Source organism: Nansenia antarctica (assembly GCF_963989245.1).
Source record: "Nansenia antarctica genome assembly, chromosome: 4".
NCBI lineage: Eukaryota > Metazoa > Chordata > Actinopteri > Argentiniformes > Microstomatidae > Nansenia > Nansenia antarctica.
In genome coordinates, this window is record NC_137689.1 from 54,376,788 (window position 1) to 54,520,966 (window position 144,179).

At 45.4% G+C, this 144,179-nt stretch overlaps 7 protein-coding genes across 9 annotated transcripts; 4 read left to right on the forward strand and 3 right to left on the reverse strand.

Annotated features, from left to right (window-relative positions):
* Window positions 1-64,647: 64,647 nt before the first annotated feature.
* On the forward strand, window positions 64,648-82,144 carry pisd (phosphatidylserine decarboxylase; the record flags this gene model as incomplete). Its single annotated transcript, XM_080527975.1, has 7 exons — window positions 64,648-64,847; window positions 72,499-72,664; window positions 75,373-75,609; window positions 75,792-75,930; window positions 77,760-77,909; window positions 78,195-78,355; window positions 80,017-82,144. 7 exons carry the CDS (start codon window positions 64,648-64,650, stop codon window positions 80,239-80,241), a joined length of 1,278 nt encoding a protein of 425 aa, XP_080384101.1. The 3' UTR covers window positions 80,242-82,144.
* A 12,362-nt stretch (window positions 82,145-94,506) lies between these two features.
* rnf224 (ring finger protein 224) lies at window positions 94,507-95,346 on the forward strand (the record flags this gene model as incomplete). The annotated part of the gene is made up of 2 exons (XM_080529457.1): window positions 94,507-94,755; window positions 95,047-95,346. 2 exons carry the CDS (start codon window positions 94,507-94,509, stop codon window positions 95,344-95,346), a joined length of 549 nt encoding a protein of 182 aa, XP_080385583.1.
* Window positions 95,347-95,906: 560 nt separating this feature from the next.
* On the reverse strand, window positions 95,907-102,742 carry prpf4 (pre-mRNA splicing tri-snRNP complex factor PRPF4). The gene is made up of 14 exons (XM_080528484.1): window positions 102,663-102,742; window positions 101,929-102,103; window positions 101,456-101,642; window positions 100,956-101,043; window positions 100,763-100,842; window positions 100,544-100,637; window positions 100,341-100,435; window positions 99,740-99,798; window positions 99,477-99,600; window positions 98,610-98,699; window positions 98,186-98,308; window positions 97,185-97,292; window positions 96,940-97,058; window positions 95,907-96,568 (listed from the first exon to the last, which is right to left on the reverse strand). The coding sequence occupies exons 2-14, from the start codon at window positions 102,089-102,091 to the stop codon at window positions 96,375-96,377; spliced, it is 1,524 nt and encodes a 507-aa protein (XP_080384610.1). The 5' UTR covers window positions 102,092-102,103; window positions 102,663-102,742; the 3' UTR covers window positions 95,907-96,374.
* Window positions 102,743-102,845: 103 nt separating this feature from the next.
* Window positions 102,846-104,265, forward strand: cdc26 (cell division cycle 26 homolog). Its single transcript, XM_080528426.1, has 3 exons — window positions 102,846-102,911; window positions 103,228-103,371; window positions 103,570-104,265. The coding sequence occupies exons 2-3, from the start codon at window positions 103,291-103,293 to the stop codon at window positions 103,753-103,755; spliced, it is 267 nt and encodes an 88-aa protein (XP_080384552.1). The 5' UTR covers window positions 102,846-102,911; window positions 103,228-103,290; the 3' UTR covers window positions 103,756-104,265.
* A 24-nt stretch (window positions 104,266-104,289) lies between these two features.
* On the reverse strand, window positions 104,290-113,128 carry slc31a1 (solute carrier family 31 member 1). 3 transcript variants are annotated; one of them, XM_080528428.1, is made up of 5 exons: window positions 112,992-113,128; window positions 107,535-107,657; window positions 107,227-107,299; window positions 106,919-107,087; window positions 104,290-106,568 (listed from the first exon to the last, which is right to left on the reverse strand). In XM_080528428.1, exons 2-5 carry the CDS (start codon window positions 107,640-107,642, stop codon window positions 106,367-106,369), a joined length of 552 nt encoding a protein of 183 aa, XP_080384554.1. In that variant the 5' UTR covers window positions 107,643-107,657; window positions 112,992-113,128; the 3' UTR covers window positions 104,290-106,366. The 3 variants fall into 3 exon arrangements, with proteins under 3 accessions (XP_080384554.1, XP_080384553.1, XP_080384555.1); XM_080528427.1 differs by lacking the exon at window positions 112,992-113,128 and adding an exon at window positions 110,014-110,192; XM_080528429.1 differs by lacking the exon at window positions 112,992-113,128 and adding an exon at window positions 109,235-109,318.
* A 606-nt stretch (window positions 113,129-113,734) lies between these two features.
* On the reverse strand, window positions 113,735-115,802 carry atp6v1g1 (ATPase H+ transporting V1 subunit G1). Its single transcript, XM_080528529.1, has 3 exons — window positions 115,647-115,802; window positions 114,719-114,819; window positions 113,735-114,495 (listed from the first exon to the last, which is right to left on the reverse strand). The coding sequence occupies exons 1-3, from the start codon at window positions 115,726-115,728 to the stop codon at window positions 114,322-114,324; spliced, it is 357 nt and encodes a 118-aa protein (XP_080384655.1). The 5' UTR covers window positions 115,729-115,802; the 3' UTR covers window positions 113,735-114,321.
* A 1,841-nt stretch (window positions 115,803-117,643) lies between these two features.
* Window positions 117,644-121,794, forward strand: LOC308156098 (neuroepithelial cell-transforming gene 1 protein-like; the record flags this gene model as incomplete). The annotated part of the gene is made up of 5 exons (XM_080529458.1): window positions 117,644-117,665; window positions 118,157-119,564; window positions 119,793-120,099; window positions 121,410-121,505; window positions 121,765-121,794. 5 exons carry the CDS (start codon window positions 117,644-117,646, stop codon window positions 121,792-121,794), a joined length of 1,863 nt encoding a protein of 620 aa, XP_080385584.1.
* Between the last annotated feature and the right edge of the window lie 22,385 nt (window positions 121,795-144,179).

Below are 144,179 nucleotides of genomic sequence, written 5' to 3' on the forward strand. Positions count from 1 at the left end.
GGGGCTTGGAAGCGGCAGGCTTGGGCTGCAGAGCTGCCTGCTTGAGCTTCTCCAGCCTCTGCTTCTCCTCCATGGTGAACTGCTTCACCCGTCTCTCCAGCAGCCCGTCCAGCTTGGAGGCCTTGACTTTCTTCTTGTAGGCCGTGCGCAGCTGGAAGCCCTCGCTGACATTCACCACGTCGTAGTTGAAGGGTCGGACAGGGGGCTTGGTTTCAGACTCCTCCTCCTTTTTGGGCTCGTCTTCTTCCATAGGCTTCTCCTTCACAGCAGGTTTCGTCGGCGATGAGGGGCCTCTGCTGTTCACTTCACCTGAGAGATGGAGAGAACTCCGTTAACGATCAGCCGACATGACATGACAAAGTTAATGTTTGGCAATGAAAGAGAATAAAAGGACAGTTACGACTTCTGTGTTTAACCTCTTCCGGCATCGCTGCTCTGCAGAGTCTTCCACCTACTCTGAGGACTCCATCCTGAAGTATGGGTTTGAGCTTGCAGAGATGACTAGTAGTCTTCACGCCATCGCGTTTCTGAAGCGCGGTGATCTCTTCTGAGAATTTACGCCGCTGACTGAAGCGAATGATCTCAAGCTCTGCTTCCTTTAGGTTCTCCACAGTGAGGTTGGTCTTCGCAAGGCCTGCCTTGAAGATCATCATCTGCTTCTGAGCCTCAGACTGTGTGAGAGAAGTGCGCATCTCCTTCCTCTTGCGACACAGACACAGCAGAGTGTTTCTCAGCTTGAGGATCCAACCTACCGCCTTCCTGAGGCACATCCAGGAAGAGAAGTACTCGAGGAACTGCTGCACTGTATCCAACTGCTCTTCAGCTGTAGTGGCGCTGACCACGGTGTTCCTTACCTCTGGGTCCTCCGTGGTTAGGTCCCCAGGGTTGTCTGGATTCTTTGGCCACTCCTCCAAAGGTTTGGTGAGAAAGTCCGGCCCCTGTAGCAGGTGGTTGTTCAATGTGGTGCCCTGGAACGACGCTCCACAATCGAACACCACTCGGATCTTCTTCTTCTTAGCATGGTACACACCATGGTGTGGCAAGTACCAAACCTTCCCGTCGCTGCGGCTGAGCTCGTCCTTGGGAACCTTTACTGCGTAGCCTTTGGTTATCCAATCATCCACGAACACCGTGTAATCAGCTCGAAACTCAGGATTCCTCATGAACCTCCTCTTCAAGTTGAGAGCTCGCTGTTCAGCTACTCTTCTGTTGTTTGGCATCTTGACTGTGCTCTTTAGTGGTAGACCAATGCTGTAGTGTCCCTCTGTGAGCCTAGCAGACTGCGAGACCATCTCCAGAAACTGGATGTTATCCCTCGTTATCTCCAGTTTGTCGTCTTGACCCTCTGGAAAGTCATTCTTGAACTGTTGACTCCAAAGCTCATCCAGCGTTGCCACTGATAAGTGGTTGGATGTGACCTGTATGAGTCCACTTGTGGTTCCGTGGCCATGGTCTTCCCGGAGGGGACCGTTGACAATCCAGCCCAGTCGTGTTTTCACAGCGTACGGCCCTTCATCTTGGCTGGATATAACCTGCCATGGTTCCATAGCCTTGGGTACGTTAGTCCCAATGAGAAGGCCTATCTCCGCTTGAATCTCCGGGATCCGTACTTGACTGAGATGGGGCCACTTATCCACCTCCTCTTGTAGTGGGATGTTCTGTTTACGTGCTGGGATAGCCTTCTGAGAGAAGATGTTGGGCAGCTCCAGGAAGTCATTACTATCCAAGCTACAGATCTCTAAGCCGGATACCACTTGGCTGCTTATGATCCTCTCTCCCCCCATGGTCTTCAGCAGGATGTTTGTGTTCCTGCCTGTGAGGTTAAGTGCCGACATTAACTTCTCAGTGCAGAATGTGGCATTGCTGCCTGGGTCGAGGAAAGCGTAGGTAGCCAACACCTTGTTGCCCTTCTTAGCTTTGATCTGGACCGGAACAATCGCCAAGATGGTCTCAGTGTTGCCGGCCCCAGTGGCTCTGCAGGTTCTCGTCTCTGCTTTGATGCATCCGCTGACCACCGAATGATCTTCGCCCCCATCCGATGGCTCGCTCTTGTGTACATCATCCGGTGACTCGCCCTCGTGCTTAGCTTCAATAGATGTAGCCTTGTTCTTCATATGCAAAACCGTAGGGTGTGTCAGCTGGCAGTCTTGGCAGCTTAGCCTTTCCTTGCAGTCCCTGCTCATATGTCCTTGTTTAAGACAGCCGAAGCACAGACCCTTATTCTTAAGAAAGGCTATCTTCTCCTTGTGAAGAGACCTCCTCATCTTCTTGCAGTGCTCCATGGCGTGCTGTTCTCCTTGACAGAAGATACAAGGTTTCGAAAAAGCACAGAGTATGTCCCTCTTGGCCCTTGTCTCTGTTGAGTTCCCTACCACTGTAGCAGCAGTGGTAAAGCTTCCTCGACCGCCACTCTTTCTGGTCGACCTCTCATCATTGTGAGCTCTAGCTTGGCTCCTGACTTCATCTGCTATGTTCCCGAACAGGGGATCCAAGGCTTCTTCAGCTTGCTTGTTTACAAAACCTGCGAGGTCATGAAACTTAGCTCTACGCTGCTCCTTATCCATGATACCATAGGCTTTGCCTCTCCACCGTTCCCTCAGCTTGTACGGAAGCTTGGCAATGATAGCACGCATGTTGGTTGCGCTGTCGAGCTCCTCCATGTACTCCCCGTCTGCCATAGCATTGAGGCATCCAGTGAGATAGAGGCCAAAGGAGCGAAGCGCCTCTCCATCGTCAGACTTAATAGTGGGCCAGTTCAGTGCCTTGTCGACGTATGCCACCGAGATCTGGTATCCGTTTCCAAAATGTTCTTTCAAGAGCCTCTTCGCCTCACGATAGCCACGTTCTGGTTCCATGTGAAGACAACTTTGTATCAGCTCTCTGGGTTGTCCATCCGTGTACTGCTCCATGAAGTACAGCCGGTCTCTATCACTATCTGTCTTGTCCTCCACTCCATGTTCGAAGGCCCTGATGAATAGCTTGTATTCCATAGGGTCTCCTCTGAATATCTGAATCTTCCGAGGAGGCAGAGTAGTGAGGTTTTGTTGTTTCACTAGGAACTCCATGATGGCCTTTGTGGACCCGATAGTCTCTTGTTCTATCTGCTTAGCTCTAACAGGTGCACTGTGGTTGCTAATGCTAGCATGTTCCGTCTTTGGTAATACAGCATGGGAAAGAGTAGGCATAGCCTGCTTGAAGACTTTGAAGGGCTCAGCTGCCTCGATGTAAGAATTCATTCCATCCGCACTAGGGGCACTATATAGCATCTGAGGCTGCTAAGGCAGTCTGTAACTCAAATTCTTCTCTCTGTGTCTTTAGCTGTATCATTAGCTTAGCTTCCTGCTCCTCATACACTTGTTTTTGTTTCAGAGCAGATGCTTGGACTTGCAGGACAGCTCTCTCTAATTTAGCTTTCAGGCGAGCTGTTGATGCAAATGACGATGCTTTAGAATGCACTGAGGATGACGCTCTAGACCCTTGCTTTCGTGAGACCACAACAGATACACTATCTGAAGGCTCCACCTCTTCATTTTGCTTCTTAGCCTCAGCAATACGCAGATGAACCTCTTTCATCCATGCTAAATATTGACTGACAAGTTTATTGCATGGCAATAAATCAGTAAAAACATAAATAAATAATAATAATACTAGAATGACCCCCATCTGATCCAGGATGCTAAAGGCATTTTGTCCATGTAGTGAAAAAGGTTCAGGGCGCAGATATATAATATATACTGTATATATATAATATGTCACGTAGCTGCTTTGATTTCTGGATGGTTGTTTTTTAGGGGTTTGATAGTTCTGGGTTAGGGTTAGGTTATGGGCTGTTATTTTGTTTTATGTTGTTTAAACTTCAGGCAGGCATATAGAGTGGAACAATAAAATAAAAACATTAGGTAAATAACAGCAGCCTGAAGTGTCAGTGTGGTGGTCTAGAGCACGGTGGTGGGGCAGGGCTTGGCTGGAGACAGCTCCAGGCTGGTCTCCCGACCACAGCAAGACGGCACGCCGCCCGGGCACGTCTCCTACACAGGAGTGGGCATCCCCTGGGCACGGACCTGCTGCACACACTGCCAGGCGGAGCGGGACATGATGTAGTGGATGTCGGGTTTCTGGAAGCCGTTGAAGGTGGAGGAGGCAGCGACGGTGTACGCCCCCATGTTCTCAAACAGCATCCAGTCTCCAGGAGGCATGTCAGGCAGGTCACACTGCTCCACGATGCGGTCCAGCCCGTCGCAGGTCGGCCCCCAGATGCTTTAGGGGTACATGCGCTCGTCTGGCTTCGGCTTCTTGTGCAGCGTGGGCAGGCAGACTACGTGGTCGTACAGGATGCAGTTGAAGGAACCGTACACGCCGTTGTTCACGTAGTACATCATCGTGCGGTCGCTGCTCCCCTCGTCTTCCTCGTCTGACAGCTCGTTCATGATGACTTTCTTAGCGATGATGTTCACCGCCACCGCTAGCTTGTGGAGAAGATCCATGCTTCACAACTGTAGTGCTTTTCACCTGTCAGCAACCAAAAGAAAATCTTTAAATAATATATTCTTAAATAAAGATACGTTTTTGATACACAATTCATCCTACTGCCTGTCTGCCTGCAATGTGTGCGACTAGAGCTTCACGGATCCTATCTGCAGTGGTAAGTGCAGGGAGGATCCCCTCTGCAGGGTCTTCTTCCTCAGGCTGGGTGTGTCGTCATCTGCAGGCTGCTCGGGTGGGTTGTCCTCTCCTGGGAGCGTTGGTGTGTAGTCGAGCTTCTGTATCTCACAAAAGTTGTGCAAAACAATGCAGGCTGCTACTATGTATTTCACATGTTCTGTTTGTGAGTCATTCCTCTTCATAATGGAACGCCACCGTCCTTTTAAGCGCCCAAAAGCATGCTCAACATGAATGCGAGCACTGCTCAAGCATTCGTTGAACTGTTTTTGAGGTCCCCTTGCTGTGCCGTCTGGGTATGGCTTCATGATGTTTGTTGTGAGGCTGTAGGCGGAGTCAGCAAGAATTAGCACTGGTATGTCAACACCTTGTATGTTCTTGGTAAAGGGGGGGAAGAATGTGCCATTAAAAAGTTTTTGGCAAAGACGAGAGTTTTCAAAAACAAAAGAATCATGGCTCTTTCCTGGCCAGCCAACGTCAAAGTCCATGAACTTGTACTCATGGTCAACCAGCCCCTGCAATTGGACACTGTACCAGCCTTTTCTGTTGTGGTAGTCGGTATGGTAGGCAGATGGTGCTACAATCGGTATGTGTGTACCATCCAGGGCTCCAGCGCACATTGGGAATCCAGTTTTCCTCTCAAATCCTCCAGTGATGGCTTTCACTTCAGGTACAGTTGTAGGTCTTCTAACATACACTCTCTTCAATTTGCAGAGTGCCTGACACTTTTTCCAATTCCAAACAGGTTGCCCAGGTCGTGGAATTCAACATTGCTTGCAAGCTTGTACAGAGTGACCGCCACTCTTTTTTCCAGGGAGACTGGGCCTTTCATCACCGTGGTTTTGGGGTTGACATACTGGCGAAGCTGGTCACAGAGGTTGAGGAATGTTGTTTGTGGCATTCGGAAGTTACGGTACCACTCAGTGTCATCAAAGTTTTGCAGGACGTCACATTCCCAAAACAGACTTCTCCGCTCCCTTGGTGCACTGGGGGTGGGACACCAACTGCTCACTGTAATATAGAAGGCAGAGAAAGGTGAATTTAGCTTTATTCCAATGTGGGTGCATTGAGCAAAACATTAATAATACAGGGGGGTAAGATCAAGGATGTTTTAAATGTAGGGTAAGATGTGTTGGGTTGGGTTAAGACTAGCCCAAGCCGTGACTGGTTTATTACATATAAGCCCAGAGTCACGGCTGGGCTGTCCGAACTGTCCCACAGTTGCAGTGCTACTGATGGGGGTACCCATGGATAACGTTCATATTTGAGATACGACGTAAGGAAACGGGTAAGGATTCCCCTCCCCTCCGATTTGAGCAACATGTGACTATTTCAGTAGCACTGCAGTAGAGAACAGTGGGGCTGTGTTGGCTAACATTATTTGGCTAGCTAGCTATTATTAGCAGTTCATCAACGAGCTTACCGGCAACCGTCATAAGTGTGGCCCATCTCTGCAGCTTGCAAGACCTGGCTCTTCTGATCGATTTGATCACTCTTCTTCTTCTTATTGGTCGCCATGAGGGGATGACAGGCGTAGATAGTGAAGATTCAAGGGAGTCATTAATAATGTCCCAAACCACATCCATTGTTTGTGGTCAAAACCGGAAATGCTAGTGTTAATATCGCGTTCGAAATCATGCAATACTGACATGTCGATCCGGACGGTAATACAATTACCTGAGGACCTCAGGGTTTGCTGAAACACAGTAGGTAATTCCAGCCGGAATAATTACTGGGGTCCCTGGAGTAAATCACTGACATGGTTGGTCCGGACGGGATAAAAATTACCGAATTACCCCAGGTAAAACATATATTACCGAGGTCCTCAGGTAATTTATATGCCGTCCGGACTGGGCTTTACAGGCACCTTCCTGCCACATTTCCCACGGATTTCAAGGCGCTCAAAGTGTGCGCAGAGCTTTTTCTCCACCTCTGTCAGGGCCTCTGCAACGTCTTCATTAAGAGGAGCATTGTCCCTGGAGACAAATGTTGCCACAGACATCTTTGAGACCTCGCCTTCTCTTCTCCGGTTAAAAAGAATGATCTGTGCAAGTGTAACTTTTGCCAGATTGCTCCAATCTTTTGACGTTTTCTTGGCAGACAGTCGGTTGTAGCACTGCTGCTGCTCTTCATCCATAAACATGAGCTGAGGCACATTCCATTACTTCTGCTCTCGTGTTCGGTATGCAGCAGCAGCAATCATTTCATTCCAGCGTAGGCGATAGATGCTTCTGAAGTCTCGGACAAGCTTACATTTTTGTTCATTCTGGGCAATAAGAGCTTCACCCTCAAGGATGTCTGCAACTTTCTGGATGTCTTGTCCAAGCTTTGTGGCTAGATTGGGTTTTTCATACGTGTTTGTCTCGTCATCATAGCCAGCCACTTCTTTGACAGCGGTTATGACGTGGTGGAAGCTTTGTGGGTGGATATAATCCTCCATCTTTTTGAGAGGGGTCATCTCTCTACCTTTAATCAAAAGTCTCCCCAGCTCTCGCATAGTTTGACGAATGTTCTCGTGTTGTGAGCGGTTCTCTCCTTTCTTGTTACACATTTTTTCACCAACAGCCATGATATATTTGTCTTCTTTTACTGCATGGGCTACATCATCTTGAGTCATCTTGTTCACAAGTTTCCATACCTTATCGCTCACTCCTTTCGGCACTGGTTGAGCATTTGCACATAGTGCCTGTATTCTGTTTTTCCCAGGCATCAGTTTGCAAACTTTTTGTGCCAGTGTGCACCGTGCTGCATGCTTCCAAAGGGATTTGCGCTTGAAGAGCCTGTGGCATGCAAAGCAATGCTGATAGTCCTGGGGTTTGTCCTTGTCATTGCTTGCCTGTTTACAGGGTATCAGAACTCCCTTCCCTTCTTTAAGTGCTTGAATGTTGTGTGCGCGGTCCCCTTTCTTACGCAGGAGATCAAGCTGGAGTCTACGAGCTTTGGAATTCTTTGCAGATTTAAGTGCATTGGCCACTTCCGCTTCATCACTATGCTTTCGTTCTAAATGGCGTGCAATGAGGTGACTCACAGAACAGGCAGAAGTGCTTTTTTAGGTGATACCTTTTGGGACCATCATTTTCTGACAGATTCTTTATAACCAAGGAATCACTGCTTGTGTTCGACTCTGAATGTTTTGGGGTACTTATGCACCGCTTATTAGTTTTCTTGTATTGTTTCTTTCTCTTAATATCAGGTGATTTATCAAAACTGTCTTCCATGCTTGTACTTTTGGATCTACTGTACGTCTTCATGCTTCGCTTCTTTTTGGATCCTGATAGTCCATCTGAACTGTCTTCCGAGTAATTTGTGCAAGTATCGTTCAAGTGCCTCTTTTTCTTCAATCCTGATCCACCTGAACTGTTATCTTTCGCTTGACGGTATATCTGAACAGTCATCCTCTGATTCCTCTGATGATCCAGGGACATATTCATCCTCAGTGATTTCAATGCTGGTCATTGAGTCATCAGTCTTGTATCCCATCATTTCTTTGGTCAACTAGGGAGAAGGAACAGTTTGGTTAACTTGAGGGCTGATTAAATTATGTATTTGGACAAAACTAGCATTTTGCTTATTTTGACTTAAACCTAACATACAATGATTGATTATGGCCTGGCCTCTGGCATGACACCTGACAATTGATGCCTGACTTATGACACCTGACTTGTGATACCTGTCATCTGATGGCTGATACAAAAGACAGATTTTTGGTGGTATAGGCTAACATGCTGAATAGAGGCCTCATAGCTTCAATAACAGGATCAACACTGATTATATTTCCACTATTTGTAGGGCCAAGAGGGGCCTTCAGATATATTTTCTCCCTCCCCAAGGAAAACTGTTGATCAAAATAGCTAAATCATGTCGTTATTATATTATTGTGTGTCCATGTGGGTCAAATTTTTTTATAGCCTATAACGTCAGTGGTTAACACATTGAGTGCCAAGGACGTCTGTGGACGTCCTAAAAAAAAGTAACGAGGAGTGCCAAGGACGTCTGTGGACGTCCCAATATCATAATTCATATTATTCCATAATTCTGCTGTTTAAGGTCGTACCCAGCCAGTGAACATGAATCCCTTCAAGGGATCACACGGCGCCACCTTAAAAATCTACACGGCAGCTGGTTCGCTACATAACTTTTTCACAGGCGATCACGCTGATTAAAAAAAACAGAGACGTTTCGATCAATGGTATATTCCAGTCAGGTAGGGTAGGGGAGGGGAGGGGAGGTGCGGTTCACGCGATCTTCCCAATTCACCCTAAAAACACCTGACGAGAGAGAGAGAGACGGAGACGGAGACACAGAGACAGACGGAGAGATCGAGATCGCTAGCTAGTTAGAAGTGAAAATGCCAAGAGCGAAATCGCGGAGGTTGAAGCAGCTTACGCCGGGTGCACACAGGGCCGTTGCGTTGCGTTGCGTCGCGTCGTTCTGGCGCAACCTGGTGGGATGGACTTGACGTACGTCAACGTGCGAAGCAGACGCAAGCAACGCATTCTTGTCTTTGCGGGAAAAGTTGAACAATGGAGGAGAAACGTATTATTGCCGTCTCTGGCCAACCGGCTATTGTTACCCCTTTTGAATGCTTCGGAATCCTGTGTATGTATTACCGCTCCACGTATCTGATACCCGGAACGTTATTGAGCCTTGTACCTAGTGTGCTTTGTTCTACCTTCATTTTCATAGATAGTAGTTGCATACGTTCTGAGCCCTACTGCTCTCCTTTCTGTTTGTCCCGTTTGAAAGTATTGTGTTTGAACCTGCGCACTAATTATCTCAGTAAAGAGAATGTTTATTTTATTCAATCTCCGTCTCGTTGATTACATACACCGCACCTGGACCCGACACTGTTGTACATACAGAACTTTTATAGAAACGTAACACAAAAGCATATACTTTTTCTAGAATCCATCATATCTCTAACAAAGCTAGCTAGCTAATGTTATGTACTTATAACGTTATGTACTTATAACGTTATGTACTTATAACGTTATGTACTTATTCCAGTTGTGCTTGGCTGTATGTGAATGGGAAATTGTCCGAAAACGATCAATGATTTTAGACGATCGGACGCCAGCTGTCAAAACCAGGCTTCTGACTATTTGGTAGGGCTTGCTTACTAGCTAGCTAACGTTCACTAATTGAAAAATATAGACAGACTTGACTGGTGGATAGTTCAAATCACTGTGGGTAGTCCGGTTAGAACTATGATGTCCTGATATGCATGGAGATAATAACCAGACCAGGTTACTATTAAAGGCTTTAATGAAAACCGTGAACTTGTGGTTTGCAGGTGTGGCGTGAGAACCACAGAGGAGAGGAACAGGGGCCGCTTCTTGATCTGCCGTCTGAACCCGAAGATGGCGTTCTGCTGGAAGCCCTCGCGTATGTTCAGGATGTACTGGTTCTGAAGGGTAAACAGAATACAACTGTAAGAACAGTATACAGATAATACTAAACATATATCTATACACATGCCACCTGCTATATCTACCCTATAACACATATATATATATATATATATATATATATATACATATATACAGGGCTGGACTTAGGGGGGTGGGGGCCCCTGGGCTTGAGTCATTGTTCGGGCCCCTACCTACACTAAAAATGATAAGCTACAACTACACCAACCAGAACCTATGACCGAAACACACGTATCCCAATGGAGTATGTTATTGGCATAAAGCACATGAAGAAAAAGCAAGTGTTAGGCCTGAACCAAGCGGTCAAATGTGGCAGAACCCCAGAACAGACGGACACCGAGACAAGGGTGACAATAATAACATTTTTATTTAATAAAGACAGACAAAATAACAAACCTACACTAACAGGGCCTACGTGGGGGGAGTGTGTGGGTGCCTGAGACGAAATGTAAGTGAGGTGTGTATTGGACAGCTACAGTATGTGTCTGGGCGCGAGTGTCTAGCGTGCAAAAACTAATGTGGTGTAGATATGTAAATGCGGAGGCTGTTGTTCAATGTGCGTGTACTGACCAGTCCAGAACTACGAGGGGGTAATCCAGGGAGAGGGGTCCGGGAGGACTAGCAAGGGGGTGAAGTCTGTCCGTGATGAAAGGGGGAGAATCCAGAGGGTGGCATGTTGAGTGAGAACGGAGGGAGGTTGGGAAGGCTGTCCGGAGACGTTAACATAGCCTTCCTATGGCTATCACAGCTCTCGTGTTCGGCTAATCGTTCGGCGGCATGTTTCCAGTCGCTATAGCCCGTTTCAAAAAAAGACTGACAGTTTCCCTCACTGAACAGGCGGCAAGCAAAGCAAAAGACAGAACCGGTGGAGGGAGAATATAAAAGCCATTCTCTTGGCAAGCACTCACCGTTGAAGAGTTTGCGTTTGAAATAGGATTTGGAGAAAAATCTCTTTTGGTGTTTGTAATGGCGTTCAGATGCTTTATTATCCACGTCCTTATTTTGACATGACTCCGGCCCCTTCTTAGCCCAGTATGCTCGGACTCTGTCGTCAACTTTGCCCCAGCGAGCAGCATCGGTGTTGTAAGGATCCTCGATGGCTGTAGCCAGCAGTGCTGTTTCTCCTGCTATGCTAGCTGCTGCGGATGCCTCGCGCTCTGCTTCAGACTGTGGGAAACATGAGGGCATGGCGGCCTCCTCCCGCCGGTTGTCCTCTTCGGCTAGGTTCACCACCTGTGCTGGAGATGGTGTGGTAGACGCTGAAGCATCTACGACTGGTTTGAAAAACCCAGTAAGTTTCTGAGTTTTTCTCAGTGTCTCCCTTTCGCGTTCCACTTTTTAATTTTTAATTTTTCTTTTTTCTTTTTTGCGCTCCACTCTCGTAATTCCTCCTGTCCGCCATGATCATGACATTGACAATCGCTCCACCAAAGATGATGCCCTGGGCCCTGCCCTGCGCGTGACGCGTCGATGTAAACCTCTCCATTGGTCATCAGAGCGTCCAGTAGGAATAGTGATAGGGGCTGTATTTCCATGCCCGCGGGGGAGGGGGGGGGGGCTGTATTTCCGTGCCCTGCACTGCGACAAAACAATTTTTTCCAATTTGAACGTAATTTATGAATTCAAAATCAAAGAGCAAATATTTATTCATACATTTGGATTTATTTTGGGGCCCCATGTAGCCCGGGGCCCCTGGGCTCAAGCCCAGGGTAGCCCATGCATAAGTCCGGCCCTGCATATATATATACATACACACAGATACATATCAAATATACACCTAGCGTGCGTACAGCATATAGACAGTAGTGCGCATGTGCCAATCCTAACATCACGCAATCTTACCAATCCGACAAACATTCGACATCTAATACACATCCATATACCCTTAATTACCATAACACAATTCTAATTATCTTAACTATAATATTTACTCTACTCACTTTATCATGGACGCACAACTCACAATTCGTAACAATCTTAACTGAACAATCTTAACTGAACTAACTTTCTCCGTCGTAATTCTCCCTCAACCTGCCAGTACTCCTCTCTCACTCGTCATTCCTAGAGCCCGCCTCTGCTGGCCAGTGATTGGCCGCTTTGACCACTCAGTCCTCCAAATCCTTTTTAACACTAATGTTCAGCTATGGTTCTATGTCTAAATAAAATTAACAAATGCCAGGTTTGTAGTTAAGGTAGTTAACGTTCATGGTTAAAACTAGCTACCGTTACGTTAGCTTTGCTAGTTAGCTGAGGCGAGAGCTCCGGGCTTGAACTACTTCCGGTTGTTTTGACTGATCCAACGCGACGCAAAAGCTGAAATATTTTGACTGATTGCCGCACCCTGAAGCTTCGTGCACACCAGGTCATTGCGTTGCACGGAAGTCATTCATCTCAATGGGGCAGTTGCGTTGATCCGTTGCGTTGCTCTGCATTGCGTTTCTTGTCCGTCAGGGTGCGGTAATCAGTCAAAATATTTCAGCTTTTGCGTTGCGTTGGGTCCGTCAAAACAACCGGAAGTAGTTTCTTGACCAGCGCTTTCGCCTTTAGATGTAAAATCCGCCATTGGCGAAAATCTTTAATTTGGCTCTACAAGTGTTAATATGTCATTTTATGAAGTTTTTATATGTTTTCAGGCGAGAAAGTAACCATATATATTCGCAAAATGTATCCGGTTTATCAAAATAACCAGTTTATATATCTAATCTGACGTTTTTCCCCCCACTTCTGTGGGAAACTTCGCTAGCCTAGCTAAAGGCTATCATGTATCCTGGGCTTATAAGAGATGATGTTACCCACGTAGGAGCTCATTTTCTATCTAGTCTCCAGACTGGGTACTGAATAACCAGTCACTATTCACCTTATACAACTACTACTACTACTACAAGTGTAGTCTACTACTGTTCATGTTAAATCCGTGTGGAGCTAATGCTATCATAGCGTCTCCACAGGCTAGCAAAGATGGCGCCGTTAGCATCACAGACACTATGATAACATCCTCCGTAGTATCTAGTCTATCTCAGTCACAGACATGTTCAACAACAACACGTTTTACAACAAGGAAGGGATACAACTAATAAACATGTTAACTCACTATTCACCTTACATATGTATCAACATGTAGCTGTATCAGCATGTAGCTGTATCAAACTTTTGGTTGGCCAGAGACGGCAAGAATCAATTGCCCCTCCATTGTTAAAACTTTTTGTTCAAACTTCCCCCGCTGTGCACACATGTTGCGTCTGCATCGCATGCGACATGCGTCAAGCCCATCCCACCAGGTTGCGTCAGAACGGTGGGTCACGGTTCGCGGTGTGCACGAAGCTTCACGGACAAGAAACGCAATGCAGAGCAACGCAACGGATCAACGCAACGGCCCCATTGAGATGAATGACTTCCGGTGCAACGCAACGCAACGCATTGGCCCTGTGTGCAAGCGGCGTTAGGCTGGATGAGAGCTTTGCTTTGACTCCAACCAGAGTCAGGAGACAGGACTCGGCGATCGACAGCCAGTGCCCGAGCCAGGCGAGAGAGAGATTGTGTCTGTGTGTGTGCGTGCGCGGGAATGTGTGTGTGCGTGCGCGGGTTCTGTCACTGTTCTGCTTGACAAGGTCACTGTTCACAAAAAGCTTGTTTTCTCAGTTTTTTTTTATCAGAAACTGGCATTTTGGGTGAAACCCACCTATGTTCAACTGCCGAGTATGAAAAAAGTAAACGAGCAATAAACAAACTTTTTTTCCCTGATGAAAGTAGAGAGTCTATTCTTCTGGTGGTGTCGGTTTTTACCTGGTCATACAACAAAATATTCTGTGGGTCTTGAAATATCAGTCAAAATGCTCTAAAACGGCTGGCACTGGGCACTAACCCTCTTGAGAAAACGTCTGGCACTCAATGTGTTAACATCGACCTAAAGTAGCCTACAGTAGTAGCAGTAGTAGGCATGCCAGGCGACCTAACTACAAAAACCTTTGGACTTAAGACGTTCTCTGCGTCTAATAGCAGGGCAGTAGGCCCAATGGTGGCCCTGTGTGTATGTGTGAGTGCACGTGTGTGTACCACACGTTCATTCAAGCTGAATGACACCTGCTAAACAATCATGTCTATCCACAATAAAAGCTCATTTGACGTGTTTTAGTCATCAGTTAAAGTTATTTAGTTGGTTTTGGACCTCACGGGACATTCAGAACCGGCCCGCGGGCCACATGACGTTACAGTGCCGAAGGTGACTAAATCCTTAAAATGGATAAATTATGATGCTTCATTTTGTAGCCAATCAAGTAACATCGTACAGTGAAAGGTGTCTTAATCCGCTAGAAATTGATAAATTACGATGCTTCATTTTGTAGCCAATCAAAGTAACATTACAGTGTCAAAGGTGACTTTATCCGCTAGAAATACATCAATTATTATGCTTCATTTTGTAGCCAATCAAAGTAACATAATAATAATAATAATAATAATAATAATAATAATATCTTAGATTTATATAGCGCCTTTCTCAAACCCAAGGACGCTTAAACCCAAGGATGCTTATACAGTGTCAAAAGTGACTTTATCCGCTAGAAATGCATAAATGATTATGCTTCATTTTGTAGCCAATCAAAGTATTGTGTAGGTAAACTAAACTTAGGTGGTTTTTTGGCAGTTGAGCAGTTGAACAGTTCTTAGAGGTAGCTATATAATTAAGCAATGATGAGGTTGGGGGGTGGGATAGGGTGGGGTGGGAGGGGTTGGGTGTTATAAACAGTTCGTTTAGGACTCTCTGTCGGTCCCACGAGAACTTACTCCCTGTTCTCAGACTCGTTATCAATGTTATGACTATGTTAACAATATATCAATTGTACTATGTGAGAGTTTTGTGTCAGTCATTGGAAGCTTCCCAAGTGGTGACATGAGCTCCCCTGGAAACATAGTTTGTGAAATTTTGGGGGAGCTCTAAAATATTCTAAATTGCGATGGATTTATTCCAAGTTGTGACGGATTTTACCTTGTGTAATATGATTTGTAGAGGCATACAATCTATTTTGATGTTGGTATTAGGTATATAAATTATATATAATAGCCTTTATAGCCTACATATAGGCCTTTATTGGCTACAACTATGCGACAGTAACTTGCAGCGGGGTGCACTGACGCTGAACCCCTCATAGTGATAAGTAGGTGGACAACGCGTGGTGCTGAAATAGCCGACATGCGGTGTGTGGTTTGAAAAAAGTAACGCCAGCTCAGTAAATAATTCAAACTTAATGTTTACTTATAGGCTATGTGAATGTGACTGCACCACACATGTGAACAGTAACAAAGCAAATGCAGTTTAATTTTATGAAAAACATTGACAACTAAATCGGTGCAAAAAAAAAAGAGCTGAATCTGCTTAGCCTATGCTCCTGAAAAACATTTAATGACAGAGCAAACACGCTACATTACTAGGGATAATAATTACAATGAGCCATTCATTAAAAATAGAAAAAATAATATTAGGCTATTAAATCTCACTTAATGAGAAAACTGGCATCTCCCATCGGTCACTATTTGTTGGCTATCTGGTGATATGGACGTCTTTGAGTGTCTAGAAAAGCGCTATAAGTCTAATGTATTATTATTTATTATTATTATTATGGACGTCACTTTAATCCGGCAGTTCTCAAGGTTTTTATACACCAATCGATTCCTCTAGCGCGTCTTTATCACATTCATTGACGAAAAGGACGACTCGCATGTATAGGTGGAAGGGAACATTCATTGTGAGCACGGAAAATGCGAGTCTCTCACAACGGCTTTGCATTGATGAAACCAGGTAGGATGAACGCATAGTTCGCTGTCCATTCCTCTTTAAATGCCCTGTTTTCACCGTCAACTTTCCTCTTTAGACCTTTGGAGAGTGACATGATGTTTCTCTTGCTAGCTAGCAGGTTAAATGTTTAGCCAACTTCACCCGGCACCAAACAACCAATCCAATAATAATGTGACCTTGTAAGTCTGGGAGGAGGGGGGGATCATTATCAGAATAAAACTATGTTAAATAATTATTAGAATAAGTTAGGCTGCGCTACATCGTCAGTCCACACATGTATTATTCAAAACTATGGAAAAGGGTGAAACTACGTTGTTGAGAATCACAACACAAACTCGCTAGTCAAGCCAAAATACAGCAGCGAAATGGATTGGACTGCTACCTAGTTAACTAGAACACTACTTTACATTGTTACCTAGTTAACTAGAACACTACTTTACATTGTTACCTAGTTAACTACAACACTACTTTACATTGTTAGCAGGCTCACAAAACAAGCCGTGTTAGTTGACTAGCGATGTGTCATTGATTTTCGACAACGCGGAAATGTATTCACATTTTTCGAAAGAAAAGTCAAAGCATTAGAACGTAGAACGGAAAATCGCACGCGCGCTTTGCGCACGGAAAGCCACCGGCCCCGATTTGGCCTGATTTTTTTTTTCCGTCAGGAGATTATTATTTTTTCTTTAATCCCTGGGCTCCCCCGCACACCGTGATTTAATTCGCACACTGCAATAAATACTATACCTAGATTTAAAGCAAGTTCCTATCTTGAGTCTCATTAATTAATCCACGACAGTAGGAGGGAGGGAGAGATACAGTATGTCTATCAGGCAGGGGAAGATGGAGCAGAGTGCATGGAGGAGGTACAGAGTGAGGAAAAAAAGAGGGGGAGGGAGTGAGGGAGAGAGAAAGAAAGACACAGGGAGGGAGGGAGGGAGAAAGATGCAGTGTTTAAACTCACCCCGTCCCAGAGAGGATCAGTGTTTAAACTCACCCGTTCTTATACATGAAGAGCAGCACCCTGACCCCGGCCGGAGCGCAGGTGACCTCCCGCTCTCCGTTGATCTCCCTGAGCTGACCGAACCTCTGCCCGCTCCGTCTGGCCCCTCTGGGCCTCCGTACCCCTGGGCTGACCCCCGCCTGGGACCTGACCCCCCCCCGTGATGCAAAAGGCCGGGAATGTTACGTGTGGAAAAAAAAGCTTCTATGTCAATAATGTCATGTATAACCTGATACCAGGATCACACACACACACACGTTATTCACACACACACACGTACGCACGGACACACACACACACAATTAGTACAGATGAATCTTTGTCATTCTTTGAAAAACACGTACAACAAACGATTACCACACACACACACACACACACACACACACACACATACAGACACACATACAGACACACACACACACATACACACACACACACACACACACACACACATACAGACACACACAAACATACAGACACATTTTAAATGCTTTATTTATGTCCACATACAAAGTACAATTCTAAAGGACATAAATACTAACAGTGCATTTTGACATCCTGGAAACAATTTGTTACAATAATGCTGAGCCAACAACCAGTTCTGCCACACACAGGATGTTATTCGCACAAGACCAGTGGGTTGATCAATACTATAAGACAGACAGTATCCCGCTCATGGGTACAGGAAGCACCGCCTTCTCCATATTGAGCGGCTACCAATAACAGCGGATATTGAGCAATATTTTGCTAACTATTTGGCTCTTCTCTTAGGAAGACCAGCCATATGAAGGCCTCTAACAGCAGACTTATGAACATGGCCCAGGCTGCCAAATATAAAAACTAAAAGTTGACATCTGTAGCCCAGTTGTGATATGGCCTGCTCCAGCTGTTGGTATTTTAAGATTTTGGTTAAAAAGGCTTCCTCTAGGCTATGGTCAAAGGTGCAGCCAACTTCTAAAATAAGCACCTCTCTGTGGTTTTCGTTGACAATTACAACATCAGGGGTGTTTGCTGAAATATTGGAGAACACTCCTACTGACTCTTCGTCGCTACACAAACTGAACATGTGGGGCTTTACAGTGGAGTGCTTGTACAGCGTTGCGGCAGGCCTGAATATGGAAAAGACACCCTCTGAAATCAGATCCACAATTCGATCATGCCTACATATGTAGAGCCCTTTATACGCATGACAACCATTTAAGATGTGGGGCATGGTTTCAGTTATCTGCTGGTGACTGTGATGTATGCAGTGTGGGCTATGACTGTCAGGAAGCCAGATGGAAAGGTTTAGCTTTGTTGGTAAAACCTGCAGCCTAGCTTTTAGAGTGAAGGTGACAATACACTCGTCAAGAGTTACGCTTTTGAACACTGCGTGAGAGACGGAGTGATCAGCAGCAGGGAGACATGCCAGCTTCCCTTGCAATTTCAGTTCAGTCCAATGCTGTCGTTGTCTTTGTCGTAGCGCCATCATAAGGTGTCCCCGGGTATTGACTCGTGGGAGAAGATGATCTGTCCCACAGATGTTAATGGTTGCCCTCACTGAGATGCTGGGGTCAGTGATGATCTCCTCAGAGACAGCCACCGCCACTGAGTTTGACCCCACCCACTCCAGGGCCACGTTGTTCCAGCCGCAGAGATCGTTGAGGTCAGGCCAGTCAGACCACACTCCGAATCCAGGGGAGTGAGTGTCCAACTTTCCACTGGCTTTCCTCTTAAATCCCAGGAAACTAGACTCTGATGGACGCGCCATGGGGACCTTGCGTCTCCGTAAGTCCAAGAACAGTGAGGCTCTAGCCATCTCCCTCACACACTGGTCGTCACTGTTCAGCATGTTCAGGAGATGGCTGAGTCTGGTGGCAAAATAAGTCCACTCAAAGTTAGGAACTCCGAGTCCGCCCTCCTGTTTGCTGTGGAATATGATGTCACGTGTGGTATGAGTGTTCAGTCCAGTCCATTTTCTAAACAAAAGTACGGTCTTATCGTTCATTTCACGTAGAGACTTGCGTGGAATGTGTACACATACAGACACACACACACGCACATACAGACAGACACACACACACACACACACACATACAGACACATTGTAAAGTGAGCATTAAGCTTTACAACCCCCTCCGTACCTGTACCGGTCCCGGAAGCCTCTATCTTCCTCGTCTTCCTCATCCTCCTCCCTAACCTAAAGTCATTGAAATAAAATAAACCCAATTACTGATCAACTGATCAAAGAATATTTCAAACAGTAGACAACATTACACAATAATACATCTAAATAAAAATGATAGAAGATGATATTTATAGCAACACTTGTGATCATCATTTACTACTGTCTTTGTCCTTTCACTGCTGGCAACTACAACCGAAGTTCCCTTCAGAAAAATAAAAAGTTATTCTGGGCCCGGATTCACAAAGCGTCCTTAAGAAAAAAGTTGTTCTTAATACTATACATTTATGCAATGATGAAATAATAACCTTCAGAATGGATATGTCAACCATCGTTCAAACCCCCAACAGCTTGGCCAACTGCAAGTTAAAACAAAGAATATCGCACGTGGCTGTATTACATATAATTGAAACTTGCTTATGAGCTAGCTTCCACAACACGGCAATAAACTCAGCTTGGTGGTGGATTAAACCTGTTCTTCAAATCTATAAGCTATATACTATTGGTTAAAATAGTTAGTTATAGTCGTGCATTTTATGATTTTGCTCAATAAAATAAGCACGTGCGGTTAGCCTGCTTAGCTAATGACTTCACGAGAAACGCAGTCTGGTAATAAACTAATATGGTAAACGGAGATTTTCTTGGCTAATTATAATTTCAGCTAGCAGATATTCGCTTGCACATGCCTCTTTGAATCGTGATAGCTAGCAATTTCACTAGTGTTGTACCTTCTTAAAGTTCGCTGAGCAAGAAGTCCAACGCACCTAACGCAGACCTGGCAAGTGTCTGCAGAGTGCTTGGTCAATGCTAACCCGTCGCCACTGCTTCCCTGTCGACACTTGTATGAATTTCCTACCTGTTTTAGTTGAAGTGTAAGTATAAGTGTATAAGGATTAGTTTTATACTTTACTTATACTTATATTTTGTGTGTGTTTGTCGTCCAGGTAGAATCAACCAACAGAATTAGCTAACCGTCATCCACATCAGCAACGTGGTTAGATGAAGATGAAAACCTTTATTGTCCCCAATGGGGAAATTTTGTTGTCAAACAGCTTAGTTAGGGCAGACAGAAAACATTCAATAAAAAAATAGATAAAACAGTGCAGGCTCAATAAGTAAAAAGTTCCAAGTTCCAAAGTTCCAGCTCCAGGTCTCCCCCACCCTGCAGGGCCTGGTTGTAGAGTCGGAGTGCAGCTGGAACAAAGGACTGTCCAAATCTTTTTGTACTTTGACGGGGGAGAACAAATCTGTGGCTGAACTTGCTCCTCATCCCCGCCAGCTCGCAGTACATCGGGTGGGAGGGATTGGCCAGCATGGCCGCCAGTTTTTTCCCCATCCTCTGTTCTGCCACCACCTCTAGGCTGTCCAGCCCGGTCCCCACCACAGAGCTGGCCTTCTTCACCAGTTTGTTTAGCTTCGCAGCATCCCTGGCACAGATGTTTCCACCCCAGCAGGCCACGGCGAAGAACAGAACGCTGGCAACCACCGACTGATAAAACATTCGCAGCAGCTTGTTGCAGACACCGAAAGACCTCAGCCTTCTCAGGAAAAACAGTCTGCTCTGCCCTTTCCTGAGAAGAGCCTCGGTGTTGTCAGTCCAGTCCAGTTTGTTATTAATTTGTACTCCCAGGTACCTGTAGGAGTCCACCCTCTCGACTTCCACCCCCTTGATGGTGATGGGGGCTGGGGTCCTTCTCTTCCTCCTAAAATCCACCACCAACTCCTTTGTTTTGCTGGTGTTAAGCAAAAGGTAGTTGGTGTCGCACCACTGCACAAAGCTCTCCACCAGGGCCCTGTACTCCTCATCCCTGTCATCTGTGATGTAACCGCCGATAGAGGAGTCATCAGAAAACTTCTGCAGGTGGCACTGGTCGGAGCTAAACTGGAAGTCGGAGGTATAGAGGGTGAAGAGAAAGGGTGACAGAACAGTTCCCTGGGGGGCACCGGTGTTGCACACCACCACCTCAGACTGACAGCCCTGCAGTCTCACATACTGACGTCTGTCTGTGAGGTAGTTGTGGATCCAAGCCGTCAGGGAGTCCTCCACACACATCACTGCTAGTTTGTCAGCCAGCAGTGATGGCTTGATAGTGTTAAATGCGCTGGAGAAGTCGAAGAACATGGTCCTCACCATGCTCTGTGGCCTCTCCAGGTGTGTGTAGGCCCTGTGCAGCATGTAAATGATGGCATCCTCCACCCCAATGCTCTCCTGGTATGCAAACTGCCGGGGGTCCAGGAAGTCCTTCACCTGGGGCTTAAGGTGTTGCAGCACTAGCCTCTCCAGGATCTTCATGACCTGTGGTGTCAGGGCGACAGGTCTGTAGTCGTTTGGGGTGCTGGGCCGTCCCTTCTTTGGCACTGGGACGATGCAAGAGGTCTTCCAGAGCTGTGGCACCCTCCTCAGTCTTAGAGATAGACTGAAGAGATGTTGGAATGTGTCCGCCAGCTCTCCAGCACACACACCTTCAGAACCCTGGGGTTGATGTTGTCTGGACCTCTGGACTTGTTCACATTCACCCTGGAGAGCTGCCTTCTCACCTGTTCAGATGTTATAAAGCTGTGAGTACAGGTGTCTCCAGGTGTGAAGCATGCTCCCTGGCTCCTGGTGTTGGTAAGGGGAGGCAATTGCTGCTGGGGTGTGAGGGGGTCAGGGGGAGTGGGGGCTACTGTTGCCAGGGGTGCGGTACATTGGAGAGGGGAGGAGAGGGTCGGGGGCTGTGGGGGGTGACAGGGGGATGGTTGGTCAAACCTGTTAAAGAAGCAGTTCAGGTCATCCGCCTGCTCTTGGGTCCCCTCCACCACAGTATGTGGCTGCTTGTGGCCCGTGATCTTCTTGAAACCCTTCCACACCTCCTTGGAGCTGTGGGCCACTAGCCCGCCCTCCAATTTCCTCCTGTATTCCTCTTTGGCTGCTCTCAGCTCCTTCTTCACCTCCTTCTGAGCGGCCCTGGCTCCCTCAGTGTCCCCTGCCTTAAACAGCCTCCTCTTCCTTTTCAGAAGGTTCTTGATGTTCCCATTTATCCACGGCTTGTTGTTAGGAAAGCACCGTACCTTTTTAATGGGGACGATGCTCTCCTCGCAGAACTTGATATAGTCTGTGACACAGTCTAGCAGACCATCTATGTCTATGTATACCACAACAAAATGTGGAAAAAGTGAAGAGGTCTGAATACAATGCCGAAGGCACTGTATGTACTGAAACAGTATGTGAAATATATATATATATATCCAGCTACATTTCTGATTCAGTAGCCGTTTCTATCTCCAGCACCTCTCTGTTCTTACTTAAAACCTTTCTCAGCCCTCTTGCCGTTTATTCAGTCTTCTGTTCTGTTCTGTTCTTTTCTTGTCCTCCTGCAGACTGATATGTCTCGACAACAACCTGACTATATTTCTGGGCCCCTGCTGTGGTGAGTTTCACTTACAAGAAGCCAGGCGGTGAAGACTTCAAGTTTTGTAATACTACTCTGTAGACTCCCTTTAGTGACACTCATACAGATAGGCCTACGCGTTGAAGAATACTGTCGATTTCCAGACTTTCATATTATTACTGCCAATACACAAAATGTGTGGTGCATTGTCACACTCTTTATCAACCCCTGAGCCATAGCCCTAAGCACCTAATAACACATTATCAAGTGTAGTGAAGTCTTATTCGTCCCTCTCTTCTCTCTGTAATGAAGTCTAATCACATATTTCCTCTGTTCTTTCGGTAGTGAAGTCTTATAACTACATATTACCCCTGTTCTCTGTGCAATGAAGCCTTATAACTAGGAGTTATAACTGGAGTTAGACCAGGTGTGGGCCTATGACATCAGCTCTGTCCGTAAGCCTTGTCCAATGGCATCTCGATAGTGGTATGGAATGTTTTGCCGTACCTTTACAGCAAATGTGAACACACACATGAATTGCAAGAATGCTGCATTCCAAATGTATTTCCTATTTTATTTTCCTCATGTGATGGTCTATTTAATATGTACTGTATACATGATCAGGAGCTATGGTGCAACCATCTCATAGCTCTGGAGCTTAGCTATCTACCATGATATCGAGGGTACAACATGTTTTCATGTCTCATTTTTTCAAGTGGAAATAACGTCCTGCCCTTCTCCTAGCTGGCTTTTGTTCTCACTCAGGAGATGTAGCTAGCCAAGTTTCATAGGCTACTTTGCTAACAAGAAATCGGGGACTTCACTTCCATCCACATTTCTGTAAAAGGAACGAAGGTTGATACAATTGTGGATGTTCATCAGAGAACATGACAGAATGTACTCAAAGTAAATTAGAAAGTCATATAAAACTTGTATATGCTTGTTTACATGATAGCTTTATTGAACCGTAAGTCTTACAGATATGCAGCTATGAGCTCAGATAAGAAAAAAAAAGATATATCATTTTTGCAGTAGTTGCACTAAAACAGGAACACACCATGAATTGCGAGCAGTAAATGACACTGTCATTGTGAAAGGCTGCAATAAAGCAAAAAACACCACATCATTTCAATGAAAAGCTTTTTTTAAGATGGAGCTCATCTTACAGACCCTCAGTGTTAGCGTAAATAGGGTCCTCTTCTGGCCTGTCATACTCCATATAGTCTCCTTCACTGTCTGCGCTTTGGCTCCTGGAACGCACCTCCACACTGTCCAGTCGCAGATTCTCATATTCATCCTCATAGTCCACGTGGGACACTGGTGAGCCGTGATGGCTTGGTGGTGGTTGGTGGTGGTGGTTCTCCTCCATGTCTCCGGAGAGCTTCTCCTGGTGTTTCATCCTCTTGGCTGGCCTAGGCGGGGCCAGGGACGAGGCCAGGAGAGCCAGCTTCCTGGGTCTGTAATGCTGACGATTCATTCACACCCAGCATTTGAAAGAGGTTTACCCCAATCTCTGGACAGCTCTTCGTATTGCGTTAACCCTACCAGTAACTGTAGACAGACGCCCAGGGAGAGGAGGTGGCCAGGAGGAGCACCGTGTATAAGACAGCCACAGAGGAGGAGGAGGATGACGAGGGGGTGGACGTCATCGAGGAAGACCTCTTCCACCAGCAGGGAGACCCACGTGTCGGCAAGAGAGGCTGCGCCATAATTATTATTATAATTTTTTATGTAAAACCATAAAACAAAACAAAAACAACTTGAATGAATTTTAGCATTTCATTTAGGATGCCAGACACCACAGGCCTTCTTAGTTTCGAGTGAATTTATTTTGTCCTGTACTTCCTTTAGTGTAATTGGAGAGTCTAGCGGGTTTTGGTAGTCTTTTATGGCTGACTCTAAACTTTGTAGTTTATCTTGTATGTGTCTTTGCTGTTTATTTTTCTCTATTGGACCAAAGAGATTGGAGAAGTGATTTACCCATATATCTCCATTTTGGATAGGTAGATCCTCATGTTTTTGTTTATTTAGAGTGTTCCATTTTTCCCAGAATTTGTTTGTTTTTATGGATTCCTCTATAGAGTGTAGCTGGTTTCTAACATGATGGTCCCTTTTTTTCTTTAATGTATTTTTATAGAGTTTTAATGTTTCACCATAGTGAAGACGTGTGCTCTGGTTGTCTGGGTCTCTATGTTTCTGGTTTGATAGGTTCCTTAGTTCCTTTCTGAGGTTTTGACACTCGTAGTCGAACCATTTGTCATTGTTGTTATTTCTGGGTTTTTTTCTATTTGAGGCCTTTAGGTCAGATAAGGAGGCTGAAAGGTCAAATATATTATTAAGGTTTTCTACTGCCTTGTTTACACCTTCACTGTTGTATTGAAAGGTTTTTTTCAGGAACTGGTCTAATAGTGATTGAACTTGTTGTTGTCTAATAGCGTTTTGATATGTTTCAACACTACCTTCTTTCCATTTGTAGTATTTTTTAATAGTGTGTAGTTTGGTATGTTTTACTACTTCATGATTGGGTGTTGAACTGTTCAGGTAGACTGTGGTTTTGCTGTGGTCTGACAGGGGTATTAATGGGCTGATTGTGAACGCTCTAGGCTAGTGAGGTAGTTAAGAGATGTTTTTTTTTTGTTTTGTCAAACCAGTCTCCTGCCAGTGCAGAGAGGAGCTTTTCAAAGTTAAAACTAATTAAAACATACTTACGATCCACAATGTCCCAGGAGCGTCTCACTGGCCTTGCGATTCTCAGTGTGAATCATAAAATAAGTGAGAGAATCTCATGCAATGATGTAATCAATGATTTTGCTGCTATGAAGGCACGTAGAGTCCAGATCTAATATATAGGCTACTGTGAGTTATATATAGGCTACTGTGAGAAATATACTGTGATTCATATTGAGAAATATACTGTGAACTACTGTGGGCTATACTGCCAAATCAGGTGGCTGGTGAGTTTTATAATTTTGTTATTTATCTATTTTCTATCTATTTTTATGTCTTTTTTTTGGAAAGTGTGAATTTTATGTTTATATTTAAAGAATATTTAAGAATATTATCAGCGGTGGCTGGTGAGTTTTTTTATTTTGTTATTTATCTATTTTCTATCTATTTTTATCTCTTTTCTTTTTTGAAAGTGTGAATTTGATGTTTATATTTAAAGAATATTTAATAAATCCATATTTTTGTTGCAATTCTACCTGGACTGGATATACGATTTTGTTGGTTTGAATATTTGGATGTGCGTCAAAACCCCTGTCTTGCCTGGACGGTGGTTACTAAATAGTTTGAAGCCACTACAGGCCAAATTGAGATATCTGCCTAACTACTCTCCTAACACTGCTGATTCACTGTGCATTATTGCCATCAGCCTATCAGAATGCGTGTTACATTCCAAAATCACTATCTGCCCAAGCCATCTCTTTGACATAGGCATTGTTGACACTACCTACTAGGATGGCCCAGTGACCAGGTGATTTTTTTTACTACGAGGGGGGGGGGCATTTTCAAGATCTCGCCTGGGGCCCAATAGACCAGTGATTTTCAACCAGTGTGCCGTGAGAGATCATCAGGTGTGCCGTGGGAAATTATCTAATATCACCTAATTAACCATTGTCGGGTGTCTGTGCTGTAATAAAGTGTGGCAGATAATGTAATACTCTTCTATTTCAGTGGGTGGCAGCAGAGGGCTCTGAGTTAGTGCTGCGCGACAGTGGCGCAGGATTCAATTTCATAGTAAATGAAAGTTTCACTTTCCGACGTAAACACCAATCATTGGCCTTTATGTAATAATGTTTCAAACTAACGGGTTGAGTGATTGGCTGAACGCAACGTGAAAGAGTTGCGTTAAGCACGTTTATTACAGAGAAAAAAAAACGGCGCCAAGTGAGAGTGATGGAGACGTTTTTGAGAAGGGAAAATGCAAATGCCGAACAGGGCCCTGGACAAAATTCTGACCCAGATGAAGGCTCTAGTATGAGTGGTCGACAAAAGAAAAAAGAAAAGACGGTGAGCTCGAGGCAATACAGCGAAAGCTATCTTTCATTTGGATTTACTTTCACCGGGGATGCAACAGCACCGACTCCGCTGTGCTTGGTGTGTGGTGAGAAGCTGTCCAATAGCGCCATGGTGCCAAGCAAGCTTAAACGCCATCTCCAAACGAAACACCCTTCCGTTCAAAACAATCCGATGGACTATTTTCAGGGGCGGCGCTAGGGGGTGGCTACTGGGGCTCAAGCCCCGGATGTTTTCTGAAAAGCCCCGAATGTTTTACTTAAAAAAAAAAAAAAAAAAAAAACTCTCGTGAGTAACGTGCAGTACCGGAGTCCAACAGAGAGGCAGCAGCTGCGCGACATTAGCCTGCATACTGCGTAGCCTACCCTGCCCTGAAGAAGAAGTGATCTCAATCAGTGCCTGACTTGCAAAATTGTAAGGATGGATATCCGAAAGTTGTTTTCAACAAAACAAGCGCCAAGAACTGTTGCAGCAGCCGTATCAGCAGCTGACAACAATGACATCACCAGCAGTGATGACATAGATGATGTTTCAGGTTTGTGAATCTTATTAGAAAGGTGACTGACTCACTGACACTACTTTTCCGGTTTGCTAATGCTAGCTGGCTATCATAACATAAGGTTTTGTTATAATGAAAATGAAACATAGCAAGGTACTGTTACGGTACATGGTAAGAAATCAAACAAAGGATAATACTTATACAAATAAAGTGAATAACAGGCTGATAGTCTTTGATATCTGCACTCTGGTTGACTGAGTAACAAGTGAAAAAGAATGATGTAACGTTAATGTTACAGCTAGTAAACATGGAGTAATCTGAATCTGACTCAAATCTATCCTAAGATGTAACGCTAACTAACTAAGTTTGTTTAATGTCCCAGGGGGGATTTGATTTCACAGTACTATACACAGGCCAACAATACATGTAATATATCGTCATATAACACAGGACAAGACTCTAAATACAATATAAGTGGTGAGCACGCCAGACGCCTTCTCCCACCTCTACACGTGTGCCCTGGGCTACAAGTGCTACGCCTCCCTGAAGGACCACGTCAAGCTGCGCCACGAGAAGAACGACTTCACCTTCAGCTGCTCCCAGTGCAGCTACAGCTTCGCCTACCGCACGCAGCTGGAGAAGCACATGAGCCAGCACAAGACTGGCCGGGAACAGCCGTGCATCGTGGCCCAGGCGAGCCACCCAATAGCATTGGATCCAAGGCCGGCCCTCGACAAGGATCCAAGTAGCAGAGGATGGTCCACAGTATCGAACGCTTTAGAAAGGTCAATGAACAAGGACTCACAGGACATTTTTCTACCAAGCGCCTCCTTGATGTCATCAAAGACCTTAATTAAGCGTGGCAGAAATAGTACTGTGCCCAGAGCGAAATCCTGACTGCATCTCATTGAGAATGTTATGAGAGTCTAGATGTAATTTAACTTGGGCAGCAGTCAAGGATTCCAGGATCTTCGAGAGTACAGACAGATTAGATATAGGTCTGTAGTTGTCAAGATCTGTTTGTGAACCAGATTTGAAGAGCGGTGTGACAAAGGCTTCTTTCCAGATTGATGGAACTTGATTAAGATCCAGGGAAAGGTTAAAGATGTAGGTAACAGCCTTTGCGATGATAGAGGCACCTGCCCTTAGTAGAAGAGGATCCAATCCATCAGGCCCAGGGGCCTTTTTAGGGTCAATAGATGAGAGCGCTTTAAGGACATCCGAGAATTGGAAGGGTGTGAAGTTGAATAAGGGAACAGTGAAAGGGGGCAAATCCGCTGGGTTTAGACCCTCAGAGGAGTCAGCAGAGGGTACTGAGGATTGCTGGTCAAATATATGACCTGCCCTTTAAAAGTGACTGTTGAAGGCATTTAGTAAATCTTGTTTATCTGTAATAGGGATATCACCAACAATCAATTGTTCAGGGAAGTCCGAGACCTTTTGGTTATGTAAGACCTTGATGGTTTTCCAGAATTTAGAATGATCAGAAGCACAGTCATTTGTCAGGGTACGGTAATATGTTGATTTAGCCGTCCGGATAGCAGAGGTGCACCGGTTCCTCAAGAATCTAAAAGACTGCCATTCCAGATAATGGCATTCCATAATGGCATTCCATAATGGGGTTAAAGGAGCGAAATGTCAATGACTGGTGGTCCCCAGCTGATGACCCAGTTAGGCCCACATAGGTGTTCAGTGAGGTGTCACAGCACACCTGTTCTAAAGGCACTGTTGGAGGTGCGTCAGGCAGCAATGCCCAGCAGGAGTACCATCACCTGTATCATGATTTGTTCAACCTGGAAGCATCCAGTGACTACTGTGAAAGGGCAGTTGGCATCCAGGGAAGACTGGAAGACAGCCAGGAGAGACTGGATGACCGCAGGAAAGTCTGCACCGGGAGTGGACGGCTAGTTACCTCACCCACTTGTCCCATAAAGGGACACCCTAAAACTGACTACGAAGACAAATAAGAAAAAACAACCCGATGGCCCTCAGAGAGGCGGGATGGAAGAAGGGCCAATTCAAACGGATTTCTCGGTAACGACTGGAACGGACATAGACAAAGATTCTTGGATTATGAGAAGATGCAGGTGTGGGTGGGAAAAGGTGACCACCTTCCGAGGTCTATGGATCCACCAGGGAAGGAAAAAGTGTGAAGAGGGAGGCCATCAGCAGCAACATTGCACTGCAACCGCAGGTCAGACAAGAGGAACCCAAAGCCAGGTGGCAAACCACAGTGCTGAGGGATCCAACGCTGCTGAGGAAAGGCAGGCGGAGGACACAGGAGGGCCCTCGGTGGACACCAATGCCTCTGAGGGGGGCACCGCTGAAGACACACACAGAACACAAAGCAACCCCAACAGCCAGGGGCAAAGCCGGAGAACAGAGAGGAGAGAACCTGGAAGGAGGCAGCTGGTCAAATGGCCAAAGGCAAACGAGGTTGCAGTCTGGCAGAAGCTGGACAAGGACCTCAGTCTCATCCTGGATCATTCACTGCGTGGCCAGGTGGAAACCAAGCTGAACTGCATTGGAGACATCATGTATGATGAATGCAGAGGCAGATTTGGAGTGATGGCTGAAAAGCGGAGATCAGGCCCAATGCAGAAGGGGAGAAGGGAGAGAGAGATTGAGCAGTTGGTGAAGAGGCGGCGTCAACTCCGAAAGCAGTGGAGGAAGGCCAGTAGAGAGGAGAAGGAGGGCCTGAAGCCACTGTGGGAGGAGGTGAAGGTAAACCTTGCCAGCCTGCGAAGGGCGGAGCGCATTCGCAAACGCAGAAGGCGGAAGGAGAAAGAGAGGAGTAACTTCTTCAAAAATCCCTTCAAGCATGCGAGACAGCTGCTAGAGGACAAGAGAAGCGGGAAGCTGGAGATTACTAGACCAGAGCTAGAGAATCACATCAGGGAACAATACAGTGACCCAGCAAAGTCAACTCCGCTGGGATCCCCTGGATATGTTCCCCGCCCAGCTCCCCCAGCTTTCCTGTTTAATGCTGCTCTCCCCAAACTCAGTGAAGTAGCAGACGTGGTCCGGAAGGCGAGAGCAGCCTCAGCCCCAGGCCCCAACGGGATACCATACAAGCTGTACAAGTACTGCCCAGGAGTCCTGAGACACCTGTGGAACCTGTTGAGAGTGGCTTGGAAGAACCAAGTCATCCCTTCAGAGTGGCAAAGAGCTGTCACAGTTTTCATCCCGAAGGAGCAGAACTCCACTACCATCAGCCAGTTTAGGAGTATCGCTCTCCTCAATGTTGAAGGGAAGATCTTCTTTTCCATCTTGGCTAAGAGATTGACCAGCTACCTCACAAGTAACGGGTACATCGACACCAGCTGCCAGAAGGCGGGTGTGCCAGGCTTCCCAGGGTGTGTGGAACACTCTGCAGTAATATGGGAGCAGATCCAAAGGGCGAAAAGAGAGAGAGGTGACCTGCATGTCGTGTGGCTGGACCTCGCCAACGCATACGGGTCTGTCCCCCACCAACTCATCGAGTTTGCCTTGGATTTCTTCTACATCCCAGTCTGCATTAAAGCCCTGGTAGCCAAGTACTTTGAAGACCTCCAGATGTGCTGCACCCATCAGGACTTCACAACAGGCTGGCAACAGTTGGAAGTAGGCATTGCCATGGGATGCTCAATCTCTCCCATCATGTTTGTTGCAGCCTTCGAGATCATCCTCATAGGGGCCAGGAAGATGGTCGGAGGAGTGAAACTGCCCTCAGGTGAAAGGCTACCAGCGGTGAGAGGCTATATGGACGACATCACCACCATTCTCCAGACAGCAGCGTGTACAACAAGACTGCTGAAGAGGATAGATGAGCTTGTGAGCTGGGTGAGGATGAAGATCAAACCCCCCAAATCACGCAGTCTGTCTATCAGGAAAGGAGTCAGAAGCGACAACACCATCTTTGTAGCAGGTGGTGAGGACATCCCATTGCTGGCAAATCAACCCGTCCGCAGCCTGGGTCGAACCTACACAGCAGAGCTTTCTGACAGGCAGATGGGGGAGACGGTGAGGAAGCAGCTCGCAGATGGCCTGGCCAGGATCAACCAGAGCCAGCTCCCCGGAAAGTACAAAGTATGGTGTTACCAGTTCATACTGTACCAAAGGGTGATGTGGCCTCTGAAGATGAGAGAAATCCCCTCCTCAGTGGTAAGCAAGATGGATGGGCTGGCAAACTCGTTCATCAGGAAGTGGCTGGGACTGCCAAGATGCCTCTCAGACGTGGGCCTCTTTGGTAGGAACACGCTTCAACTGCCACTGCGATCCATCAGCTCTGGATACAAGCAAGAGAAGGCCCGGTTGGTGCTAGAGCTGAGGGAATCCACTGACCAGCTGGTGAGAGCAGCGGGCACCCAGATAAGAACTGGAAGGAAGTGGAAAGCCCAAGAGGAGGTTGATTTGGCAATCGGCCAGCTGAAGCACCGCGAGGTGGTCGGCAGAGTCCAGGAGGGTAGAGCAGGCCTTGGAAGGGGCGAGACTCCCTTGTTCTGGTCAAAGGCTTCCAAAGAAGATCGAAGAGCCATGGTGGTGGCAGAAGTGGCAAGAACTGAGCAGGAACGCCTTAACATAAAGGCGGTGTCCCAGGGCCAGCAAGGACGCTGGACATCATGGGAAGGTCTCACAAACAGGCCCATGTCATGGTCTGACCTGTGGAAGATCCCCCAAGCTAGGCTCAGCTTCCTGATCAGAGCAACATATGACACCTTGCCTTGTCCCCGAAACCTCCACCAATGGTTTTCTGCCGAAGAGACCTGCCCCCTTTGCAACACCATCAATGCGAGCCTCCAGCACATCCTGACAGGCTGCAAGACAGTGCTGTCCCAAGGCCGCTACACATGGCGACACGACCTGGTGCTGAAAAAGCTGGCAGAGGTGGCAGAGTCATGCAGACAGGAGGCAAACAGCAGACCTTCCGCTCCAGACAGACATCCCATCCAGTTTGCAAGGGCTGGAGAGAGAGTCAAACCCTCCCTTCAGAGAGATACGGCAAGACTCCTCGCACCGGGTAGTGAGTGGACAATGAGGGTCGACCTGGGGAGACAGCTCCAGTTCCCCAGGGAGATCGTGGAAACATCGCTCCGACCAGACCTGGTCATGTGGTCAGAGGCTTGCAAGACAGTCCTTCTGGTCGAACTCACTGTCCCTTGGGAGGGTGGTTTGGAGGCAGCCAACGAGCGGAAGCGAGCCAAGTATGCAGATCTGGCGGCGGAGTGCAGGGAGGCTGGCTGGAAAGCCGTTACGTGCAGGGGTGCACATAACTGTTGCGCCAGTGCGCATGCGTCGCCAAAATGCATGCTGCGCGGCAGATCAGCGGCATGAACGCGCTCTTGCGCACCAACAGCTGGAAGCGCTGGGAGAGGAATTTACTTCCTCAAAATACAACTGCTGACTGCTGCATCACTGCAAGCCCCACTAAGTAACTATCTGCCGTCCCCTCAGCCGAAGGCCCGACGAGTAATCCATCACAACAGTCGACCGACGACGACCACGGCGACTCCCCTCACGAAAACATTCGGAAAGTATCGTAACTCGTACTTTCATTCCGCGTATCGCGTATCGCACGGTTATCTCGCCGCCACGTGAAAATTCAGTCCCGAACGACTCGTGGCTAAAAGGAAAAACAACACCAAGGGACTTCACGTTTCTTTTCTCTGAAGCTTTCAAACGTTCAGACGTTTGTTTTACAGCTTCATTATCGCACATAGACCCCTGACCCAGGGAATATGGTTGGGAATTATATTAGAAAGAAGAAAAAAAAGACTTTCTTGCACAATCAAAATAATAAGCTATTTAAAGTGATAGCCTACAACATTGAACATTGAAATTGAGGACAGTATTAACAGCAGTCAAGAGAGCAGTGATGATGATGATTAAGCTTGTAGCATAAATAAATGCTTAGGCTGTAACTTTTTGTTGAAAAGTTGATTTCAGTGTTTACAGAACAGAGCAGTGCTTAAAGAGATGTCAGTTTATTTCAGTGGGTTTAAAGAACAGACATTCAGTTAGTGCTTAAAGAGATGTCAGTTGATTTCATTGTGTTTAAAGAACAGACATTCAGTTAGTGCTTAAAGAGATGTCAGTTGATTTCATTGTGTTTAAAGGAGTCTGACAGACTTTCATGCTTAAAGAGCAGTCATTTGATTTTGCATTTGTTTCTTTTGTTTTGCACACAATCATTTATTCGTTCATCTTTATTTATGAATAAATGTCGTTTTGCTTATATAAGTTATCCATGTATCCCTTTTTTTATCCATCCTGTGGGACGGGTCGTGACTCGCGAGGGGTAGTTTCTCCATGGCATACTCCACAGCCCTCAAAAGAAATGCCAGTGCTGCCTGTTGGAACCTCTCCACTTGCTGCGGTGTAATGTCTCCTGCATCAAGGAGCCTGTTGAGCGTAGCTCGAGTAGTAAAGCCGATATTCAGCTTTTCTCCTGCCAGAGACACAATAACAATACAACTATCAATGACTTTAGAACAGGTAAGTTTAAAATAAAAAATATTTTTGTTTGTTTACAAGAGTTCGTTTACAGAGTTCATTTACAATCATCAAAGTATCTCCCATCACATCAGTCCCATTCCTCTGTCTCCTCTGACCTGGCAACCTTTTTGGAAGGGGGCTGACCCTTCGCTGCCCACATTGAAAGCAGGTCTGCCTGCTTACTGCTCCCTGCTTTCTGCTTCGATGACATCTTTAAACAGACAAAATGCAATGATGATTCAAAATCAGAAGTGCTGATTTGAGGTAGTTTTTACAACTAAACATGACATAAAAAGCACAAGAAAATCCGTCTGGTCTGAAACATCGCCCCCCCCCCCACCACCACCAGGGCCAACTACGTACTTCGCTAAATATCCTTTTACGAGCTCACTGCTCACAGTTTTAGTTTTACAATTACGAGCTCACAGTATCAATTACCTCGCAAGCAGTTAAGTGATTCAATTTAGTTTATATTTTAATCAAGAACCTGGATTCTAATTCAAATGAGGTGAGATTTACCTACCGTTTTGGCTGTCCGCTTCATGCTGCAGCTCGCGTGAACACAGATGCAACGCTCGTCTACCGCTCCGACTGCGCAAGCAAGCATAATAACGCGAGTGCAGAAAGAGGACGTCACGAAACTCATGTCCAGTAGCTTTCTTTCAAGGAATTTCAAAAATAAAAGTCCCGTAAAACAAATAGTTATTTCTCGCCGTGAGAAATAGAGTTGCTGCGTGAGAGCGTGAGAACTGGTTGAAATGCGTGAGTCTCACGGTGATTGCGTGAGACTTGGCAGCCCTGCTTTCAAGGAATTTCAAAAATAAAAGTCCCGTAAAACAAATTGTTATTTCTCGCCGTGAAAAATAGAGTTGCGGCGTGAGAGCGTGAGTCTCACGGTGATTGCGTGAGACTTGGCAGCCCTGGTGGTTCCTTTATCCATATTAACTTTTTTTTTTTTTCAGATTTTATCCCTTTTTCACCCAATTTGGTATCCAATTGAACCCAACCTAGCATCCAATTATCCCCTGCCTATTGCGTAGGATCCGCCGCACGACCCCGTGGCCGGCAGCCCCAGAGGAGACCGCCAGGCAGACTAGCTGATGGCGTCTAATGCAACCTTTTTCACTGTGCCCAAGGAACACGAAAGAAATGGTCAAAAGAAGAGGTGTGTGCAGTGGAGAATTCCCTGATGACCTTCATCCGCATAGGGAAAACACCCGGAAAGCACGACTGCGAGAACTGCATCGCTGCTTCTCCAAGAGCTCTCATGAACAGAGACTGGAAAGCAGTAAAGTTTTATGTTCGCAACCGGATAACAGCAGATCAAAGAAATTAAGTTTAGGTGGAAGCTGCAGTATTGAAGTTCTGAAGTCCTGTTTCTCTTTTTTGTTAGTTTCCCTTTTCTCATGTATAGCTTGTTTGCAATCACGTGGTTCAATGACGTCACAAATCCACGCGCTTCTCAGATGGAGGACAGGAAGTGACAATTTACATTGTAATCATTTTGGACACTCTGGACATTGGTGCCCTAATGGAACCTTTGTCAATGCCTATTGACAAAGGACACTCTTGGAGTTAGCCTATGTGATGCAGGCAGCAGGTAGGACAAGCTTTTTTTAGCTGCCACCATCAGCATTTGTCTTGGATCTACCCCTCGGCCTCTTCCCAGCTGGACATGGCTGCGTGCGTGGACTAGTACATTATAGTACAGCCTAGTACAGCATGGTAGAGCTTAGTCCAGCCTAGTACACCTTAGTCCAGACTATAACAGCCTAGTACATTATAGTACAGCCTATTACAGAAGGGTAGAGCTTAGTACAGTTTAGTCCAGACTATAACAGCCTAGTACATTATAGTACAGGCCAATGCAATTTTCTAGTTATAGTTGTATTTAGTAGTATTGGTAGTGCTAACAGTTATTGTAGTTATATATTACAATAGTTAGTAGTTCATAGTACTTGCAGTAGTTGGTACAACCATGGAGTTGGGGGCTGTTTGGATGCTAAAGGTGCTATAGGCTCAGATTATTTTGGGCATAATTTTGGATTTGTCATTATATCCCGACAGTAATCGACAGTAATCAATAAAATAAGACATTTGACACATGGATGAACAATATGCGCGATCTGTGGAAGGGGCAGGAGCGAAAATATCAAGGAAGTCCAGGCAAAGAAACCCGGAGCCTATAGCACCTTTAAGTCACTAACACTCTGGTGACAGAGAGAGGGAAAGAGAGAGAATTTGCCATCAATCCACACACAATACCCCAGAATCACAACATGACATCAACAAATCTACAAAATTTTACTAAACTTAATGCTTTGTAGTAAACGCAAATAAACACATTTCCAGCAACTTTCTTTGCTGTATGTATAAGTATTACATAAAGTAAAAATGTTATTACAATATCAGTCAGGTTATTTTATTACATTATTGGTCAATTATTACATTATTGGGTTTTATTACATTTTCCATGGAGTTAAGTGGACATTTTATTACATTATCAGGCGTTATTACATTATCAGGAAATTATTACATTATAGGGTGCTACAAGGCTCAAGTTCAAGCGGCCATCTTCCACGGCGTCGTCACGTTTTTATAACTACCCGGCCACTGTGAACATGGCCTTAGCAGCTTACACCACGACGTTATCTTTGATAAATGTGGACGTTCAAAACGTTTCTCACATTTTTTTCAATTTCAATTGTTTAAGCAATTTTTTGTAGGCTGGATAATTATTATTCCATATTTATTAGACAGGCTGATACAGATACATAAAATTGCAAAGAAGAACTACAAAAGTGCAAGATGTAGAGTATTCATGCATCAGGGGGAAAATAAAGGTCCAACACATGAACAGACACATACAGATTCATTTCGTCTACCTCAGGGAGCCTAGTGACATCACACCTGATTGAACTGATTTTCCAAACCTTGAATAGCTTTAGTCAGGTGTGTTACTGCTGAGCTGAGGCAAAAGGTCGGCAGTACCACTGAGGCTAAATGTCAGCGGGTTAGCGCAGTAGCAGGAAACGGGCCAGTGGTGCTGTCATGCCAAAACCTGCCGCTGCCAAAAGCTGCCGGGGGTGCGGCCTAACGCGTCACGACCAGCTGGCGACTGTGACGCGTCAGTCTAGTGTTTTTGAAACCTCCGAGGCGAGAAAGTAACCATATATATTCACAAAATGTATCCGGTTTATCAAAATAACCCTTATATCTATCTGATCTGACGGTTTTTTTTCACAACGTTATTACTAGTCACTTTAAGGCCCAGGAGGGAGTTAGCGATTAGCGATGTTTAGCTTAGCTTAGTTTAACAGAAGTATCTTCACTTTTAACATGACTTCCCGTGGTCGTAGAGGGCTGGTCGACGGCTTAAAATGACCGTGTAGACCTGTAGACCTTATCTACAGGTCTACATATTATATTATATGTAGTATATATCATTGATGCTTAAGTCAGAAGGCGCATTAACATTTTTTGTCATTTATTCTTTTAAAATATAAAGCAGTTGCAGAGTTCCACCCCCATTGTCCTTAAAACACTGAAACTCTCCCCTCCCAGATCACCAAGTTCCAGCGTAATGTAGGCTTCACACAATCCAATTTGTCATAATCCAATTTGTCATGGTTCCATACATAGAATTAGAATGATGAGGTCCTCAATGAGATCGCATTCTAATTATATGGTTCAATACACGTCAGATAATGATGATCTGCCATCATCACCTTGTCCACAAAGAAGTTGCCCCAAACTGTTCTAGGGTCAGCTTAACACTAGAACAGCCGTGAGGTGTTAAACAGCACCAGTGAGTACAAAAAAAATTCTACCTTTGCACTCGATCACATTTCAGGACCCTCCTTTCATGACTTTTCCTAGATATGTGCGTTCTACCACCCAGCATTTTTACATTTTCAAAATCGAGTTAGTATAAAGCGTTTTAGCAGTATTTCTGTGTGTGTCTGTGTATTTGTGGCTGCCATCTTTTTCTCCAAGCCTGCAATTCTCTTTTATATCAGCAGAGGTAGCAAGGGGGCACACACTGTGCTCAAATTCAGGCTTCAGTGCTGAATGAGACACAGTGCATAAGACTGATATTTGTGTTTATATATAGGCTACAATAACAATCAAAATAAGATATGTATATGTGCAGACAGTTATGAAAATGATAAACTGTACAGTATGTCTCCCAATCAATGTTCGTTCAGACAATACAACCAAAGGCGTAAAAATACTGATGTTCTCATAATGTAATTATAGATATAGCTAAATTAGACTGTAGACTGCTATGGAGGTATATTGAAACCAATATATAGATTATATATATAGATTATATATACAACCTGATTGGATTAAATAAGATTCTGTTGTGATTGTGTTGACATTGTTGTGATTGCAAAAGAAATCTTGGTTATGTAATGTGTAAAGAACATGATGACACGAATGCCTATGATGATGATATGCAAAAGGGACAATCTGTCTATGAATCTTGAACAATCACCGGTTGAATATGCTAATATAGGAACAGTGCCTAAAACCCCACTTCAAAAGGTTGTTATTCAAAGGCAGCATCCAAAGCCTACTAACACATTGCACAGTAAAAGAGAACATGATCAAATGTCAACAATGAATAATCAGTCAACAATGGATAATCTTATCAATCAAGACACCATGTCCACATGTTTGCCACAAATCGGAATTATCTTGCCGTGAAATGTGTACATCAAATAACATGATGTCGGCGATCTACTAGAACTGCGGGACGACTGCAATGTAGGCTACCATATATATCTGCCATATCATACCGTTTTATATTGAAAAATATGATGGTAAATAAATACATGTGGGACCGATGTATGATATGGCAGAGGTGTGGTGTGTATCAGTCTGTCTCGTTCCAGCGAGTCAACTCGTGTTGACTCAATAAGACATGCGCTTGATGGGGGGAGTGTTGATGGCTCTCGATCGTTTCCGATCAATGAACAAAGACATCTGGTTTCCCCCGCTCCACCACGTTTCAACGGTGTGTTTCTGTAACCATTTTCTCCTCCTTGTTGCATAAAATAAATTTAGACCACTATATAAATATAGACCACTATTTATAAATAATAATCCACAGATCTCTTTTGACATCACAACAATGTCAACACAATCACAACAGAATCTTATTTTATCCAACCAGGTTTTATATTTTGATTATGACATCATGTCTTTCAACATTGTCACACTTTTCATTACACACATTAGCGGCAACAAAAATGATGTGCTGGGCGTGCGAGGGAGCGTGCTTATTCTGGCAGATTGTGAAATATTAAAACCAATAACATTCTGAATGATTTATCATTCTGTACTCTTTCTCTCCTTTCTTTCATGTATTTTCTTTTCTTTTTCTCAATTAGTAGTCTCCTAATCTCGCTACAGTTTGAGCGAGACTGTAACTGTCATTGTTTGAATGAATGAATGAATGGTCTTTATTTGTCATTGATATAGTACAGGTACCAAACAACGAAATTTGGGAGGGGGGGCTCCCCTGGTGCTAGGAAACTAGGTGCTAGGAACTGGTGCTATAACTGTGTTCATGTTATAATGTTTAGTGAACGAACAATTGTTAGGTGTTTGCCACAAATCGGAATTATCTTGCCGTGAAATGTGTACATCAAATAACATGATGTCGGCGATCTACTAGAACTGCGGGACGACTGCAATGTAGGCTACCATATATATAGATAGATAGATAGATAGACTTTATTTGTCATTGTTACAGTACAGGTACCAAACAACGAAATTTAGGAGGGGAGGCTCCCCTGGTGTTTAAGAAAGGAAAAAGAAACACATTTTGGAAAAAGCATAGATGCATAAAATCACAAGAAGATAAGGAGCTGGTTTACATCAATAGAGGCTATGTACACAATCCACTGTACTATACTGCACAGATAGTCAACTAGGGTTGTCATATTGCACAAGAAAGTATTTTTTTTCACATTTTTTTAAAGTGTCACAGTTTGCAGGCTTGAAAATGTACATGTTTGTGCCTCAGCACTAGCTGCCATTACAATCCGTCCGGACTTGTCCTGGGCCCAGAACTTAGGCCTTTTCTGTGTTCAGGGCCTTGACGGCCCTGTGGTAGAAGCTGTCCTTCAGTCTGTTTGTCCTAGCGGCCGGGGTCCTGTACCTCCTGTTCGAGGGCAGCTTGACAAAGTGTTCGTGCCCAGGGTGGGTCGGGTCCTTGGAGATCTTGGAGGCCCTCCTGAGACAGCGTGTTTCGTACAGCTCCTTCAGAGAGGGGAGGGTGGCGCCGGTGATCCCCTGTGCTGTTCTCACGACTCTCTGTAGATCGTTTCTCTCCGCTGCCGTGCAGCTGTGGTACCAGTTGGAGATGCCGAAGGTGAGGATGCTCTCCACTGCGCCGTGGTAGAAGGCCACCAGCATCTCCTGCTTGCTGTGTTGTTTCTTGAGGCATCTCAGGGTGTATAGCCGCTGTTGTGCCCTCTTGATGGTGCCTTTAGTGTTGTCCTTCCAGGCCAGGTCATCCCGTATGATGTGTCCCAGGAAACGGAGGTTTGAGACCATCTCTACGCTCTCTCCGTCGATGAGCAGGGGCAGGATCTCGGACTTTTTCCTCCTGTAGTCTACGATGAGTTCCTGGGTCTTTGACTTGTTTAGCACCAGGTTGTTTACCTTGCACAGCTTGCTCAATTGCTCTACCTCATCCCTGTACGCCGCCTCGTCCCCCCCCGAGATACATCCCACCACGGTGGTGTCGTCTGCAAACTTTACGATGTAGTTGCTGGGGTGGATGGGGGTGAAGTCGTGGGTGTAGAGGTTGTAGAGGATGGGGCTTAGCACGCAGCCCTGGGGTGACCCAGTGCTGAGGCTGAGGGCTGTGGAGGTGTGGGGGCCCACCCGCACCCTCTGGGGGCGGTTGGTCAGGAAGTCCTTGATCCACGCACATATAGAGTGTGATAGACCCAGGTCTAGTAGTTTGGTCACTAGCCTGTCTGGAAGGATGGTGTTAAAGGCGGAGCTGAAGTCCACGAAGAGCAGTCTCGCGTAGCTGTTTCCCCTCTCCAGGTGGGATAGAGTGGCGTGGAGAGTCGTCGCTATGGCGTCCTCTGTGGACCTGTGGGCTCTGTAGGCGAACTGGTATGGATCCAGGTTGGGCGGGAGGCGTGTGAGTATGTGGGCCCGGACTAGTTTCTCGAAGCACTTCATGATGATTGGTGTGAGTGCCACCGGGCGGTAGTCGTTTAGGCAGCTCACCGTGCTTTTCTTCGGGACTGGGATGATAGTTGAGGTTTTCAGGCAGGGTGGGACGGTGGCCTGGGACAGGGACTGGTTAAAGATGTTGGTGAAAACCCCGGCCAGCTGGTCGGCGCAGTCTCTCAGCACCCGTCCCAGGACGCCATCCGGCCCCGAGGCTTTCCTGGGGTCCACCGCCTTCAGTACGCGTCTCACCTCGTGCTCTGTGAGGGTGAGGCTGCTGAGAGCTGGAGAGAGTGGTGTCTGTGTTGTGGTTACCTCCGTTCGCCCCTCGTCGAACCGGGCGTAGAAGGTGTTCAGCTTTCCCGCCAGCAGGGGGTCGTCCTCTGCGGCTGTGAGCCTGTTGGCTCTGAAGTTTGTCATCTGCTGAACCCCCTGCCACATCCGCCTGGAGTCGTTGCTCAGGAGGCATTCCTCAATCTTCTCTCTGTGCTCTGCCTTGGCCGCTTTGATGCCGCGCTTTAGGTTGGCCCTGGTGGAGCTGTACAGCGGTGTGCGCTTCCCTGCGAAGAAGGCGTTGTCCCTCTCATTTAACAGTTTTTGGACCTTCCCAGTCATCCATGGCTTCGTGTTGGGGTAGACCCGGACCCGTTTGTCCACGGTGACTGAGTTGGTGCAGTTCACTATGTGGTTCAGAACCGACGACGTGTACTGTTCCAGGTCCTCATGCTCATATTCCTGCCATAGGGTGTCATTTAGGCAGATCTGCAGTGGAGCGGACCCTTCTGGCCAGGTTCTGACAGTCTTAGTGGTGGTGGGAGCACTTTTCCCCATTGTGGTGTATGCAGGAATCAGGAGGATTGACACATGGTCAGACATGCCTAGATGAGCTAGCGGACTAGCCTTGTAAGCACGTTTGATGTTGGTGTATACCTTATCCAGTGTTTTTTCTCCTCTCGTTGCACATTTTATATGCTGGTAGAACTTGGGTAGTACTGCCTTCAGGTCGACATGATTAAAGTCCCCCGCTATGATGTGGATAGCCTGTGGATCAGTACTTTGTTGGCTACTAATGACGTCGTATAGTCGCGCCAATGCTACTTTGCTGTCTGAGCTAGGTGCAATATACACACATGTAATTAGCACCGCGTTAAACTCCCTAGGCAGGTATGTGGGTCGGCATTTAACAGTCAAGTATTCTAGGTCTGGTGAGCAGTGGCTACTTACAGTTTTCGTGTTTAAGCACCAGCTATCCTTCGTCGATATTATGATCCCACCTCCTCTTGACTTACCGCTAAGCTCCGTGCGGTCAGCGCGATGAAGCGTTCGGCCCTCTAAGCTAACGTTAGCGTCCACAATGTTGTCGTTTAGCCAGGTTTCGGTCAGAATAATCACACAGCTATCCCCTACGATGCTGTTTTTTGCCACCTGTAGTCTCAGTTCATCCATCTTATTTGTCAGGGATCTGACATTTGAGAGGAAAATGCTTGGAATAGCTGGCTTGTTTGGGCTTCTCCTTAGCCTTTCTAGCAGGCCTCCCCTCCGGCCTCGCTTTTTCCTACGATCCCGCCGCCGGCGTCTCCGCCTCAGGGAGGGGACTGTGAACCAGGGCTCTCCCGGTAGCCTGGCTATGTCCGTGTCAATGTTGTAGTGCTCCAGGAAATCCGCCCTAACTATCCTGTCGTTTTGCGTGCCGACTTCTAATAAGTCGAGCCTGCTGTAGGTACTATATACATAACTGTTCCCTATAAGTACTAAAAAAAGAGTGAACATATAAAGGTAATTAAAAACACAAAGAAACACCAGTGTGGTCGCCCCCCTAGCCTCAGCGTCTAAGCGCGCGGCCATCTTGGGTATCCAAGATGCCATATCATACCGTTTTATATTGAAAAATATGATGGTAAATAAATACATGTGGGACCGATGTATGATATGGCAGAGGTGTGGTGTGTATCAGTCTGTCTCGTTCCAGCGAGTCAACTCGTGTTGACTCAATAAGACATGCGCTTGATGGGGGGAGTGTTGATGGCTCTCGATCGTTTCCGATCAATGAACAAAGACATCTGGTTTCCCCCGCTCCACCACGTTTCAACGGTGTGTTTCTGTAACCATTTTCTCCTCCTTGTTGCATAAAACAAATTTAGACCACTATATAAATATAGACCACTATTTATAAATAATAATCCACAGATCTCTTTTGACATCACAACAATGTCAACACAATCACAACAGAATCTTATTTTATCCAACCAGGTTTTATATTTTGATTATGACATCATGTCTTTCAACATTGTCACACTTTTCATTACACACATTAGCGGCATCAAAAATGATGTGCTGGGCGTGCGAGGGAGCGTGCTTATTCTGGCAGATTGTGAAATATTAAAACCAATAACATTCTGAATGATTTATCATTCTGTACTCTTTCTCTCCTTTCTTTCATGTATTTTCTTTTCTTTTTCTCAATTAGTAGTCTCCTAATCTCGCTACAGTTTGAGCGAGACTGTAACTGTCATTGTTTGAATGAATGAATGAATGGTCTTTATTTGTCATTGATATAGTACAGGTACCAAACAACGAAATTTGGGAGGGGGGGCTCCCCTGGTGCTAGGAAACTAGGTGCTAGGAACTGGTGCTATAACTGTGTTCATGTTATAATGTTTAGTGAACGAACAATTGTTAGGTGTTTGCCACAAATCGGAATTATCTTGCCGTGAAATGTGTACATCAAATAACATGATGTCGGCGATCTACTAGAACTGCGGGACGACTGCAATGTAGGCTACCATATATATCTGCCATATCATACCGTTTTATATTGAAAAATATGATGGTAAATAAATACATGTGGGACCGATGTATGATATGGCAGAGGTGTGGTGTGTATCAGTCTGTCTCGTTCCAGCGAGTCAACTCGTGTTGACTCAATAAGACATGCGCTTGATGGGGGGAGTGTTGATGGCTCTCGATCGTTTCCGATCAATGAACAAAGACATCTGGTTTCCCCCGCTCCACCACGTTTCAACGGTGTGTTTCTGTAACCATTTTCTCCTCCTTGTTGCATAAAACAAATTTAGACCACTATATAAATATAGACCACTATTTATAAATAATAATCCACAGATAGGCACAGTCACAGTGCTACATGAAAATATCTAGCCACAGACCACATATCATAGCTCCGCCCTATATGTATTTATCATAATATTTCTCAATATAAAACGGAGGTACTACGATATATGGCAGATATATGTATGGTATATTATGGCAGTTTCTGGCGCCTGTCCCGTTCTGTTGTTCAAAGAATATAATATAAAACGCATCACATGTTTGTCATTGTGTGAAAATGTTTCTGTAGCGAAGAGCCTTGGTTCAATCTGGAGCTGATCAACTCCGGACGGCAATAGCACGTTGTGGGTGCAATTGTGCAAGAATAACACTATTTACAGCGCTGTCATTTATTGCTATATTTATTACTGTTATATATAAATGTGAACATTACAGATACCTGGTCAACACAGCTTGGGATTCCAAGGAAATTACTTGGAACTATGTGTGAAAGGGACAACATTGCAATATATATTACAGTTATTTTTAAATAATGATAATCAACTTTCATTCGTTAGTAATGAAAACTCCCGCAGTCTCGATCAATCTCCTAGATCAATCTCCTCTCCACTTACATTACATACATGCATACGTTATTATATATGCTCTGTCTGTCCCCACTTATCTGGAACTGCATTTTTTTCTCTTCTTGGGTGACATCGCCATCCAGCGGTTTTTGTAGGCCAGTACACACTCCCCCATTGTGAAGAGTGGTCGTGTGATTCCACACCTCGTCGCGCTTTAGTAGGTAAAAAAACGGCGCGCCCCTAGTGTTAAGCTACCTTCATCCTGATGTGATTATTTAACAGTTGAAAAACACAACTGACCCTAGATCAGTGCTAAGGGAGGACTTCTTCTTCTTCTTCTGAATCAACCACTACAGTAGCTGAGTATAATCTGCAGTTGTATTGGCAGCCTTGAGGGCCAGAGCACAGTTGGCACAGCCACAGGTCGCAATCAACTCTGGAGGTGTTAGCTCAAACGGACAAATAGCAAAACTGGAAATGGCAAGGCAGGAAGTAGCAGGAGCCCAGCGGTTCGTGACAGTTCTGTTCTCCCTCCCATAGTGCACTTGGGCCTTCCCCATTCTGATTGTCAGCGCTCTGAGCACATGGCTTTGAAGGTTACTCTTTCACCTTTCCTCAAACCTTCGGTCATTCTTTTAATAGTGAATGCTTTTTTTTTCTCTTCTTCTTTTAATTTCTAAAGTGCTGGCATTACGTCCAAAGTCACATAAACAAAAAATTTAGTGCAGTTATTATCCAAGTCTGCATTGGGTTCACACATGCACATACATTAAAATAGTCAGTCTTCTCATATCTCACACAACCAGACTGTGCTATTACATTTGCTTTAAGCAGGGTGGGTTTATGCAAACTGTCAATAGAAAGAGAGGGCCAAGGTATCACTGTATCATTGGTACACAAAATGTATACTCTTCGTAGGATTATACAATGACTGCTTGGTTATTGAGTATCATAGCAAAGAGCTTGATATACTGTACATACTGTAAAATGCATGGTGTGTCAAGACTTCAATGCGTTAGAGTAAACTAATGGGTGTCTTAGTTTTCAGCATGCATTATATTACAGACATTGAACAAAAGCCCATTGTTATTGAGATTGACCCTAGGAAGAAACAACTTATAAATCCATATGAAAGGACCAGTAGTTCTACCCTCCTCTTACAGGATCAACAGCCATAACACCAGAATTGTTGCGAGGAATAGAGCTCTGTAGAAGTAGAGTGTAAAAGAAGTTGGGCAATAAAATGGTTGACAAAGCAGTTGGTTATGGGGAAAATGTAACAAGTTATTTTGTACAGTGCATTGCCAAAATAGAGGACTTGAGTCCACTCAACACAATCCCATTTTGTTGAAACAGTTGAAAAAGTGTATGTTTAGTTAGAGGAAATTGCAATTTGATAAATTAGTGCTGATATCTGGGAGTCAAAAGAGGCCAAAAGAGGCAATTTGAATAAAAGGTACAATAACGTAAACATTGTAATTTAGTACATTATTACATACATATTACGGGGCAATCTTTTTCAGCCACCACATAGAGCTTTCTCTCTTTGGGTTAGCCATAGACATTCTCTGAGAATCAACTCAGCTTCTAGTGCAACATCATTTTGATTCAAAGAGTCAAGAAAATAGTTTGTGAGGGTTGTTGTTTTGTTGTTGTTGTTGTTGTGTATTGGGAGAACAAGATGCAGTAAGGCAGGCAGGAAGCAAATACAGATACAAACAGATTGAAGGATTAAACAAGGCAAATAAACAAAAAAATATTAACAAAAACATGGTTCCTATGGGTGAGAGTGAACTCCACTACTGTACTGTTCCAAGACTCGTCTGAAGTGTTTCCAGTCAGTTACTTTATGTGGTCAGTCTTAACTGGCACAAACTGGTTGAATGTGTCACAAACTAACGAATACATTGATCTACATAGTATTCCAAATTAAAAAGTGACCCTTTAGTCAACCAATATGTGACTCAAGTAATAGACCACTATTGACAAGCAGTGGAGTAGACTTGGTAGTTATAATAGTTTATTCTATGTGATAATAATGTGCCACTATTTAGCTGTTTGTCAGAATCTCTAGCCTATACAAGCATGTCCATGCAAAAAAGTCACAGTATTTGTTCTCAAGTTGACACAGATTTTGTTGCAGACGGCAAATCGATTACTTCAACAGGCCTTAAGTCCAGATTCTCATTATTATTATTTGCTTAAAAGAACATATACAGTACAGTACATACAGTACAGAGGTGATATTCAAAGAAAACGCAAGTTAGCTCCCACATCCTAACCCTGCCTGCCAATGTATTCTGCCAAAAGCGTCTTTAAACATCATTCACCTTAGCATTCAGTACATAAAACTTGACTTGGCTCCATTCTAAAACGATTACTCTAAAGCTAGTCTCATAATGTTGCTGTCCCATCTCAAAGCAAACAGATGGTGTTTAAGCCCAACACTTTCCCCCTGCAGTCTCGATTAAGGCACTGATCCCCACCCTACTTTATCACAACAGGACACATAACAACACTTCCCATCATACACTATCAACCCTAATGACTGTATTTCACTGAAAGGCCTTTTTACTCCCCCATGGAGACACAGCGGTGCTTGTCCGTTCAAACAGACCAAAGAGGAGGGTAGACTATTACCCTGATGGAAGGTTTTCTAACTGTCTGTCTACTGGCGGGAGCTATTTACTTTAAGGTGTGTGGAAAAGAGAACATGGGAGAATTGGTTTGTTTGAATAATAGTTTTTTTGTTATCTCTATGATTTTGGTACCAACTGTCTCATTGAAGAAAAAAGCTGTTAAGTAAAAGATAAGTACATAGTGTATTGAGAACAGGGAAGCTACTTGGTTTCTTGTTGGGATATGGATAGAATAAGATCAGAAAGTGCACACAATATACCCAGGACCACTGACGTGGCTAGTTTGTCAATATATATATACGGGGATTCTCAGACGAAGTAGTCCATCATCACATTAGAAGACCATTTCCTTAACTACTCAAATCACAGCAGCTCCAGTACTATAGCAATCAGAGGGAAAGAGAGTGAGACCCCACCACTGACTTTCAAACAAGATCTCTGGCCCACTTTGATGAGCGGGCTACACAACTCTTGAACAGCTGCTAGAAGAGTGTTCTGTACCGTGGCACCAAGTTGCAGTACTCCACCATACCAAAACAGTGCTACAGTTTACATTCACCCACAGTCCCATTCACACACCCCTCCCCAACACACCCCAGGGTTCTCCCCACGATTTTTGAAGTGGCGCTGGATTGCATCATCAAAACCTTTATTTATGTCAAAATGCGCAAAAAATATTCCGCTAAAACGCTGAATTCAGGAACATCATAAAGTTTTTTTTTAACAACAATGTCGTTGCCGATTAAAGATAGTTACTCCATCATTACTAACTAATTTTCCTTATAACGCTTAGGTCCTGCTTAGTTCCCAGCGTGGTGCAGCGGCACTCTTACATTCTCTGGGGAGAACCCTGCACCCTCTAGCCCTCTTCTCCGTGGCAGATCACATTTCTCAAAAAAAATACTCTTGTAAACGTTTTAGTTTTTTTCTTATTACCTAGTGCAAGTAACCCTGTGCTCCTTATTATAGAAACAGGACCATCTTAAAGCTTCCCCAAAAAGAACCATATAGCCTACAGGGTAATATTAAAAAATAATAGATAAAGATATCAAACACAACACAACCGACCCAATCTTTTAAAATGGCACAGAAATAAAGCATTTTGAATTTGAAAGGTATGATGGGATATCTATTTCCTTGTGTGTTATCCTGCCAGCATTTTGAAACATGTCCCATTGTATGATCTAATGACATTGGGGACAATACGCCCATGACTGAAATCAGGAGAATGTTGTTTACTAAATATGGACTTTTCCAGAACAATAACATCTTATCTACACATGATGTGCCTTCCCATTGTGCAATCACGGAACAGAGATGCAGAGTGAGGCTTTTCAAAAGGCTGGCAGTTCAAGTTATTGTCTTGAAGGTTTTTGGGACAACGTTAATTCCACTGTTTCCTCAGTATATATATATATATTTTTTGTTTAACGGGGTTTGATGCTATAATTAAGTAGACATTCATGAACTAGGACATACATACAGTGTAGGGGTCTGATCTGATCTATAGGCCTCTTCAGCAGCCAATCATTTGAGCTTTCAAGGCTATTTTGACTCCATCCATAACTGTTACAACAAAGGAATAGAGTGAGAACAGACAAAAATATATTGAAAAAGAAAAAGTGCGACAAAACTAGTAAATGTCGCTGTGCAACATTTGTGTCTCTCTGCAGTACAGCAACAGGCGTCGGCAGCATGACCCCTCGTCCAAGTTCACGAACCTCAAATCATCCAATTAAAGGATATATGGGGGCAAATAGCCAATCGGTCACCTCTTTATAACAGTCATGTCTAGGCAGCTCCTTAGACTACGCCGCTCTCCTTTCCCTAACCTCTTCAAGTGCAAATGCAATAAGCCAGCAGAAATTTCTCGTATCAGTTTCATTCAATAATTTACAAATAACAAAATGGCGGAGGAGGGAGAAGCGGTAGGCTGGGTGCTGTAGGCTGTAGTCTTTAGTGCCGATCCTTCGATCACTTCGTAGTGAGAACAGTGCTTTTCTTCACCTACACCACGCATAGTAGTACTGTAGTATGCCCTACTCAGCATACTATGAAGTACGCTCTTCTTAACATATTGTATCTCTAGTGCCCTCCTCTGTGGGCCAAAACCAGGCCAAAGCCAGGTCAAAGCCAGGTCAAATACACGACACAGAGTAGAAATGAGGGGAAATGTCTCTCCTTCCGTGGATATTAATCACGTATCTTCAGACAACAGTAGCTGTTTCTCTTCTTGATGCGGGTTCAAAAGTGGGTCTGTATTGTCTTTTTTCTGTAATTCTCTGTATTTATTTAACATGCAAGCTTTGTGTTAGTGCATGTTGGTGTTGGTGTGTCTGGCATCTCTGTTACTTAATCTGTATATCAGCAGGGTGTGTTCTACTGTAAAAGTATGTATGCTAAGTGTTGCAAGCACTCATAAGCGGTCTGCTAATATTAGAGATTAAAATCACAAGGTGTGTGTGTGTGTGTGTGTTCATCTCCAAACAGACACAGGCATTGCATTGACTAGCTCATACTGTATAACATGTCATGAGAGGATCATCCATAAATCCATAAACAAACAAGCCCTTGATAATTCCAGACCATCGGTTCATTGAGTAGCCGTAAAACGGCTCTCCTTAAGCGACAGGAGAGAGGGCTAAGAGTTTCTCCTCTACTTCACAAAATCACATGCTAATTCTTTCTTTTGCCATATCAAATTGTTAAACCGATCTCTCTGTTCTGTATATTAAGATAATAAAAATGGAGCTACAACCTCCAATGATGTGTTACCTTCTTGAGAGAAATGCAGTGTTCCTTATTGAATGTATGTCACTAGGCAGGACATGTACTGTGTTACTATTTAAAAACACTGTATGTTCAGTCTGCCCCACAGAGACACACTGTGATCAGTTTCATAGTGAAGGCTACTCCGGTTATTTTAAGAAGCAGAGCAGCTTTCCTAGAAAGAGGAATATCCTTTTACAAAGTCTTAATCTATGCCAGACTTCATAAACAGGCAGGAAATTAACTGTTACTTTGGTCGAGTGAATTTCGTTGCCATGAAATGATAACATGTTACAGTACACCATTTGTTCATAATTTGTTCTGATCTCAAGGATGAACCAGAATACTAAGGTTTAGATAAAAGTAGGTATCTGAAAGTAAGTCAGTAAGTCATCATATGATAAAATCAGAACATTTATATCCTATTGACTTCTATAAAAAGGTTTCCCCAAGCCATGCCTGTGTCTGTTCAGCCTCTGCTAACAAGTACACTGCAGTGTCTGTGTTTTTGTGTGTGCGTGTGTGTGTGTATGGCATTGTACTGCACTGTATGTTCTGTGGGTGTGGCATCTCGTGCTGCTGAGAGGTTCCCGGAGGAAGGAAGAGGGGTGGAGGAGAGGAAGAGCGAGCGAGCGAGCGAAAGAAAGAGTGACGCATGATGGATCAGGAAGGGCATTCACTGCCCGTTAATTCTCAGGTCTTCTCCAAACTCCTCCGCATCCTGTCCAGGGGGTGTATCACCCCTCCCTCCAGCCTCACCACCCGGAATCAAAGCTCCCGCCCCCAGCGTCCCATCAACCCCCTCCAGCCCCGCCTCTTCCTCCTCCTCTTCCTCCTGCTCTTCTTCTCCAACATGAGGACCCCCCATCTCGGCATCCACGCCTCCTCCAGCCTCCCCAGACCCCGGGCTGCCCTCACCCAGCAAAGGGTGAGTCCTGAGCGGGTCCTTGCGCTCCGGGAACAGCCTCTGCTCCAGAGAGAGACCAGAGGGGGTCAGGGACTTGAAGTCAGCCTCGAAGGGGAGGGCGACTCCGGGCTGGTGAACCCCAAGGGCCAGTCCCAGGCCCACCCCCGAGACCACCCCCATCCCCGCCCGGTAGACCTCCATGCCGTCTGGCAACATGGACTTGATCTTGGGCAGCCAGCGTTTGCGGACTCGTCGTGCGTTGGTGCACATGTCAGCGGCGATCACGTTCATCTCACTCTCCTTGAAGCTGGGGGCGAAGTTCTGACAGTAGACTAAAGATGGGGGGGGGGGGCGAGGGAGAGAGAGGGGGGGGGGAGAGGAGGGAGACAGAGAAGACATTTCAGCAGTGGTTTTGCATGTAGCTCAATTGAGGTTATAGAGTATAACACTAAAACGAATATTACACACAAACAATTCCAAGACCTAACCAGGTCAGGTCGTATAATTTTTACTTAACCGGGCCAGGCCAGATAATAAAATTGCTGACAGCTTTATGGCTAGAACAGAAATCTGATAAACCGCAGGCAAGAATAATTGGATTCCAAACACCGTTGAGCAACACAAATCGTCACATGGAAGTGACCTGTCCCCCTGAGCTGTTTGATTCTATACATCACATTCTAGGATTCAGTCAAATTTCATTTGCACAGCTCACAGTTGTACCACCCTAAAGAGGCATCTTAATGGAAGCATGTCAAAGCATGTTGGGAATCTTTGACTTCGAGAAGGGCTTATCATTGAATTTTATTTGTATATAAACAGGTTTCTTTTTAACTCCCATTTTACCACACATCATTGCTTTCATGGTGACCTAAGATTAGATACAGTGGGGGCAATAAGTCTTGAACACATCAATATTTTGTCCAGTAAATGTATTTCCAATGAGCCTATTCAAGTGAAATTTGCAGCAGTCCGGGGGTGCCCCCGGACATTTGCACCTGTCCGGGGGTGCCGCCAAATCTGCTCGTAAAAAAAAAAAAAAAAAAAAGGATAATATAAAATTATAATAATAATACATGAATAAACGTTTGTTTATTACATGTGCAATGGAGTTCATAAGCAAATAAAATATATATTTCTCAGATTTGAAAGATATTAATTTACTAACTAGGCCTACTAGTTACTAACTAACTACTCCTCACTGAAGTCTTGGACCAAGCGGTGAAAATTGTTAATTATGTAAAATCACGCCCGCTGAAGTCACGGCTGTTCAGCACATTGTGCAATGAGATGGGGTCCGAGCATGAGGGGCTCTTATTACACACAGAGGTCCGCTGGCTGTCGCGGGGCAAGGTGTTATCCCGTGTCTATGAGCTCCAAGATGAACTGATGTCAGTGAGCACGACTTGCCATACAAAGAACAATTGGAAGATGAATCGTGGTGGATTAAGCTTGCTTATCTGGCAGATATTTTCAGCCACCTTAATGACCTCAACATAAAAATGCAAGGGAAGGCTGAGAATATCCTGACAGCGACAGACAAACTGAACGGATTCCGATCCAAATTGAGACGGTGGCAAGACGGGGTGGCCAAGAAAAACACAAATGTTTACGTTGACGGCCAATGACGCAGCACACAAGTCAGCGTCTTTCTTGAATCTGATCGCTGCGCACCTACGTATGCTGGAGGAGAGATTTGAGTCCTATTTCCCTCCAATGAACGAAGACTTCGACTGGCTCCGGGATCCGTTCAACCCCCTCTCATCAGCATCAGCCGCTAGTTTGAGCAGCAAAGCTCAAGATGAACTGGCAGAGCTCATTATGGACCGCACACTGAAGCTCAAACATGGTGAGCTAGGTTTGGATAGGTTTTGACTGCTTGTGGGACATGAATATCCATCTCTCTCAGAGAGCGCCATCAAGGTGCTTTTACCCTTCCCAACCTCCTACTTGTGCGAGCTGGCTTTTTCTTCTCTAGCATACGTCAAGAACAAGACACGCACGCGTCTGTCAGTGGAACAGGACCTGCGTGTCGCGGTGTCCACTATCTCTCCCCGCATAAAGAGACTCTGCTCCCAAAAGCAGGCGCATGTGTCCCACTAATGCGCACAACATATTTCTTTGTTTTGTATTTCTCTCAATTTTTACAATTCTGTCATGATTATTATTGTTAAATTATTATACCCATTTGGTTCAGATGTGAAATAATAATCTCAGAATGAGCATTGAAATGAGAATTACATTTTAAGGCATTATTTTAAGCCCCCCAAAAAAGCATTGTTCCATTGATTGATTATACAGGCCTTTGATATTTTATTTGTGTGAAGAATTCCCTCTGAGTCTCCTCCCATATTGTACAATCCTTGAGGGCCACAATTTTATTTAATTTAGCGATAGTTTGACTGACCTATGCATTCTTGCCCATCCATTACAGTTCATTTATGACTTTTATTATCTTGTTAAAATTCATTGGGGCAATACTTATGTATTATATATAAACACACATTTTCAAACCAATTCATCGTGTATTGTTTTTAGTTTAAGCTCCGAGGCATTTTTAAAATCTTCGTAGAGTTGGGGTGCCTTGGAGAAGGGGGAAAGCTTCAGGGGTGCCTTGGTTAAAAAAAGTTTGGGAACCTCTGGCCTAGACTATCGCAAATCTGTGGTATTAGTTGTGAGGCTGATCTCCTCTTCAGCTGTTGAGCCAGGAGTCGACCTGCCTTGTCCCCACTCTCATATAAGGCGCCCCTTGTCCTAAGCAAAAGTCGTTCTGCCTCTTTGGTGGATAAAAGATTATGTTCTGTCTGAAGGCCAAGTCTGTCCTTTATAAAGTTCCGGAGTAGGCGCTATGGCATAGCTACGATCAAGATCTGTAATCAGAGTCTCTAGTTGTTGTTGCCTTTTGAGATGTTGTTTGTTAACATGAGCGGTATATGAAATAATTGTGCCCCTCACATTTGCCTTCAGTGTCTCCCATAATAATGAGGGTGAGGTTTCGCAATTTTTGTTTGTCTCAAGAAATACATCGATAGTTTGAGATATAATATTGCAAAATTCAGCCGTTGCTAGTAAAGTAGAATCCAGTCTCCAGACACGGGCTTCTTTGGGTTTGGATTTAAAAATAAGTTAAAAAAATGACAGGGGCATGATCTGAGATGGTTATAGCAGAATAGCTGGCTGAGGACAGAGACGGTAATAGGGCCTTATCAAAGAAAAAAGAATCAATGCGTGTATAGGAGTGATGGACATGTGAGAAAAAAGAAAACTGCTTATCTTTAGGATACAGGAATCTCCACGGGTCTATGTAGCCATTATTACTCATAAAAGTGGATAAGGTTTGAGACATCTTTGAGGGCACAGCAGTCCTTGTGCTAGATCTATCCAGGTGGGGGTCTATTACACAGTTAATATCTCCTCCCAGTATCAAGTGGTGCGTGTTCAAGTTAGGGAGCGAAGACAGAAGATTTTTTATAAACTTAACATCATTCCAGTTTGGTGCATACACACTCACAAGGACCACTGGGGTCTGATATAGTGATCCAGTTACTATTATGTAGCGACCATTGGGATCTGAAATAGTCTCAGTGGGAGTGAACTGTACTTTCTTGCCAATCAGTATGGCTGCCCCCCGTGTTTTAATTTCAAATTTAGAATAAAAAATCTGACCAATCCATGGTCTAGAGTAGTGGTCACCTGGTAGATCTTTGAGACTTTCCCTGTAGATCTTTGATTGACTTTCCCTGTCCCAAAAAATAATAGAAAATGAGACAAATAAATACACAAAGAGCCTATGTTTTGCACGCGCCTCTCTCTCTCTCTCTCTCTCTCTCTCTCTCTCTCTCAAACTGTTGTGTCGCAAATGCTGCATGAAAGTGACCAATCAGATAAGAGAATAGTACTGCTACGTGACTCGCAAAAAAAACATTTGTCAAAATGGTTTTCCAGGATTCTACAACAAAGGAGGATTTCTTCACTCTTTTGCACTTAAAGGAGAAAACGAGGGGTGTGGATATTTACAATGAGTTAAAAAAATATGTGGGTGAAAATGACATACCCATTCATAAACTAGTGGCGATTACTACTGACGGGGCCCCAGCAATGCGCGGTGCGCGCAATGGATTTATTGGACTGTGTCGTAATGACCCTGATTTTCCCTCCTTCGTCAGCAGGCCTTGGCTGGTAAGGTGTTGGACTTTTCCCATGTAATGACACTGGTGGTGAAACTAGTCAACTCGATTCGAGCGAAAGCGCTTCAGCACCGCTTATTCAAAGCGTTATTGGACGAGCTTGACGCTGCTTACGGAGACCTGCTTCTCCATGCTGATGTGCGGTGGTTGAGTCGCGGCAAAGTGCTGCAGCGATTTGTCGACTTGCTGCCCGAGATCAAGACGTTCCTGTCGACAAGGCAAAAATATTTTCATAGGCAAAGGACTTAAATTGGTGTGGAAAGTCAGATCTTTACCTTTTCTTTTTACTGTTTCCCCCTGCTTTTATATTCATTCTATGCATGTATATGTTTTTATATATGTTTTTATTCACTTTATGTTCTTATTCCTGTTGTAAAGGACTTTGAGCTGCATTTCTTGTATGAAAGGTGCTATATAAATAAAGCTTTACTTACTTAGGCCTACTTACTTACAAGGAACGAGGAGCACAAGGAACTGGCAGACGATGCGTGGCTACTGGACCTGGGGTTCCTGACAGACATAACCGCAAAACTGAACGCACTCAACTACGAGCTGCAGGGAAAAGACCGACACCTTCCCCACATGATAAGCGCAGTAAATGGGTTCAAGGCCAAGCTCGGTGTTTGGACCACACACACCTAAAGAATGGGAGGCTGACACACTTTCCCAACCTGGAGAAAATGGCACAGGCCTTGGAAGACAATGATGCTTTTCACCCTGAGCAGTACTGTGCTCCCCTGGACAAACTGGCAACAGAGTTCAATCGGCGTTTTGGTGAGTTAGATGTCATGGGAGATATTGCTGCATTTGTCTCAAACCCATTTGTGCCCATTGATATAGAGATCTTGTAGCAGCCAAATTCCAGCAAGTATTTACTTTGCCAAGTGGAGTTGACATGGAGATGGTTGATTTACAAAATGACATAGAGCTGAAAGCCAGGTCAAGGGACAGTGACTTTTGGGGACTTGTCAGCAGAGAGAAGTTTCCTCTTCTCACTGCATGTGCACTAAGAGTGAGTGCCTACTTTGGATCCACATATCTCTGTGAAATGTCATTTTCAAAGTACAGGAGCCGCCTTACTGACAGACACCTCACAGACTGTCTCAGACTGGCAGTCAGTAGCTATGAGCCAAACTACAAAGCACTTGTAGACAGTATCCAGTCACAACCATCACACTGACTTGAGTGAGTAACATGACTGTTTCGATGTGAAAAGTAATGCTGCATAAGATGACTGCACTTAGCACTGACTGAGACACAAGTACACATTACAGTTCTACTTTATAAAATGCTATACTTGTAAATATGTTTGTCAATGTTAATAATATGAGAAAGTACACATTAGTTTTACTTTTGTTTTGATGTGAAAAGTGATGCTGCATAAGATGACTGCACTTAGCACTGACTGAGAAAGTACACATTACAGTTCTACTTTATAAAATGCTAATTGTAAATATGTTTGTCAATGTTAATAAGTAAGAATAATAATTAAGTCAGTCAAGTGTCAAAATGTCAAGAATGTCAGCTAACATTGCTATGAACAAAATTATTTTATCATACATTCCTCCATTCCATGCCTTTATTTTTTTGTGTTGTAATGAAATGACATAATCAAACTTTGAATTGAATTTCAGTTATGTACAATTCTTAAAGCAAGACAGCTGCCTGATATGCTTGATACAGTCTTTTTTTTGTTGTTGCATCAATTTTAATGTTGGACCAATGCATTGCATCTAATTAAAATACAGGCAAATAAACGTCATTAAGTACTATCTTGGCTGTCTTTTTCTCTCAACGCTTCAATAGGTAGATCTTGCCTTCACCAAGGCCGAGGTCAGGGATCTTGGGCTTAAAAAGGTTGGTGACCACTGGTCTAGAGAGTCTCATTTGGTCAGTGGTACGTAAATGCGTTTCTTGGAGAAATATAATGTCACCTTTCAATTTCTTAATATGGGAGAAGACCCTAGCCCTTTTAACTGGCCCATTTATTCCCCCAACATTCCATGAGAAGAATCTGACCCTTCCCTGATCTTATCGAGACCTTAGTACTAGTCATTGTATGTTGTTAGTGAGGTAGGCAGAGTGTATGATAGTGGTTGCAGAGTATATAATAGTATTCCCATTAGAGGAGGGTGTCAGCCTGAGCAACTGTGTAGTGGACCTAGAGAAGTGCATTTTAAAATATAGGTCAGAGCAAAAAGAAAAAGTATACAAAAGTAAAAGAGTACCATAAAACAAACACAAACCATCCAACCCCCCTCCCCCCGCACATCAAGTGTTCCCATCCCCAAATGATGGAAACAACCGTGCTGACTCCAACAGGAGCCATTCCCTTCAATGGTACTTACGACTTTTACCATAGGTAACAAAAACAACAAAAAAGAGCTCAGCAGAGTTATGTGTATTAGGCAGAATACAGTGCAACCTAAATCTAGTCTTTAACCTGCGACTTTTGTGGCCATAGGTTATACATGCAAATTAAACCTGGTCAACTTTATCAAAAGATACATATAGAAATTAAAGAATTATGTAAATAAAAAGTGGAGGTAGACAATAACCATCTTTGTCAAGCCTATAGCAATGTTGCCAGCCTGAGAAATTTAGGATGCTATCAAATTCAGAATAACATCAACAATTGAATGTCAGTCTGATTAAATCCTCCTTGTGGGACGTAATAGTAATAAAATCAACGTCCTGTCACACCTGGTTGTTAGTCAAGTGGAGTCCTCAATACGAAAGAAGAGTAAAAAAGTAAAAATATCCACCATTAGCTAAATGCTCATGGCAAATTCAAAGTTCAGGCAGGTAGGTGAGGTATATCGATCTACATTACCATAATATGATAATGTATAGCGGACAAACAGCTACACATAAAGTTCAAACTCTGGAATAGCACCCATCCCATTGAAAACAACACCGAATCACAACAAAAATACAGACATTTTTTGGGGTCTTTCACTTTTTGTATGTAAAACAAAATAATACTTAGTGCAAGTATATTGTCGACTCACCAGGACGAGTCAAAAGAATTCCCATCATTAATCTAGTCACACTCACTTAAGAAGTTCTTAGATTTTGAACTTATGATCACTCGCGTGACTAGAACGGTTATAACGGTCATAACGGTTAACTAAAAATGGAAGACAGCAGTGCAGCTAAGAGGTAAGTCCTCCAGTTTTTAAGTAATGATATTACCAACGAATGAATGAATGGTCTTTATTGTCATTAATACAGTACAGGTACCATACAACGAAATTTGGGAGGGGGGGGCTCCCCTGGTGCTAGGAAAAAAATACTAAAACAAGGGAAAAGAGCTGGTTTACAACGAAATGATGGGGAGCCCGCTTTGTTGTTTGCATGACAGATGAAACCTTCATATTTACCGTGGTGAGCAGCACAGTACTATTTCCAAAACAGTAGATGGCAGCAAAGTCCTTTGACCATGGCATTGATAGTGGTGTTTTTAGAAATAGAAGAAGCCTCCCTCAGACTTGTGATTGGTGGTTTGCGCCGAGGTCTGCGCCTTCACACGAACCTTCACAAACATTCACAAGATGGCAGCGTCCTTGCGGAGGGTGTGCTGCAATAAGCTGCATTTGACAGCGTGCAGAATTGGCAGGTAAATGATCGCATGTGTGTATAAATTAAACCTACATTTCCCTGAATTGCGTTGCTGTGTAGTTTGTTGTGCCGTAGCTACACATCGCTGCACGCTTTCTAGAAGAGATAGCTATAAGAACATGTCTAACCGGTCACACTTGTCTTATGTCAGTTGTAGATGGCTAGCTAGCTCGGGCTACTTGTCATCAACTTTTTTTTTCAATAGCTGACAACTTGCAGCCGTTTGTGTTTAGTGTTTGAGTGATCTTCCTCCATGTGTCAGGGCTTAATGTCAGTCCCTCAATCAAGCGATGAACTACCAGTCCAACACTGTTGGCGACAGTCGTGTCCAGTTGTGATTACACACTCAGCAGTCTATGACTTTCATCATGTGTTCACGTTGAATATGTTGGACTGTTTTGCCCCAAGGTTAACAACGTTTGCCTACGGACTGTTTTCCAGGTAAATATTTAGCTAGACTACTAGACTCGAGTCATTGACTTGTATTTACAGTAGTTAGCGACCGCTTTGACCCGCTGCCAGCCGTCTTAACCTGCCCCTGAGACGGTCTCCTCTTCTGTCTGTCACATCCTGCAGCTATGGACTTTAATAGCGTATTAATCCATCGAATCATATCCAAGTAGTCTTCTACTATTCATTGTACTAATAAAGGAAGTGCTGTATCTTATGTCTGACTGTTTGTGATAATTGCATGACTGAATGTTTGTGATTTATTATTGTTTCAATAAAACATTTAAATGAAGCTTGTTTCTGGCATGTCTGCAATTCAGATTCAGAGTAGCCTGTATGAACACATAGGTCGCTCTTGCCTATGATGCCCTTCCTCTCGTGGTAGACTGGGTTAGTCTGCCAGACCAGGGTCGTAGTAGATGTGAGACTAGGGTTAGTCTATCTAGTGTCAGACTAATTACTGTCTGCCATGTCATCATTTGCTAGGATCATTTGCAATCATGTGAGAACGCCTGCCCTGAACGAAACGTTATTTAGCTCCAAGGTCATGAGTAATAACAATAACGCTTCTGCACGGCTGTGGTCTCTGCGCAGGGTAGTGAATGGTGATGATGTGGTACTAAAAGACCATCTTGTTTCTCTGCCTACAGTGGCTGTCTCTTCCTGAGAACACAAGGGACCCGACAGTCTCAACAGGTGCCATGGCATTCAATATTCAGTGGTGAGTTACAGTACACTACTCTTAATGGGGTGAACTCCCTTAGCAGTGGACTTAACTGTAGTGAAGTGAAACTGTATTTATATAGCGCCTTTCGTACATGAATGCAACTCAAAGCACTTTACAATAGAAACAATACTGTAGCTATAGAGGGCCTATAATGACCTTACTGTGGCCTGACTGCAATGTACTGTATACATGGCGGCACGCAACCATTGGTTAATTTGTGCAGTGTGACGATCTGGAGCATCTGCAAAGGCCAGTATGATCAGCAAAGGCCGAGAGAGCCTTCAGACACTAAGGATGTCAACATGAGCAATGTGTTGCAATGCATGCTAGACACATTGAGCCATTCCTGTCCCTAAGGTGGGGGATTGCAAAATGCCGACCTTGTACCTCTTGGTGCCTCTCTAGTTCTAGCCAATAGGGGGCAGTGGCAGCAAGCTCATTGCCCGCTAAAACCTGCATGGTGAACTTTCACTGACATACATTTACATAACTCAATATGAGTGCATGAAAGTCAACCATAGATAAACATAGAAGTCTGTTAAACGTGTGTAAATGTTTGTACTGTGTTTGTATTTATTAGGGCGACGCCGTCTGAATGCTGCCTCCCTGGGCCTGCAGGCTCGCGTGAGGCCTCTTCCCCTCCTCGTGGCTACAGGTGGGGGCTACATGGGATACGACCAATACATCAGCTACAAGGACCGAGAACTACAGAAGCTGGGCATCGAGGTCCCTCCACGCATCGCCAATGGAACACAGGTAGGGAGAACCTCTTGTCAGGGTCCCTCCCACGGTCCAGGATGGGTATGGTGGAGAACTCCACATTGTTGCAGTCAACACAAATTTAACCTGTTTTAACTGGTTGAATTTGATTTAAAATGGCTAGCCTGCTGGCCATGAGGAGTGACAGTCGTCCATTTTTCATAATTTCTTTTTAATTCCCTCCTCTATGAACGACAAACCCAAAACCTTGATACCTCTGGATGTTTGTGTGTGTCTGGATGTTTGTGTGTGTGTGTGTGTGTGTGTGTGTGTGTGTGTGTGTGTGTGTGTGTGTGTGTGCGCGCGCGCGTGCGCTCTGTTTGTGTGTGATGCTCTGTTTGCTACCTGTCATTGTTTTTCCAATGTCTGCATTTTTTCGACACTGTGGAGTGTCAAATTAATGGAGAAAAAGGCTCTGGATCTCACTGTTCCTTCACCAGTAGTCATGTGTACAAGGGGAGCAGCTGTCCACGGTGGCAATCAAATCAAATCAAATTTTATTTGTATAGCATTTCTTACAAGATGCAACTCAATGCGCGATGATGATGTTGATGGCTTAGAACGGCATAGCAAATAATATGGCCCAGTTACCTTCAATGTTTTGGCTTTATCAGTCCAACAGCTCTGGTTTATTTGGGCTATTTTTGTCAGGGTGCAGACCTATTAATCGCATTTGTAGGTTGCTCTAACTGTCTAGTGTAGAACAGCTGGAGTGGGTGAACTAATCTAGATCGGGTGACAAGGAGGGCCACTCTCTGTGGGATGATGCTGCCGGAACGTTGACAGGAAGGACAGGGTCACCATGATCTTGTGGGGGCCATGGTTCGGTTGATCGTTGTAGTGGAAGACATAGTGACATTTGACAGAGGTTCCACACGTTTGTCTATTTGGACTATGGGGGTTAGAGCGAGCAAAGTCACAGATGATGTCATGGATGATATCACCTTGGATCTACAATGCGGCCAAAATAAACCAAGCGACAACAAACCTAATTGTCAGACCAAGATGAAATCCAGATCCCTTCCATTTAAGGCCTTTGGTCTGTTTACCGATACAAAGTTATGCTATGCCTGTACACAGATAAGAGGCAGGAATGACGTGGAACAACGATAGGTTCATTCAGATATGTCTGCCATAGTACATTTGAATGAAGGGGTTGTTGATGAGATTGTATTTGTCAGAATGTAGATAAATGTTGAGTTGACATTCTATACTGCTGCATATATTCCTTATTATGATTATTATAATATTATTATTAATAATAATAAGAATAATATATAATAAGGAATAATATTCTGTATGTTTCTGACCGCTTAGTAGGCTTGTATGCTGCACAAGCGAGTGAATATTTATTAGGCAGTATAGTGATGAATTCCTGCCTTTTGTGAAGCACGCCTGATGGGGCCCCTGTGGGCTTGCTCAATAGGCTTTCCAATGAATCGGGATGGGGTGAGATTCTGTCACTGTGGGAATGCAACCTTATTGGCTGTTTCATTTTCGAGGACTTCCCCTAAAGTATTAGATCTCGTAGCTAAACAGGACTGTGGTGGACCTTGTGTTACACATCCTGTGAGCTGTCCAATACTACATATGAGCTGTCCAGTACTACTGCCAATATCAAACATGCACTTTACAAGGTTCTCTGGTCACTAGAAAGGCCATTGTCATCATGACCTCAACTTCCCATCCACACACATTATTGTGTGTGTGTGTGTGTGTGTGTGTGTGTGTGTGTGTGTGTGTGCGCATGTGTGCGTGCACGTGTGTGTGTGCACGTGTGTGTGTGTGTGTGTGTACGTGCACGCGCACGTGCGCACACACTCACACTCACACTCACACTCACACACTCACACACACACTCACACTCACACACACACTCACACCACACACACACCAAGTTATGCCCACACATCACATTTCGGTTCACTGTTGCCGGATTCAGAACAAGAGACCCACATGCACTTCTAACAAAGGGCAGAATTCTTCTGTGGGTGAATCTGGGCTGAGATGAGGATGGAATTGTAATGAGCTCAGCAGACTGGAGTGGCCCCTCACTCTTCCCGTTGACAAGCCAAAGACATGATGCAACTTGGGGCCAGGAACGATCTGGGTCCGTCCACCCAGAGGAACCGCTGAGTCTGGCTTCAGTTGAGGTGCATACTAGATGCCAATTTATGTTTACATACAGTAGGTTTGTGTTTAGTTCTCCTGTACAGTACAGTTTGTTTGAGATGTATTACCTTCAATCCCATTTTTAAACTCCGGTGGCTACTTCATGTCAGTGAGTTTTCATACCTTATGAATGCTTGTCGTCATCTGCAGGTAATTCAATATTCAAATCGACATGATGTGGAGACTGTCATATTTGCTTAAGATAAGGCATTTCATGGTCTAACAGAAGGCTTTATTTGGGTGGCTGTAATAACAGGATCCCACTAGTGCTATCAAGAGAATACAGTACTTGCTGGTCCAGTTCATCACTGCAAACGTATCTCACTGTCTTGGAATAGAGAGATAAGATTCCTACCCCATGTTTAGATAAGTGAATTTTGTGAAGCTGATTCTTGCTTTTGGACCATTACTTTGGAGTGATGACACGTTTACCCAGGAATCATTGTTTCTCCAATGGGATTACATCTGCCCGCCCACACTCTTAAAGGGCTTGTGTCCACCCCCAAATGCAGCACTTTGTTCAAACTGAGACGATCAGGAACTGAGTAGCCTTCACCTTTAACAAGCTCTGGGTTAGAAACTTCGCATTTGAGCTAATCGTCTGGAAAAAGGTACAGTTACATTTGTAATGAAAATTAGAAAATGTTAGATAACTCTCCACAGTACATGTTTTATTTTTCTGATTGTGACTCTTCATGAAAGTAGTTCAGTAGCCATGTAATCTAGTCACACCAAAGGGATTATTGTAGGATACAATTAACAGAGAGAAAAAAAGAAAGAACAGTAAAAACTTTGGGGATACATAGATGGAATGTGTACTACAGCTTTATTTTGACAATTCATGTGTATTGTTACGGGAACTCTTATTGTGAGTCATGCGGTACGTCAGTAGCAGCATCAGCATGTTCAGATGGAGGAGGAAATGGGTTGCGTCCTGTTTCCTGTCTTAGATGTCATTTCTAGGCTGTCTAGTTTGAAAGTCTGAAAGTTTCCTTCTACACAGACCGCCGAATTCATCACGATAGTCACACTCGCATCTTTCTCTTAAGTTTGCGCCACTGATATCGGCATCCAGGGAGGACAAACTGATAGTCCTCACAAATCATATTTAGCCACAAATTAGCATTAAACAGTACTGTGATCAAATCCTCTAAGAAATGTTGATGAATTAATAATAATAATAAGAAGAAGAAGAAGAAGAAGATTTATTTGTATAGCACGTTTCCTGCAAATGTTGCAGCTCAAAGTGCTTTAATCATTATATAGGCTAATCATCATTTAATTAATTAGTCATTTAAAGGCAATATTAAAAAGATGGGATTTTAGTCTTGACTTGAAAATATTTGCTGAGGTTGCATCCCTAATGTAAACTGGCAGTGCATTCCACAATTTGGGTTAATTTCACAATTTAACATTTCACAATTACTGGCTAATCCAATCAAGTTAAATTGATTGTATCTTACACTAAGAATTGGCTAGTCGATACTTAACAAGGACATTTGCACCAACAAAGAGCTCTTTGATATGCTGATATACACCAAATAATAACACCTCTTTGGTGTCTTGTCACATTTCTCAGAGTTCAAAGTGCCGGGTTGCATCTTGGATCTTGATGATTCTGATTATTTAAGAAAACCATTGACAACCACACAGTTTAGAAATCAGCAAATGTCTTTTACTCTAAGGAATGCTTAGGTAGCAGATTATGACAATCAGGCTAATTAGTGTGAAGTAATTTGCCGGCTAGAGGTGCAGTAGAGGGTGGTCTAGTGTGGTTAGTGCGGTTGGGGGAGCAGAGAGTCCAGCTGGCCCTGCACCCCCTCTCTGAGCCCTGCTGATCAGAGGTAAAACTGGGGAGCTGGCAGCAGAACAGGGACCATGAACACCAACTGATGGGATTATTTCTCTCCATAAAGCTCCCCGTCCCACTACAGCACACAGTGACTATGCAGATCTCAGATCAGTCATATGAGAGAGAGAGAGAGAGAGACTCACTCCCGTCCTGTCTGAGGGGGCAGGGCTTAGAGGAGTGAAAGAACGGCGCGCGCGCGAGACAGAAGAGATGCACACAAACAGAGAGGCAGAGAGAAAGGAGCAGAGTGCTGCGTGTGCGTTTCCCCAGTTATCATGTGTCAGAGCAGGAGCTTGCAGCAGTCGGCGCGGAGCTCAGGGAAATGGTGAGATGCTGCAGGTCTTTGCACAGCTCTCCGTCTTGCTACAATCTCCACAGAGTTAGGGTTGATGTGCGCAGGGTACGGCCGGTCAGCTCTGGAGGAGCAGGGGAGCAGGGAGGCAGCAGAAGCGGCGGCACGGGCACGGGCACGGGTCAGGGCGCTCAGGGGCTCTCTGGACTCAGCCACAGAAACCGATTCAGGTACTGTCCTTACTACGCTGAGAGAAAGAGAGAGAGAGAGAGAGAGAGAGAGAGAGAGAGAGAGAGAGAGAGAGAATGAGTGGCGAGTGCCTTAGCGTGGACATGCTAGTTTGTATTTGTCTGCTGTACATGGCTGAGTGGATGGACCTGGAGAGCGATCGATGGTAGAGACCGATTTGTTTACAGTCTGTGAGAGAGCGATGGATTGAGAGAGAGAGAGAGAGAGAGAGAGAGAGAGAGAGAGAGAGAGAGAGAGAGAGAGAGAGAGAGAGAGAGAGAGAGAGAGTATGGTTAGGTTAGAGAGAGAGGAGATTATAATGTTGTCATGAGATTGGGACTGTAGCTGTTGTGTGTGTGTGTGTGTGTGTGTGTGTGTGTGTATATATGTATGTATGTATGTATGTATTTATGTGCGTGGGTGGTGGTGGTGTTGTGGTTTGTGGAGCTTTCTCCTGGCTGCTTGATGAGCAGTGGATAGCAGAGGCAGAGAGGGGGTGAGTATTGAGTGGGCATGTCAGAGCACTCTCAAACCCCCCCCCCCCCCCTCTGTCTCTCTCTCAGGCGCACAAAGCCTCTGTTTGGCCTAATTGCAGCGTAATGCCCTTAAGCCCCTTCCAGGCGGGTAGTCTGAAGGGAACAATACATTTGGGCCAGGCCAGGCTCTGCTCCACTGTAGCACTGAGGCTAGCCCCTACGTAGCCAGGCCAAGCCAGGCCAGGCCAAGCCAGGCCAGCTAGGAAGCAGTGGGCCTGAATGAAGAGGACAGAGAGATTTGAGCTGCGTGGAGCTGCTCTACAGTAGAGAGAGAGAGAGTGAGGGAGAGAGGGGGGGGGAGCCAGGAGAGGATGCTGTGCAGTCAGTGATTGGCCAATATTGCCTGCATTGAGGAAAGAAGGGGGGTGCTATGCAAGCGCACGTTTGTGTGGCGGAGAGAGGGAGACAGGATAGCAAGCAAAGAAAAAAAAGGATAGAAGTATGTTGATGTTTTGATTTTTTGTGTTATGTACTTAATGCACCACTTAATGGTTGTAACCATAGCCAGCCCTGCTGTAGCATGCGATACGTTTAAGTGTGTGGGATATTATCAGTCCAGATTGAATTGTGATTTTTACGCTCCAGTAAACCTGGCAATTGCATGCTATTAGATTTAAGTAGATTGAAATATGGATATTACAGGTTTTGTAAGAAAATAAGATTGTATCTGCCAATCTTTTTATTTTTATTTTATAATACAAATACCATTTTCTTTATCAACAAATGGGATCATTTGTCTATGGTAAATTCAGTGCAGTGCAGTACCATTTCTCCTAGGTGCTCTGTATTTGGCCAGCCATGTAAACGCTGCTGTCCTGTTTAGAGCTTAGCGGAGGGATGAGTGGCCCAGTGTCCAAACTAGGGCAGTGGCAAGGAGAGCAGTTGCTAGCTACGCAGAGCCTCACTTCGCTACGCTAGCTATACCAGTCCAGCAGCATGTCCCATTGGGAGTAGTAACCCTGTCTGCCCCCCTATCCATGTACAGTAGCTACAATCATAATGACTGAGTGTAAACTGGTGATACTGGGGTTATCATGTGAGGTAGTAGCTACAGTCATGACTATGGGGTGATGCTGGGGTTATCATGTGAGGTAGTAGCTACAGTCATGACTATTGGGGTGATGCTGGGGTTATCATGTGAGGTAGTAGGTCAGGGGTCGGCAATAGGCGGCCCGTGGGCCATTGCTGGCCCATCACCAATAATATTTGGCCCAGCAGATTATTTAGAGAATCCACTTCTTTTTTTTTTTTTTTTTTTTTTACAATATCGGACCGACATTCCCACATATAGCGGCTATACTGTCCGAATAAAGAATCTACCACCACCTAAAGAATGCTTATTGTACTTTTATCCATGTTGAGAGTGAATGACACAGGGACAGACAATCAGGCAGCGAGGTGCACTGTCTCGTGGTGCCGCTTAATATTATAGTGTTAGCAAGCAGCCACAACTTCATTACAGATAAGACACATCGGCTTTGCATTAATGAAACCAGGTAGGATGAACGCATAGTTCTCTGTCCATTCCGCTTTAAATGCCCTGTTTTCACCGTCAACCTTCCTCTTTAGACCTTTGGATGACATTTTTATTTTTCTCTTGCTAGCTAGCAGGTTAAATATGTAGCTAACTTCTCACTCAAGTAGGGTACAATATTGCCAATCCAATAATAATGTGACGTTGTACGTCTGGGAGGAGCGGGCAATAATTATCAGAATAAAAGTATGTTAAACAATTATTAGAATAAGTTAGGCTCCGCTACATCGTCAGTCCACACATGTATGGAAAGGGGAAAAAAAACTCCTCCTTTACAGTTAAGTTTACAGTTATCTTGATCAATTCTCTGCATCTCCCACAAATGCATGTCTTATAAGGCGGTCCGTCGCGGAGTTCCAGTAACATTTGTGACGATCGGATGATCAAAATGACTTTACTTTTGAAACACGGAACTACGTTTCAATTTGAGAATCACGACACAAACTCGCTAGTCAAGCCAGAATAGCAACGCAATGGATTGGGTGAGTAATCCCCACTGCTACCTATTTAACTAGAACACTACTTTACACTGTTAGCAGGCTCACACAACAAGCTGTGTTAGTTGACTAGCGATGTGTCATTGATTTACAACAACGCGGAAATGTATTCACATTTTTCGAAAGAAAAGTTAAAGCATTCGAACGTGTCACATTTCATTTTTTAACAATCAATTACTTAAATTAGCCTTTGATTATATTTTGGCACGCCATCTGGTGGCTCAAAATTTTTTGGGCCCGAGGCCAAACCTAATTGCCGACCCCTGTAGTAGGTGCTGTCATGACTACGGTGGTGATGCTGGGGTTATCATGTGAGGTAGTAGCTACAGTCATGACTATGGGGGTGATGCTGGGGTTATCATGTGAGGTAGTAGGTGCTGTCATGACTACGGTGGTGATGCTGGGGTTATCGTGGGAGGTGGTCCTCTGTGGCTTAGTTGGTTATGAGTTGTGGGTTCGATACCTGCTGGGACCACATATATACTGAAATATGTATGCACTCACTGCAATGTAAGGCACTTTGGACAAAAGCATCAGCTAAATATATATATATTGACTATTGAGTAGCTATAGTAATGGGGATGGTAGGGTTATTGTGAGGTGTCACGCACTGCTGCTGAGCAGAATGCAGGCCTCCTCAGATGTGGCTGTTATTCAGGTGGAACAATAATGGGCTCTGTTGTGACCGTGTGAATGGCTGTGCTGGGGTGGGTGACAATCACTCAGCCACTCGCTGCAGTTTCACAAAGGGCATGTCAACACCTCCATTCAATTGATCGGATTCAGCGGTGAAGGCATAAACAGGTCTATAATGAAACCGGGGATTAATATAGACACACGTAGGGGGCCGCTGGCGTACCGGTGGAGGCCCGTCAGATCCTCTGTCTGGTAGAAACCCGATCAGCAGGCTGACCTGAAGGGTCAACAGATCCGGTTCCGGTGAAAGACTTTGGAAAGGTCCACGCGACCATTCTCTGGTTTCACTTGGTAATACCCTCAGTTAAGGAACCTCCGCCAACAGTTTGATGCCATTCCTCATTCTCTTCTGTGCATTGCATGCATCATCTGCTAGACTGTACGATTGTACAGTGGATCGATCTATCGTACAAATAGTGTACGTGTTCCGTTAATGAATTCACAGACTGGTCTAGAAACATGGACACTGTTCAGTCTCACATATTAGAGATGCTCCGATCTGATCGGCGCCGATCATTATCGGCCGATATGCCCTTGATCGGTTTTGATCGGAGTTCTCAAAACGGCCGATCAAACACGGCCGATCAGTTTACATAGAGAAATGGCGTCGCCAGTCTGGCAATATGCTTTGCTAGTGAGTTCTACCGTTAGTGCTGTGTTATGTTGTTGCATGTTACGGCGAGGCCAACGCAGTGGTATGGGGGAACTTGGCTGAGAGCTTTTAGCTAGCAGGCTAATTTGCATTCCGAAGCAGCTCAGGCGGTGCGTTCGTACATTCGCTCTGAGGGGCGCCGAAGCGCACGCTGGGTTCAGCGTCATAAAGGGACAGAGTCACTTGATTGGACGAGAGGCGTTCCATGAGTGCTGATCAGATTTCCAGAGCGAATGTTACGAGCGCAGCCTCACAAGCAGCACGAGTCTTCCTCTGTGCACCTTGCACAAGTGTAGATAGCGAGCGACTTTTCAGCATAGCAGGACATATTTTAGATGATAAGAGGAACAGGCTGAGTGCCAAAAACGCTGAGATGCTTGTATTTCTCAAGGCTAATCTGCCAGTGATGCTGCTTAATCAGAAGTAAGGTTTGAGTCTGAAATCTCCTTAGGTGCAATGTTTTGTTTTATTGATTATTGCTGACTTGCTGTCTTATCTCCTCCTAAATATGACTTGAAACTGACTGACTTGAAACAGTATTTTATATTTGGCTATAGCCTGTTTATGTTGCAGTTTAGTTTGGGTATGTTTATTGTTTCTCAGGAAAGCTACAGTATAAGCTCCAAGTTCTCTAAGAGCCCCTAGTTCCTCTCATTCGAGTGGAATGTTGCACATTTGATGTGACAGTGTACATTTTATTTATTATGATTTTTATTTTCACATTTTATTTGTTTTTCCTGAAGTAAGCTACAGGTGGTTGTGAATTCAATAAAACAGATGGTTGTCAATTCATGATACTTTCTCATCTCCTAATTTCATTTGAATACTTAATATACAATGTCAATGGTGTTAAGAATAATTAAAAACATAAATAATGCTACACAATAAATAGAATGCTTCAATTGCCATTTTCGACGCTGTGATCGGTGATATCGGATCGGCAGATCACTGATTCCAGTGACCGGTGATCAGTGATCGGCACCAAAAACCCTAATCGGAGCATCTCTATCACATACGTTGCGTTTCACCTCAGCTGTCATGTGTAGTATCTGTTTTTTTGTGTGTGTGTGTTTGTTTGTGCCTCTGTGATTGGGTAGGTATTCCTTTGTGTGTGTGTGTGTGTGTGTGTGTGTGTGTGTGTGTGTGTGTTGGCGGACTACTCATTTGTTGTCATCAGCTTTTGAGGACAGCTGGCATGGATGTTTGTGTGGCAGGACAGACGTACACATGTCCGGTGGGGTGTCAGTGTCCAACCCTGCCGTGGCTGGAGGTCAGGCTGGCCTCTTATCCTGATTAGAGTGGACAGGTCTTCTTAGTCCTATAGATAGTAGACCTATAGCGCAGCGCAGCCAATCTGTATTACCCCATCCTCTCAACTGCCCTGGCGCTGGCTCATCATTTTCAGGGCCAAATATGACCCACATCCTGACACACTAGAGCTAATCTGGATTTAGCCGGCTGCACCACCTCCTTGTGTCAATTACCTGAGAGACTTCCTCCTACTCATCCTCTCAAGAGTTGACAGGAGGCCTGTAGATGAACCCATCAGCTTCACTTACTGATAACAAATGGAAATGTCTGTGATGGCATCAAATGGAGTTAGTCATGGGTATGTAGCTGTCCAGGGCTCCAGACTTAGCTGGTGGCACTGGTGTTAATTACACTGGTATTATAACTTAATTTGGTGGCACCAGCACATGATTTGGTCACCAGCCTTTTGTCACACAAAAGAAAGTAGGTTAGTTATCTTAGAAATGAACTTTCCATTGCATTCAAAGAGAACTTGTGCTATGTGTGTGCTAAACATGAATTTCAATACTCTTACTACAGTATTTACAAACGCATACAGAAAATCATTACATGCTACATTGCCTATTCTTTAATGAGACAATATGATCATGACATCACAATTGCATGCAGGGGAAGGCACTTCCAGGTAGCATGCCTTAACACTGACAGGACAGGCCAAGGCAAGTCATATTGAATAGAGAGAAAATGTCAAATCTGGCTTTTAAACTACTGACCACACATAGTTAACGATTGTCAATACAAATTATAAGACACAGCAGAGAGAAAAGCTAAATATATTTTCTTACTAGACATGTTGTGCTGCTTTGATGAAGGCTTCCGCTCTGTATAGATGCACCCAAGATAAGAATATAATTCTATCACAACTTGCAGGGGTCGAAATAAATACCTGACAAATGCTGAATAGGGGTAGACCTAAATATCTATTTGGTGTCGTAATTTAGGCCAAATCATTCTAGTTAGAGGAGAAAAGCATAACAGCGCGAGATCGGTTTGTCGTTTTCCTTTCCCAACAATGTAGCAAGTGATTTAGATAAGTTGTTTTCATGTAGGCCTATGGCTTTCACTTCAGCAGGCGAAAACTACCGGTTTTGGAATAGCCACGATTCTAAGCGTGACTTGTTCTAACTTGATTGCGATTCTAAACGTGACTTCTAACTTGTTTGCGATTCTAAATGTGACTTCTAACTTGTTTGCGATTCTAAACGTGACTTCTAACTTGTTTGCGATTCTAAACGTGTGCTTGGCATCACTCGTAGGCCATCAGGCTGCTGTTAGAGTGAAAGGACAACGAGAGGCCTGAATGAATATCAAACATATTGCATTATGAAAACATTATGTAGACCAATGAGCATTCTAGTTTTTGCCCTTTTTTAAAACATTTTTTAACTCACACAGCAAAGTAAGATTGTCGCAAAATGCGACCAAATGTTCTGTGTTGTCCCGTTGTAACTATCCCCTCTACATTCAAATGAAGGTGGCTGAGTTGGTGGGTTTTCTATATATAGCCTATATCCCATAACCATTTCTTAACCATAACACGGATCACTATAAAGCAGTGTTTTTTAGTTTTGCCAGCTCCTGTCCTTTCTCTTGTTGCAGCGTTGGCCTCCCCCTCAGACTCCGACGCTGCATCGCTGTGCCCTAGTTGTTCCTTGTATGGAGACGAATGAAACCCAGGCAGTGAAACCTGCCCTAACACACTGCGTTTCCATGGCAGTCAGACATAGGTTAGCCTAGTTATTATAAGCCGATGCTGTTTGGCTGTTTGGGTTCATACACTATACTGTTTACTATGCATTTCTGGTTGTTGGCTCTCCTCTTCTAGACTAGCCTATATCATTTGATATTAAGATGCTCTGTATCTCAGAGCAATATATATATATATTTTTGTGCATACTACACTGACGACCAGCACACTACTTTGAGGACACACGGCACACCGTAGGCTTGACTAAAATAGAGCAGTGGGGGTATCAAATATTAATAGAGCAGGAATTTGAAGAAAATAACTAATGTGTTGTTAACAACAGGTGTAGACTAGCATCTGCACCGGGAGTGTTTGGAAAATGGGATGCAGTAGGGAGCAGTTGTTCACCAGTCAGAGTCTATTTGAGCGTGTGAACGGACTGATTAGGGCGAAGAGTGGGTGTATGGTGAGGGATTGTGTGTCGTGTCATGTAAGAATGAGGGAAGATCTGACGAGCCTTTAGATCTGTCCTGTTGTGTTTTTCTCACTCTGCATTTTTGTGTAGTCACATTGTTTTGTTCTTAATGTGAGTTAGAGAGTGTGTCTGTGTGTATGTATGTATGTGCGTTTGTGTATATATATTTGCGTGTGTATGAGACTTTGTTCTCAGTGTGTGTGTAGTGTATTAGTGTATTGGCTGTACACAGCCCTGTTGCCAACCCATTTTGTATGGTGCGCAGGTTGCAGTTCCCTCAGTTGGCCTTGCGGCGGCGTCTTGGCCAGTTGAGCTGTATGTCCCGGCCCATCTTGCGGCTGCGCTCATGGCCGCTCTCCCTCCTCTACTACTTCCTGCCCTTCGGTGCACTCAAGCCCCTGGCCAAGGTGGGCTGGAGACCGACCAGCCGGGTGAGTACTGCTCCTACTGCCAGAGGAGGACCCACAATACTCCTCATCTCTCTGCGTGTGTATATATGTGTGTGTGTGTGTGTGTGTGTGTGTGTTTTTTATCTCAGCATCCAGAGGTACCAACCCCCCCCCTTCCCCTTCCCCCCCAACCCCCACCAAATAATGACATTATTCTCACTCTGTTCACATGGTTCATTTCCCCTATGTCCGGGCTCCCCTAGGTGGTTAGTAAGGTAGAGGTACTGTGGCGGGAGGCACTGATGTGTGAGGGGCACCCAGTCTGCCACAGATGGCTGGGCACATATGGACCCGCTGAGCTGTGCTCTCTCTGTGGTGGGCCCTGACGTGTATCAAAGGCCCTTTTGTGCGCGACACACAAAACAGAGGAATGCTTTGTTTTGCTCCGCTCTGCCGCGGTGCTCGGGGACGGGGAGTTCACCACGTTACCTTCCGTCAACTCTGTTCCCTTGACCGACATTCTATAATGTTAATGTTTAATGTTGATCTATTCCACCTCCCTGAGCATTATTCAATAGGGATTCTCAATCCTGGAAATGGACGCGCTACCACGCCACATCCTCTGATGCTGTGGTGTCTGCTGTTGACAGGCAGTGATGAATGAGCAGAGAGAGAGAGAGAGAGCAGCTCCAACTGTGTTCTCCATCCTTCCCTTCCTCCCTTCCTCCCTCCCTTCATCCTCTCCAGAGTCCCACTCAGCACCAGTGTTTCTCTCCAGAACCTTCCCATCCCCCCATCCCTCCCCTCCCCTCTCCTTCCCTCCCACCCTCTCTTCCCTTCCCTTCTCCATCCACTGTTTGTTTGGCTGTTTACAGTGTGTGAACTCTGTGAGCTTTTCTTCTTTCTTTTTTTTTTTTTAATCCTCCCTTCAGCGTGAATTGATAAATCCTGCCACAGTACACAATTTAATTCACTGTTGCTATGTTAGCTCTGTGTTCAGTATGTTGCTACATTATGTTTCTGACCTTGCATCTGAGGCCATGGCAAGTCAATAACAGGGCTTTTTAATGTGCCTAGTTAAAGTACTGGTCTGTAGCGGTGTTGTCCGATATGAGGTGAATTAGGATTTAACTTAAACCCAACAGTTGCAGCTGTTGGGGTGGGATAAGTGGCCGGAAGGGTCCCTGCACTGCTAAGTGCACAATCAGTGAATTAAAGTCACGCTTGCCCTAAATGGTATAAGCCCTGTATCAATCACATTGTGTCTGAAAACCTCTGCTAATGCAGTATATCGCAGATGATCTCTGCAGGACAGGAGCTGCGATCCGCAAGAGTCCAAAGTACTAAGCCCTGAGTTTTCTCTACCCCGCTGGCACCACCACCACCACCACAACCACCACCACCACCACTCCTCTCCCTGTCAGCTGGTACTGAAGCTGACTAATCCACTTACGCAGAAGCTATCCATGCCAGCAAAGCAGCACTGCGATCCAAGCACAAACCATCTGGAGCTCAGGGGATAGCGGACCTAGCGAACAAACCAGACTGGTTGCGGCCAGGTGCCCCATGGGAGAGGCTAGTATCATCATTATCATTATGGTCATCATCATCAGCAGCAGCAGCAGCTTGGGGTTAACGCACTTGGCTTCCCACTAGGGCTGGGCAAACGATAAACATTTCTTTTTCGATAATCGCAAGAATTAACGATCAATTATCGATTAATTGATAAGCTTTAAAAAAAATTAAAAAAAAATAGGGCAGAAATAACAAGCATGGAACGTCGCGATGGAACAGGATATGCTGGCTCGACTATTTGCATCAGCGCACGACATCCTCTACCCTCGACAAAACTGAGCGGCAGAATATCTGTTTCAATTAATTTACAGATGGCCATCGTTATTTTCTCTTCTCGTTGTGCATCACACCTCCCGCGTATAAGATGAGACATGATGGAGGGCTGAGAAGGTAGCGAAGGAGCACGGTTTGCAGGTGGTATTTCATCGGGGTCGTTGTCGTGTTGTATTTATAGGTCACTGCGCAGTGTTTGCAATGAACGAGGTCGCCTTTCAGATCAAAATGCTCCCACACCAAGCTTCGTTTCGCTCGCTTCGCCATGTTCCGAGCTTGCTCTGCTAACCTTTTTTTACAACTGTGTAATAAACTTGAACTTTTTTATAAGACGCTCTCAGTGCCTCTTTGTTGAGGGGAACCTGGAATTACTGGAGGTTACACTAACGTACGGGAACTTGTTGCATCATGCCGTACTGCGTTGCGAAATTCAATGCGAAGGCAAATGCAAAGTTCATTTTTCACACATAACGTGGACAAACTAATTTCCATTATTATTATTATTATTATTATAAAAAAAAAAAAAAAAAAAATATTAATGATTATCGAGAAAAATATTTTGTGATCGACCAAGATCCTTATCGATCAATTATCGATCGTCGATCATTGATGCCCACCCCTACTTCCCACACTTGTCTCACATCACAGAGCTTGAGAGATTTTCTGCGGCGTTATCGCTGCGATGCTGCCGAAAGGGGCAAACTCTTTTGGCGAGTGCCGTTTTAAGAAGGCGTAACGCTGGCTAGTCAACACTTTTGACCTTGCTTGCTGGAGTCCCTGCGCATGCCATGGCCTCCGATGCAAGTGAATGAGCTAACGGTTGCTGTTAACCTTCCTTAGACCCATGGTGTACTGTCTTGGCCTCCAGCGTCCTGATGCAGGCTCTCTCCCTCCTTGCTCAGGTGGCTCTGTACAAGTCTATCCCCACACGGCTGCTCTCCCGGGCCTGGGGCCGGCTGAACCAGGTGGAGCTGCCTAACTGGCTGAGGAAGCCCGTCTACAGCCTCTATATCTGGACGTTTGGTGTCAACATGCAGGAGGCCGCCGTGGAGGACCTACACCACTACAGGAACCTGGGAGAATTCTTCAGACGGAAACTCAAACCCGCGGCCCGGCCCGTGTGTGATTCGCACTGTGTGGTGAGTGTGTGTGAGCGCGCGCGTGTGTGTGCGCGCGCGTGTGTGTGTGTTTCAATTTGATTTAAAACGGTAATCCTTTATTTAGCAGTTATTTGGTCTTTAGCTTGTATTAAAGAATGTCCTGCTAAATTCGGCAGAATAAATGTTGAAAGTAATGATTCCGTATGTTTGTCACATTTCAGATCAGCCCAGCAGATGGCAAGATCCTGCACTTTGGCCGTGTACGGAACTGTGAGGTAGAGCAGGTGAAGGGGGTCACCTACTCTCTGGAGACCTTCTTGGGGCCACAATCCTGGGCAGAGAACCTAGCCATCGACAAAAGTGAGCACCTGTCCCCTCCTTCCCCCCCTCTTCCACTAAAACCCAGTCCCAAATCAACACCAGCCCCCTAGGGGCACACTGTATGACATTGGTGTAAGCAATATTATAATAACTTGAAGGTAGAATTTTCTATACAGTGCCCTCCACAATTATTGGCACCACTGGTATAGATGAGTAAAAAGGGTTCTAAAAAATTACCTTTTGGTGAATTAGCTTAATGTTACACAAAAAAATCATCATGTCATCAAGAAAAAAACATTTCTAACAAAACCACGTGTGCCACAATTATTGAAGAAATTCTTAGAACAAAATGTAACTGAAGCATTTTTCCATTTCCAAAAATGCCATTTCCATATATATTTTACTTTTTGAAGTAGATCAGAGTGTTTTTAAGCAGTAATCCATGACTTCCTGTTTCACTGGAGTATAAATATGAGGTGACACAGAGGCCATATTCCCTTATTCATACATCAACATGGGAAAGATAAGAGAATACACAAATAAGGGAAAGGTATGTTGAGCTTCATAAGTCAGGGAATAGTTTATTTTATTTTATTTTTTAAGCTACTCACCTGAAAATGCCCATATCTACCATTAGGGCAATGCTTAAAAAGGTAAAAGCAACTGGAACTGTTACAAACTTGCCTGGAAGAGGACCTCAGTTGCCTGGAAGAGGACCCACGCCCAGTGAGGAGGATGGTAAGAGAGGCAAAACAATCCCCAAGGATCACTGTTGGATAATTACAGAGGAGAGAAGCATCTTGGGGTCCCTAAGTCTCCAAAACTACATTAGATGCCACCTCCATGCAAACAAATTATTTGAAGGCATGCCAGAAAAAAGCCTTTCCTGCCATTTCACCACAAACGTAACCGCCTGGAGTATGCTAAATGCTACTGGAACTTTAACTGTGTTCTATGGTCAGCTGAAACAAACAATTTAGCTTTTTGGCAACAAACACTCAAGGTGGGTTTGGCGTAAAAAGAAGGATGGCTATACCGAAAAGAACCTGATCCCCACTGTTAAGTATGGTGGAGAGGTGGAAATACCAGGACATTTTAAATGGAGATCTGGCTGCCTCTGCCAGGAAACTAAAACGGGGTCATCATTGGATCTTCCAGCAGGACAATGATCCAAATCAACACAAAAATGGTTCACTGAACACAACATCAAGCTTCTGCTATGGCTATCTCACTTATCTCAGTCCCCTGACCTAAACCCCATTGAAACCCTGTGGGCTGATCTGAAGAGGAGAGTGCACAAGAGAGGACCTAGGACCATGGATGATCTGGAGAGATTCTGTACAGAGGAATGGTCTCAGGTTCCTTGTTCTCCAACCTTATTAGATGTTTCAGGAGAAGACTTACAGGAGAAGAGCTAATTCACCAAAAGGTGATTTTCTTTATAACCCTTTTTACTCATCTTTACCAGCCAATACTTTTGGAGGGCACTGTGTTATTATGGCTTACACCTATCCAATCCTTTCAGAACTACCTACATGTGGCCTGGGGTGGTCTAGTGGTCTAGCACCGTGGTCTACAGTGCACACATATGCCCATGTCGGCATGGGTTCAAATCTGGCCCATGCCTTGCTGACATGTCCTCTCTCCCTTCTCCTTACTTTCCTGTCTGTCTTCACTGTATCTGTCCAATAAAATAATAATATGAGTGGGACTGCCCCCCAAAAATAAAAAATAATAACTACTTATGTGAGTGTCTTGGTCCTACAACACTGTGCCAGCTTACTGATTGTATCTGTGTGTGTGTGTGTGTGTGTGTGTGTGTGTGTGTGTGTGTGTGTGTGTGTGCGCACGCGTGTCCATTCCTCCAGATGAAGAGGACCCCAGCTCATTCCAGGACCTGCTGGTCACTAAGGAGGGCAACGAGCTCTTCCACTGTGTGGTGTACCTGGCCCCAGGGGACTACCACTGCTTCCACTCCCCGACAGACTGGAGGGTGGCACACAGAAGACACTTCCCTGGTCAGTACTACTCAACCATGTTAGGACTAGTGCACTGCGAAGGACACATCATACATCCCAAACACACACTCGACCTAATATCCCCAAACATGCAAACTATACAACAGGTTTCCACTGATCAAACGTATTTCGAGTGAGTCTCAGAAAAGTGATATATACATTTATTATTATTATGCCACACCTTACACAGCCATATCTCATAGCACAGTGCTGTGGTATCGTGCATGTTCGTGTGTGTCCGTGTGTCTGTCCGTGCTAACCTCCCTGTGTGTCCCTCCCTCCCAGGGTCTCTGATGTCGGTGAACCCGGGCGTGGCCCGCTGGATCAAGGAGCTGTTCTGCCATAACGAGCGCGTGGTGCTGAGCGGAGAGTGGACGCACGGCTTCTTCTCTCTCACCGCCGTGGGAGCCACCAACGTGGGATCCATCCGCATCTACTTTGACAAGGTCAGCAGCACCCACCACTGTTCTCCGCCACTGTTCTCCACCACTGTTCTCCGCCACTGTTCTCCGCCACTGTTCTCCGCCACTGTTCTCCACCACTGCTCTCCACCACTGCTCTCCCAGTCCATGTTGTCACCATGGACATTATGCCACTACCAGCTCATAGCCCAAGTTATGGTCACATGCCTCACTTTAAACATAGGTCAAGTCAGGTCACTGTGACGTCCGCATGGCTTGAGAGCAGGGGAGCAATAACATGTTATTGTTAAATGAAGATAAGAAGCATATTTGTATTTATATTATCTTTCACCAAATTGAAGGGAAGTCACAAGCATACAAGTCCAAGGCAAGTTGGTGAAAAGGGCAATCGGATGCAGGTCTGAAAAACACTGAAACACGCTTCTACTTCTTCGACAACTGACTGCTCTCTGATAGGAAATCCATGGGGTGGTTGTAGTTAGCTGTATCTAGTTTATGTATTACATTATTATATCTCAATGCTAAGAGAGGGCAGACTGAGGGGTACTGACTCCTCTCCACAGAGAGTGAGTGAATAAGTAAGCTGTCACTCACCTGAGTCAGGCCATCTCCTAAGCTCTGACTGTACGTACACATTACAGTACACTCTGGATTTGCCTATTTAAGCTCCCTCACACTATGTGAGTGAGTGAGTGTGAGTGTGTGTGTGTGTGTGTGTGTGTGTGTGTGTGTGTGTATACATGTGCAGTACACTTAAGGGTACCGGTTTGGGGGGTTGAAAATGTAGTCACCCTACTTCTGGTCAACTCTCCACTGAGCTGGCACAACAAACAGTGTGTTCAGAAGCTCTCTCACTCCCTAACGGCGCCACCCGCTGGTGCTCTGTGCAGCTGCTCCCTGCTGTCTCCTGCTTCTCACTAGAAATAGCTCCTGTTTTATACCTAAAACCGATTTTTTTCATCAATGAGCATCATGAGTGAAATTCGTTCTGGGTGTTATGTGTGCGTTACTGACGACCTGCTTCCCGTAGCCTAACATAGTCAAGACTTGTGGTGTGTGATTGTTGCCAGGGGTTACATAACCCATATGGGTCATTAGGTGAGGAGGTTAACACACACACACACACACACACACGTACACATACACACATACATACACACACAGCCTAGTCAGGGCAAGGAGCGATGGGGAGGAGCGGGGCAAGCTGTTCCCACCCGTCAACACAACAGGATATGACCTCATTCACCAGCCGCTTCTCATCATCTAATGGGACTTAATTTGCGGGGGGAAAACACTTATTTTATTTTACATATGTAATATGCACAGGCTTTATGCATACCCGAGTCCAAAGTATTTCATTTTAAGTCCAAATCAATACGTTTTAGGTAGACTCAATATTTTATGTTGACTCGGGGGTATGATGTCACTGACCTGTGAAAACAAAGCAACTTCCATCAGAGATATTGTAGTGAGAGCGTCCACTTGTCTCAACTACACAGTGTACATTTCGTCTGTTGCGTCTCCATTTCTCAAAGTCTCTGGCAGCGTCGCCCCCGCTCATTTGGCTACGCATGTCATATCCCCAGTCTACTTTTAAGTGTGACTTGAGGTCTGAGTCACCAACTCGAGTCAAAGCAGAAGCACTGACTGACTGTTCTGTCTCTGTCTTTCTCTCCTGTCTCTAGGAGCTGCGGACCAACAGCCCTCGCTACAGCAAAGGGTCCTACAACGACTTCAGCTACGTGTCCAACAACAACCGGGAGGGTGTGAGCATGCGCAAGGGCGAGCACCTGGGAGAGTTCAACCTGGGCTCCACCATCGTGCTGCTGTTCGAGGCTCCGCGCGACTTCACCTTCAACCTTAAGGCCGGCCAGAAGATCCGCTACGGAGAGCCGCTGGGGACAATGTGAAGCAGAGAGGAGATACGGAGACACGCTGGGGAACACAAGACTGAAAACTGATGACGGACACGCTAATGTGTGTGTGTGTACAGATACGAGCAGAGGCGCACAGGTTATCATGAAACACGCATACACACACACGTCCAGTATACGCACATTGCAATTGAAAAATGGTACAACTACACACACTGTATTCACAGTGCATTCACAAATAAACTACCACTGTTGCATTACTACCATGGGGACCGGCCCCTCATTTGGTTCTACTAACTATTATTTAGTTTCTTTTGTCAGTGGTACAAACACATTGCAAAGAGTGTACATTTACCAGCAGAATCAAGATTATGGCTATTAGAAATGCCATAACAATAACATATATAGCTTTTTTTTCTTTTTTTCTTTCTTTCTTTCTTTTACCCATATTGCCTTTTTTCAGGGCTCTCCTCCAGGGGAGATGCTCTGAGGTTTGAGACACACACACACACACACACACACACATACACACACAAACACACACACAAACACACACACACACACACACACATATACACACACACAAACACAGATATGTGGACAGATAACCTCTGTCACACAGCCACTGCCATGTGGACAGGCTGTTGTACTTACAGTACACACACACACACACACACACACACACACACACACACACGGTACACACACTATCTACAACATGAAGAAGGAATGTACCAGAGAACACATGCCCCTCTTTCTCCACTTCCTTGACTCTGATATGCCTTCCTCCTCTCCATCTGTCTCACACACTCTCTCCGTCCACGCCGGCTCAGTCACCCTCTCTGCCCCCCTCCCCCACCACTCCCCCAGAGGAGGACCCTGGAGTTTGGATGATGTGGACTGACTCTCCCTCCCTCCTCTCCTGGAGAGAACAGACTGTGACTCCCAGTCAGGAGAGTCTGTGGTGTAAGCCCACGTCTGGAACACTCTGCCACGCCATCACAGCAGCACAGCATTGCATTGCATTGTTTATCACCAGTAGAACTAGTCACGCTGCTGCCATCGCTGCTTCTCTCGTCTATGGGCTGATGCCCAGTGAGTACCACACTCACCAAGAGGGTTCAAACCAACATGAATGTGTTCTTCTGGAGTTTTTGTTGTGGTGCATACTACTGAGCATGGCAGCTGGTCTCAAGCCGCACTTAAATACCAACATACTAAACAAAAGTATGTCACATTAGAATAGAAAACTGTTAACCTATGCTAATAATGAAGTGATGCTGACATGATTGATGATGATGATGTGTGTTGATCTAACCAATCCATTAATGGACTAAAATCCTCCTGTTGTATTCCTCTGGAGCCCATACCTTTTAGGCTGATGGACTCTTGTCCCTCTGACCATCATTACTTAAACACAGGCGGGGCCAGCCAGGCCGCTCTGCTGCCGCTGGTAGAATCATGGGTGAGAGAAACTGGAACTGGCAACCGGTGCTTTTGTCATCTGGTTTTGTTGAATTGGCTCTTAACATAATCGGGAAATTCTCTGGTGGTGACATTATTTTGATAATCTCAAGTCAACCGCTTAATATTGGGAAACTTAAGTTGTTTTGGTAATTCAAATGATGTGTGAAGCATTGATAATGATTGTGATAAGTTTCAAGTCAAGAACAATTCAGATACCCAGGGCTGAGCTATTTAAAGCTATTTTTTTTTCTGTTATTCTTTTTTTTTAGTAGTGCCAAAAATGCAAAGTATTTGGGGTTTTTGGTTTTGTTTTTTTGTTGTATTAATTTTTGCTTTGAACTCTGCCACTTTTTTGTGTTGCTGGCTGCACTATTGTTCAATTTGAGGAGAAGTAACCTCGTTAAAATGGGACCCCTCTGGAAATGAACTTTATGCGAACAGTACCAGGTGGGGGTCTAACAGATACTGTATAGTGGACTTGGGGAGGGGGGGGGGGAGATTCCGGTGACACCAAAATACCCCTGGCTACGTTGTTCCACTAAGTGTTGCATACAGAAACCAAACGCCGGGATCTGGCCTGGCCACAGCCTGTTGCACACTTGTTTTTATATGTATGTTGTAATATACTTGAATCATGTGACTCATACAACACTGCATAGGTTTTAATCTCAAAATTGTTTGAAAAGCAAGAAACATGTCATTAATAAATTTTTGCGTATTCTTAAAAAAGACTATATTTTTCTGTGTGTCCGCTTTGACTGTGAAAATATGTACTTCACACATAACAGGATTATAGTTGATCCGGAGCAAAGCTCCTCTGCTTATGGTAGAGGAGGGATTGGATATAAGTACAAGAGGAAAAAGGAGCTGCTAAGTCACTGAGGTCATTTAGGGGCGATCCCTCTTCCCTGTGAATTTACCTTCATCTTGTCCCCCTGCCTCCCCCTACTGGTTTCAGAAGGGCATTGCACTGACCTCATGAAAGGTGATGGTCAATTCCTCAATTGGGTCAATTCATTGGGTCAGGGATCAGACATGAGACACTATTTCTTTTTTATGTACACAAAATCTTTGCGGGATATTTTGATTAATTTTAGACAAACTCTACAAGAGTGTAACAACTGAAATACCAGTAGGAGCACTCAAGAGCAAAATCACGTAAAAAAAAAAACATACCTCCCTTGAAATGTATTATCTCTGTGGTTTTGAGTAATGGATTCATGCATAGCTCCATGACGACCTACTGTAATATGAATAGCATTGACCAGAAACACCACTGTAGGAAAACAAAGACCCATATAGTCATTATCTCATAATACCATGTCCTGTATAGGTGGGCGAGCCTTCAGATGATGCCTTCATTCCCTTTTACGGGTTTTAGGTGGGGTTTTGTGTACCCCACCTATGGTGCAATTAAATCAAACAAATGATGGTTCCTGATAAAAACCATGCAGAGAAACTGCTTTGTTTGAAATGGAACAGGGTGGTTAATGTTTAGCAGGGGAAACTGGTGCCTGGTTTCAACGCCCCGACAGGCGGTCAGGGATATTGGCAATCCTGTTCTTGTCTGACTGATGTGAATGATGGTTGAAACTTGGGAGTTTTCTTGCTTCTGTCCATAAGAGATCGACCACTCCCTTGAACAACTAACAATACCAACAACATCAACCCTTTTATGCAATGAGATGCTGTGATGTCATGGGGTGACGCATGTTTCCCTAGGCATCATGACAGCTGATTATTTCAGGTCCTTTGCATTCACAAGGTCCTTTGCTTGTTATACTTGTTAGTGTTTTGGGGAAAATGTTTGCACTGCATCAAGTCATTCTGTGTGTGTGCATGTGTGTGTGTGTGTGTGTGTGTGTGTGTGTGTGTGTGTGTGTGTGTGTGTGTGTGTGTGTGTGTGTAAGTGGAGGGGCAGGGGAGTGTGGAGGGTGGAGAGAGTGTGAGTAAGACCTGATTGTCATGGCAAGTGCACCTGTGTTGTGTCGCTAGAGGAATGACATTCCATAGCTGAGTCAGACGGTCGTTGCCACTCCCTCCCAGGGTTTCGGCCGACAGCAGGGCCAATGGGGGTGGGGTCAAATACTTCCCAGGTACAAACACACGTCCCGTTCCTCTTTCCCTCCAACGCACAGCTACAGGTGTGGCTCCCGGCTCAGAGAACACCTAGCAGGATCTCTGCCACGCACCTCATTCAACCTTCAAGTACACACAGGATTACATTAACTAATGACCAGGGAACAGGACATGACATGGGATATCACATAACACTTTGACTGGGGAGGAATTACTACAAGTTGAACAGGTAAGGAGTCGGTGCTTGTTATTGGTGTTGCCATTGTGGAATCCTGAAGTTGTTGATAGTTGTATTGCTGTATTTTCTTTTCTTTTTTAAAGTAAAGGGAGTGTTAATGAGACAGTTGTGATAAAGGAATGAAATAGAGCAGTAAGATGGATCCTAGCACCAACTTAATGGATTGCTTTAAGATCCAAAATTAAGCCTTAGAACAGAAAAAAATTAAGAACTGATGAAACAGTGGGAATGAAAATGAAAAGGGAGAAGTATCCTTTCAGTTTATTGTAGTAATCTGCTTTCTTTCAAAACCATTACTGGAAAAATTCAGCAGTAGTCCAAACACTTTTTCTTTGAGATCTGTTTTTTTGCCCTGCTGTTATGTTAAGCATTTGAATCTGTTTATTGCAGCGATATTTCAGGGAGAAAATATTGTCACCTGGAGAGCAAGCTGTGAGAGTGGAGCTTTCTGCTTAGTTCCTAGACTGACAGATCTGTGTTCCATCGACTCAACCCTCAGCCAACAGCAACATGAATCTGTCCCTTGACAACCCTTATGGCAACGTGACCATTCCCCGAGCCAAGCTGCGCTCAGCAGAGGACAGCACTGTCATCATCAACCCCATGGCCCTGGACACTACCTACAATGGCAACAACTCTCTAAACCCCTACGGAGCCTACAAACCCCAAGGGGACGAGTTACCCCCCGCAGAGTCCAAGGATGGTTCGACCCAAAATTCGGCGGCCCCCACCTACGGCGGGCAGACCTCGTACACAGTGAAGGAGGACACGGAGGAGGTGGGGGGGGGGCGCTGCCCGGCCTGCTGCTACCGCTGCCGACGGAAATGAACCAGAAACCGGTGGTGCTCGGAAACGCCTCAACCGCAATGTCTTCTGGGTAGTCCAAAAAAAGACTCTAAGAATAGACTGAAGAAGACACTGTCCAACTGGTTCAGCCAAAACCATTTCTGGCTGATTGTATTATCTCTATGTTTTGAAGGCTTCATCAAGGGCATTGCTTATATGGTGGTATTCCCAGGCGAACCTTCTTCCAGATTGGATGTTAAAAACCTGGCAGCTGCCATGTGGCAAACTCCCTTTCCAAACAGAAGTTACATCACTTTGTATGCTCACTTCTTTCTTTTGTTGACTGTGCTATATTTAGCTAATGAAAATGTCTTGCTATATTTATACCCTAGCCTAGTACAGTACCTCGCCTTTATGTCTGATATAATTTTTTTGTCAGAGTTTGAATGACGTCAAAAAGGCTTATACCACGATGGGGTGAATGATCACGTACCTACCTATCCGCCTATTTTCAGGGAGTGGTAGAGAGTAAGTCTTTGTATCTCCCTCGACGACGACAAAAGTCCAAGGAATTAGTATGCACATGGCCTTTTCTTCCACTCTCAAACTCAGCCACTCATCACAAAAGGTGCCATTCTAAAGCCTGACAGACCAGGCAGAGCCAGTTGGGGTGAAACTGGAGGAGAGGTAGGCTGAGAGAGTTTGGGTCAGTTTCTATGGGCCTTACTGATCAGTCCAGTCTCCCCACCACCCCGGCCTGTTCTGGCCAGTCTGCCGATGCGTCACAATGCTGCCTTTGTGAGACTGAGCCTCTGAAACCAGGGCACAGGGCCCACTGCCCAGCCCCCAGTCAGCTTTTAGTGCATGCATGTGTGTGTGTAAGACAGCACCCCCACTGTTCCTCATGGCCAAAAAGATAAAGAGAAGCGTGACTGGAAGAGAATTGAAATGCTACAGTAAGGTGGTCATGTTCATGCAGTCTTACAGTGTGTTTGATACTGTACTGTACTGTGGTTTAGCCTTGAACAAATTGACTAACTCTCTGTTCTGCTGTAGAAATAACTCTCTTCCCTAGAGGCGTTAGCACAGAATGAGGTCATCTCAGGGAGAGGTTGTGCCTAAAGGCATCAATGAAGTGACAGTTCGAGAGCCTCTCTCAGGAGGATGGGACAAATAGCGATTTAACAGAGTATGAACTGTTATCATGTCATCAGTGGACCCCCGCCCAGCAAACCTTGGTGGTACATCCCATCCCAGGGCTTAATCCACCACTATCAAATGAATGAACACTGTGTACAGTAGATTTTTTTGTAATGACAAAGTTGTAGACAATATTGAAATAAAGACAAATGTCCGATTTTAAAACGACTTCAAATTATTTTCGTCGAACCGTTGTATTAATTTTGTGCTAATTGTTATCAGACCCAAACATTTTATCTGTGTTTTTAGTGTGTGTTGCTGCAGTCTCTAAGGGTTACACACGCCTCACACACACACACACACACACACACGCACACACAGTCTTATGTCAGTGGCGAGGCAGTCACACGCAGACAACAGTGACGGCAACAACAGAACCGGTTTAGGTTGTGAACTCGCTACTGAGAGTGACAGCTGTGCTGCACTTCCTAGGGAAGCTAAGCTCCCCTCTCCACCCTCCCTCCCTCTCATACACCCTCCCTCCCTCTCTCATACACCGTCCGTCTCCCTCTCATACACCCTCTCTCTCTCATACACCGTCCCTCTCTCTCATACACCCTCCCTCTCTCACACCCTCCCTCTCTCTCTCATACACCCTCTCTCTCTCTCATACACCCTCCCTCCCTCTCTCACACCCTCCCTCTCTCTCTCATACACCCTCTCTCTCTCATACACCCTCCCTCCCTCTCTCACACCCTCCCTCTCTCTCTGATACACCCTCCCTCTCTCTCTGATACACCCTCCCTCCCTCTCATACTTTGACAGCAGCAGACATTGTGCTGTGCTGCTTCCTAAAGCCAGACTGAAGGGGCGATAGGATGTTGTGTGAATCTATGTTGTGTGAATGAGAGAGAGGGAGGGTCGCCCCTTGAGTCTGGCTTTAGGAAGCAGCACAGCACAATGTCTGCTGCTGTCAAAGTGGTTAATGATATTACTGAGGCTTTGGATAAGAAGAATCACTGTGCTGCACTTTTTATCGACTTGTCTAAAGCCTTTGACACCGTCGATCATGCCATCTTATGCCAGCGCCTCTCTGATATTGGGCTGTCCCCTCATGCTGTTGGCTGGTTCTCCAACTACCTGTCACAACGGAAACAGTCTGTGCAGTTTGGTGATCTCTCATCCAACTTGCTCACTGTTTCCAATGGGGTGCCACAGGGTTTGGTCTTGGGGCCAACTCTCTTCACCATTTATATCAATGAAATAGGATTAATCTCTAATGCTGCTGTTCATTTGTATGCGGATGACACAATCTTGTATTGCTTTGCATCCTCTATCAACCGTGCCTTCGAGGCTTTGCAGACTGCTTTTGATGCCCTTCAGTCCCAGCTGTTTCAGCTCAGACTGGTGTTGAATACAGGGAAGACCAAATTCATGCATTTTTCCAATAACAAGCGGGTGCTCTTCCTGACATTGTATCATGTCAGGGTTCACCTATTGAGCTTGTACCAAACTACAAATACCGTGGCATTCAACTGGACGACAGCCTCTCTTTTCAATTGCACATAGACAACCTTCTAAAGAAACTAACATTTAAGCTAAGCTTTTTCTTTAGAAACAAGTATTGTTTCTCAGCTGCTGCAAGAAAACGTCTGGTTGCTGCCACCTTTCTGCCTCTCTTGGACTACGGTGATGTCTTGTACATGAATGCCTCTGCTACCTCTCTTCAACATCTGGATGCAGTTTACCATGGCGCGTTAAGATTAATAACAGGCTGTAAACCCCTTATGCATCACTGTGTGCTATACTCTCTGGTTAACTGGTCATCTCGCTCTATCCGCCGAACCCTTCACTGGTATATTTTCATTTACAAATCCATCCTTGGTCTGCTCCCCTCCTACCTTTCTAACCACCTGTCACGCAAGCAATCCGTCTACGGCCTTCGCACACAGGACATCATCACATACTCCATCCCCTTGGTCCGGACCATGAAAGGCAAAAGGGCGTTCTCATTTGCAGCCCCTTCCTCTTGGAATTCATTACAGCAGAGTCTGAAACTGTCTCAGCTGATCCGTCTTTCCAGTTTCAAGCTCTTGCTGAGAGACATACAGTGCGAGTCCATGATTTGTTCTTGCTATTAAGTTGACCCTCCCTTTTGCCCATTACTGACCCCTCCCTGTCCCTAGATCTTTAGCTGTCTAGTTTTAGGTTTTTGTAGTTTTAGTTTAGTTTTAGATTATCTTAGACTAGTTTTAGTTTTAGACTATGTCGTTTTTAGTTTAGTTTTAGTCTATATTGACGGAAAGTTTAGATTATCTTAGACTATTTTAGACTAGTTTTAGTTTTAGACTATGTAGTTTTTAGTTTAGTTTTTAGACTACCGGTATGTAGGCCAGGTTTTGTATTGTATTTGTTTGTGGTGGATGTTGTATGCCTGTGAACAGGTCACACTTGAAAATGAGCCCTTGGGGCTCAATGTGTTTTTTACCTGTATAAATAAAGGTTAAAAAAATATATATATACACCCTCCCTCCCTCTCATACAGCCACCCTATCAGAAGAGAGATATGAACATGGGAGTGTGATCAGAATCAGAATCAGAATCAGATTTGCTTTTATTAGATCAATGTACGGGTACACAGAGTCAAATTCTTTATTATTGGTTTATTAGACATTGGCATTGCAGCAGAATACAAAATCAATAATAAAATAAGCAGGATCTAAAAATACTAATCAATAATCAACAATAGCAGCATCAATAGTAGCAATAGCTGCAGAATGCTGCAACAATAATAGAATAAAGTAATAGCAGCAGAATGCAAATCAACATATCAACATTATTAATGTAATGAACATTACGGGAAGTTCAAGTAATAGTCAGGTTATGCAAAAAAATGCTGTGCAGATTGCAGTGAGATGTACACATTGTCATACAGTGTGCAATATGGTACAGATATGGAGCAGTACAGAGTTCAAGTAGGTAGTGTTCAAGTAATCAGGTAGTCATATATTATTAATGCAGTGGGGGTGGTACAGTTCTTTGCCTTGTGCCAGTCCCTAGGAGCCTGATGGCTTGGGGGAAATAGCTGTTCGACATCCTCTTTAGCCCCGAGGCTAAATACACCTCTCATACACCCTCTCTCTCTCTCATACACCCTCCCTCCCTCTCTCACACCCTCCCTCTCTCTCTCATACACCCTCTCTCTCTCATACACCCTCCCTCTCTCTCTCATACACCCTCCCTCCCTCTCTCACACCCTCCCTCTCTCTCTGATACACCCTCCCTCCTTCTCATACACCCTCCCTCTCTCTCATACACCCTCCCTCCCTCTCATACACCCTCCCTCTCTCTCATTCACACAACATAGATTCACACAACATCCTATCGCCCCTTCAGTCTGGCTTTAGGAAACGGTACCGTTTCCCTGACGGCAGTAGTTCGAACAATTTCCGATTTAGATGGCTGGGGTCCTTGATAATCCTGAGGGCCTTACTGACACACCGGTCGCTGTAGGTGTCTTGAATGGAGGGATGGAGTGATCTGGGTAATGTTTGAATTAACTGAGACTCACAACTCAAACATGGTTTCTGTTACCTGTTCTCTCAACTGATAGCCATCTATGAACTATAGTCTCTATGAATAGACTATAGTCTCAATGAAAGTCCAAATTGGGTGAAAACTATAGAGTTTCAGATCAGAGACATTACCGGATCAAATGATAGCAACCGATTATGATATTCAAGTATGTAATTCTATACACCTTCAATCAGCTGTTTCCAGGAGAAAACTGACTGGGTTCCTATTGGAGTTGTGAAATGAACATGAAAGAGTGTCCTACTTTTTATTATTATTTTTATTACCCCATTTCAGGTCTAAAGTAACTAACTATCTGTTGACACAAATTCTAATTGTATGAGAGAACATTAAAGCTGTGTAGGAGGATAGGAATGCATCCAAGTCATTTCACAGATCCTTATTTGTCCTAAACTCCCCTGCTAAGAATTGAGTCACAAGCTGCCATAGTGCTAATAACAGGTTTGAGTGCATTGCTTGGAAGGCTGCGTCATAGAAAATGAATGCACCTATTCTGGCTGCAACACTTTCCTACAAAGTTTTGATTATTGGGTGATAGAGTGCTAGAGAACAGTGTTGGTATGGATTTTCTGCTGGCTGAACAGGCTTGGGTGTAAGTTCACAGACTCTGTTTCCTATGATGGATGGGCATAAATTCCTTTCTGTCTAAAAGTAAAAACTGACTGGAATAACTGGCCCTACCTGTGCCCCAGGTAATCAGCCCGCAGCAGGCCACCACCCTTTCACTGGTCAACATTCAAACCAGAGTGTGTTCCTAAGGGGAGGCGCAATGTCCTCTGTGTGTGTGTGTGTGTGTGTGTGTGTGTGTGTGTGTGTGTGTGTGCGTGTGTGCGCGCGTGTGTGTGTGTGTGTATACGTGCGTGCCAATGTGCGTGTGTGAGTGTGTGCGTGTGTGCGTGCGTGTGTGTGTGTGTGTGTGTGTGTGTGTGCTCATCAGTGGCACAAAGAGCAAGAGGCTCTTACAGTATGTAGAGGTGGAAACGTGTGTATCCATGGGAACATATTTCCAAATTTTAATGGCATTCAAAGTTCAAAGGACTAAAAGGTTAAGTGTTTGTCAACAGTAGAACCTTTCTCCCTGTGCCGTTCTGTGTATGTTTGTGTGTGTGTATGTGTGTGTGTGTGTATGTATGTGTGCGCAAGCGTCTGTGTGTGTGAGAGAGTGAGAGAAAGAGAACAATAGAAAGAGTGAGTGGTATGAGTGTTACCTCCCACGGATGGTTGACAGTGTAAACAGAGTTAGGTCATAGCTATAATACCACAGCAAACATCAACCAAGATATGTTTTATTCAGACTTGCAACACCACATAGACTAAGTGGTAGATATTATTTACATTTAAGCGACAGCAGTGTAATTTTAAAAGAATTTAATCTCAACTCAGCCTACAACCCCTGTGATCAATCTCAGTTAATGTGACATTGCCTGGCCGCTAGCTGGCTGGCTGTTTGCTTGTACCGTCAAATGATGTGGCAAGATAACAAGCTGACATTTGCATACACACCATTGAGCCGCATCATCATCACTGCTAAGAGATGCCTGGGACGCTGTCATCAAAGTCCATACTTATCAGCTCCATCAGAGATCCTCAGAGATGTGTGGCTCTATTGTACAGCCGAGTGGATCAGCTGCATTCCAGACTCACTCACACAACCACATACTGTGGCCTATAAGGAAACAACAGTACCGCTTCAGAATGTTTTTTTGGGTTTCAAGAGGATGTGGCGTGTCGGTGTGTCTCAGTAGTTAGTAAATGGCCAATTGAAATGTACTGTAAATACCAAAAAGTGTTGTTCAAACAGGCTTTACATCTGCACACAAAGGACATAATGTGAGCTGGGGTGGGGGGGGGGGGGGGGGTAGTACAATGAGTACAGAGCTGACATGGAAGCAGGATGCAAATGTGTTCATGTAAAATGACAGTATCGAAGACCTCATGTGTGTCAAGTACAAAATGGCCAGTGCAAGATCTGACTCGATCACACAAGGTGAAGGCTCTGTTGGCAGGAAAAGAAGTGATTGATGATCTCAGGACGCCACAGCACCTAGTCTGGCCTGCTCACACCAACAAAATGTCCTCTGTTGTCCCACTGTAGACACTCAGCTCCTGTAGACACTCAGCTCCTGTAGACACTCAGCTCAGGCCCGGCCCATGGACTTTGGTGACCCTAAGCAAGATTTTGAATGTGGCCCCCCCTGCCACGTTTCGTAGACGGTGTGGCGGGGTGGGGGGTATGCTAGCAGACATTTCAATTGACGGGTGTTTTGTCAATGGGGGTAGCAGAGCTTTTGATTGACGGGTGGTAGCTTGCGCTAAATCGACGGCAAAAGTGTGGCCCCCTCTAGCGGTTGTGACCCTAAAAGCAACCGCATAGACTGCTTATGCTAGCGGCCGGCCCTGACTCAGCTCTTGTAGACACTTAGCTCCACCAACCGAGCGCCTAGACCAACTACAACATTGCCTGGCCCGCCCACACCAACGTGACCTCCACCTGGCTGCACCGTCTCTGGCTGGACAGCTCTCTGTTGTCTCACTGTAGCTCCACCCAGTTCCACAAACCTCCATAGGAACCCAGACCAACAACGACACTGCCCCACTCACACACACCCGGCGCCTCTTCCTCCCGGGGCTCTCAGACAGTGGCATGGGGGGCGGGAGTGGACTGTTAAGTAGGTCACAGCTAATGGAGAGCTGCTGACCTGATAGGGGCCTAAAAAACTGGAAATAAAACAGGCTTATATAGAAAAGCTCCTTCAACCAGTTGAACCAGTGACTGTGACTGAACTGACGCTTCATTATGCAGCAACTCAGCATTTACAGAAGAGTGCAAAGGCTGGGAAATCACTGTTTGCATAACATTACCATCAGTTGTCTTCCTCCACACTGCCCTACTCATCAGACCTGTTTCACGGTGGAAAAGGATCCTCCAATTCCACAACCAATTTGAACTTCGCTAAACTACATTTTAACATGTTGCAAATGACAGTCTTGGAGAAGACGGGGGGGAATATTCTCCCAGTTCTCAGAACATCCCTACCCCTACTACTGTCCACCACCCTGAACAGACTGCCTGTTCTCTGCTGCCACCTAGTGGCTCTGATAACACACAACACCACAGCATACAGTAATAGTACATCTATTTACAGTCGTTTTCAACTTTCAGACAGATGTTAGACAGCATAAAGGAAGTCTGAAGAAACATATTCAAAAGCTATAAGGGTAAATATCTCTCCACTGCTGGCTTGTTATGTAGTGAAGTTGCATTAGGATCCCTTTAGTAGTGCTTTATATGGACTGTCTTATGGTCTTATGAGCGGCCCACAGTGCTGACAGACAGTTCAGGCCTCTCTCCTGTGAGTGCTGCTGGATGGTGGTAGATTGAGAGTGTACGGTTTCTGAACGTCTATTGTTGCCAGCGTAAGCTGATCCGCTGCCTGCTCCCTCTAAACGGGAACGTGAGCCTGGTTCGCCTTTCACCACCAGGTCAGACTGTTGGGATACTCACAACAAGTGGGAGGTGGGTGGAAAAGGGAGAAATGGTGTACTGCTGACACAACCAGCCATCCAAGACTGTGTGTGTGTGTGTGTGTGTGTGTGTGAGTGTGTGTGTGTAGGTGCGTATGCTTGTGCTTGTGTGTGTGTGTGTGTGTGTGTGTGTGTGTGCGTACGCTCGTGCTTGTGTGTGTGTGTGTGTGTGTGTATGTGCGTACGTACGCTCGTGCTTGTGTGTGTGTGTGTGTGTGTGTCCAGGGATCAGGATAATGAAAGCTCACTCTCTGAGAACCTCGCTGTTTTTCTCTGCCCTCTTTAATATGTAACACGCTCCTTTGACAGGCCTATGAACAGGAGTTCACAGGGACGGGCAGCCTGAAATATTAAAGGGCCTGAGGAGACTTTGCATGTGCACACATTGTCTGCCCTTCATTAGAGTGGAGCTCCTGTGGAAGAGGAGCAGCGGGGGACACAAAGGGAGGACCTCCCCTCAGGGGACAGTAGGGACAGACAGCAACATGTACAGGTGCTCTCTCCATCTCTCTCTCTCTCTCCTGACTCATAGTATAGTGCACATACTGTAGTAACACTAGTGTTCATTATTATGACAAACTACAGAGGAGTACTACTACCTAAGGAGGCTGTTCCTGCCCTGGAACTGATCAACAGATGTGGATGTGACTTTGAAAACAAGTAACCATGGCAGGAATCCAAAGAGCAACTAAGGACCGTTAGCTTTAGAGGACTCAACTCAAAAGGTAAAAGAAATGAAGAAATACATTTTTTTTTTTAAACAAACAACAGGTACATAAAGCTACAGGTAGATAGCTTAGGTACAAGTACAATGTACTGTCTTCCATACCTGCTCAAAGTCAAGAGATGAGAGATGATCTTCATCTTAAAGGACCATTTATAACAGGTAATAGCACCTGACACTGACAGTAAATGTAATCTAGTGACTCTCTGTTCCAGTTTCCTCACTGACTTGGTTTTATTATGTATGGCCAAACACATTATATATGGGAGCGTACAGACAGATGAATACATTTGGCAGTACTTCAACTAAATGAATGTTCTGAAATTAATAAGGAATATGAATAAATGAATCATACCAATACTATAAGACACAGACAGTAGACAGGGAGAGGCACCTCCAGATAGCCATCTGACCTGTTCAATGACACAGTTCCTGCCAGTAAATAGATACTGTATCTCTGTCTCTGTTTACAGGATCAACCAACCAGTTATGTTGAATCACCCTTTGGAAGAGACTGACTGATCAGATAATGGTCTTATTATAGACGTCCAGAGCTGACATCAAATATGTGCGTGTGAAATACTTTGTTTATCATAGCTTATGTTTGCTTTTGATAAATAATCAGTTATATTCCTCTATCTTCTTTTCTAAGTTCTCTCCCTAAGTTAATCAACTGTTACTTTCTCAATTGATGACTGAAATAACTCATGCTCAAGCTCATTGAATGTGGTGGTGTGGTGTATACAGGATGGCTGAGGAAGAGGAAGCCCCCCCCCTTCCTGAGACGCCTAAGCCGGCCCCAACCGCAACCCCAGAGACACCAACAGGGGGCGATGTGGAGGCGGGAGCCCAGCCATTCAGAGACAGCCGTAAACTAGACTGCATCATCTGTTACTGTGCCTTCAACCTGAACGATAGGCTGCCACGCAAGCTTTACTGCGGGCACACTTTCTGCCAGGCCTGCCTGCGCCGGCTGGACACCATCATCAATGATCAGGTGGGTCTGTCCCAACTCTGATCTCAATACAGGCAACATCTATACTCTCCCCCGTACTAACAAACTATCTTTAATAGAATATCTTTTGGGTTTTGGACCACTTTCAAGTTGGAAACCCTGCTGCAATTTGACAAACTATGAATTCACCCCAAACTCACCTGACTATCAATGAATTCCCACCATATCCTCAGGTGGACGGCAGTTTTGATTCAAAGATAGTTTCTGTCAGACCTTTTGAAGGTGCGTTTGGCATAATGCCCAACCCTGCCTTGCCCTCTCTCCCATCCCCAGCAGATGTGGATCCCCTGTCCACAGTGCCGGCAGAACACCCCCCTGCCACGCGGGGGCGCTACAGCCCTCGACCTGGACCTGGCAGCCTTCCTGGGGGTCAAGGCTGAGATGGACAACCAGAGGAGCAGCCCCCGGCCAAGGGGATCCGCCAAGCTGGAGCAGAAGCCCTCCTTTGGGAAGCAGTCCATCATAGAGCAGCCTCCAGGGTCCACCTGGGCCCACGGCGGCCTGGCTGAACCTCGCTTCCACAGGAGCCCCTGCTGCCAACGCTGCCTCTTCTGCTGCTGGTGGTGCTGTTAGGCTGCTCATAGGCTTGAGTCACACTACAGAGCTGAACTGAGCTAACCCGAGCTGAGCTATCCTGAGCTGGCCTGGTTATGCATAGTTGCTGTAACAGTGCTGGAAATGATTTATGATGAAATGATTTAGCACAGTATGGTTCGGCCCTGTAACGTATAAAGACGCTAGTCTACATCAGTGCTCTTATCACTTATACAGACACCTGAGAGGTCAGGAGGAACCCTGTTGTGCGGAGAAAGGGATGACTGCAGGTGTCTGTGTCATGTCTTCATGATTGGAGGACATGGGACAGAACATTTCAGCACCTACAAATGGAGGCTTGATATTGACTTTAATGAACTCTAATGTTCCTCATGTCTCATAGACCAACATACTATCCATCTGAGAGGATCCTCTACTCTAGAACAACCATGTACCGTATGCACTTGTTGATTCAGAACAATATACAGTATTAGTGTATGTATGAAACCATATAGTCATCATGTGCAATGTGGTACATCACATTAGTCTAAGACATCGGGTTTATGTTTTTTCTTTATTAAAAACAAGAAAAAAGGGCAATTGAAGTGACACCAGCTGACTATGTTGACTAAAACATGTTACAAAAAAAATAACAAGAGAATATCAGTCCACAACTTCAAAGATGCAGACAACATTGTAAGGTTGACACTCAAATAACCACTGAATCATACTGTCATACAGACAAGATGTCAATTCAGAAATATCTATTCTAGATTGTTCCAGGGTTTCATTCAAATCCATTCATCATGTAAAAGCACATGTTTAATGGTGCATTCAAGTGCTTCTGGGAAGCTTTGAGCTTCCCAAGAAGATTCAGTATAGGATTGTATGGAGAGCTCCCTAAAGGCTACTTCTGACATAGCACAGAGTGGGAAAACAGAGATCTCAGAGGCAAAAAGTCCAAAATGTCCACGTTTCCTATATCCCAGGAGCACTCGAATGCAGCATAAATCCTCAGTCCTCCCAGCTCAACAGTGTTCCCTGAGGGATCCCTCGCCCCCTCATTCTTACTCTGCCATCCAGAGCTTGAAGGTGCGGTCGTAGGAGCAAGTGGCGATAAGCTGCCCATCGTTAGACACGTCCACGCCCATCACCTTGCCCTCGTGTCCAGCCAGCGTCTTTAGGGGAGACCAGCCCGGGTGGGTCCACACCTTGGCCATGTTGTCATAGGCGCCGGTCAGCAGGTAGTGACCATCAGTAGCTATATGTGTGAGAGATGGAGAGAAAGGGTCAAAACAATCAAATGAATAAATAAATAAAAGATTTTCCACTCTGTTTTATTCCCAGAACATGCTCTAAATTGTGCTATCTATATGTGATATAGTTGATACAAACATAGAGATTGCGTCATTTGGTTATGAAACACCTATCTGTAGATAACATGTTTTTTGTTTTGTACACAAACACAACATCAGCTCTAATGTGTCTTAGAGCCTGTTGTTGCATCTGCCTCATTTTCATTTGGGAGGTTATAACCAGTTAGAACAGCACATATGAAGCTGCTAAACCTTCTCAATCCTCCACACAATCAACAAAAGGGGAACCCATAAGCCATTGTTGAACAACACTCACGCTGGAATTTGACTGAGGACACCAGGTTCTGATGAGCAGGGATGGTATAGATGCACTTCCTATTGCGAAGGTCCCACACCTTACAGGTGTTGTCTCCACTTCCGGTGGCTACGCTGAAGCTAAAGAGAAGAAGAGAAGATGCTTTAATTCAACACTTACAAAACGTACTCCTTAAGAGTAATTATTCATGGTCACCTATCCTTATTTATAGGATATTCTAAATCTTTCCTCCATGACATTCATACCCATTGGGAGAGAAGTTGATGCTGTAGATCTCTTTGAGGTGGCCCTCCAGGAACATTATACAACGACCCGTCCGAAGGTCCCAAATCCGGCCAAATGAATCCAGACCCCTGAGAATATTCCAGAGAGAGAAGTCAACCAACAGTCTCAATGCTGAGAGACGTTTAATACAGACACCAGCGATGGTCGCATATTCCAGTTGTGCAAATGCACATCAAGCAGAGCAGCGATCATGAGCTGTGTAGTAGAATGAGATCACTTTACACAGACAGGTTGGGCAGTAAGTATGTCTATGGCAGTTTATGACAGTTTTCATGAGGGGACATGAAGGCATCCCCGCATGGTTCAGAATCAGCCACCACTGAGAATAGTTCCACACCGCTATCCGTGCCATCCGAACCTAATTTTGAACCAGCCGGCGCATTCAGACCGTAAATAAATTGGTTCGGAACCTGAAAAGTTGGTTCGCAGCTGGTACCAGAAAATGGTGGTTCACAGCGGGAACCAAAAACTAGAACCGAGACATCGTCAGTGGGTGTGTCATATTCTAGGCTGTGAAGACTAGCAAGAAGGAAGGAGACAAAATGTAGGAGGAAGGAGACAAAAATCTAATCTTAATCTAATCATTAATGATCAAGTTTCATCATTCTCTCTATCTTCCTCATATGCTCAGCACACACACACACACACACACACACACACACACACACACACACACACACACTATGAGAGTCTCTTTGTTCTACCGGGCCCTTTAATGAAGGCCCATAGATGTCATGTTAATTAAACACAGAAGAACCGGCCCATTGTTTAATCACAGCACCCATCCCCTCTGTGGGACAAATACAAACCTGTTCCTCTATGACCCCACAGCTCCCAATTATGGACTCAAATTCCCCGTTCTAGTTATTTTTTAGGTTTTTGGAGACACAGCGACCTCAGATTTATAGTAGTATGGTCATAGATGTAGAAACAATGGTGTCAGAGAGGGAGGGCATCTTACCCAGTCCCTGCTAGGGAGCCATCACGGTGGAAGTCCAGGTCGTGGACTCCCTTACTGTGGCCCTCCTGGTGCAAGATCTCTTCTTGGGCCTCCAGGTCCCACAGCCTCCATGAGTTATCATAACTGAGGGGGACATGAGGAAGGGGGAGGGAAAGAGAGAGAGAGAGAGAGAGAGAGAGAGAGAGAGAGAGAGGAGAGAGAGACAGATAATATCAAAGATAGAAGTAAGACTCCAATAGCATTTCAGATCAAACAAACTGGAGCTTCCACTTGATTGAAAAAAGCCTGACTAAACCAGACAGTTTTGTTCATCTTTTTATCTATGTGTTTGGACCAGCATGTTTGGCTCATCAATAGTCACAGATGGGGAGTAACACCCCCCCCCCCACCCCCGCCCATCATCGAACTGCCTGACTTCACTTACCAGGTGGTGCCCAGGAAGCGTCCAGAGGGGTGCCAGGCCACACGCGCCACCCTACTGGAGTGGCCCTCGATGTCAGCCACCGGCTCATCACTAGAGAGAGACATATGCAGGATATGGGGGTTATTTTGGTCAGAATAGATCTTTAGATTTATGCCACCAAACATTCATACTCCAAAGAGGCTACACATACTAGTAAACAAAGTTGATACATAACCTCTATACACACTATGGAAGTCATTAAGTGCAGAATGTACCGGTAAGCATAACTGAGACACTTTTCACCTTTGGAGACGGGTTGGACTGGTAGTTAATTAAGGCAAGTATGATATGGACTGTTGAGCCATGGTTACATAGTTTGCCGGGAACCAGTTATGTTTACATTCTGTAGTTTTTGGACTTTCATAGCGTATTATGTCCAAAAACATTGATAGCTGGTTATGAAATACTCATCTGTAGATAATACCTGTCGTATTTGATTTTGTACACAAACACAACATCAGCTCTAATGTGTCTCATAGAGCCTGTTGTTGCATCTGCCTCATTTTCATTTGGGAGGTTATAACCAGTTAGAACAGCACATATGAAGCTGCTAAACCTTCTCAATCCTCCACACAATCAACAAAGGGGAACCCATAGGTCATTATAATGATGTAGGACGTTTGTGCCAGTGCTAATGTACCTAAATCACCACCACTACCATGACCGTCATTCACCACCACACTTCCCCAAAATTAAATTAAGCAACTCACTATACTGGAGACTAATACTTATTTTATTTTATTTAATTAATGAAAGCAGAGGAACAGCTGGAAACCGTTGAGTGACCAATAGAAAGAGATACCTAGCGGGACACAAGGCTGAGCTCACCTATCCAGACTCCAGAGTTTGACGGAGCCATCCACAGAACAGGAGACCATGTTAACATCAGAGTTCTCTAAAGTCAGAGTGGCCTGCGGGTGGAAGCAGATGGCCCCCACGTTGGAGCTGTGGCCTGAGAGGGAGGGGATCAGAACACAAGCGGTAGAAGAAGGTCTTGAGGCCGGAAATGACTTGCAATTATCAGGCACTACAGTAGTTTGGGCAAATAAGAAAGGTGTGGGGATGAGAAAGACTTTAGAGATTATTCTTACCTCGAAGAGTACGCACAAGGCTGCACTCTGGGACCGACCAGAGTTTACACAGGCCACTCCTAGGGAGAAAGAAAAGGAAAGTGAAGAGAATTAAGAAGATCATAGAGATTGAAGATCATAGAGACTGAAGAACAGCTTCTACCACAGGGCCGTCCAGGCCCTGAACACAGCAAAGACCTAAGTTCTGGGCCCTGGACAGTCTGGACGGATTGATGGCAGCTGCTGGCCTGAAAATCAGGTGTAGTGCTGCTGAGGCACAAACATGTACATTTCAAGCCTGCAAACTGTGACACTTTAAACAAATGTGAAATAATACTATTGTGCAATATGACAACCCTAGTTGTCTATCTGTACAGTATAGTACAGTGGATAGTGTACATAGCCTTTATTTATGTAAACCACCTCCTTCCCTTCTTGTGATTTTTTAAAAAGTTTTTTTTTTTTTTTCCTTTCCTAACACCAGGGGAGCCACCCCTCCTAAATTTCGTTGTTTGGTACCTGTACTGTAGCAATGACAATAAAGTCCATTCATTCATTCATTCATTCATTCATTCATTCATTCATTCATATGGGCACTGAAGGTAGAGACTGGGGTACTCACCAGGATCCAGTCACCAGCATTTTGGAGTTGGGGCTGAACTGGCAGTAAGATATGGGCCTGTCATCGCCGATCTGACTGCAGAAATTATTCAGGTTCTGGATGGGCAGAGAGAAATAAGATCATTCTACACTCTAAAGTTTCCCTTAGAACAAGACAGTTGCTTGGATGACGGGTGATTTTGGTTGCTTTGATGCAGGACCTACCCTAAGGTTCTTGTGTTGTTCCTGGGTTCGGACTGTTTGTGTAGATTCTGGAATCTCCCTGTGAGCTCGGGCCTCATCTAATCTCTTTATAGCCCTGTTGACACACAACACAACAAGCTACTTTCCATTGACACAACACAACAAGCGAGTTCCTGTCAACCATCGAAGGCATCATAGTTATCGTCACTGTGACTAATAAGGTTCTCAATCAGGCTATACCTGGGCAGAGAGTATCGAGCCAACCAGAGCCTTGCGTCCTTCAGGGTCGACGGACCCTCGTGGTACCACGTCTGCTGACACTGAAAAAGGGACAGAGGAAAAGTCTGAGCACAGCGCCACACGAGTGGAGGGTGGAAGAAACTGTAAACAATTGAGCAAGAGAATGATGAGATTGGAGAGTCACGCCTCATACCTCCTCTTGGGAACGCTTGGATTTGTCGTCCTCCTTCCTAGATTTCTTCAGCGCATCTGGGCCCACGACGGACAGGATTTTCCTCAGCCTGGAAAGGAGAGAAGGAGTGAGAATAGGAGTGGGTGAGGAAAAGAGTGGGGCAGCAAACCGAGGTAAGGTTCAAAAGGGAACAGCAAAACTGCTCGGCGGATGACAATTGTTCATTACAATAATCCTTTTGTCGTTTTTTCCATTTTGTACACAAACACAACATCAGCTCTAATGTGTCTTAGAGCCTGTTGTTGCATCTGCCTCATTTTCATTTGGGAGGTTATAACCAGTTAGAACAGCACATATGAAGCTGCTAAACCTTCTCAGTCCTCCAAATGAGCAACATAGGGGAAGCCCATAAGTCATTATCTAAGCCATAACAGTTGAATTTTAATAGGTTTCGTAAAAGGCGATATTAATGGGTCACAGATTTTAGTTCATGTCATCAGAATCACACGCCTGTCACACACCTCTCTCGTCTTTCCGCAGGCCCTTCGCCAAAGATTATGATTGGCTCCCCAAGAGCCCGTAAGCAGGCTTTGACCTCTGCGTCATCCGTGGACACGGTGATCTGTCTTGCTCTCTTTCTGCGCTCAAAATCGGCCAGCACCTCCAACTGTCGCTCACTCACGTGTTCTTCAAGCTCGAGGGACTCACCTGAGGGAGGTGAGAAACGAGAGATAGTTAAACATTTCAAGGGACTCAGTCGTGCTGTGTGTGTGTGTGTGTACATTCTATACAAACATAGATCAACACTCAACAACTGCTGTAGAAGGATGGGGTCTGTTGGGAGGTCAACTGAGTTATGACTTAAGCCACCCTGGTGAGCTACGGTGACAAGTGGTCTCAAACATACAGTAGAGCATGTCTTGACTTTAGCAACCATAATCCTTGTTTCTAAGCAGTTTGATAAGTCGTCAGTGGCTGTGATTGGCATACTGACCACTCGAGATGTTGATGTTGCCAGCCTCGATTCCTGCTTTGACAGCATCTTTCCCGGCCCCTGTGGCCTCACGGCGTAACCTCTCCCGCTCCTTCTCCTCCAGACTTCCATAGAAGATCCTGGACCTCTTCACCAGCGGCGGGGCGTCATCGTCGTCCGACATCTCTGACCTGACCTGTAGGAGCCAAACAGTAACAAATGAAGTTTAGGAATGCTGCTGCAATAGTGCACTGGACATAGGGGTAGTGGATAGTGAGTTGGACTTGTGATCGGAAGGTTGTGAGTTCAAATCCCGCCTGAAACCACACCACTACTAGTGTGCCCTTGAGTAAGGCCGCTTTGGATTAAAAGCGTCTGCTAAATGGCAAAATTCTTATTATTAATTATTACATAGCATATTTTATTTGTGTCCCATTGAGACCACAGACGTTTACATGGGTGCCCTGCACACACATCTTATAATGCTACATAATACACATACATAATAAAAGACAATCAAGAAAAAACGAAAATGTTTCAATGTAGTCCTCCTAGGTGCTAAGTTAACCCATGCATGGATGTCGAGTCCCTGCCTGTTGCCTCCTTTGGGTATCTAGCTATGCTAAGTTAGCTAGCTAGCCATACACAAATCAAGAGCACGTCTACACATAAACTTCCACACAAACATTAAGACAAGCCAGGGAAGCGACCGGCCAGATCAAACCAAACGTCAGAACAGAATGAAGTTTATGTACCTGTATTAAAAGGCAGTGGCTACAACTTGCAACCAAAACAACCAGACAACCGCGTTGTTTCTTCGTATGTGTGTCCAGGAAGTTGACTGTCGTTGATAGTATTGTTTTGTCATATCACAGCGCCATCTACCGATATGGAGGTTAAGCATTTCTCAAAAAAGAAAAAACTACATTTCCCATAATCCCTATAATTTATGGCGGATTCTAAGATGGGTAGTTAGCTACTGTCCACATTACAGATACCGCTTCGTAAGTCATTTTACGTGTATTGTCGCTTTACGTGTTTATTTGATTCATCACACCGAAGGCATGTTAGTTCAGATATTCTATCAATCCTGCTCTCTTTGGCCAGACTTGTTTCAAGGTTGGGTCACCCACTCAGTCAGATGAGGTGTTCTAAGCTAGCGAGGTTGCTAAAAGGTCTGACCCAAAATGATGGAAGACCTCTGTGTCTGTGGATGTTTCAAAGTGCAGCTGCCTGCGAGGTGGTTTCACTTTCAACGGTAAATCATACACCTTATTTATGCATTACATTTTCATATTTTTTCTTTTTGGCTTGCATTAGTTCTGCATTGAGGCACTTGTGTCAAGGGATTGAAGTTGAAGCTGCTAAGCGAGTGGACAGAAGATGCTGCGCAGAAAGCCCACCCGCCTGGAGCTGAAGTTGGACGACACTGAGGAGTTTGAGAGTGTTAAGAAAGAGCTCGAGGTGAGTAGCTACCCGTTAGTTTATAATAAGTTAGCTGGACATCATCATCACCCTGTATTAAAATGCATTCTTTGTCGACCATTGCCACCTATTCACTGTATGATGGCAATACCTGTAGGCCTTATGAACTTTGCACCACTTCACACACAATCCTAATTGGCCACAATGTCAATCTGTTCACTTTTGTCTTCCTTCCAGAGTCGAAAGAAACAGCGAGATGAAGTGGATGTTGTCGGTGTCGCCACGTCTAGCGAGATGGTGGGGGCCTCAGGTGGAGGAGGGGACGGGAAGACAAGGGAACAGATGATCAATGAGCGCATCGGCTACAAGCCTCATCCTAAACCCAACACCTTGCCGTCTCTCTTTGGAAACCTACAGTTTTAGACTCATAATGGACTTATTGGACTCATTAAACTGAGACTGCTAAAACAGTTGGCCCCTCCAATTCAGAATGGTGTGTGGATGACACTGTGACTCATTGATGATGACTAAGTCAATGTTCTTTAACTCAGTCAGAGTGACATTTGAGATCTCCCAAGGTCAACTATTATCTCTTCAGAGAAATGTGTAAGATAGTGAGGATCATAAAAAAAAAAACATGGCTTGTAAAATCAATATTCTCTTAAGTAATATTGTTCTGTGTACTTGAATGCTACTATGTTTTGCAATACAAACATATTGAAAGGCCTTTTTGTACAATACGGTATGATTGTTTCATGTGAGCGGTAGTGTACTTGCACCTCACCATTAGTATGAAGTTATGAACAGCAAAATCAGTTAATTTACATTGATGATTCACTTTATACTGGTGCCGATGGAACTGAACAAAAGGCATGTACAGTATATTCATTGCTCTGAAGACACAAAAATCTATGACTCATCACCTCGGACAGAATAAAAGAAACACAATTCTTAATTGACACCATTTATTACAGCACTGTAAATATGTCCAACTATACAAACATGTCTGTGGACTGTCGACAGTCCAGGTAATGTTCACACTGCCACTGCACCAGAGTGGCTGTCAGATTCCCACTGCGATTTGGCCTGTCTGCCTCAACGCTTCATTTGTACAGTAGATGGTAATTCATACATGATCCCACATGAAGCAGAAAAAGTAATACGTGTTTAAATATGCACTAGCTACTTCGTAAGTTTCTGGCTTGATCGTAACAAGAACCTGTGGCTGTTAAAAGTAATGGCAACTGGGAATTTGACTCCCAAACCAGCACGGCACAATTTCACTCAGGCAACTGATACAAACAGTACAGTACAACACTAACATTTATCTCAGAAATAAAAAAAGAACACAATTAAGGTAAACTAAAAGACAAACTAAAAGTGACATCTCTTTAGATTCTACTTCAAATATATCCCCATTCTGTCAATGGGTGTACTGTAGTGAGGCCTATACACCGATAGGTCACAAGAAGTGCAGTATTGTGTTACTCGGCCAGTCCGAGAAAGCACTGTATCCAGCCTCCTACTTTCACAGAGTTCCCTGCTCACCAATATGACCTGAGCACTTGTACCAATAAGGAAACTAGCATCTATGACATTACATGCCAATTTAACCCTATTGGATGAACGTTTCTTCTAAGAATAGCAGGGAGCCCCACTTTGCCAAGACATTAAACTAACCCTTTTTAGGCTGAAGTTTCTAGGCACCTCTCTATATGGTCAGATTAGACCCAATAATCTGCTCAATATACATTATTTCCTAACAAGCTGATTAAAGATTTGGCCAGTAAACACTTTAAGATTGGAAATATTTTAAATGCCAACACTGTTCCAATTTACAGCAGTTAAAAAGTATTTGCTGGAGGTTAAGGTGGCAACAGAATTGACATATTACAAATGTTCACCTCAATACTTGTATGCCTGGTGTCATTGATAACTCTTTAGACTGCTTACATGTTGTCTGTGTTTATACACTGCATGGCAGTGTGTATAATTAAGAGGGTAAGTAATAGTTTCTGGGGGGTATTCCATCAACGCCCCTAAAGGAAAATCCACGCTTCTTTTCTTTTTGATAAATCTAGCGAGACATACCAAAATAAGCCTGGATTTTCCATTAGCGACGTTAATGGAATACCCCCCTGGTGCATGTTGTTAGCTATACTTTTAATTCATATCACGTGATTAAGAAAGAGTTAATCGTCCTTCACTGCTTGTCCATTGGACAAACTTTTTAAATGCTGCTGGCACTGCTGCAGACCCATGGATCCAGTCTGCAGTTGCCCTGTCACATGTTCTGTCACATGTTCCTTCCTTTAAGGCAAAGGGTTAAATAAGGCTGCCTCACTATCCCCCCCCCCCTCATAAAAGAAAGACCTTTCAGCCCTGTTGTGAGACACTGATTATTTATGGTCCCCACCAGATAGTCAGATGGAACAGATAGACTTGAGGACATCACTACTCAATACTAACACAACGGTCTTTGAGGAGAGTGCGGTGTGCTCGTGTTAAATGCCCTGGGCGAGCAGGTGACCCTAAAGGTTGGACATGTATAAATTGTTGTGCTATAACAAAAGCATGAACTGGGAAGAATGGCACACCTGGGGGAGGTTGATGTTGACTCGACAGATGTAGTGACTTAGACTGGGGGCAGGGAAGTACAATAAGACAGTGACCAGCATGTGGCGGACCAGCAGCGTCTTATGGTGCTTTGGGTTGTCTGTGATAGGCTGGCCCCATTCATGGAGCTACCCCAGGACAGACTTCAATGTCACAAAAGTAGCATTTAAATTATGACTGACAACAATTCCCATGATATAATCTCAAGCAGCTTTTGTGTGACAAAATAGACAGTCTAAATTAGGCTGTATGTAGACAGTCTAAATTAGGCTGTATGTAAATAAAAAAAGATGTTTTGGCATGATTAAGATGGGGATTGAATGAAGAATGCCTGTCTGTGTGTGTGTGTGTGTGTGTGTGTGTGTGTGTGTGTGTGTGTGTGTGTTTCTGTGAGGAGAAGGAAGAGAGACTGGGGGTGTTAATGGCAGTGTTCAGTGATGTCCACGACCACAGCCTTTTTCCAACTGAACAGGAAGTAACCGACTCCTGCGCCCAGCGCCACGGCGATGCACAGGTAACCGTTGTAGGTCATGAAGACTAACATGAGGAAGTAGCTGACCACCACTTGGACAATGTGCAACACCGTCTGCAAAGTGTGGGCTAGACTCAGCATCCTCTGGCTGGAGAAGACAACACAGAAATCATTAAGAATGTATTCCTCAAATTCACTGCACTGGATCACACACATTATATTAATATATGAATACACATATATATTAATACTCCCCAGTGCTTTATTGCTACACCATACAAAACAACTTCTACAAACGTCTCCCAATTCTCTCCCCTTTTTCCCTGAAGTGTGCATTAGTGTCTTCTATTACATCTCCATCTTCTACTACAAATACATCAGGACAGGAGAGCCAGTGGGACAACTGTTGCATCTGTACTAGTTTGACACATGGGTGTAAAGGGCAGCACTTCCCTGTTTACTGTTAAGTGAGGAGTGGTGCATCATGGTCCTACTCACCCCACAGTCTTATGAGTCTCCATGAGCATCGTGCCATCTGCCCCCGGGACTGGCATGGAGTTGTAGCGCACGTTGACCTGGTTTCTCCGCAGCAGGAACTCTCTGCCTATCTTCAGCCCCTCGTAGAACACAGCCAGCAGGAAACAACCGATGCAGGCCCCGACCATCTCTGAAAGAACCACCATGGATGGTACAGAATTGCTGGTGTTTTAAAACGCCTACCCCAAGACACTTTAGCTTAACAGTCATTGTTATTGCCCATGTTTAATGTTTAAAGCAGCTAAAATATAAAATCAAAATACACCAACCTCCGATTGTGTTGATGACAAGCCCAGAGAACAAAAGCTCCACATTTGTGTACCCGAAGTAGAATGTCATTTGCTACAGAACAAAAACAAACATGCATTTATGAATGAATTTAAACACACATCTACATGGCCACCGCATTTCAATCAGAATATACATTTTGAAGAAAAAAATGCCCTCTCATTAAGTGCCATTTACACTTCAGATTAGCCTAGAAGTTGCGGCACTGCTGCCTTTCATCAGAGTCAAATTTGTAACCTAGTGAGAGGGTTTGTGGGAAAAGCTAAGACCAGGTGCCAAGCCCACTCACCATCATCATGTGGCCTGGCATAGCTCCTCCTGAGTGATCCCCGTGGGAGTCTGTGACTGCAGGAGCCATGGTGCCATGGTCGTGGGACTGATGGTGACTGTGGTCCATACTTACAGCTTACAGCTACAAAAACCAGGAAATAAAAGAGCAAAAGACAAACAGAAACATGTCATGAAACAAGTCAGTCAAGCATGGTTCTCAGCTTTACCAGTTCATTTGGCCGTGACCTGTTGCTATTGTTGTAGCAATGCCAAATACGTAGTCTCTCCTACATTGTGCAAAAATTACTGTGAAGTTTCTTTTGATGCTGAGAGGGAAGTGAAACTTCTTGTAGAACAAGCTCTACCAAATTAACTTGTTGTGTACAGTATGTTGCTTATTCTCTAAAGAAAACAACCCAGATATTTTCCAGGTGTAAGTACAGCTTAGGTGACCGTGACGTCACCTCACCACATATTCCAGGAACCAGACAGTCTATCTGTGTGCTTCAGGGAGGACAACACGTCCAGGAACCAGACAGTCTATCTGTGTGCTTCAGGGAGGGCAAAGTGCCCTGGTCCTGGTGCTTAGCAGGGTGTCATGACCAGTACAGCCACACCAGAGGACAAGCTCCAGATCCTCCAATAACAAACACTTAGGCTAGTTTCTGAGTCAGCACTGACTCAAAAGTTAACACCCTAATTGAACCCGTCAAGAGTCTCAAACTGTCCAGTGTTATTAGAGAGATGCTGCAGATATTCTGGGTTATCAGAGAAGTTTATGAATCATGCACCTAATCACATCTTGAGAACACTGATTGAACCCATTGTAACTGATTAGACATTTCTTGATATTATAGTTGTGCCTATGTATAAACACAACTGTTTCTGGTCAAAACACATTTACAGACAAGATATTGTAGACGGCAGCCTTTTTACATTTTGTAATCTAGTCCATTTAGGGATAATACTGTACATTTCCTGGTTACTGAAGTAAAATGCTTTGTTTGAAATGTGATGTACGTACAATCCACACCAATACAAACCTTCTAAAATGCACAATTCGGCAATCAGTTAGGTTGTCATCATATATTAAAAAAAACTGTATCTGGTGGACCACTTGAGTGTGCAGGCCCTACTCCATCTTATTACAGAGAGAACCACGGAGATAAACACACTGTAAACCACAGTGTGTCCATCTCATCAGTCTACTGGCTATGAGGCACCTTGAAACCACCTTCCCTATTGAGAGAGGCAATCACTTGACTAAAAAGATTATCCACTTCAGAGCTCTACCAGGAACCTCACTGATCTAATGGCCAAACAACCCCAGGTCACATCGAAACAGAACTGCTTTCATAATCCAATAAATACCCACATAAGGCCATCAATGTCAATAAATTAGAGACAAAACATGTTATACTGAAGGTCTGGAACACCCTGAGGCTGGAATCAAATCAGAGGCAAATGAAAACACACAAAATGACATCATCAGTCCAATTAGGCTGCTATGGCTAACAGGAAAAAAAGCTGGCCTCTCCCTAAACAAGCACGACAAAGGTCCATACTGTATTAATGCAAGTGTAGTTAACTTCATCGGACCTTAACACCTAACGCAGCATCATAAGCCATCGGTGCATTACAAGTCCGACGTCATCTTTAAAGATTTTGCAAAAGAACCAAGTCAGATTTGCTAAGTCAAAGTGAATAGAAAGTTCTTACCATTACACCTAGGGAGAATAGACCAAACCTAAGATCACCATGTCCTTGTAGGCAAGAGAAAACAGCCTGTCGTCTACGTTAAAAGGTACAGTACAAGCTTTGAGATCAGAGAAGTTCAATACATCTGTGCTCCACATGAGGTTGTAAAACCCATTGTGAAATGTTCCTTCCTGCAAGTCCTTGAAAATCATAAACATGAACCCAGTGATCTCTTGCTAAAACAAATCCTCATAACCAGAGTAAGTGGCATTCCAACATTGTTTAATAACATATTATTGATGACTTAAGTAGCACATGATGTGAAGTGAACAGATACTCATGTACATCCTCTTGAGCTATGTAAATATTGGATTAACATCTAACATTTCATAGTTCATGAGTAACTCTTCACCTCATGTCACGTACTACTGTATGTCATCAACAATGGGATGTTAAACAGTGTTATGGATTGTTCCAACATGGACAAAGCTCATAACTTCGGCTTTTAGGCTAACCTAACCATCACTCATTAAAATCAATTGCTGTCAGTCAGGTAAGCAAAGATCCCTTTTAGTTATTATTATTACTAATCATTTCATAGTTAATATTAGAGCTCAGCTATAGGTTACATAAACACAGAAAACATACATTAACAAGTAGTGCATAGCTATTTTTGCACAACATTCAACAAACATTTAGGGCTCACCTTGAAACATACAATTCTAAAACTAAAAACACTCAATTCTATTCAAGATGATGTCTCATCATCACACGTCAAAACAAAAACCCAAATGTCTCACCACATTCAGCGCCTCTGTTACAACTACTTGTCGATGTGTGTGCGTGTTCATGCAGGAGTGGCAGTCCAACAGATGTGCACAGGTGTGAGGTACGTCTCTGAATGGGCTGTCCTGCTTGGGTCTGTGTGTGAGTGGGAAAGTGAATGTGTGTGTGCACGAGTGCATTAAGCTGCCTCTATGACTTCCCCTCATGTGACCATTCTTCTGCCTCTGATTTTCCCCTCTGATCCAGCCAATCGCATGTCTTTATCCCAGCAAATCACATGTCGTTGTCCTCCCCTACCAGGAAACAACCACAGTCATAATTTGTGCTTTACTCTATTAGTCATCTCTCCCAATTTCAGACTGATCCCTGCCACATTTCAGTGGGGAAACCTGTCCTTTGACCGGACAAACAATCAGAACCAAACTGTGTAGTAGCCTAGGGCTATGTTTTCATCAGTGTGTGAATGCACTGTTAGATAGGCACACTCCATAATTCATCCAACAATTGATATGTTGAATTGTTGGCTTGATCAAAACTGTATCCAGCTACAAAAAAACCTGACTAGTATGCAGCCTGATTTCCTGTGACTAGAGCCCTGTAGACATCACTGTTACTTATTAGTATTTTATGATGTCTAAACAGAGACCTTTAAGCTAAAGATAAAACATGAACCCTTGGGGTAACACGTGGACTTTGCAACGTGCAGAGCAGTAGGCCTATACCTGCACCTTCAGTCAAAATTCAGTTATGTTGATTGGCTTACCTCTCACCTTCAGCTATGTGGAACAAAAAGGTGAAAGTGCATGTCACACATATAATGGCTGAATAGGCGAGAACTTTCTTCAGCTCCAGCTATAAGGCTAGTTTTAGATGTATCCCAAAGTTCAGTGCCATGATTGTGGAAAACAGTAGACAGTGTGTAATGTCATTAGAGATTGCCACTGATGCATGGTAATGGAACTCTTTAAGACACCTCAGTCATGGGCGGTAAATAGCCCTTGACCCTGTATTCTATCTATCTGTATTCTATCTAGGCTATGCCTTGACCTACAAGACCTAATAGGCTACTGAGTATTTCTCTTATCAGAGGCACCACTGACACTTATTGGCTCACACATGATCAAATAATCCTTTCAGGCTGGACAGTAAACTACTGACCTCATTTTGTCCACCATAGCGCATAATTGCCAGACTTCAAAAACATTCCTCTACGCAACAGACTCCCAGTTCAATACAAGTTTATAGTATAGCCTACTGTAGAAAATTATCCTAGCTTAATGCCAATGAACATTGGCATGTTAGAATGCTGAGCATTATTACAAAAAGAGAGTCAGCATGGTAGCTAATTAACAGTAAAGTCCAGTAAATGATTTTAAAAATCTTACTTGCAAGGTTAGTAAACAAATCAGAATGTATTTACCGTTCATTAACTAGGCTACAGGTCAGATTTACTTCTGCTAGCAATCATAACTGTGACATCTGTCTCCAAAAATGAGAATGACTCCTGTTGTGTTTACATTCTGCAGTTTGTGGTGTATGGACTTGGATAGTGTATCTCAACTTCCACTGGAGTATAGCTATGTAGTTTCCATTCCATCTATTAATCTCTCCAGCTTTGATTAACTGTAGCCTAGTTGTTTCTGTGTTATGTCCTCTTATGTTTAAGACTCAAAATGTGAATTGTTAAAAGGAAAATTTGACAAGTGAACATGAGTTAGGGTTAGGGTTTTATTCACCAACCAAAAATCTGTTAAAAAGGATCTTTAAATAACCAAGATCAAAGTTGCTAACAAACCACTGCACCTTTTCAGGAGACCAACTGACAAATAACGTTACTTGTCCCCCTCCAGGATAATGCATGACCAGTTCTTAGGTCTGTCCATAAACCTGTTTAAAACACTTGCCAGGGAAACAGAGGGTTCAGGCACCTCGGACCAGTGCCAATGGGAAATGGCCAACGAACACAGCAGAGCTGAAGACAGTATGTCCCTCTGTTTGGATACTGTCGCTCAAAGAAACAAAAGAGCACTCTCCCCCACTCATAAACATTCCTTCCATTCACATTTCTGTGTCTAAATGAAAACATAACAAAGGTATGACCCCTTTGCATCAGATTTTTTTTTTTTTTTTTTTAAGTCAGTGGAAATTATCACAGGACTACATTATATACATAATATACAAGGAGCAGCAGACTTCCATCAATATGCATATGAAGGCTCTATACATTCCTTGCAGATAGTTGATTACAGGGATAGCCTACCATTACAACCAAGTCGTGGCTCTCTCCTGTGCACATAATATAATAATATACTGTAAAACCATCACTTTTCTGTCATAGAGGGTGGATTATAATGATAGGTCATGTGCTTAAATTGGCCATGAAAATCATGGAAAGAAGCAGACTATAGAGTGGCAGATACAGCTGCTTTCGTGTGTTGTAGCTAATTAGTTGTGGCAGCAGAAAAAAAATACACGTGGATAAATTACAGCAACATAAAAAATGCTTTACAAACATGACTTTATAGTTGGACCCACCTCTTTGGGTGGACCTATAAATTGCAATTGTGTAGCTATTGTTGTAATCTGCTACTCTTCGAAAATACTTGATTGAAGTGGAGTGACAATGATCAAAGATCTAGATAATGAATGGCTCTACAAGAGTAATCCTGTCTTGGAAGAGTTTCTTGACAGGGGGAAACTGAACTGATGTGTTGGCAACTCATTTATCCTCCAAGTCTTTTTAGTATCCTACCCGTACCAGTACCAGTACCACGAATCTCCTGCAACGGTTAGATGCCAGATGTCATCTCTAAATATTTATTTGAAGTTGTGAGGTACTTAGCTAATTACTATTTGCATTACAAGTATCTTTCAATACATATTGATAGCGTGAAATACTTGCTAGCTCACTAGCTTAGCTACCTGGTAGTCTGTGATCTGGACACAGAGGTCAAACAGAGAGACAGGAGGATGTAGATGACATGCTGCTTACCTTACAACCTCTAGCTAATGCGGCTCCTGCGTGACTTTCTTGCGCATAAATCTGTTACAAGTTAATCTTTAGCGAACTATTTGCTTTGAATTGAACTTCCAGACTCCGTCTACGATACTGGCAAAACACCGACAGTGTTTGCCTTCTTCGTGCAAAGCTGACATTTGACAGTCCAGCAAAAATGCTGACGTAGTGCACATATTTTCGTGCGATGGCGAATCACACGAGTCCATTCCGATCGGGGCGGGTACTTCCGCCGCCACATGGCAAGACTGTAGTAATGACGCAATGTCATTGTGCCCATCTTCTCCTGCACAGTATATTTTGATGTAAATAACAGCTGATAACAACGTGTTGCTTTTATTTAATGACTGTATTTGGTTGAACTCCACACAACGTAGCTTCGATCATCAACGTGTGGTACTGCAGTTTGAGGAAACACATTCTTTCACCCTTTTCTGTGTTTATATTTATATTGACGTGTTGTAGTGACCCCTGGAGGAATGTCTTATATTTGACATGTACATTTCAGAAGAGGCTTTCATGAGCCCTTTCAAGAGACCATGCATATCTGACTCATCACACGCTTATGCATGCAGTTTCAAATAATGTTCTTGTCTGGTGTATTGTGTTGGAATAGCTAAGGAATCTCACATCCACTGCAACCAGGTGTTAGAGGTAATAGGCTAAATAAACTTGACCTATAGTCATTAATACAGAATTCAAACAAGTGTACACCACCAGAACAATTTATTGTTTTTGTTTAATTTAATGTCAACGTCTGTGAACAGAGAGGAATGTTCACTTAACATACATACATACACACACGTCATATAGCCTTTGAAAGGATACGGAACAACTGGGCAACAGGATAACATTTAAACAAAATAGATTTGTGCAGTTGGGGTTGCTTCTTTTCATGTCTAAAATCTATTAAGTCAAAGAGGAAATAGGTCTGTGTTTTGGTCTCTACAAGTTGTTGAAATAACTCAAGAACAATATAAATAAATATCACACTGCACAGCAAGACACACACTCATACACATTATCTTCACAGAAATGATTGATACTACAACAAGCCATTGAGACGGAACCAGAGACAGACACACTGCATTGCATAAGGCCAGGCAATAAATATACTTATACCAGATTTAAGATTACCCACCACATCAATGTACAGGATTGAATAGTTATGAATAGGAATGGTTGAGGTGTATGGTGTTTATAGGTATAGATGTATCAGTGGGGCCTGTAGCAACTCTGATAGCAATACAATGGGGGTCTGTCTCAGTGATTCCTCAGGATAGGAGATGGTGATGGAGAAATTAGTCTAGCCAGCAAAACGATAATTGGCATGAATTTCTGGCTTGATGTCACACACCATCGTCAGCAGATTGCCCAGCACAGTTTCCCGGTTCTGCTGGTAACTGGTCTGGATGCGGGCCATCTTGTCCACTGTCTCTTTGTCCACTTCAACAGCAGAGTTACCATGAGAGCCCAGGGCCTTATGAAGAATACAACAAAGATGGGTTTTAATTAGTCATTAGCCATTTTACAAGACAAAACATTGTTAACAAACATAGACCTACAATACATGGTATGACATCCAATACCCAAGTTAACAACTACCGTTCATGTATTTTTCCACATTAATCTAATGTAGAATATAAGCATGATCCAACTACTACATTCTTCCAATTCAAACCGATCCCGCTCCAGTGTCTCACCGCAGCTTCCTTGGTTTTAAACTCTTTCTCCCTCTGCATGCGGTACTGCTCAATCTCCGCCTGGGCTTCCTCCTTGGCCTGCTTCAGACGACGATTCTTACCTGAACAAACACAAACAAAGTATAATAGATCATCAAATACATGAGAAAATAACATGTTTATGTTCTACCAAATATGTGGCATTTGATAGGCACTTCCTGGCAAAAGAGGGTTTGGGACATCACATGATATTTTAATAAATAGGGAAGTGAAAGCAAGGAAGAATTGAAGACAACTAGGCCTACAACATTTCACCAGACTGGAGGGCAAAGAAAAAATGGTGGAATATGGACTTTTTTCTTCTGTGACTCAGTGTCATGTTACAGTCTGTGCATCTAAAAACTCAAAGGTGACAGACAACTTCGTTAGTGATATTATCTAGTATTCTGTCAATTATAGGCCTATATGTTGGTAGTAATTGACAGCCCTGCCCTTTCTAGATACATTCTACAAACAGTATTTGAGTGGGGAGGGGTCCCTTGACTTGTACATTCCAACCACTCAGTGCAAGATTCCACAAAGACAAACAAATTACATTGTGACTGTTCTGCATGGGCTTAACATTCGTACTCAGAGCCATTTTAAAAGAAGCAATAATACATTTGGAGCAAAATCGCAGCGCTGTTTAGCCCCGAACAGCTGGTAAGCAAATTAACTAAGGCTATATTAAAATAACATTTTATTAGCTGGGTTATAAACCATTGGCGATTTCAATAACTGAAGTGACATTACTACATTATCTCTATGGAGTTCCCATTGCCATTTAGTGAAATGTCAAATAGGAACATGTCAGTAGTACACACACGGGCAGCGAGCTAGCGCCGTTTAGCTGTATGCTAGCAAGAGCATCAGTTAGCTAGCCGTTTAATGACAGGACATTTTAACTTACGTTTGCGAGCTTCTGCAACCTTTTCTGCTGCTCGCTTTTCAGCTTGCAATAGCTGTTGGATCCCCTGGGACTGACTCGCCATGGCTGTGTGCAGACAGAGATAACTAGGTGAAGACGAAGGAGCTCCAGAAGTAGAGGTGTGCTGTCGAGCGAAGGTCGGACTGGGCTTTACTGCATCAGTCAGCTGACAGGGCGTCAGGGAGTCAGGCTGGATGACCACGTGACTGGGTCAATCATTGGGTGCGCTCGGTTTGGTCCACCGACGTTACTGTATCCCGATTCCCGACAGAGCAAATTTGACATTTTGGAAGATCCTTCTGAAGAAATTGGACTTTACTATTAATGCACTTTAGTCTGATAAATATATTACTTTCACTGAGTTTTCCCATCTGTTTTCTGTGAATTCAAGAAAAAAAATATCCATAACCGCAACTGCATCTAGACCTTATAATATTGTTACGTTATTATAACAATGTTATATTATATTGCCATGGGAGACATAAAATGATGTGCCTCAAATTATAACTTAAAACAGTTAGACCATGTGATTTGCCATGGTATGCATTTGCAACATTGTTTATGTTTTTGTTGGTGGCGCACATTTTCAGTGGTTATCATTTGTCCCATGTATGTCCCATGCATGTTTTTAATGTGTATTTGTTTGATTAACCTGCATATAGAGGAATGCAAATAGAATAATGTAAAATTCGATCAAACAGCATGTATTGATTGTGTGCTATGTGGAGAACCTACGCTTGGCATGCAAGTCGGGCAATAGCCTTTTTCCACAGCTGCATAGTTATGAGGCATATTGCCCTATCTCTGTTGACACTGCCCTGGATGATGCAGAAGCGCTTTTTAACTACGACACAAGTCCGTTCCAACCACCGCCAGCTACAATAACCTTTCATCACATATCACCACAGTGAAAATATAAATATTTCTTATTGGGCAGCATTTTCTAAAAAAAATGTGTTCTTGCACAGAACAATGGTTGCAATTAAATGTTGTGTCTTTGTCCAAACCAGCATGATAAGGTAGATAAACGTTGATTCCTGTCCAGAGTCTGTGGACGATCTTAAAGTCATTTTGAAAGAAATATTAGACCATGACCAGGACAATAGGTGGCCAGCTATTTTTTACTGTGGCCCGTTTTCACTGGAGCATGAGTTCAGACATAGAGAAGGAAACATTGCCTTTGAAAACAACGTCTCCCAACTTGGTTAAAGACCAAAAGCATGATCTTAGAGAGACTTGCATACAGTGACAAAGAGTTTGGGAAAGTAGCTGCAGCTCTAGTTTTCCAAACACCCCTGTCTGAAAGAGACTGGATCCGAGACTGGCTGGTACGGATGGAGGTTTCTCAACGAAACGGCATGTATTCAGCCTTCTGTCCGAAAGCAATTCATTCGAAAGCAAACAGGCGCGCAACATGGGCCCAGTGCGCACATCCCTTGTCCGCTCTTTTTACGCACTGACATTTTTCACCCAAACGTGCACTTGCCTCGTATGCAATTCTTAAGTAGACATTCTTAGTTTATAAAGACATGAAGATAAAATAGCTAACGGATGTTATTGAATACTATAGCGGTATAGCCTATTCAATATTGGGACGTAAAGTATCTCTACAATATATCATTTTCCATTTCGCAAGTCACAGTAGGGACGGCGTTTTTAAAGCCCATTATGTCTGAATGTGTGGGCCAACAACATCATTTGTATATATTGTATATATAAGACCTTCTTTTAAAAGCAATTTTGCTAAGACTTCTTTTACTGTAGCTAAATGTGTCGCATATAGAATTTAGGAAGTGGTTACTAAGAGTTACGAAGAATCCGAATCCATCTCTTCGATACAGCATCACAATGACAGCATCACTATACAAACACATTCTTATAACTTCTGAAGAACTCCATAATTTAGTTCTTCTTTGCTTGCGATCAAGACAGTCACACAGTGATAACCTTATATTTTGGAATATTAATTACGGACGAAAATGGACTACCATTACTTTCCAGGTGAGAATACGAAATTATAATTTAAATTGTAGTTTTAAAATGCAGTCTTGTATTGAAAATGTAAATCTTGGGGCATGGGGATATCATTGAAATATAGGTGAAATTGGCTCAAATCAAAGTATACAGTTTTTCTTGTTACCAAGCAATACAAGAAACAAATACTTAAGCAATATCACACGAGAGGGAGTGTGTTATACTGAATATCAGCACGGCCGCAGGCCGAGTACCGAAGATGATCACAGCTGTGCTGATATTCAGTATAACAGCACGACCTCGAGTGTGATATTGCTTTTATACAACAGTTCTACAGCGCGATTTATTAGTTAACAGTAATAAGCGACAACAGATTATGATTTGTTTGTTTATAGGGTTTATTATTAATGGCTTTTAAAATACTTTATGTAGTTTTTAAGAGTTCTGAGAGGGGAAAAGGATATGTTTGTTGTCAAATATTGTTGTCTTCAGAGACAAAAATCTGTTGTGATCCTCAGCCCCCATTCTGGCCACCAGCCTCCAATCCAATTATGAACTGGGTAGCCTGGTACCGATTAAACGGACCTTACAGACCATCGACTACCAGAACCAGGCCAACAAGGAGTCAGAGGAACCCAGCACCAAGCGTGTCCGTCCTCTAGGCAGGGTGACGTCCTTAGCCAACCTCATCTCTCCCAGGAATGGGGCCGTCCGGCGGTTCGGACAGACCATCCAGTCCATGTCCTTCCGGGGCGATGGTGGCAAGTCTCCGAGCGCGGCGGCCCCCCAGAAGCCCTGTAGCAAAGCCTCGGCGGCCCCGACCCCACCCCCAAGCAAGGCCGCGGCCCCCACCCCCCCCAAGCGCAGGAACAGCACGCTGTGGTCCGAGACGCTGGACGTCAGCCAGAAGGGAACCTTCTCCACCAAGGAGATCAAGAGGCAGGAGGCCATATTTGAGCTGTCTCGCGGAGAAAAGTACTTGATTGAGGATCTCCAACTCGCACGCAAGGCGTACCACCACCCCATGCTGAAGCTGTCCATCATGTCGGAGGAGGAGCTGAGCCAGATCTTCGGGGAGCTGGACGCCTACATCCCGCTGCACGAGGACCTGCTGGCCCAGCTGGGCCGGGTCACGCGCCCTGACGGGACCGTGGGGGAGGTCGGGCAGATCATAGTCAGCTGGCTCCCAGGGCTGAATGCGTACAGGGAGTACTGCAGTAACCAGCTTGCGGCCAAGGCTCTGCTGGACAAGAAGAAGCAGAACCACCGGGTGCAGGACTTCCTGCAGCGCTGTCTGGAGTCGCCCTTCAGCAGGAAGTTGGACCTCTGGAGCTTCCTGGACATCCCGCGCTCCCGCCTGGTCAAGTACCCGCTTCTGCTGAAGGAGATCCTCAGACACACGCCGGCCGACCACCCAGACACCCTCCTCCTGGAGCAGGCGATCAGCATCATCCAGGGCGTGCTGTCAGACATCAACAGCAGGAAGGGGGAGTCTGAGTGCCGCTTCTACTCCGCCCAGCTGGAGTACCTGGAGGAGAGGCAGAGGCACCCCCGCATCCCACAATGCAACAGTCTGCTCTGCCACGGAGAGCTCTGGAACAAGAGCGGCACGAAGCTACACGTGTTCCTGTTCAACGAGGTTCTGGTGATGACGCGGCCGGTGACCAGGAACGAGCGGCAGGTGTTCCAGGTGTACCGCCAGCCCATCGCGGTCCAGGAGCTGGTCCTGGACGACCTGCAGGACGGGGACGTCAGGATGGGGGGGGCCTTCAGAGGGGCCTTCAGCAACGCAGACAAAGCCAAGAACATCTTCCGGGTGCGTTTCCAGGACCCGTCCCAGGGTCAGTCTCACACCCTCCAGGGGAACGACGTCTTCCACAAGCAGCAGTGGCTCAACTGCCTCCGCTCAGCTATCTCCGTCCTCCAGCCCGACCCCCCCCCCCCCCCCCCTTTTCTTGTTTCCAAGCAATTCAAGAAACAAATACTGTTATATATCTAATTCATTGGTGTAGGGTTTATTATTAATGGCTTTTAAAATACTTTATGTAGTTTTTAAGAGTTCTGAGAGATGGAAAGGATATGTTTGTTGTCAAATATTGTTGTCTTCAGAGACAAAAATCTGTTGTGATCCTCAGCCCCCATTCTGGCCACCAGCCTCCAATCCGGAGCCTCAGATGTGGCAGGCCTTGACAGCATGGTGTGGGAGCCCATGTTTAAAATGGACTCAGCTACTCTTCAACTCCTGCTGGAGGAACACGAGCAGAGAGGTTCTGTTACCAGCCTGGTCCACCCTGGTGAGGACCTCAAGCCTTCTGCAGTGGTTGACGCCAGCCTGCTTCTGTCTGGTGAGGAGGCCATGCCTTCTGTAGCCAGCCTGCTTCAGCCTAGCCAGGACCTGAAGCCAGCAGTGACTGACACCAGCCTGGTCAACTCAAACCAGGACCTCAAGCCTGACAAACCTGTAAGCAGTGCTCCTACTGTCCCTCTCTGGTACACTGTTGTACTGTTATTCTCATTTTTGATCTTTATTATCTTTATTAATACTTTATTCATTTATTTTACAACCAGTCACCGGAATGTCCAGTTCATACCAGCCTGGTCCACCCTGGTGAGGACCTCAAGCCTTCTGCAGTGGTTGACGCCAGCCTGCTTCTGTCTGGTGAGGAGGCCATGCCTTCTGAAGCCAGCCTTCTTCAGCCTGGCCCAGACCTGAAGCCAGCAGTGACTGACACCAGCCTGGTCAACTCAAACCAGGACCTCAAGCCTGACAAACCTGTAAGCAGTGCTCCTACTGTCCCTCTCTGATACACTGTTGTACTGTTATTCTCATTTTAGATCTGTATTATCTTTATTAATACATTATTCATTTATTTTACAACCAGTAACTGGAATGTCCAATTCATAGCTGTTCTGTAAAGGTTTTTTCTGCATTGTCTTTCTAAGGTCATGGCCACCCTAAAGCCTACAATGATAGACACTAGCCTTCTCCAGGCAAGTGAGGATATCAAGATCAATGCATACCTCAGCCTGCTTCAGCCTAACCAGGACATCAAGCCTGCTGTAGTGATTGACAGCCTGGTCAAGTCTACTAAGGTGAAAGGGAAGAAGAAAGGATGTGGATGGTTCTGTGGCCTTTGGAGAGCCATTAGAAGGGGTCGAGGAAAAGACAAACCTGTAAGCAGTTTTTTGTTTTGTTCATGTTTGTTATTATCCTGTAACACTGTTATACAGACTGTTATTGTCTGTTACACTGTTGTACTGTTTAATATCATCATCTTGTTTTGTCATGTAGTGATGACAGAACTTTTTGTAAACAATGTCATTTGTCAAATTAAAAGACAGCAAAGACAGCTTCTCCTCAGAAGAGAGTATTAGAAAAACAGATGGCGAGCACAACATAGTTAGTGTCTAAAGAAATTGCAACTGCTGCAATTTGGCAGCATTTTGGGTTCCGACTGAATGACAAGGGAGAGCCAGCCAATCTTGACACGGCTGTGTGCAAGTTTTGTGATTTGATCACAAATCAATCCATGTGATTTTTAATCCCGCGGTAATACTCTATACCGCAGTTAAACTTGGGGAAGGTTTAACGGTGTCAAAAATGTGATACCGTCCAACCCTAGTCAAGGCATCCATTACTTCAACTGATCAGAGCTCCATATTTCCCTCACCTTCAGCCTTTGTTTTTACCTGGGTATAGTTGTATGTCTTGCTCTATTACTGTGGTGTCCAAGATCTTAGACAAACTATGTATGTTTCTCCCATGTGTAGGCCACCCTGGCAGACTACGCTCCAACCGTCTCTCCCATGATCCCGGCATTAGTGTTCGACTGTGTCAAGGAGATTGAACACAGGGGGATGCACGAGGTCAGTCGTCATTTTAACCAGTCATCAAATGGTTAATAGGAACATAGATGGGCTTTACAAATGTCAGCACATTTGACATATCTGACTAACATTGTCAATGCATCGTTGTTGCATAGATATTATAGCTCTTTTCCCCTTACTGTCATCTGGCATTCCCTTTCATACAGAATCAACTTTATTTCAATGTGTATCAGTGTATTCAGTGTATTCACTAAATCACACTCTTCTTTTTTTTTCTCTTTCATCCCCTCGTCCCCAGACGGGTGTAACGGGGCAGGGGCAGCCCTAAAGCTTTCCAACACCCCTGCCTTCTAAGAGGATACTGTTGAGGAGCCAACCAAGGTTACCCAGACAACACCCAGAGACCAGGAACAGTCCACAATGAATCTTTATTAAAAGGAATTACAAAAGCTAATTAAAAATAGAGTCTTTAAAAACAACAGAGTCCAATGGGATGGGGTAATCCGATGGAGTCTCGACTCGGGCCCCCCCCAGGGTTAACTCCCGTCCGTATCCCGTCGGTCAAGGACCCTAAGGTCCGGCACGTCTCTATCCCGGCGTGGCGCCAATGGTCTCGCTGAGGACAGGAGGGAGAGGGACTCAACAGGTGGTATATAGACGACAGTCACACTCACGGTGCGCCCCTCCACTAACTCCCAGCTACGCTAGACCATAGGGTTAGCCCTCGATCTCCAAAATAATACAACTCAAAACAATACTTAAAACTAAATGATCAAAGAAAACCACACAACTGTCGAGAAGACAGAAATAATAAACCACACAAATAAGGAGCTTGCCACTAGCTCGTCATAAACAACACTACTCAAAAGAATAGACACACCAAGCAAAAGCAAAATAAAGTTCACAAGACACACTGGAGAGGCTAACCCTAGAACACTATGGGCCGGTTTCATAGACCAGGCTTAAGCCTAATCCTAGACTAAAAAGCATCTTCAATGGAGATTTTACATTGAAATTGTGATTCAGTCCAGGACTAGGCTTAAGCCTTGTCTGTGAAACCAGCTCTATGTCTGTATAGGAGGCGAGCTAATAGTCCGGACGTTCCCGTCAACAACAGCGGGACTACAGTGGCCCACAGGCCGCGACAGATGATGAGGTAAGGCGTAAAGTCCACTTAACTCTGGGAAGGGTGCTTTGTGCCACACCCTCCCTTATCCCCAGTCAGGCGTTCTCTCGATTCCACGCGGGTCCCTCTGGTATCCAGCAGGGGTTCGTCTAGTGGTCGTCTTATCGGCACTCGGTGTCTCTGTACTCCCGTCTGGCCACTCGTTCTCGAACTGCGCTCCCCTCCTCTGCTTGCTGGCACCTTAAATAGAGAAAAGGGGAAGAGTGCCACTCCCAGTCCCCAATCACCATCAACCAGCACCAGGTGTGCACAGGAGGGGCAGTGACCACAACACCAACGGTGCGCCCGACCGAAGGGAAACAAAACACAGACGAAAAAGGTTCCGCATGCAAATGTCACCCCGTGACACTCCCCCCCACTGAAAGGTTCTAGTCCCGAGAACCCCGTGTATACATGAAGGTTTCAGGGCAGCCGAAAGGTTGGATCACATGGGTCCACAATGCTCGGGCTGTGGTTACAGCGGTCTGATCTAAGGTAGGAACTGCCCATGCAAACTTAGTAAAGAGGTCAGTCATGACCAGGATGTTTTGGTAACGATCAGTAGGTCTGCTCAGTGTAAGGAAGTCGATCGCTACAATGTCTAGGGGTGCTCTAGGAATGATGGGGACCAACGGGGCCTTACCCTCAGTTCTAGTTTTCTAGCGTGGGCAGGCCTGGAGCCATGCGTGTACGTCGGGCTCCATCCTGTGCCAGTAGAAGTGTCTCCGCATCATGGACAGGGTTTTCTCCAGCCCTTGGTGGCCCGTCTGGCCATGGTAGGCGGTCCACAGGTCCTGCGCTTGGTGCTGGGGCACAAGAATCTGCACCAGAGGTTCATTTGTGATTGTATCAAGACTCTTACGACACACAACTCCGTCTCTCAACACAAGCTTTTTCCATTGCTGCAGCAATTTCTTTACTGGTTTAGGTTGTTGTTTTCTTTCAGCAGCAGGGGGCAACCCACCTCTCTCCAGATGCAACCTCACCCAGCTCAGATGTGGATCTCGCCCTTGGCGTTCGGTCCAGTGTGTCGGGTTCCACCCCCAATTTGCCGGGGCTGGCTCAGTGAACACCCCCTGGACCTCCACGACGCTCACCAACAGCTCCTCGTTCTCAGGCGGCTCAGTACCTAGTACAGGGGATTCGCCGGGTGGTGGGTGGAGTCTAGAAAGAACATCAGCGTTAGTATTCTCCCGTCCTGGGCGGTGTTTGATTTCGAAGTTAAAGTTTGCCAATTGTGCAGCCCACCTCTGTTCGACTGCTCCTAGCTTTGCTGTTCTCAAATGGACAAGGGGGTTGTTGTCGGTAAAAACTATAAACGTTGTACCCCAGAGGTAATCCTTAAACTTTTCTGTCACTGCCCATTTCAAAGCTAATAATTCTAGCTTAAAAGAGCTGTAATTCGAGTCATTTCGCTCTGCAGGGTGTAGGCTGCGACTGGCATAAGCAATAACTCTCTCGGCGCCCCCCTGATGTTGTGCCAGTACTGCGCCCAAGCCACAGTTGCTGGCATCCGTGTAGACTACGAAAGGTGAGCTGAAATCTGCATAGGCTAGGATTGGGGCTTGTAGGAGTTGCTGTTTCAACTGCTGAAAAGCTGCCTCACACATTGGAGTCCAGGTAATAGAGGGCGAGCTACGCTTGCGATTTCGTCCTGTACCAATCAGTAATTCGTTTAGAGGCTTAGCAGTCTTAGAGAAGTCCTTAATAAATCGTCTATAGTAACCTACAAAGCCTAAAAATGATCGGACTTGCCTTACAGTCTTTGGGGGTTCCCAGCTTTGGACAGCAGACACTTTCTCAGGGTCAGGGGCTGACCTGGTGGGCTAGGAACTGAGGGCTGACCTGGTGTCCTAGGAACTTCACCTCTTTCTGGAATAATTAGCATTTTTCTGGCTTCAGTTTCAATCCGTAGCCTCCTAGGGACTGGAACACTTCTTCCAGGTGTCTTAGGTGAGCTGTAAAATTCTCAGAGTAAATAATTACATCGTCCAAGTACACTAGGGCAGATTCGCTTAGTTGGTTTCCTAGACACCTCTGCATTAACCTTTGAAAAGTGGCGGGGGCATTACAAAGGCCAAAGGGCATCCTCTCAAATTCAAAGAGCCCAAAGGGCGTGGTGAAGGCGGTCTTTTCACGGTCCTGGGGTTCCACGTCCACTTGCCAGTAACCACTGGCTAAGTCAAGGGTGGTATACCACTCTGCTTTAGTTAGGCTGGTGAGGGAGTCCTCGATGCGGGGGAGGGGGAAAGCATCTTTGTGAGTCACCTGGTTAAGCTTTCGATAGTCTACACAGAAACGCCATGCGCCACATTTCTTCTGAACCAATACTATTGGACAAGCCCACGGGCTAGAGCTCTCTCGAATGATTCCCCCTTCCAACATACCTTGGAGGAGACCGCGGATCTCCTTGTAGAGTGTGGGGGGCACTGGCCGATGTCGCTCTCGGATAGGGGTTGCCTCCCCCGTAGGGATCTGGTGTTTCACCGCACCGGTCCGCCCATAGTCCTCGTCGTGGCTAGCGAACACATGTTGCCATTTGGTTAGGAGCTGTTGGAGCTGCTGTTGCTGCTCCTCCTCCAGGCCGTCACCCTGTAATGATAGGCGTTCAGGCAACCCTCCAGTAGTCTGCAGTTGGTCCCCCCCTACCTGTACCACTCCCACCTCTACGACTCCCGGGCTCACTTCAGTCAGTGTAATGTCTCGCCCTTCTCGAACATCCTGTGGGTTGATAACAGAGACAGTGGCCAATCTTTGTAGTTTGTCTAGGGAGATTGGAAACGGAGTGACATTTCGTACTCTAACAGGGAGTCGGCCTCGATGCACAGTAGCCAATGTCTTGGCCACCTCGATACCTTTGCAGTCTCCCACTGGCTCCACAAGCACACATTGGTCCTGTACGGCTGATTTGGCTGGCACCTTGGCCCACAGCAGTGCCTCGCTGCGTGCTGGAACAGTCACGGTTTGGCGGTAGGCGAGCCTGGCTGTGCACTCTTGGCCACGCTCGCAGGCTGCTGCTTGTATACGCTGGCAATCTGCAAAGACACTATTCCATTCTTTGCCCAGAGGGCGTGTTTTGGGGTTAGATGACAGAGCATTTCTGTTTAACACAAACAATTCTTCCCAACAGTCCGATATTACAGTCATGCCCAACAAGGCCCGACTGGAGCCCAGACAGACATCTTTTACTATGACTATGCCACGATCCGGGACCTGCACCCCCCCCACTTGGAAGTTGGCTACCATATACCCAATGTAGGGGATGTTAAGGCCATTGGCGGCACGTAATGTCAGCCAGGGCGTGCAGTCTTTTGTTTGGAGCGCCTTGTCTTTAAAGAGTTCTTTACACAGGCTTTCACTAAACATGGTGACCTGGGATCCTGTATCTAATAGGCACTTAACCTTGACATTATCTACGCTTACCTCTACTGTGGGGCATGTTCCTGTTACGGTTTGTTGGGTGGGAGGGCCGGTTTGGGGGCATCCAGTGACTTGACCCGCAGTGGCCGGTTGTCTTAAAAACCCTGTTCCTTCGGGGGGCAGTAGCGGCTGATGTGTCCTTTAAGCCCACAGCGGTTACAGATCGGCTGGCCCTGCGCATCCCATTGATTTCTGGTGGCGGGGGGTGGGAGTGCACAGGCTCGTTGGTTCCCCCTCCAGGTCTCCTCAGAATACACCCTCCTTCGCGGAGGGGTATCTGAAGGGTGGGTGGCGCTGTTGCTGGCCCATATCTCGTCGAGTAGAGTCTTGGTCATTTCAGACATATGCCCCTTTACCTCCTCCAGTATCTCCTTCCGGATTTCCTGTTTTAGAACAGACCAAGATGGTTGAGTAGGGTGGGTTGGGGGTTTTGGGTGACTCACCGCTAGGCAGCTGGGCGTCGCCCACTGCTCCGCTTGTTCCGCTTCCAAAACCAAGGCCTCTTGTTTGACGTCGTCAAAGGTGAGGTCGGAGTCCTTACGCACTTCGGCCCTCAGTCGTTGGCGGATAGGTCCTTCTTTTAAGCCCATGACAAATTGATCTCGCAGAATGATGGCCTCATGCTGCGAGCCCACTGCTCTTCTACGCCTCAACCTGCAAAACAGTTCACGTAGGCGGAGGGAGAAGGATCTGAGGGATTCATTCCCCTCTTGTCTACAACTATAAAACTGAGATCTTAATACAGCGTCATGGGTAGTATCACCATACAAACGGGCCAAAAAGTCAAAGATCTTTTTTGTGGTGTCTCTATCAGTCTCATCCAGTGTCAGGACTTCACGTTTCGCCTCCCCCTCTAAAAGGCTCAACACACACTGTGCTTTCTGCCCTTCTTCAAAAGTCTGTATGTGTAGAATGTTTTCCACATATATTTTCCATGGCCCCAATTTCTCTGCTTCTAGCCCACTGAATCTCTGTAACCATGGAGCACCCATAAAAAATGGCATCATTATGGGCTGTCCCACTACTTGTGGTCCCTCTGTAGGCATGCTGGGCAACCTCAGCTACTCAACTCAACAGTAATCCTGCCGACGACGCCAAATGTAACGGCGGTCCAACACCCCTGCCTTCTAAGAGGATACTGTTGAGGAGCCAACCAAGGTTACCCAGACAACACCCAGAGACCAGGAACAGTCCACAATGAATCTTTATTAAAAGGAATTATAAAAGCTAATTAAAAATAGAGTCTTTAAAAACAACAGAGTCCAATGGGATGGGGTAATCCGATGGAGTCTCGACTTGGGCTCCCCCCCAGGGTTAACTCCCGGCCGTATCCCGTCGGTCAAGGACCCTAAGGTCCGGCACGTCTCTATCCCGGCGTGGCGCCAATGGTCTCGCTGAGGACAGGAGGGAGAGGGACTCAACAGGTGGTCTATAGACGACAGTCACTCTCAAGGTGCGCACCTCCACTAACTCCCAGCTACGCTAGACCATAGGGTTAGCCCTCGATCTCCAAAATAATACAACTCAAAACAATACTTAAAACTAAATGATCAAAGAAAACCACACAACTGTCGAGAAGACAGAAATAATAAACCACACAAATAAGGAGCTTGCCACTAGCTCGTCATAAACAACACTACTCAAAAGAATAGACACACCAAGCAAAAGCAAAATAAAGTTCACGAGAAACACTGGAGGGGCTAACCCTAGAACACTATGGGCCGGTTTCACAGACAAGGCTTAAGCCTAATCCTGGACTAAAAAACATCTTCAATGGAGATTTTACATTGAAAGTGTGATTTAGTCCAGGACTAGGCTTAAGCCTTGTCTCTGAAACCGGCCCTATGTCTGTATAGGAGGCGAGCTAATAGTCCGGACGTTCCCGTCAACAACAGCGGGACTACAGTGGCCCACAGGCCGCGACAGATGATGAGGTAAGGCGTAAAGTCCACTTAACTCTGGGAAGGGTGCTTTGTGCCACACCCTACCTTATCCCCAGTCAGGCGTTCTCTCGATTCCACGCGGGTCCCTCTGGTATCCAGCAGGGGTTCGTCTAGTGGTCGTCTTATCGGCACTCGGTGTCTCTGTACTCCCGTCTGGCCACTCGTTCTCGAACTGCGCTCCCCTCCTCTGCTTGCTGGCACCTTAAATAGAGAAAAGGGGAAGAGTGCCACTCCCAGTCCCCAATCACCATCAACCAGCACCAGGTGTGCACAGGAGGGGCAGTGACCACAACACCAACGGTGCGCCCGACCGAAGGGAAACAAAACACAGACGAAAAAGGTTCCACATGCAAATGTCACCCCGTGACACGGGTCTGTACCGTGTTTCGGGCGCCGAGCGTACGGTGAAGAAGCTGAATGAGAAGTTCCTGAGGACAAAGACAGCGCCGCCCCTCTGCAAGGTGGAGGACATCAACTCCATCACAGGTCTCCTCAAACACTTCCTGAGGAAACTGCCAGAGCCACTGCTCACCTTCCACCTCAACCGCACCTTCATGGAGGCAGCAGGTTGGTCCATACCATAGTAGTTACCGCCTAAGCACATGTGCATGCATGTTCCATTGCTAACATTTTCATTTCATTTTTCTAACCGTTTGGTAGTGCTTTGTGGAAGCGTGCAGAACATATCATGGCCTTGTTCTATCGTTATTGCATGCAAGTTAAATTAATTCCACTCCTTGCCCACAGAAATCAAAGATGATGACATTAGCCTTGCAATGATATACCAGATCATCAGTGAGCTGCCTCAACCCAACAGAGACACTCTGGCCTTTTTGATGATCCACCTTAAGAGGTCAGCATTTTCCCTCATGGTCACTCCATGTTCTGCTTTTAGGAACAAAGTTGTTTTTTATCTTATTCTGAAATGCTTAAACTCACAGCTGAAACTTCTGCTCCTTACAGGGTGGCCCAGTGTGTAGTTGACACAAAGATGGATGTCACCAACCTCGCCCGTGTGTTCGGGCCCACCTTGGTTGGCCATGCCGTCTCAGATCCCGATCCAATGACTATTTTGCAAGACACCAATAGGCAGCCACGGGTATGGATGAAGTCATATCTTATCATATAGATATTAGACATGTGCATGGGTAAAATGCATGCCAAAGAGTTGAGTTCCGGTTGGAATAGTAAAAAAAGTGCAATTGTTCAGCTAAATCAAGCAGACGTAGTATTTGACATGATTTTGATCCAGGTCTGAAATATTTGCCGTCAGCTGAATTTAAGGCATTGTACTTCTGCTAAAGAAGTTGACCTTCTACCTTTTAACAGATGTTTATTATGGATCACACCCATACAAAACTCTATGCATATATACTGTAGAGATGTATATTACTTATTATTATTATTATACATTATTTTCTCCTCACAGTGGTCTATATTCAAGTTCTGATTGAGACATTGTTATTGATGTTCATAGGTGATGGAGCGCTTGCTGTCTCTCTCTGTGGAGTATTGGAGCCAGTTCCTCTCTGGCCAGAACTATGACTTCATGGGCTTTATCTGTTCCACAACAATATTGTAATTGTTGTTAACACCTATATTATATAGTTATAATTATATAGTATATATATTATTATTATTATAATTATGATTATATTATTATATCATTATTATTATTATGATATAATCATTATTATTATATTATTATATCATTATTATTTTTAGTATTTTTATTATTATATTATATCATCATTATGATTATATTATTATTATATTATTATTATTATTATTATTATTATATTATATCATCATTATTATTATATTATTATATCATTATTATTTATTTATTATCTTTTTTATTATTATTATTATTTTATATAATCATTATTATTATTATTATATTATTATTATTATATTATTATAATTATAATAATTATTATATTATATAATCATTATTATTATATCATTATTAATATTATTATAATTTTTATTATTATGATTATATTATATAATCATTATTATTATATTATTATATCATTATTAATATTATTTTTTTATTTTATTATTATTATTATTTCTTTTTTATTATTATTATTATTATATTATTATTATTATTTTATTTATTATTATATTATATAATCATTATTATTATATATTATTTTATATTATATAATCATTATGATTATATTATTATAGCATTATTATTATTATTATTATTATTTTAACATATTATATAATAATAATTATTATATTATTATATCATTATTAATATTATTATTATTATTATTATTTTCATTGTTTTTATTATTATTATTTTATATAATCATTATTATATTATTATATCATTATTAATATTAATATTTTTTATTATTATTATGATTATATAATCATTATTATTATATTATTATATCATTATTATTATTATTATTTTTTATTATTATTATTATTATTTCATTATTAATATTTTTATTATTGTTATTTTATATAATCATTATTATTATATTATTATTATTATATTATAATATAGTTATAATACAATATACATAGCGGGGAGGCCATACACTTTTAACCCCAAAAACCAGCACAATCATACCATACCATAGACTCTGTGTCCGGTTTAACACCGGTACCTGCTTAGCAGGGTGACCCACCTGGCATTCTGCATGACCAAACCAAATGGATTGTATCATTAGTTGTTGTAGTTATCATTTCCCGTGATATACTATACTGTACAGTATCATGTCTTGTATATTGTCACAGCCTAGTAAACTTGCTCATGTGGTGTTCCTACTAGCATAATGACTTGTCAGGACCTACAGTGGATTTGTGTAATCTTTAGAAGAAAAAAATATTTTATAATTTCTATAGCACCTATCCCAGACCAGGGGTCCAAGAGAATCTGTTACGGCTGGGCCGTCACACACGCCCTCCCCCGCCCCCACAGCTCGAGCACCCGCCCCCACAACTCGAGCACAGCGTGCTCTCCGCCGCAGGTGAATCTCGTTCCCGGTGATTGGAGGGTTATCCAGCCACAGTCAAACCAACACACCTGTCTCCACTCCCAATTAACCCTCTGGCTACATCTACCCTGGACTCCCTTCATTCATCGTCAGTTCTTCCCTAAGAATGACCTGGCAAGTATCCTCTGTGATTAGTTATGAACTTTGCTCTTGTGCCTATTCTTGTGATTCGTTGATATCTTATGTACTGGCCTACCGTGGAGACTTACCCTGCTTTCCTGTTCCTCCACAGCCCATGCCAACCACTACCGCCATCCCGCCAGGTTGAAACCCCCAGCCCGCCAGGCTGAAACCTCCGGACTCATCATCTGTGTTTCCACCCACCTGCACTGTAAATAAATACCCTACGGGGCTAACACTGTATTCTGCCTCCGGTGTCGTGTCCTTGAGCTCCCTCGCCCCCGTGTCATAACAGAAGAACTGACCATGCAATTGGGCTCAGACGACACGAAGGACCGGGCACCATCTCCCACCCCTGGATCCGGTCCGACGGCTATCCAGATCCTCGCTGAACACACTCACCTCCTCCAGGCGGCCGCTACAGCGTGCCAGGCCCTGAACACTCGCATGACAACCCAGGAGGCTAACCAGGAGCACCGCGCCACCCAGATGCAGCACCTCATCTCTACGACCCAAGCGCTTACAGCACAGGTGGCCGCGCTCGCAGCCTTTGCCCCCCCCCCTGCTCTCCCTGACCCTGCCCAGCTACCGGCACCACCTACTGGACAGCCACGGGAGCCCCACCTAGCCAGCCCCCGCCCCTTCGACGGAGCCTTCGCCCAGTTCCGAGGCTTCATCCTCCAGTGCGAGTTGGTGTTCTCGCATCAGCCCAGCCAGTTCTGGTCGCCGGCAGCCCGGGTGGCGTTCATCACCAACCTCACCACCGGCGACGCCCTGAATTGGGTCCAGGCCACCCTCTGCGCCCGCCCTGACCTGTTCGGTGACTACGCTACCTTCCTCACGGAGTTCAAGAGGGTTTTCGACCACCCCACTGCAGGACAGGAGGTCGGGGCGCGACTGATGTCACTCCACCAGGGGAACCGGACCGCGGCGGCCTACTCTACCGAGTTTCGCACCCTGGCAGCCGGAAGCGGATGGAATGACAGGGCACTGCGATCTGCTTTCCGCCAGGGGCTGAGTGAGGCTATCAAGGACGAGCTCGTCCGGGACAGACCCGCCGCCCTGGACGAACTAGTGGCCCTAGCCATCGACGTTGACGAGCGCTCCCGGGAGCGTCGGAGAGAGAGAGGGCGCTACCAGACCAGCTCGCCACGCCCCCAGGACCCTATCGTCACAGCCAACCCCTCCTCCGCACGGGAGTCGACCTACACCCCATGCACTGGCGAGGAGCCGATGCAGCTTGGTCGAGCCCGCCTCACCACGGCGGAGAAGGAGAGGAGAAGGGCCCAGGGCCTGTGCCTCTACTGTGGAGAGAAGGGACACCTCCGTGACACCTGCCCGTCCCTATCAAAAGGGCAGGCTCACCCGAAGGGGGAATCCGGGTGAGCCGTGTCTCTCAATCCCCACCTACCACCAGCCCAGCCAGGTTCTCTGTCACCCTCTCCTGGCAGGGGCAGAACCTCACGGTCGAGGCCATTATTGACTCGGGAGCAGACGAGAACTTTATGGACGCCCAGCTGGCCCGCTCAGCTGCCGTTCCCCTCGTTGCCCTCGAGACCCCCCTCTCCGTCTCAGCCCTAGACGGACACAGCCTGGGGCCTCTCACCCACCGCTCTACACCCCTCTCCTTGACCGTCTCTGGGAACCATGTGGAGGAGATCCGGTTTTACATCCTCAAGACCCCCCAGTCCCCGCTCATCCTGGGACGACCGTGGCTCGAGCTCCACATTCCCCATGTCAGCTATGGTGAGGGACGTATCCTGAGCTGGAGTACCGCATGCTACGCCCGGTGCCTCCGTGCCGCCCATACCCCCACATCGCCTCTGCGACCGCCTCCGGCTCCCCCTGACCTCTCCTCCATCCCAGAGGTCTACCACGACCTCGGAGAGGCCTTCAGCAAGGAGCGTGCTCGTACCCTGCCGCCTCACCGGCCCTACGACTGTGCCGTCGAGCTCCGCCCTGGCAACAAACTTCCGGTCAGTCGCCTCTACAACCTTGCCCCCCCGGAGAAGGCAGCCATGGACACCTACATCTCCGACTGTCTGGCTGAGGGGCTCATCCGTCCATCACACTCCCCGGTGGCAGCGGGGTTTTTCTTCGTGAAGAAGAAGGATGGAACCCTCAGGCCATGCATTGACTACCGTGAGCTCAATGCCATCACCGTCCGGAACACCTATCCTCTCCCCCTCATGAGCTCCAACTTTGAGCCCCTCCTTGGGGCCACCATCTTCACTAAGCTGGACCTCCGGAACGCCTACCATCTGGTCCGGATTCGTGAGGGTGACGAGTGGAAGACGGCGTTCAAGACCCCCCGTGGCCACTATGAGTACCTTGTCATGCCCTTTGGTCTCACTAACGCCCCCTCCGTCTTTCAGGCCCTCATGAACGACGTCCTCAGGGACATGCTGGACATCTTTGTCGTCCTCTACCTGGATGACATCCTAGTATTCTCCAGGAACCCTGAGGAGCATGTCCAACATGTCCGCCTAGTCCTCCAGCGCCTACTGGAGAATCGCCTTTTTATTAAGGCTGAGAAGTGCTCGTTCCACACTCACTCTGTGGAATTCCTGGGGCTCATCGTGGAGGGTGGGTTGACTCGCCCTGACCCCAAGAAGACTCGGGCCGTCGTCGAGTGGGGCCAACCTACCACCCGGAAACAGCTGCAGTCATTCCTCGGCTTTGCCAACTTCTACCGGCGATTCATCCGGGACTTCAGCCGGGTAGCCGCCCCCCTCACTGCCCTCACCTCCCCCCTGCGCCAGTTCACGTGGACACCAGCAGCCAGCGCTGCCTTCAGTGACCTGAAGAGGCTCTTCACCTCGGCGCCGGTCCTAATCAACCCAGACCCCTCTAGGCCCTTCATCGTGGAAGTGGACGCCTCAGACACGGGCGTCGGTGGCGTGCTCTCTCAACGATCGGAGGACCAGACCGTGCACCCCTGCGCCTTCTACTCCCGCCGTTATACCTCCGCCGAGGCCAACTACGACATCGGGAACCGCGAGCTGCTGGCGGTGGTGGAGGCGTTCCACGAGTGGCGGCACTGGCTGGAGGGCGCAGAGCACCCCTTCACCGTCTGGTCGGACCACAAGAACCTAACCTACATCAAGTCGGCCAGGCGGTTGAACTCCCGTCAGGCACGCTGGGCCCTGTTCCTCGGGCGGTTTAACTTCCACCTCACGTTCCGTCCGGGCTCCCTGAACGCCAAGGCTGACTCCCTTTCTCGGCTCCATGCCGCAGAGGAGGAACCCACCACTCCTGACACCATCGTTCCATCCTCCCGGGTCGTTGGAGTGGTCACCCTGGAGATCGAGGCGGTGGTCAGAGCTGCACAGCGCACCCAGCCAGATCCCCGACCGGGGTCCCCCGGCCGTCTCTTCGTCCCGGACGCCGTCAGGACCAAGGTGATGCAGTGGGGCCACGCCAGCCGCTTCGCCTGCCATCCTGGGGCCCTACGCACACTGTCCTTCCTGCGCCGGCGGTTCTGGTGGTCCACCATGGCCGCGAACGTCAGGGAGTTCGTCTCGGCCTGCCCTACCTGCGCTCGCAGCAAGGCATCCCACCGGCCGCCTTCAGGACTGCTGCGGCCTCTACCCGTGCCCGGTCGACCGTGGTCCCACCTCGCCATGGACTTCGTGACCGGCCTTCCCCCGTCTCTAGGCAACACGGTCATCCTCACCATCGTGGACCGCTTCTCCAAGTCCGTGCGGTTGGTAGCTCTGGCAAAGCTACCGACCTCGGCGGAGACGGCGGAGCTACTCACCACCCACGTCTTCCGGCTTTACGGGCTTCCCCAGGATGTGGTTTCCGACCGTGGCCCCCAGTTCACATCCAAGGTGTGGCAGGCCTTCTGTTCTGGGATTGGGGCCACGACCAGCCTCTCCTCCGGCTACCATCCTCAGACCAATGGGCAGGCGGAGAGAGCCAACCAGAGCCTGGAGTCGGCACTCCGCTGCATGTCCTCCCTCCATCCATCCTCCTGGAGCAAGGACCTACCCTGGGTGGAGTACTCTCTGAACGCCATGGTGAATGAAGCCACCGGCCGGTCCCCCTTCGAGTGCTCCTTGGGGTACCAGCCACCCCTGCTTTCTACCCAGGAGGGCGAAGCGTCGGTACCATCAGTCCAGGCACACCTCCTTCGCTGTCGTCGGGTCTGGACCTCCGTACGCTCGGCCTTGCTTCGGGCCACCGCCCGAACTACCCGAAGCGCCAACCGTCGTCGCACTCCAGCTCCGGTGTACCAGGTGGGCCAGAGGGTCTGGCTCTCCACGGCGGATCTCCCCCTCAATGTCCCCTCCCGGAAGTTGGCGTCGAGGTACATCGGCCCCTACGCCATCGACCGGGTCATCAACCCCGCTGCCATCCGGCTGGTCCTCCCTCACTGCCTCCGTCGGATCCACCCGGTGTTCCACGTCTCCCGGGTTAAGCCCCATGTCGCCAGCGACCTGATGCCACCAGCCCCTGCACCGCCCCCTCCTCAGTTGGTGGATGGCCACCCCCAGTGGGCGGTAAGGAGGCTCCTCAGGGCTCGTCGCTGTGGCCGGGGTTTCCAGTACCTGGTGGACTGGGAAGGATATGGCCCAGAGGAACGGAGCTGGATTCCCCGGTCCCAGATCATGTCCCCAGTCCTCCTCAGGGACTTCTATCGGGCCCACCCGGAGGCTCCAGGCCGGTCGCCAGGAGGCTCCCCCTCGGGGGGGGGTCCTGTTACGGCTGGGCCGTCACACACGCCCTCCCCCGCCCCCACAGCTCGAGCACCCGCCCCCACAACTCGAGCACAGCGTGCTCTCCGCCGCAGGTGAATCTCGTTCCCGGTGATTGGAGGGTTATCCAGCCACAGTCAAACCAACACACCTGTCTCCACTCCCAATTAACCCTCTGGCTACATCTACCCTGGACTCCCTTCATTCATCGTCAGTTCTTCCCTAAGAATGACCTGGCAAGTATCCTCTGTGATTAGTTATGAACTTTGCTCTTGTGCCTATTCTTGTGATTCGTTGATATCTTATGTACTGGCCTACCGTGGAGACTTACCCTGCTTTCCTGTTCCTCCACAGCCCATGCCAACCACTACCGCCATCCCGCCAGGTTGAAACCCCCAGCCCGCCAGGCTGAAACCTCCGGACTCATCATCTGTGTTTCCACCCACCTGCACTGTAAATAAATACCCTACGGGGCTAACACTGTATTCTGCCTCCGGTGTCGTGTCCTTGAGCTCCCTCGCCCCCGTGTCATAACAGAATCAGAATCAGAATGTATTTTATTACATCTAATGTACAGGTACATAGAGTAACATTCATAGGTTCAGGTTCTTGTTGGTTCTGACATGCCCGATGGCAGGTGGGCCGCCAAGGTTTAGGCCGTTGAATATCCCCAAAAAGGGGGCAGCGGCTCATTGGTTCATTTTCTACACGGACACTGGCCCGGCCCAATCACATGCTTAAGCCTGTGTATACAAAATAAGAAATGTAGTGATTATCAATATGAAGAAAAATAATACCAAGTGAGATCTTTTTTTTTATTATTGTGCATTGACATGTATGATAATCTCATGTGCAAAAATAAATAAATGAAATGAAATGAAAGCCCAAGCCTCTTATTGTTTACCTATAATTGGAATAAGTAATTGGAATCTTTCCTATGACTTCAAGCATAACTTCTTCTTTAACAATAACTTAACAGTATTGAGTTTGGGTATTGTTTGCTCAGCAGCCACGTCTCATCACCTTGGAGTTAGTCAACAGTGAATGAGTACGCTGGTCCACACTTGCATTGGTATACTTGATCTGTCTATGACACTACTGCGCTCTATAGGGGTTTTGATGAAAGGTTCAATAGTTATGCATCATATGCATGTTGAACAGACTACAAAGAGTTTGGGAAAGTAGCTGCAGCTCTAGTTTTCCAAACACCCCTGTCTGAAAGAGACTGGATACGAGACTGGCTGGTACGGATGGAGGTTTCTAAAAGAAACGGCATTTAGCCTACTGTCTTTAAATAAAAGAAACCAATTTTAGTAACATTTCATATAGGGCTCAGAAGTTAGGTCATTATCTATAATAACACCTAGGTTCTTGGCTTCCCGATTACTGCACAGGCTCAGATGCTCTAGGTTGTTTTATATTGCATCTCTCTGAGGTCTTGGTCCAACCAAAATGACCTGTTTTGTCATCGTTATATTTATATTTAAAAATAGTGTGCAGTGAGGATGTCTTCTGTAGTAGTCCAAAAGATTTAACAGGTACAAACACATTTTAGTTATTATAAATTAAGGGATTAAAAGACTCAAACACATACAGACAAACATGGACTCCCCCACCCCACCTCATACACAATATGACCCTGTACAGTAGCTGCATGTGTCTTATAGAAGGGTCTTATAGAAATACCACCACGACTGATCTTACATTAATTGTAAACATCATCGCAAGTACAAGATGTACTGTAGAAATCATGTTTATTGAACTGCACACTTCCATCATACTCTTCCATGCTTCCACAGCAGCAGTACCATCTCAACATCAGTAAAGACACTGCTGCCCTCTCTGGTGTCCTTTGATGAGGAGCAAGTTGCCACACCCAGCACACCCACAGTCACAGCCAGACCACAGAACAGAGTATCACTAGGTGGCTCACCGTGACCAACCTCCAGCTCTGAATGACAGACAGAGAGACAGACAAAGAGGGGGACAGAGTCACTCAAGGAAGAAACACTAAGTGTCAAGAGAAATCAATGGAGAATCCCCTCATCCCATCCTAGTACCTACCCCATACCCCATTGTACGTACCAACTCATCCCAAAACCTGACTGACCCCAGACTTTAACGTTAACTCACCCCAGGACCTGACTCTGGATTCCTCCAGGGCTTCGTGTTCCACAGAGCAAACATAGACGTCGCCCGCCTGGGGAGTGATCCTCAGGGTGGAGAACTGATGGTATGTTCCATCATTGTTAGAACGAAACAGACTTAGAGAAGCCACCTCCGTCACATCTGTGTTGTTCTGGTCCTTTTCTGTCCACTTGGTCCACTTGACTATGATGGAAGGGGGGTAGAAATGATTGGCAAAGCAGATGAGGGAGTTCTCCACCCCCGGCTCCACCTCGTCCCTGGGGTAGATGGAGATCTCAGGAGCTATAACAAGTTATGCATTGGTTATATGTTACTGTGTCATTACTATTTCAACCTAGTTCTCAACTAAATACAATAATATTTTTATTTTATTTTTTAAATGTACTGTAAAGTAAAGTTTTGTGTGATATCTTGTCCCTACCTGTTGTAGTGGGAGTGCCCTCTCCGGCCTGTGTAGCTCTTGTTAAGTAGAATGCATGAATGCATAACTCTCTGCTATTCTTGGCCAGTTCATAGAAGCCAGGCCAGAAGGCAGGGTTGTAGGCAGTGAAGGAGGGTAATGAGTAGACTTCCAGTTCATTTTGAAAATCAGCATGAAGAATCTCCTCTTCATCAGTGTCCACGTAGACCTGAGCTTCTCCTGACTCAAAGCAACTTAAGATGCAGCTGCTCTCATGAGGGACTTGAGCAAAGGTATGAAAGAAACATAATAAAATGCATACTTTGAATATCCGAAAGACAATCAATTCTGTAATCTAGAGTTCAAACAATAACAAGGCGTTCTCCACGCCAGTTTATTTGGTAAACAGCTTAGAGATGGGTGTAAGGTGATCAACTTCTCCAGTATCGATTTAATTGAGTCGTCACTTACAAGCGAGTTCGTTTAATCTCAATGAGACGTTCTTGATATCACTTCTTAAGATGATATGATCCAATCAAATATTAGGCACCACTACTGAACTGTTCATTAAGATAATATTTATTCAAGCACATCAGCAAGCAATAATAGTTCATTTCCATGGAAAAGAGTCTTTTCTAGTTTCACCTCTGCAGGCCCATCTCAGCTAGCCGTCAACAAGTTAACTGCAGTGGCTCCACCAAAACAAGAGTCCCTCTCACCTCCGTACATAGTCCTTTATACAATTCATTAAACATTTTGGGCTGGGTGATGCCCCCCCCCCCCTCTATCTGGTAGTTTTCCAAGTGTCAGCACAAATCCCCCCCGTCACTGCCCCATCTCTGCAAATAAAATCGCATCACAATTTGTGAAAAGTGGGTCATACGAGGGCAAAGACCGCGAGTCGTCTCGACTTGTGGCAAAAGAAGTGTCAGACCTCTGGAGGGCCCCAACACCTAGCAGTGACTACATCTCCGGTGAATTCACCCCGGAGGAGTTCGCTGCTGCCCTCCAGCATCTAAAGCCAGGGAAAGCTCCGGGGCCTGATTCCATCTGCCCGGAGCTTATTCTCCATGCCGCACCCGCCTTGAAATCCTGGCTGAGAGCGTTCCTCACTTCCTGTTTGCGCCAACTCAAGATCCCCAAAATCTGGCGAAGAGCCCTAGTTGTTGCGATCCCTAAACCGAATAAGCCTGAAGGGGACCCTAAGAGTTACCGTCCCATCTCTCTGCTATGCATCCCCTTCAAGATCCTCGAGCGTCTCATCTACGCCCGCATTGAACCAATTGTCGACCCGCTGCTCCCACGTGAGCAGGCCGGGTTCCGACGCGGGAGGTCGACCGTAGATCAAGTCACCCTTATGACTCAAGACATCGAGGATTGCTTTTCGGCAAAAAAGAAGGCCGGGGCCGTCTTTATAGACCTGACGGCTGCCTACGATACCGTATGGCATCGCGGCCTCTCCTGCAAGCTGCTCCGCCTGCTGCCGGACAGGCACATGGTCAGAATGATCATGGAGCTCATCCGTAACCGCAGCTTTACCCTCACCACCGGTCGCGGACAGCTAAGCAGGCTCCGACGCCTTAAGAACGGCGTCCCTCAGGGATCGGTCCTGGCCCCCCTCCTCTATAATATCTACACCTATGACCTGCCCAACACACTCTCGCGGAAGTACGCCTACGCAGACGACCTCGCAGTGGTGTACTCTGCTGGAAATTGGCAGTCTGTGGAGGGGATTCTGAGCCAGGACATGCAGACACTAGTGGCATACTTCCGGAAATGGAGATTGAAGCTTAGCGAGGCAAAGACGGTGTCGGCTGCCTTCCACCTTAACAACAGGGAGGCTAAACGTGAGCTTAGAGTACACCTAGATGGAACTCCCCTGCCATGTTCCGCTGAGCCAATCTATCTCGGCGTGACATTGGACAGGACGCTCACGTTTCGCCGACACCTCGAGTCACTGCGCAAGAAGTTAACAGCTCGTGTGGCGTTGATGAGGCGACTGGTTGGCTCGGGCTGGGGCGCCGGCGCAAGGACCTTGCGCACGGCAGCCCTAGCCCTCGTTTATTCAACTAGTGAATACTGCGCCCCAGTATGGTGTCGCAGTGCCCACACCCGCCTCATCGACTCGCCTATAAACGAAGCCTTGCGCATTGTGACAGGATGCCTGCGTCCTACCCCCGTGGACAACCTTCCCATCCTAGCAGGCATCCAGCCCGCAGGCCTCCGCCGCATGGGAGCCACAGCACGTCTCGCCTGCCGGGCCGTGGAGCTTAATAACCATCTGCTCCATGATAGGCTCACTATAACAGCGGAGCCCTCCCGGCGTCTCAAGTCGAGACACCCATTTGTGCCTGCCGCACAGGATCTCAGGCAGCAATGCAGAGATCTCAACATCAGTGCGGCAGGATGGGCGGATTATATGTGGCGCGCGGAGTGGGAGGCTAACACCTCCAAACTCCGCGACCACATCCCAGTCGCCGGCGCTGAGCCCCTCGGGATGGACTTGCCAAGGCTATCCTGGGTGAGGCTCAATCGTCTCCGGACCGGCGTCGGGCGTTTCCGCTCATCAATGCATAGATGGGGCTTGGCCCCAAATGCGTCGTGCGAGTGTGGCGCAGAGGACCAAACCGCAGACCATATTATCCTGGATTGCCCGGTGTACCACCCACCCAACGGGATGCATGGTCTGTCGGTACTAGATGACGAGACGATGACGTGGCTTCTGGAGGGGTGTCCAGAAATATAGCCCGGGTGAGCCCCTCAACCAGGTCTCGGGGTGGTAAAAGGGTAGCCCCTCGGCCCCGAGCCTGGTGGAGTGGAGAGGAAGAACAACAACCCATACGCCGAAGCACAAATCCGTTGCAGCTGCAGAAAGTCTTCTCGTTAGCATTGGCCTTCAATTCCTCCTGTGTGGGTGCGAGAGTGTACTGTATGTTATCAGCTTGAGTGTCCTGCTAGCGTCTCATTCCCATGGTGATATCGTACTTTGTATGAGCAGAGCATTGTGTCAGTGTCCTTATCAGAATGTCTTGTTATCAGAATGTCTTGTGAAAACACAACTATTGAAGTTACACAGTAATATTAGGATTTGATTTACAAGTTAGAAGAATAGACTTATCATTAATCATTAGTTATGAAAGTACAGAAAAATAGAATATTATAACAGCAGGTGTAAAATGGTTGTTAGCACATAGGTAAAAATAAGTAATTTACAGGCAGTTTGAATCATAAAACGTTCTTTTAGTCAGGAGCTTGTATTTCTTCTTGTCGCTCAAAAACAGAACCTCTCTTTTGGCTTTGCGTGACCTTCCTATTGTTCTCAACTGACCGCATTCACATATTATTTAAATGAGCACATAGTACATGATTTATCACTTCTAGTTATTTTAATACAAATTCCCAACAAATCCCCCCTTTGGTCATTAAACAAAATTATGACCATTACAGAGAATTTGTAGCCAGAAATGGTGAGATGGGTCGTAGACCGCAAATGCCTTTATTTACACCATTCCTTCACAAACCTCCATAATTACAACAGATCTTCAACTCCTGTATCATGATCCATGATCTCCTCACCCTCCAACAGTGACTGCTGCTGTTCAGCAATAAGCATTTGTAATTGTCTCTGTGTACCAACATCAACCTTGGTTAGGGCCGCAGTAATCAGTCGCTGGGTCAGGCCTCTAATGCAAGGGACAATGCAGCAGCCAAACAGGATCAGCACTGTGGCAGAGATGAGGAGGGCAGAGAGCATAGACATAGCCAGATTTTTCCATTTACCAAAAACAGAGTCGAACCACTCTCCAATAACATTGCTAACTCCAGCGTTTGCATACACCTCTTGTAAACATCCTCATCACCATCTACCAAATTTCTCATCATCAGCTCCCAAGTGTCTCGCACCGACCCATGAGTGGGACCATGTGCCTCAGCACCAATAACATTTATTAGACCTGCACGGGCCACTATTCTTCCGTCATGCGCTCTCCACAACCCGTAGCCCTTTTCAGAGGACCAGCTTTGCGTCACCCCCCTTGTTACCCACACTGACCTTTCTTGGGGGGAGGCGGCCCTCTGTATGTCATCTATAGTCTGTACAGAGCATTTAGGTTTGTCTAGCTGGATTGAGACCAGCTGATGTTCTCTGGGGACATATCAATGGACTGCGCTTACATACCGCCTTTATCCAAAGCGCTTCAATGGCTTCTCATTCACCAACACACATATTCACACACCAATGGTGGCAAGCTGCCATACAAGGTCTTGCCCAAGGACACTCTGACATGTGGCCTGCCGGGGCTCGAACCGCCGATCCGCCAACCTTGCGATCATTAGATGGCGGCTCTACCTCCTGCATCACAGCCACCCCCTCCTGATTTAGCGGCTGCATCTGCAGCATAATTTCCTTTTTCTTCGTCTGTGTCGGCTTTCGAGTGTCCCTTCAGCGGTGCCTCTAATCTAAAGGCAGATATCTATGGGGTGAGCCCCCACCTTTCCAAACATGTCTGCTACAGGTTTACTGAAATTGCCTGGCAGTCACGCATTCTAAGGAAGCAAAACAAATTGCAAGGCATTTGGACAAGAAACTGTAAAGTGATGATTAGGCCCAATGGATCTCCTGAAACCTCCAAAGGGATTATGGTGAGAGAACAAATAATGACTGTGAAATACCTGAACAGACAAATGACTCAAATCTGAGTGGAAATACTTGAACAGACAATGACTCAAGTCTGAGTGGAAATACTTGAACAGACAATGACTGTCAAAATGGGAATGGACAAGGATTATTCATTTCCACTAAACGATATAAATGATGATGAATTTGGAGAAATGGGATCACTGGACTGTGTGAATTATAATCCAGCTGCACCTAAAAACTATGAAGAGTTGAACTTTGAACACTTTGTTCCTTCAGACCTCCCCTCTTCCCAGGGCGCAGTCTCAGGCTGGAACCCTTTCCGATGGAGGTTTACTGCCCTCCAACCCCTTCTTGGGTCAGAGTCAGTCCACCTCCACCCCTTCCGCTTCCCAGACGTCTCCTTTTCAGAGCTCTGATCATGGAAAGCACTGCTCGCCTACTAACGCATTCGGTTTCAGCTTACAGTGGCCTGACTGTACATTGAGCTGAGCGCAGCCACCATTTCCCTATGGCTTAAGGCTTTTGCGACCCAACCGGCCGGTGACCCAGTCGATAGCGATCCCCAGTCAGTGTCTAAACACCAACCCTGTAGCGGTGATTGGCCGCCCAGTTGGGAACCGACGGTCTGATCCCTAGCCCACTTCGCTATGGGTCTAGAAACTTTGACCGTTTACACCAGCCTTGCCTGTTCACGGGTGTGACTTCCCCTCACATCCCGCTAGGTGTGGGCTGTCGCCCACGTACCACGCACTGCCCACACACCTAGATGCGACAGCTGCGCCGACTAGACGGTACCACGGTAATATGTTCATTCATACTTCATCAGACACGGGGGCCTTCAGTCCTCTCCCCAGCACTATAAGTCGTCTTTAACGTGCCCTCGGAACTTTGCAATTCCACCGCCGCCTGTTAAGGCCTAGGTTCGGGGTGCCTAATTCCCTCCCTAAACCTTTGACTTTACAGAGGACAAAATGTATGACATTGAGAACAACATCGACCACTTCTACAACAATAATAACATCGAACCACTTCTACAGCAATAATAACCGTCTGCAACTTTGAGTATTACACAGAGGAACAATTCAAAAGTGATATAATATTGGATGGTATTTTATCAAAATACACTTCAACAGTAGAAGTCTTTATAGAAACTTTAAG

Excerpts from the sequence above, each read along its gene's own strand:
- prpf4 (XM_080528484.1), bottom strand. The coding sequence starts at position 102,091 with ATGTCGGACGACGATGACGCCCCGCCGCTGGTGAAGAGGTCCAGGATC. Across the intron at positions 100,638-100,762 it reads GCTCGATACTCTCTGCCCAG|GGCTATAAAGAGATTAGATG; the intron begins GTATAGCCTGAT and ends GTGTGTCAACAG. Across the intron at positions 98,309-98,609 it reads CGCTTCCTGGGCACCACCTG|TTATGATAACTCATGGAGGC; the intron begins GTAAGTGAAGTC and ends TGTCCCCCTCAG.
- cdc26 (XM_080528426.1), top strand. The coding sequence starts at position 103,291 with ATGCTGCGCAGAAAGCCCACCCGCCTGGAGCTGAAGTTGGACGACACT. Across the intron at positions 103,372-103,569 it reads GTGTTAAGAAAGAGCTCGAG|AGTCGAAAGAAACAGCGAGA; the intron begins GTGAGTAGCTAC and ends TCTTCCTTCCAG.
- slc31a1 (XM_080528428.1), bottom strand. The coding sequence starts at position 107,642 with ATGGACCACAGTCACCATCAGTCCCACGACCATGGCACCATGGCTCCT. Across the intron at positions 107,088-107,226 it reads TGTCATCAACACAATCGGAG|AGATGGTCGGGGCCTGCATC; the intron begins GTTGGTGTATTT and ends TGGTTCTTTCAG. Across the intron at positions 106,569-106,918 it reads GAGACTCATAAGACTGTGGG|CCAGAGGATGCTGAGTCTAG; the intron begins GTGAGTAGGACC and ends TGTCTTCTCCAG.
- atp6v1g1 (XM_080528529.1), bottom strand. The coding sequence starts at position 115,728 with ATGGCGAGTCAGTCCCAGGGGATCCAACAGCTATTGCAAGCTGAAAAG. Across the intron at positions 114,820-115,646 it reads GGTTGCAGAAGCTCGCAAAC|GTAAGAATCGTCGTCTGAAG; the intron begins GTAAGTTAAAAT and ends GTGTTTGTTCAG. Across the intron at positions 114,496-114,718 it reads TTAAAACCAAGGAAGCTGCG|GCCCTGGGCTCTCATGGTAA; the intron begins GTGAGACACTGG and ends ATTCTTCATAAG.